Raw genomic sequence first — 117,345 nt, 5'->3', positions numbered from 1 at the left:
ATTATTTCATTCCACTCTACAGGGGCGCAGATAGGAATTTTTAACAATGGGGGACCAAGCTGTCAGCAAACGATTTAAACTCAATTTGTTATTTGGCGTAATTTGGGCTTTAACTAGTGCTCAAGTAGTTACTTTGCGTAATTTGGGCTAATGATTTGCACTTAAAAGCCATTGGGGGATTCTTATTTGAAATCATGGATAAACAACAATGAACAAAGGTAAACAAAGGCCTACCTGATCACCACTAGCAATGCATGATCAGACTGTTATTTGACTAGTATGCCAATCACCCACCAACTTACATTGCATTCAAGGTACACATTTTACATTTTGTCAGGGACGGATTGGTAATCTGTGCGTTCTGGAAAAGTCCAGAACGGCCGTCCAACTGAGGGCCGTCGCCCGGCCGTCGGCAAAAAAACAAAACAAAAAAGTCTATGGCTAGCAGAAAACATAAGGAGAAAAGTGGATGGGAAAAAGTTTCCAAGTCTCTCGAGACTACTGGCTTTTTGGTTGCAGTGCAGTGTGAGCTTCCACAGCCTGGTCATGATGAGGAGGGACAGACAGAGTTAACTTCACACCAGCAAGAGGTCCTGGTAAGTGCCAGTAGTAGCAGGACACATTATAATAGGCTGCCTTATCCCTATCTTAGTGAATTGCATAGTCAGCTAGCTAAATTAATGTGTGTGTGTGTGTGTGTGTGTGTGTGTGTGTGTGTGTGTGTGTGTGTGTGTGTGTGTGTGTGTGTGTGTGTGTGTGTGTGTGTGTGTGTGTGTGTGTGTGTGTGTGTGTGTGTGTGTGTGTGTGTGTGTGTGTGTGTGTGTGTGTGTGTGTGTGTGTGTGTGTGTGTGTGTGTGTGTGTGTGTGTGTGTGTGTGTGTGTGTGTGTGTGTGTGATAAAACATAAAAACAATACATACTCCGTCATTTTGTTCATACAGGACATCATTCAAACTGCAAAGTGTTTGCTTATATTTGTGTACACTCACAATAAAACAAAACATTGTGCTTTTGTCAAAATGAACTCTTGTCAAACTGTAACCTACTGTCATCTAACCAAAATCTCTCACTCACTCACCTAAGGTATTGAATTAAACGGGAAATCATCAGGCATGCATTGCTACCACTCTAAACGTGCTAACATACAAGGAAGGGGGATATATAATTGACTAAATTTTTGTTTAACCAAAAAATCCTAGCTTGCACTTTCTGTCTGTCTTCCATCAGAGTGCAGTTTTTCCTTGTCTTTGGAATTGGCACAATGTGGTGGTTGTTTGTGAAAGCTTCACAGACAAAATTAATAGGGCCTAGCCATTTTCATCATTTCACAGCCTTAATATAAATCAAAGTTTATTATCATCATTGGTTTTAAGATGTTACTTGTTGTGAATACCTTGTCTGATAGTCTGACAGTATTGTGGCATAGTACATCCTGGCTAGTGTCTGTTGCGCACGGCTAAGGGCGAATGGCCGGATGATGGGCCTATTTGGGAGAAAGTCCAGGGCTGTTTTTTAGCCCCAGTCCGCCCCTGTCATCAGTTCATCAATACCCCAATGCTTGCACAGTCCTGTACCTCATACTGGGTCTGCATTTCATTCAGTAACATTAGGCAGTTTTGATTTATATGTCATTTTATGCTGATGGTCACATTATTTTACATATGTATCTGCTTACATTAGAGATTGCTTGTTTCTGTATCTTCTTTGCATGTCTTTAGATTAGGAGGTGCATTCAGTACTCTTTCAGAAGATGTGTCATAGCGCCCCCTAGCATATCAAAGTGAAAACCTGTCAAATTTATAACCAAGGGAACAAATTAGTAAATCCTACTATTTTTTCGGGGCTCCGTAGCTTTCTCACAAATAACAGAAAATTCCATGTTAATTAATTTATGGGGAATTTTGAAGGAATCACTTATTTTACGGCCGCACAAAGGAGTCGTCCAGCGTTCATCCTAACAGGCTATAACTATCAAACTGAGTCACTAGAAGGTCTGGTGTCAATTGGCTCCAAAGACGGCAAGGGGGCGGGGTCATGATGCGAGCTCCACCACTCCTCTGCCTCCAACGCCGCTAAGGACATGCTGTCGTCCTGCGGCTCGTCATCAGATCTTCTGAACGAGACCAAGTCACTCGCGGCCATAGAGGGACGTTGGTCTGGATGGGAGAAATGGACGGGGGGAACCTCTTCCTGTGGGGAGAGTGAGTCACGCGGTACTCGGAGGGTGCAAGGGGCGGGTCGCGTTCTGAGAAGAGTCGCCCAGACATTGCATGCACTCACTGTGCCCATCATCAACGCTCTGAAAAATGCATAAATGAAAAAAAAAAAATGCATAAATGCTCTGAAAGGATACACCGAAGTGCACTCGCACGGCTGCAAGCGGCTAATCAGAGTTCCAACAAAGAGATGTTTTCTGCATCGCTGAAGGATAATTAATTTGCGATGGTGAAACAGCCGCTTATATAGCCCGAGGCCCCACCCCTTTCGGCGGCTCGCTCACCATTGCCTCGTGCGTACCACGCAGTCATTGGTTCGTTTTTTTCAACTTTACGAACCAATCAACGTGCAGTTTCACTGCATGATTTTATAAATTCTTGAGAATTGGAGAAAAAGTTTTCCCCATAGCGTCTTGTCTTATTTTTCTTAATAAGACGAACGACGCAGTACTTGTGTAGTATCGCAAGGGAACTCCTATGTTTATTTTTGTTTTTGTTAATAATTTAATAATTTGTTACATTTATATAGCGCTTTTCTAGGCACTCAAAGCACTTTACATATAGAAGGGGGAATCTCCTCAACCACCACCAATGTGCAGCATCCACCTGGATGATGCGACGGCAGCCATATTGCGCCAGAACGCCCACCACACACCAGCTGATTGGTGGAGAGGAGACAGAGTGATGAAGCCAATCTGTATATGGGGATGATTAGGAGGCCATGATGGAGAGGGGCCAATGGGCAAATTTGGCCAGGATGCCGGGGTTACACCCCTACTCTTTATCGAAGAACATCCTGGGATTTTTTTTAATGACCACAGAGAGTCAGGACCTCGGTTTAACGTCTCATCCGAAGGACGGTGCTTGTTACAGTATAGTGTCCCAATCACTATACTGGGGTGTTAGGACCCACACAGACCACAGGGTGAGCACCCCCTGCTGGCCTCACTAACACCTCTACCAGCAGCTACCTGGTTTTCCCAGTTGGTCTCCCATCCAGGTACTAACCAGGCTCAGCCCTGCTTAGCTTCAGTGGGAAACCAGTCTTGGGCTGCAGGGTGATATGGCTACTGGTTAAAGCCACACTATGAAACTTTGTTCAAAAGATTGAAATTTAACTGAGTCATCATGAATCCATCTTGCGTAAGGATGAGGGATTTAATAAGGATTACCCACTGGCCCATTTAACAGATCAGTTTCCTTTAGGTCAAGGCTGCACTGCAACTGAACCTGAACTGTTCACTGAACTAAACTGAATTTCATATTCTTTTATACACCAATCTGTGCAAACTTTATTGTTTGGTTTTCTTTGAAGTGTTTTAATCTGTTGTTGAAATTTCTGTATATCAATTTTCAATATCATGTGAATCTAGCTGGATAACACAAACAAGAAAACAGCCGTTTTTTCTCTAATCGATTCCTATCACCTGTATAGCAAGCATAATTAATAACTGGCAAGATGAATAATTGGTAACACTTTACAACTGTACGCAATGAAGCATTAGTTAAGCATTAGTAAATAGTTACTTCATCATTTATAAAGCATTAATAGACATTAATAAGCAGTTTATAAATACAGCTAAATTGCTTTTTTCTTATTTATAAGCATATCTATAAAGTGTTTAATAATTATATTTTCATATTTTATTAATGGTAAATTTATCATTTCTAAATTATGTATTACATTATTTACAAACAAGTTAATTAGAAGTTGTCAGTTTATGAATGATGAATTAACATTTTACTAATGCTTAACTAATACTTCATAGCATGCAGTTATTATAAAGTGTTACCATATAAGGGTTCTTGTGTTATACGAATTGAATGTGTTAAACTGCTGATCTGTTACCTTGCTATTAAATAGTGTTTTCACTATTGTTTGGATATAAATATCCGCTGCAGAGTTGATAGTTATTGCCCGTACACTCAAGGACAGTCAAATGAACGCTGGACGAGTCATTTGCTCGGCCGTAAACTAAGTGACTCTTTTGAAATTCCCTATAAATTAATAAGTCCCTTTGAGCTAAATAGACCTGTTTCCCTTATACACATCTTACAACAATAAACGGTCCCAGCTATGTTTGTCACTTGTTCATCACATATCCGTTGTGGTCTGTGCTATTTGCAGCGCGTTTCTGTATTTGGTTGCGTTGTGAGTATTTGCACATTTCAGCGTGTTGTCAAACTGATTATGTTTTTGAAGAAATTAAGATGTTTGGCCTCGAAGAAATATAGAGCTGAGTATAGCTTTGCTACACTTTTTGCTTCAATCTGAATTAATTGTTTCTGATTGATGAATCCGAGTGTTTCCCGAGGGAGGCTGGAGATATTGAGTCCGAGTGGACCATGTTCTCCACCTCCATTGTCAAAGCGGCCGCTCGGAGCTGTGGCCGTAAGGTCTCCGGTGCATGTCGAACCCGGTGGTGGACACCAGAAGTAAGGGATGCCGTCAAGCTGAAGAAGGAGTCCTATCGGGCCTGGTTGGCTTGTGGGACTCCTGAGGCAGCTGACACGTACCGGCAGGCTAAGCAGACTGCAGCCCGGGTGGTTGTGGAGGCAAAAACTCGGGCCTGGGAGGAGTTCGGTGAGGCCATGGAAAAGGGCTGGCCTTGAAGAGATTCTGGCAAACCGTCCGGCGCCTCAGGAGGGGGAAGCAGTGCCCTACCAATGCTGTTTACAGTGGCGATGGGCGACTGTTGACCTCAACTGGGGATGTCGTCGGACGGTGGAAGGAATACTTCGAGGATCTCCTCAATCCCGCCATCACGTCTTCCATTGAGGAAGCAGAGGCTGGGGGCTCAGAGGAGGACTCGTCCATCACCCAAGCTGAAGTCACCGAGGTGGTCAAGAAACTACTCGGTGGCAAGGCACCGGGGGTGGATGAGATCCGCCCTGAGTACCTCAAGTCTCTGGATGTTGTGGGGCTGTCTTAGCTGACACACCTCTACAGCATCGCGTGGCGGTCGGGGACAGTGCCTCTGGGATGGCAGACTGGGGTGGTGGTCCCTCTTTTTAAGAAGGGGGACCAGAGGGTGTGTTCCAACTACAGGGGGATCACACTTCTCAGCCTCCCCGGGAAAGTCTATGCCAGAGTACTGGAGAGGAGAATGCGGCCGATAGTAGAACCTCGGATTCAGGAGGAACAGTCTGGTTTTCGTCCGGGCTGTGGTACACTGGTCCAGCTCTATACCCTCTACAGGGTGCTGGAGGGTTCATGGGAGTTTGCCCAACCAGTCCACATGTGTTTTGTGGATTTGGAGAAGGCATTCGACTGTGTCCCTCGCGGCATCCTGTGGAGGTTGCTCGGGGAGTAAGGGGTCCGGGGTCCTTTGCTAAGGGCTGTCCGGTCCCTGTATGACCGAAGCAGGAGTTTGGTCCGCATTGCCGACAGTAAGTCAGACTTGTTCCCGGTGCATGTTGGACTCCGGCAGGGCTGCCCTTTGTCGCCGGTTCTGTTCATAATTTTTATGGACAGAATTTCTAGGCGCAGCCAGGGGCCGGAGGGTGTCAGGTTTGGGGACCACGCGGTTTCGTCTCTGCTCTTTGCGGATGACGTTGTCGTGTTGGCCCCTTCTAACCAGGACCTTCAGCATGCACTGGGACGGTTTGCAGCCGAGTGTGAAGCGGATGGGATGAGGATCAGCACCTCCAAATCCGAGGCCATGGTCCTCAGTCGGAAAAGGGTGGTTTGCCCACTGTGTCGCAAAATTTTTGGCAACCATTATCTTAGAAGCAAAAATTAATTAATGGATTAATGGATAGATGAATGAATTAAATTAAATTAAATATGTACCATTGCATACTCCTAGTAAGTCAAACCAATAAAGATAACATTTTGTATTTTGAATGTGGACATTTTTCCTGTTTGTGAATAAATAAAACTCATGAATAAAGAAGTAGACTAAATAAATGCAGGTGCATGCACACAAAGAAACACACACACACACACACACACACACACACACACACACACACACACACACACACACACACACACACACACACACACACACACACACATATATATAAATATATATATATATATATATAATATATATATATATATATATATATATATATATACGTATATAATATATATATATATATATATATATGTATATATATATATATATATATATATATATATATATAGAGAGAGAGAGAGAGAGAGAGAGAGAGAGAGAGAGATTAAATAAGTTCACATAATTGCCAATAACAACAATATTTTTTAACCACTTAATTTTTCCAATACTTGGAAAATGAACAAAGTTGAGAAAAAAAAGTAGCCTGGCTTTTACCAAAATATATGGGTTGCAGAACAAAAGCCAAATATATTATCAATCTTATTGGACGAACTCGAATGAAAGTGTCTCCACATTTCAGTACCATGACAAAGTCCATCCATCCATCCATCCATCCATCATCTTCTGCTTATCCGGGCCGGGTCGCGGGGGCAACAGTCTAAGCAGAGACGCCCAGACTTCCCTCTCCCTAGCCACTTACTCCAGCTCTTCCAGGGGAACCCCGACGCGTTCCCAGACCAGCCGGGAGACATAGTCCCTCCAGCGTGTCCTAGGTTTTCCCCGGGCCTCCTCCCAGTGGGACGTGCCTGGAACACCTCCCTGGGAAGGCGTCCAGGAGGCATCCGAAATAGATGCCCGAGCCACCTCAGCTGGTTCCTCTCAATGTGGAGGAGCAACGGCTCTACTCTGAGCTCCTCCCTAGTGACTGAGCTTCTCACCCTATCTCTAAGGGAGCGCCCAGCCACCCTGGAGAAAGCTCATTTCGGCCGCCTGTATCCGGGATCTTGTCCTTTCGGTCATGACCCACAGCTCATGACCATAGGTGAGAGTAGGAACGTAGATTGACCGGTAAATCGAGAGCTTTGCCTTACAGCTCAGCTCCTTCTTTACCATGACAGACCGGTACATCGACTGCATTACTGCAGAAGCTGCACCGATCTGTCTGTCAATCTCCCGTTCCATCCTTCCCTCACTTGTGAACAAGACGCCAAGATACCTGAACTCCTCCACTTGAGGCAGGAACTCTCCACCAACCTGAAGTGGGCAATCCACCCTTTTCCGACTGAGAACCATGGCCTTGGACTTGGAGGTGCTGATTCTCATCCCAGACGCTTCACACTCGGCTGCAAACCGTCCCAGTGCAAGCTGAAGGTCCTGGTCTGAGGAGGCCAACATGACAACATCATCCGCAAAAAGCAGCGACGAAATCGTATGGTCCCCAAACCAGACACTTGGCTGCGCCTAGAAATTCTGTCCATAAAAATTATGAATAGAACCGGTGACAAAGGGCAGCCCTGCCGGAGTCCAACATGTACCGGGAAAAGGTCTGACTTACTGCCGGCAATGCGAACCAAGCTCCTGCTCCGGTCGTACAGGGACTGAACAGCCCTAAGCAGGGGGCCGCCGACCCCATACTCCCAGAGCACCCTCCACAGGATGCCACGAGGAACACAGTCGAATGCCTTCTCCAAATCCACAAAACACATGTAGACTGGTTGGGCAAACTCCCATGAACCCCCCAGCACCCTGGAAAGGGTATAGAGCTGGTCCAGTGTTCCACGACCGGGACGAAAACCACACTGTTCCTCCTGAATCCGAGGTTCCACTATCGGCCGAATTCTCCTCTCCAGTACCCTGGCATAGACTTTCCCGGGGAGGCTGAGAAGTGTGATCCCCCTATAGTTGGAACACACTCTCCGGTCCCCCTTCTTGAAAAGAGGGACCACCACCCCGGTCTGCCAGTCCAGAGGTACTGTCCCCAACCACCAAGCAATGTTGCAGAGGCGTGTCAGCCAAGACAGCCCCACAACATCCAGAGACTTGAGGTACTCAGGGCGGATCTCATCCACCCCCCGTGCCTTGCCACCGAGGAGCTTTTTAACTAACTCGATGGCTTCAGCCCGGGTGATGGACGAGTCCCCCTCCGAGTCCCCAGCCACTGCTTCCTCAACGGAAGACATGTCGGTGGGATTGAGGAGATCCTCGAAGTATTCCTTCCACCGCCCGACGATATCCCCAGTTGAGGTCAACAGGGGCCCATCTCCACTGTAAACAGTGTTGGTAGGGCACTGCTTCCCCCTCCTGAGGCGTTGAACAGTTTGCCAGAATCTCTTCGAGGCCAACCGATAGTCTTTCTCCATGGCCTCACCGAACTCCTCCCAGGCCCAATTTTTTGCCTCCACGACTACCCGGGCTGCAGTCCGCTTGGCCTGCCGTTACCTGTCAGCACCTGTCAGCTGCCTCCGGAGTCCCACAAGCCAGCCAGGCCCAATAGGACTCCTTCTTCAACTTGACTGCATCCCTTACTTCCGGTGTCCACCACCGGGTTCGGGGATTGCCTCCTCGACAGGCACCAGAGACCTTACGGCCACAGCTCTGAGCGGCCGCAGCGACTATGGAGGTGGAGAACATGGTCCACTCGGACTCAATATCTCCAGGATCCCTCTGGATCCGGTCGAAGCTCTGCCGGAGGTGGGAGTTGAAGATCTCTATGACAGGGGGCTCAGCCAAACGTTCCCAACAGACCCTCACAGTACGTTTGGGTCTGCCGAGTCTGTCCAGCTTCCTCCCCCGCCATCGGATCCAACTCACCATCAGGTGGTGATCAGTTGACAGCTCCGCCCCTCTCTTCACCCGAGTGTCCAAGACATATGGCCGAAGGTCTGATGACACGACCACAAAGTCGATCATCGACCTCCGGCCTAGGGTGTCCTGGTGCCACGTGCACTGATGGACACCCTTATGCTTGAACATGGTGTTCGTTATGGACAAACCGTGGCTTGCACAGAAATCCAATAACAGAACACCGCTCGGTTTCAGATCAGGGGGGCCGTTCCTCCCAATCATGCCCCTCCAGGTGTCACTGTCGCTGCCCACGTGGGCGTTGAAGTCCCCCAGTAGAACGACGGAGTCTCCAGTCGGAGTACTTTCCAGCACCCCTCCCAGAGACTCCAAGAGGGCCGGGTACTCAGCACTGCCGTTCGGGCCGTAGGCACAAACAACACTGTGAGAGACCTATCACCGATTCTCAGGGGGAAGGCAAGCGACCATTTTGTTCACCGGGGTGAATTCCAACACATGGCGGCTGAGCTGGGGGGCTATAAGCAAACCCACTCCAGCCCTCCGCCTCTCACCATGGGCAACTCCAGAGTGGTAGAGAGTCCAGCCTCCCTCAAGAAGTGTGGTTCCAGAGCCCAAACTGTGCGTGGAGGTGAGCCCGACTATCTCTAGTCGGTACCTCTCGACCTCCCGCACAAGCTCAGGCTCCTTCCCCACCAACGAGGTGACATTCCACGTCCCTAGCTTCGGACGTCATTGGTCACGTGATTTTGATAGAACGAATCAAGCATCGATACAAAGCTTCACTGAAAATCGTTTCATTTTTTTGACACACGCTTCGGAGCTTTGGTGTCACTGTTAACATCACTAACAGACAGGCACCTGGGGTAGGCGGGCACCGGTACCATGGCGGCGCTGATGGTGAGAGGATCCATGAGGATGAACAATGTTGAGGGGAGGAACCGGCAGAACCGAACGGCCGACAGACCAGGACGACATCGCAGGCCTAGAAGCCTGGTGCTGAGCTGCTGGCTCACGGGACTGAGGTGGCGACGGAGACTCAGATGACCAGAACGACGATGTGGCGAGCGAGACCGACGGGGAGGCTGGGGGAAGGGAGGAGCACACTGACGCCGTAGAGGTGCAGGGTGAGGGCACAGCCCGAATCCTGGAAGTGCGTCAACCACTGGAGGCTGACCTGGAGTGACAAGGGAGCCCAGCAGACGGGCTGCGGAAGTGATGAAGGAGCGGTGAGCCGAGGCGATGGTGACGGGCTGACAGGCCGAGGTGGAGATATGGGCTTGGAGTGCCGAGGTGGAGATATGGGCCTGGAGGCCCAAGGTGTAGCCGGAGCTGGTGGAAAGGAAGCCCGAGGCACGGATGATAAGCGCCGGGGGTAGAGCCGAGGAGCTGGACAACACCAGTGGTGCCGACAGATCCAGGGGACTGGCCGTGACCAGTGATGGAGACGGGATCAGGAGAGGCAGGGATACGGGCAGAACATTTCCGGACGGGACCGGCGAAGAAGATGATGATGAGAGGGTGGGGACTTGGGTGGAAAAGGATCCACGGACCACATATCGATCAGGTCACAGTCCGCTCCTGGCTCTAAGATGGACTGACCTGCATGCGTCAACCCGGGGCCTCTGCGTCCTCCAGCTCTCGAATAACCTCGGTGGGCGCCTCAGGCTTGCTGGCTGTAGGCAAGAGGCCGCCGTTCCGGATCATCCAGGCCAGGTATCCCAGATACGGCCGGCTCTCTGGACGGAGAAGGAGTTGCAGCGTGGGTGAGTCCATCTTCTTTCATCCTCTCTTTGAGTGGTCGGTTATTCTGTCACAATTGAGGGTGGCTTAGCAAGCACACAACGAAGGAGATGGTGATAACAAACAGTCTTTAATCCAAAAGCAAGCACAGACGAGTAAGCCACTGTTAATACAAACAATAACCGACCAAGAACTGAACAGAACAGGGAGTATAAATACACATGGTTAAATGAGGGAACCAAACAGGCACAGGTGGAGAAAGATTAACTAATCAGCGATTAACAAGACAAGACAAGACAAAACGTAATTGTGACACACGTTTAGCCTATGTCACAAGCTTCTGATCGGATTTAATATTTTAACATTCGCACTGCATGGATATACAGTTTTCCGCTGTTGTTGCATAGCCTACTAACCATTGTCCTTTTCTTTGTTTTAAAAAGCAGACTTAATATTTTTTTATCTCAGGTCCTAATTAGGAGACGACCAGCACATGAACGAGTTATGCCATGCTGCTTATTTATCAAGCAGTAAAAACTCCCATTCCCATGCCCAAAACTGCAACGTCTGAGGATAGGAGTCCGAAACAAGGACTGGTGGGATGTTGTCCTAGCCTGACGTTGTCATCCTCAGTTCTAGTCAGAATATGAATCTGTGGGCTGCGATTATGGGGCGTGTCTCACCCGAAATGCCTCTGCACTCAATTGACCTATCGTAAGCCCCTCCCCTATTTTGATGGGAATTATAGTCTACGGGTAGTGAAAGGTAGAGCTCGCACTCGTAGTTTATCGGAGTTGTTTTGCAGATACAAAGTTTACCAGTTATTAACTGCACCCCCGAAAAGTCATATACAAGTATATATGTTTGTTTACTGTTAGTTGTATGAGTGTTTTTGTGTAATTTGCTGTGTATGTTAATGGTAATGCGCACCTCTTATGCTTTGTTTGTTCAGCTCTTATGATGATTTTTTTGGAGTGAAAAAGGACATAATAAACTTGATAAACCAACAGTAAAGTTTGGCCATCATTCGGAAGGGGTATACGCTACATTCTGTGTCCAAAAACATCTTGAGATAAGGTTTTCACACTGACAGCTGTCATTGTAAGATATAGCATCTCCGTTTGTTTGAGTTAGCAACAATAACTAAGGGGGGCGGAGCTTACCGATAGGTCAATTGGATAGACCTACAACCAATCAGAGCAACGGAGTAAGTGATGCATGTTGAGCGACGCATAGTAGTAGTGGGAAGTTGGGATCATTTTACGGACTCGGATCTTTGAAACTCGTTCAGCAAAATGACTAAATCTTTTTTCAAGTCATTTCGTTCATTTCAGCAGAATAAAATTAAAATGCCACATGTTAAATTCCACAACACATCTAGTATTTATGCAAATATTGATCACATTTGAATAAATAATAAATTATAAGCTAATGCAGCCAAGGCCAGACTTTAAGAAAGAAATGATTCATTAATTGCTTAGCTGGGTATTCAGGCTATGTCTGTTAGTTCACCTCAGCTCCGAGGCCGAGTCATTCTTTCTTTTTATCACTTCACATTTAATCACGTCTGTTCCCTGAAAATATTCGTTCGTTAGTATCTTCAGGTTCGAGTCATTCATTCACCAACTCACAGCCCCATAGGCTGAATGCATAAGATCCTGAACAGAACCGATGGCATGTAGTGTATGCACGGTCAACACAAAATACTAATAATAAACTAGTACGCCAAATGTGACTCACTTTGTTCAACAGTCATAGTTTTTACAGAATTCTTGTGCAATCTGTACAATCTCAAACATTTTTTTGAAATAAACTTTTGAGGAAATTTACAGTATATTACATATATATACAATAAAACAGTGGTTTCAGAATAAATACAGCAGCACATTAATATTCAGGGAGTCCATAGAGACATCATGTCTAAAGTGAGGTAGACATTTGTTTTAAATACATAGTGAAATGAAATAAAATAATTAAAATTAAGCTTACAGAATACTGTAAGACTAATATACCAATGTGCAAACAAGATAATCTTGGATACTTGCTGTGCAAACATAATTATAATGAATTCTGTCAAAAACTAGTTCATAAATAGACCATATAAGAGCCATATACATAAGAATAAATAGGTGTTGATATGTTATGGAAGGAAATATAAGTTAGCGTATGTGCCGAGTGAAGGCTTCAGTTCGTGAGCTCCTGATGACACTGGGAATCAGCCGATAAATCATCAGTGCCTGGGATTTTCTTTCCGCTCCAGGACGACACACACCAACAGCGTGGAGGTTGGCCGACAAGAGAGGTTTCACACTGATAGAAAGAGAGAGAAAACATGAGAATTTTAGGGCTAGTGAGCCTCTTTAGGGTCAGATTTAATTGGCCAGGATAGAGAGAATAAGCCACCTGTTTGGCCTTGTAGAATCCGTGCTTGTCACAGTTGGGGAGGTAAAAGCTTGTGAACTTCTCGCCTAACGTCTGCTGTGATTGTGCGATGACATCCAGAGAGGCGTGAAGCTCAGTGTGACATGGACCCTAGACCAGCAAAAGAAGCATCACAGAGACATTCAAGAGTAAACGCGATGGTTCTTTCAAAAACACAAGCTTGGGAACAACAATACAAAATTAGACCTAAATGTAAGATTTATGGATTTGAATTGTATATGACATTTCGGTAAAACTGTAGTTTAGGGTCCAATTCTCAATATTAACTAGTTGCTGATTAGCATGCATATTACTAGGACATTGGCTGTTTATTAGTACTTATAAAGCACATATTAATGCCTTATTCTGCATGACCTTATTCTAAATCCCATAATCCTACCCAATACCTAAACTTAGCAAATACCTTACTAACTATTAATAAACAGTAATTAGGAGTGTATTGAGGTAAAAGTCATAGTTAATGGTTTGTGAATTGTGAGAATTGGACCCTAATCTAAAGTGTGACAGAAATTTCCTTTGTGATGCATATTTGTCAGTCATTAATGAAACCAGTCAGATTTCTGTAATAGCACTCATAAACTATATTTGTAACCAGGTTTATATATTTATCATCAATGAAACAATTTATTTCAATCTAATTTATTTTAAATAACTGACTATGGATTGTTCCACTGCTAGCCATGTTTTAACCATGTTCTTACACTTTAACTGAATAAATTAGTTTTCAACGAACATAATTATTTGATTCTAAGCCATTTGAATAAATGCATTTTGAAAATATGATTATTTAAGTAAGATCAAAATCTTACCCATTTCATTTTTGCATGACTGACAGATATATGCATCCCATTTTATTAGTTGGTTTATGTTAAAAAGGTGTAATCCAAACGGGTGGAATTTTTATATGCAATTCAAATACATAAATCTTAATGATGATGGGTCGTTGTTTTGTAAATGTAAGGGGTCGTCGCCAGTACCTGTTGGACGAGTTTCTTCCGAATGGCGTTGAGTTTGGCCTTGATGCTCTCCTGCGCTTCGGCCGCGTCCTGTGGGTCGAGCGGCCTGTTGAGTCCCAGCAGGTAATGCAGCGAGCCCTGATCAGACGTGATAACTGGGTCCTCTAGAAAGCAATTCAGACACAAACATGAGTCGTTTCTCTCCTGTGACAAACGGCCTGGCCTCTGGAAAGCATGCGTTCACTGATCAACTGTACAGAAACGTACCTTCCGTCTGGTCATACTCGGAGCAGACGGCTTGACCGCGGGTCAGCGCATGGAGCGGCCGCGGGTCCCCAGGCCTCGGGACGCAGCGCAGGCCGGTGCCGCAGTGAGCTGTGTAGACGCCACAGGAGTCTCCTTTCTTCAGCGCACAGGTCGAGCAGCATCCGCAGCCCGGCTCTCGCAGGACCTCAGGACAGTCCGAGGACACAGCGGGACAGGTGGCGAGCTGCTCCTGTGAGCACGGAGCACAGCGGATGGGTTCAGGCCCGAGCACAGGGGAAAGATCCGCCAGACGGACGAGGACGCTCACCAACATCACAAACACACACGGCGCTCTCATAGTAGAACAACAAGCTGCTGAAACCAATATCTTCTGATGCTGTGTGTCAGATCTGGCTCTCTGTGGATGTGCGCCGTGTTTTTATGCTGTGACATGTTGACCTCAGTGTAGTTAATCATTGACACACTCGTCATCTGTATTAATTATGCTGTTTTTTTCAGCGCATAGGTTTACTCCGATCGCATAGATGTCAATATTTACTCAAGAACGAACTGTGCTAAACCGATTCCTACGCAGTATGGATTGACATACAATTTGTGCCCTGCTCCACCAATAACAGGTTCATTATGCTGCTGTTTATTCTACAGTATTTATATAACAGATTAAACCCGGTACTTTGCCCGTCACACAACACTTATGTGAGCACATCTTAAAGATGTGTTTTTGGCCACACTTAGGTCACAAAGACCATTTTAGGTCACAAAAACAAGGTCATGTGGCCATTGCATAACAGGACGGGTTACTGTGAGGTCTTCAGCAATCATAACATGTTTGTCATGAGATGCCGCACAGTAATTAACAGATCCTGGTGTAGTATTGTTCCAACTTTGGACACATCATGCGATCTGTTGCATGAGGTCAACCAATAGGTCAAACCAGTTTGAAGACAACAGACACTACAGGTTTAAAAAATTGCTTAATCATTTTAGTTTATTCCAGTTTATTCTAGTTTGCTTTAATGATGAGCACATGAGTTAAAGTGTTGTTTGTCAGGCTGATGTTCTTCAGGATCGCTGTAGGCTCATCGGTGCCTATGCGCGCACACACACACCATGAGCAAATCATTTACATCCCACCCACACACACGTTTCACCCATAGATTGTGCAAGAAAAAACTAAAACAGTGGACCGGAGAAGGAAAATAAAAAATAAATACCCAAAGAATGACAAATACAAATGACGACCTCCAATTCTCCATTGTAAAGCACGCGGCCTCTTTATTCGACAGTGAGCTCGTGTGTCGTGGCCTCCTCGATGTCACGCATCAAATTCACCAGCCACTGTGGCAGTTTCACCTGCAGAAACACACTTCCTTTTGAACACATCGGTGTCATCTGGAAACGATGTACTTGATTCTTCATGCTCAACAGAATCTGCAATATTCCCTCAATAGAATTTATGCTTTCACTTATTAATTGGCCGAATTCAGATATCTTGGATTACTGATATCTTATTAGGTCTCTCTGATGCTTTATTGTGATTGCACAATCACATAGCAAATCACAACAATTTTACGTTGTGCCTAAATTAGGGCTGATGGTGCATGTCCAGCACATCCATACCAACACACCTTTCCTCAAGATTTTGAAGCAAATTTTTATCCTAAAAATACCCTGTAAAACGCAGTGCAGCTGCACAGGAAGCAGCTGTGTGGTGATTGGCTGTGCCGCTGCAACTGCAGAAACCTATGGCAAGCCCGCTGGGCGGGAAGGACAAATCAGGTCCCTCTAATATTCCCGCCACAAGGGGCAGCAGAATTTGCATAGCCGAGGGTATAAAAGACCCTCTCTCGCCAGGTTTGTCAGATTATTTCTTCTTCAGCGACTCACCTTGCTGAGCTCTGGATCGAAGCCTGCCGTCGACACGCACCCAGCGGAACACTGCAGCCTGAGGACGTCGGACTCTCCGCCTTCATATTCTTTTATTCAATACCACTCTGTGTGTTTGCTACACACTCAAAAAGAGCGAAGACGTTGTTTCAAATGTCTCGTTCCTGCGCCTCGTGTAGAGGTTTTCTCTCGGACGAGGATCGGCACATCATCTGCATTTCATGTCTCGGACAAGACTCGCGCAGGCCGCACTCAACCAGGGCGGCTGGCCGGAGTGCGACGAGCTGGCGCTGCCGACCCGTCGGGCTCGGCTCGCCAGTTTCGACCCGAATCCCGTCCCTTGTTCTAAGCCTCTCGAGCCGCGTAAGAAGAAACGCCGCGACCAGAGGCCCCCGGAGCGCTCTGACGAGCATTTTCCAGCGTGCCTCGCCATCGCCTGTCATGTTCGCCGAGGATCAGCACAGCACCCCTCGTCTGGCGGCTGCTACTGTTTCCTTCGGCGGACCGGAAGAAGAGGATGATAGCCTTTCGCTTGCTGCATCTGAAAGCGGGTGGTCGGACACCGTCTCGGAGCACGCCACTTCGATGCGGACTGCCAGCGGCAGCAAAACCTCAGTGGACGCTGAGCTTATGCGCCTGCTCACTAAGGCCGTGGACGACCTCTGCATTTTCTGGTCTCAACCCCAGGAGCCCACGAGAAGCAGACTGGACGAGTGGTTTTTCGAGAACCGCCACCACCCGACCACTCAAAAGCCCGCTCCCATCTTCCCAGAAGTCCACAAGGCCATTTTCATCATGCGACAAATCCTCTTTTTCTCCCGCGCTCAGGAAAAAGGGATATCACGCTCTTCCTCCCCTCGAGGAAGCCGTCGCTGCACACCTTTGCCCGCCCTCCGCCAGAGGATGGCAGTCAAAGGCTGTGCACCCATCCAAGGCCTGCCGCACTACTTCCAGCCTCGCCGGTCGATCATACGCCTCCGCCGGCCAGGCGGCCTCAGCGCTACACTCTATGGCGGTGCTTCAGGTCTTCCAGGCCAAACTCCTCCGTTCCCTGGATGAGTCTGTCCCTGATTCCAAGGCTCTGAAGGACCTGCGCGGCGCCACTGACTTGGCCCTGCACGCGACCAAGGCCAACGCTCTGGCGATCGGCAGATGCATGGCCAACTTGACGATGTTGGAGCGCCATTTTTGGCTCAATCTAACCGAAATGAAGGACTCGGACAAGACCGCTTTCCTGGACGCGCCCATGTCGCCTTCAGGACTATTCGGTTCCTCTGTGGTTGTGTTCACTGAACGCTTCACGAGGCAAAAACGAGGCTACCGAGTCCCTGTTACTCAGCGACAAATTAATTTAGCCCCTGGCTTCGAAGGCCGAGGCCTGGCAGGCCATTCCCGGCATTTCAAAATGGGTGTTGAACATAATAGAACAAGGTTACTCGCTACAGTTTGCTCGCAGACCACCGCGCTTTCGCGCCGTGGAAGAGACAACGGTGAGAAGCGACACAAGTCATGTGCTTCGAACCAAAATATTAAAACTGTTAATGAAAGGGGCGGTGGAAGCCATACACGCCTCACAGAGCAAGTAAGGCTTTTACAGTCGTTACTTCCTTGTACCAAAAAAGGACGGTGGTCTCAGGCCCATTCTAGATCTCAGACATCTGAACAAAGCCCTTATGTAGCGCCCGTTCAGAATGTTGAAAATGAAACAAATCCTCACGCACATTCGCCCGGGAGATTGGTTTTTCACTGTGGATCTAGAGGATGCCTATTTCCACATACAAATAGCCCCTCATCACAGGCCATTCTTGAGATTCGCCTCGAGGGGAAAGTATACCAATACAAGGTGCTACCCTTTGGTCTATCTCTGGAAAAGAGCCTTCACATAAACTGTCTAGAGATGATAGGCGGCTCTATTCAGGCAAATGGTCAGTCTTTTCGGACTGGTGTAAAGCACGAAGTCTGATCCCACATAATTGTGAAGTGTCAGAAGTGCTCAATTTTTTACAAGAGCTAATGGACGCGGGTCGTTCCCCCTCCACGCTCAAAGTTTATGTGGCTGCTATAGCAGCGTATCACATTCAAGTGAGTGGACTGTCACTGGGGAAGAACGATCTCATCGTGCGCTTCCTTAAAGGGGCTAGAAGGCTTCACCCACCTTGCCCCCCTTCAGTCCCTATATGGGACCTGTCCACGGTACTGGATGCTATGAAGGGCTCAACATTTGAGCCTCTGCATTCGGTGAGCTTAAAGCTCCTATCACTCAAGACCGCTTTTCTGCTAGCGATTGCATCAGTTAAGCGAGTGGGTGACCTGCACGTGCTCTTAGTGAGCGCCTCTTGTCTGGAATTTGGGCCAAACGACTCTAAAGTCGTCCTCAAGCCAAGACATGGATATGTACCTAAAGTGCTTTCAACTCCGTTCAGAGCACAGGTCATTTCACTTTCAGCACTCTCATCATCTTTAGATGAGGAAGATGTTAATTTGCTCTGTCCTGTCAGAGCGCTGAGAATATACATAGAGCGTTCCGCTGCTTACAGACAAACTGAACAGCTCTTTGTGTGCTTTGGCGGCTGCACCCGCGGGTGCGCGGTTACAAAGCAGACCTTGTCACGATGGATAATGGATGCTATCTCGCTGGCTTATGAGTCTAAAGATCTCAGCTGCCCTATAGTCGTCAAAGCTCATTCTACTAGAGGCATGGCCTCATCATGGGCTTGGTCTACTGGCATTTCTCTGAATTATATCTGTGCGGCGGCAGGCTGGGCCTCCCTGTCCACTTTTATCAGGTTCTATAATTTGGATGTCCCTGCCTTACAGGCTGGGCTTCTCGCTGTGTAATACATATTAACCCCTTAAGGCTCGACAGTTTGGTCTGGGTTAAGTGTTTGTATAAGTCATAAGCACATTCCTTATACGACTCGAATGTTCTGGTCATTCAATATTTTTGGCCCGACTATGTCTGGTCTATACATATACATATATATATAACACGTATCTTGCGTGTTATTCTCATTAAATGGCCCGACTCAGGTCTGGTTCATATTGGGACTTTTATAATATCATAGTTACCCATAGTGGGCCCTTAGGTCGGCCTGGGTATGGTGTCTTCAGGCTTTCAGAGCCGTTAAGTGAGCACGGCGTTTTGCATTGGGTCCCCTAGCGTTTAGCTAAACGCAATACGAGAGTACTCTCGAAAGGGAACACTTCGGTTACTAACGTAACCTCGGTTCCCTGAGAAGAGGGAACGAGTATTGTGTTTGCTTGCCGTGCTTCGCTTGCTCAGGGAGTTGCTTCAGTCGATTAACCTGACGAACCTGGCGAGAGAGGGTCTTTTATACCCTTGGCTATGCAAATTCTGCTGCCCCTTGTGGCGGGAATATTAGAGGGACCTGATTGGTCCTTCCCGCCCAGCGGGCTCGCCATAGGTTCCGGCAGTTGCAGCGGCACAGCCAATCAGCACGCAGCTTCTTCCTGCTGAGAGCTGTGCAGCTGCACTGCGTTTTACATGGTATTTTTAGGATAAAAATTTGCTTCAAAATCTCGAGGAAAGGAAATTCCCCTAGCGTTTAGCTAAACGCAATACTCGTTCCCTCTTCTCAGGGAACCGAGGTTACGTTAGTAACCGAAGCGTTTCCATGAGCCTTTTAGCCTAGAAACCTCAGTGTTGTGTTACTGTAGTTAATGTGTTGCTATATGAAACTCACCTTAGATGTGTGCAGGACTGGTTGTTCTGCTGGGTCAGGCGGTGACATGCCCGTTGGGTCTTGAGCAGTAGGTCCTGTCGTCTGTCTTTTCTGCACTTTTTTGAGCGTTAAACTGGCCTGATATTTGTGTTGAACTCCAGAGACGAGCTCCAGAGACTCGTCCGGCTCCTCATGCTCTGAGATGGTGTGCAGGGAACACATGAACTCCAGCAAAAAGCGACTGTCCTGAGATCATAATGAAGAAAGGTAAAAACGAAATTCCTGAGAAGAATGCCATGAGTAGTTTCCCAGCTAACAGGAAATGTTCTCAGAACTTTGGCTAACATTGTGGCAAGGTTCTCTCAAAGTTATGAATAAATGTTATTCCAGTAACAGAGTAATCTTAATAACGTTCTCAAAATGCTATAGCATAAAAACATTTTTATACATTGTTCATGGAACGTTCTTTCCTTCTGAAACATTTAAGTTTGTCTAACTTTTTTTTTTAAATAGTTTTTTCAGAGAACATTCAAAAGTAACGTTCTTTAATGTTTGCAAAATGATGAAATTAAATGTCCCCTAAATGTTTGAACAACTAAGAAAAAAACGTTTTAAAACATTAAAAAGCTGGATTTGTTGAATGTTCAGAAAACATTCAGAAATAAATTATCCTTAACTTAAAAGCGATGTTAGCAAAACACACTTGGAACATATTTTTGTAGGATGACATAATCTTTCATTATTTTTTAGAAAACAATAATAACAAAACTTCTTATACATTTTTTTTTTTAAATGTCTGCAGAATAGAGAGGGTTGTGTGAGTCTCGGATCATTTGACCTTTCATAGGTAAAGTTAGTTCGGTTCAGATAATAAATCAAAACATTTCTTGAAAATGGTTTAAAAATATTTCAAAAACACATGAAACTATCATGAATACAAACAATGCTATATCATTTTAGTCACTGACCCATTTGCTCTTAGTTGACCCAAATAGTTCTGTCTATATACAGAGAGACTTTTCTTTCCAACAGCAACAGTGATTTAGCCTAACCAGTTATACCATGGTAAAGCAGCATAAGCTTAAGTATTTTGATATTTGTGAAAGCGATTAACCCGGACACACACTACTTAGAACAACACACACAATCATTCTTACTTTAACTCAGTGTCTGATCCTCTGTAACTCCACACAGATCCTCAGTGTCCCGTTTCATACGTCCTGTCGGTTAGCCAAACACACAGATCCTCCTGAGGTTAGCTGATGATTGAGCTCACCTGTGCAGGTTAACAAGCCATTCTCCAATGACAGAAGAAATGGCATAGTATTAGACATATTTTTTAAGAATGATAAAGGATAGATTCACAAACAGCCTTTTCCTGATTATTTAGAATCTAATAATGCATCTAGAATCGAATTAAATATCTGCAACTTCACAGCAAATGAATTTACTGTGATTATGTTCTCGTTATGAATGTGGACGGATGGGTCACCATGACTGGAGTCAGAAGAAGAGCCCATTATGAAACACTGCATCATTTAAAACAATGCAAATAAAGGCCAGGTAAATATAAGGCATGTGCAACAGTGAGTATGAATTAATATGACAGCTGGAGTGTGTAAAAGAGCTCAGAGAGGATACAAATGCAGATATATATTTTAATAATAATGAGCAAAAGATAGATAACATGTGATCAAGGAGACATGGAAAACAGAACTAAACAAACCACCACAGAAGGACAAACACACAGGAAACACTAGAGCTTATATACACACATGGGTAATAAGACTGACAAGACACACCTGGAAACAAGCGAGGGGAAACAGGAAACAAGAGCAAAGCAAAACTACAAACTAAAAGCACAAGGAACACAAACAGGAGATACGTAGCAGATCAAACAGGAAAACAAAGTCGTTGTACTTCAATACTCTCTTTATTACAAAATCTTATATTGCTGAGGTTTACACTGTACAAAGGACAGTATTTCATACATCGCTGTATTTACAAAATACACTTCTGTATATCAAAGAGCTAAAAGGCAAATGACTTCAACCACCGCAAGCGTCAAATAAGGCAAGAATACTGTATCGACAGTACAGAGATGCATTTGAAAGAGCGATTCATACCCTGAAGAAAAGCGTCATGACTCAAAAACATCAGCATGAAAATAGACATTTGCCATAGAAATATTGACAGAATAATCGTTTCTCATTCAGTGACTCACAAACAGTCTCATAAATGTACAGAATCTGAGAATGGATCTTGTGCTTGTAAACACGCACCAGTCGACAGGGATCTATACAGTGTGTGTGTGTGTGTGTGTGTGTGTGTGTGTGTGTGTGTGTGTGTGTGTGGTTACACAGCGCTCGTCACGGACAGGTTGTTGACCTCCATGTCAACAGATGTTCACCGTCCCCGTAGACCTCTCTATCTGACCTCATTACCATCAAAGCATCTGCCGCGCTCAGGTAAACACCACAGTAACAATCTGAATACTGTAGAGAACATAGTGTCTAATAACTTCAGTCTTTTAACAGAGCTGTCAAATGTACACATCATGTTGACGTTATTAAAGTGAATGCTGATGACAGAATCGTGTCCAATCAATACACTTCAGATTAGGATTTCATAAAATTGGCACATATTCAGCATGTTGAGGTTTGTCCCTGCTAATCGCACACTATATGACTATTTATATACAGTGGGTCCAACGGTCTGACAGAATGAAAATACAATTTAAACCTGGAGAGGAAAGGAACGTTTTAAGTTGTGACATTAAATGGAAGTATTTCAGATTGTGCTCTATTTCAATGTGATGAACTGAGTCAGATGCTCAGTGAGAGACTGACACATTCATCTTCATTTATACGTTGATAATAGAATATGTAATGAAAACTCAATTTAAAAAAGCCTTTTCAATGTAGCATCAGACGTTTTGGACCCAACTGTATGAATATAAATGTCAGATTGTAGTTTATAAAGTCAGAACAGTCTGTCAGTGTGACTGCAGCCGATGATGATGATGAAGCTTTCTTTAGGCTGCTATTAAACTCCCTGATTTCTCTTGTTTTATATACACACACTGCTTTGAAACAATGTGTACTTTACATATAAACACTCTGTATCCTGATGTAAGGCTTTGGAAGCATCAGATAATTTTTTTATTGTATTATTATTAAATCAGTGCAGCTATTAAGATTGTAGAGCTCTGATTCTTATTCCCCCAGTGTTTTCAGCAGTATCAACCTTTAGAAACTTGTGTCATCTGATGAAGATGAATTAAAAAATATCCAGTGCACTGTTCGTTTGGATGCAGAGCGTGTGCTTGTTCTATTGCCGTCTGTCTGTTATAAATGGGTCTCATGCACACATTATCACATTCATTCCAATGCACTGGAGAGTTTCATACAAAATAATGCACAAACTCAAATTAGTATGTACAGTTGTTGTTGGCTAAGGATGCATTAAAAAATGACGCCTTGCAAAAAAGATCACTTGAGGCTTTGAGCGTTTCCGCAGCGCCACAGAATCCTTCAAGTTTCAAAGACCATTCACGTCTCTGTGAATATGTGGACATTCACAGCCCATCTACTTTAATGACTTGAATGGGAAAGAAACGCAGGGCGGCAGCTGAAGTTATCCAGGGGGAACTTATTGTGATGGTGAAATGTCTTTAAAAGAGCGTGAAGTGACGGATTGTTCGCAGCGAGAGCAGGAACGCGTTATGAAAAGATAAATGAGTTTGTCGGATGGGAATCTTTAATGCTTACTCAGCAAACAGGGAACGTTCTCTCAAAGTTATGGTTTTAGTTGGACATTCGTCTAATGGTTTTACTACTTGTTTCAGAACGTTCAGAGAACGTTCAAAAGTAACGTTCCCATAATGTTTGAAGAATGATAAAACGGAATGTTCCCTTAACATTAGCATAACCAAGAAAAAAAATGTTTTTAAAACATTTAAAAAACTGGACGTTTTGGACTATAAGGGAACATTCAAAAATAACTTCATGTAAACGTTTGCAAAACGTTCTTAGAATGTATTATTGATAGCTGGGTACAAAGGGAAGACGCAGTTGATTCTGTCCACCTGCAGACGTGATTCCTACACCTCCTCGTCTTTGGTCTCCTCCTCTTCTCCGACTGAAGGCACATTGGAGCTGTGACCGTGCGTCCCTTGAGTGCTGCTCATACCGACCCTGGCAGCGAATCCCGAGGCCACGGATGAGTTGCTGCTGCCCTTGGCCTGCGTGCTGCTGGCGCGGCCGATGGCGTGAACCCTGCGCTCCAGGCCGCCAGTGTGATGTGGCGCTCGGATACCGGCGTCCTGCGCTTTGCCCTCCAGGAAGTACGTGAGCATCTGACCTTTACCTTTCACGCTGACATTGCCACGACACACCAGGTCATAGTCCATCTGAAGCTGACGGTAGACGTCCTCTGTCACCTGGAAGAGCATTTATGTTCAAATCAATATATGTACAAGCATATTTATTTGTGTGTGCATGTGTTAATATGTACAGTAAGTACATATGAAGTCAATTCAGAACCTTAAAGATGTTTGCAGTGACATTATTTATTATCATGACACAGTAAGCAGCACTAATTCTCACTACTGTAATGTGTGTTTGTTTCACTTATGCTTGTTTGTAATTCCTATTGTTCTCAATGGCTATTTTATGTCTAAACCCTCAGAGATGAAAGGAATCTGAATGCCACATGATGTTTGTCACATCCGCAAGCTGGAGTGCCCATGATCTACACCAGAGGGAACTCCACCCGTCTCCTTTGCTATCTGATCATGAACTTAATTTCCTATAACACATTGCCTGATTTATTATGCTTGATTACTTCCAGCTGCATGTCATTATCCTGTCTATATAAGCCCTGTGTTTTCACTCACTTACCCTAGTCTCTGAGCAATGTTAAAGGAACACCCCGACTTTTTGGGACTTTAGCTTATTCACCGTATCCCCCAGAGTTAGATAAATCCATACATACCATTCTCATCTCCGTGCGTGCCATAATTCACAGCTAGCCTAGCTAAGCACAAAGACTGGAGGTAAATGGCTCCAGCTAGCCTACTGCTCAATACGTGACACAATAACGCCAACATTTCCCTATTTATATGTTGTGATGTGTATAGTTACATTGTGTACTAAGGCTGACGGAAAATTAAAAATTGTGATTTTCTAGACCAATATGGCTAGGAACTATTCTCTCATTCCTGAGTAGGGTGGCCATACATCCGGATTTTGGCCGGACAGTCCGGATTTAAGCCCCCTGTCCGGCGCAGCCTCAAGCCGGACACTCATTGAATTGGCCTATAAAAACCCGCTCTAGAATCTTTATTGGGACGCAACAGCATAGCGTATAATGCCGTAAGATCTCTGGTCAAACAAATGATTGGCTGAAAGCGTGTGTCAAATAAATATCTGATATATCATTGGTTAAAACTGTAAACAAGCCTCCACGTCCATGTGCTGGCTACGTCACATCATAACGTTAACATGTTGAAGCGTCCAACCTCATTAATCCGGCATGGACAAAAGAGCACAAATGCTTTTCATGGATTTTGCACACTGTGTCGCTGTAAAATGTTATGTTTTCTGGCACTGTGCCAGATTATTTGTTTATTTATGTATTTCTTTTATTTTCAGAAGTCCAGAAATGTTATGTTTTCAGGCAATGCGCACTTTGCAAGACAGGTTCCTCTCAGTGGTCAGTTTTTGAAACAGACATCACAATATTTTGAATAAATACAAATACTGTGAACAAACACTTTTTTGCCTCTTCTGTTACACATAGCTCTACATCAAGAAGATATATTGTATCAAATTGTCTGGCAATGAATAGAGTAGGCTCTTTCAGAATCACTGTATCATGATACTATCGATATGATGGACAAAATTGTATTGTAGTTGTGAGTACACCAGAGTCCTATGCAATTATTCTTGCCTCACTAAATGCTGCAATGTGTCCTCCTTTTTGGTGTTAAGGAAATGGCCACCCTATTCCTGAGTAATAATCAAGGAACTTTGCTGCTGTACCATGGGTGCAGTAGCGCAATGATATTACGCAGCGCCTGAAAATAGGCTAACTTCCGTCAACATAACAAACTTCACAAAATGCTTGCATAGTGAGTGTGCTGGGGAATATTTTCAGGCGCTATGTAATATCATTGCACCTGCTGCACCCATGGTTCCTTGATCGTGACTTTTAATTTTTCGTCGGTCATTGTACACGATGTAACTATACACATCACAACATGTAAATAGGAAAATGTTGCCGTTATTTTGTGACTTATTGAGCAGTAGGCTATCTGGAGCCGTTTACCTCCAATCTTTGTGCTAAGCTAGGCTAGCTGTGAGTTATAATAGGATACGGTGAATAAGCTAAAGTCCCAAAAAGTTGGCGTGTTCCTATAACATTAAAAATAAAGTATAAAAAATATAATTTATTTGCATTACACTAATACTTTATTACAATGAAAATAACATCACAATTGAACTGTATCTGCAGGTTTTTTTATAAGATCAAATCAAATTAATACCATACGGCTGGGTAGAGCAATATCTATGGTAACATCCAAACCATAAAGTGACTGTAAAAATTATGATTTAAACAACTTTACAGGTCAAATAGCCTAAAAGAGGTTTTGATGAAAAAAATATATATATGTTTCATTTCAGCCTTTTAACATTTTTCAAAAGAAAAGGGGTGCCAAAATTATAAATGGTTACATTTATATTATTTAAAAGGATTTTTTTATTTCATGTATAAAATGCTAATGATCCTAAAAAAGGCTTTACTTTCTCTATGCAAAATTTATTTTTTCCCTTTTATTTGTGTGACAGGGACATGGTTTTTGTGAAATTCACTCAAAGACATATATCACATATCACAGTGTCTGATATATATGAGTACCTGGATCTTCCCCGGGACCCCAGTGCTGTCCATTCGGCTAGCTACGTTCACCGTGTTCCCCCAGATGTCATACTGTGGCCGTCGAGCCCCGATCACCCCCGCTACTACTGGACCCACATTAATACCTGCACATTCAGAGATAAAACATCTGAAAACATTCTCAACAGTGTATACATTTTATTCAGAATGGGGACATACACTTATAAATTTGAATTTTTGATTGATAAATTGTGAAATAATGTCACAAAACATGATTCCAGAAATTAGGTTTTGATTTTGGTCGTTGCTGTGTCTTTAATAATATTGTAGAAGAAGTATAATAAAACTTGTAAGAAGAAATATCTAAAGAGTTTGTCACACCTTCCAATGATAGCCACCAGAGGGAACACCTTACGTCTTTGTTACCTCACCATAAACGTAGGGTGCTTCTCACTTCTTATTTGTGCATCCTCGTTTCCTTTCCTAGCTTCCTTTCCTCGTGTCTTATCTCCACCCCATCAGGATGCGAGGGAAGGATGCAAGGAAAAGACGTAAGGACGGAATTTCAAGTGAAATGATATATCCTTGCTCCCTTTAGCGTCACTTCAAAGCGTCGTCAAATAATGATGACTCTACACCGCTGGATTTAGTTTGCACATCGGGATTCTAGAGCATTAGAGATAACTATTTATATTGTAATAGTTTCAACCCCTACAAAATACCACATTTGTCCATATTTTATTTAATATAACCAGTTATTAATGACAACTAATTATTCCCAGTTATTAACTGCTTTTTATTTGTTGTATAGTATTACAGTTTGTTTCTTTAAATTTCTTGTGCTTTGATATAATTTTGCAACTGTCAGTTGTTGCTATTTGACACACTTTTGTGTCTTGTACATGTAAACATAATAATAATAATTAAAAACTGTGGCAAGATGTGAAGGGGGAGGAGAATTTATATGTGCGTCAAGCTTAGTTGATAAAACACTTCCGCAAAAGGATACACCCGTGTATCCTCGCTCATGACTCCTCAGGAAGCCTCCTCACTCCTCGATCCTCGCCTCCTCACGATGCAATTAGAGAATTGAGATGTCCTACAAGATGGCTGAGCTCGGTCAGTTTCTGGGTCATAGGATGGAGGACGGAGGAGCGAGGAAACGAGTAGGGATATTGAGAAGCACCCATAATTTCCCATAACCCATTGTCCAGACTCATTATGCCTGATTACTTTCAGCTGTTTCTCATTACCCTTGTTAACTCTGCCTATATCAGCCCTGTGTTTTCACACATTCAATTGTGAAGTCTTGTAAGTGTTACATTGCGTTTCTGAGTGTTCACCCTCTGGTTACCCTTTTTTTTTTTAACTTTCTGCCTGGTTTCCTGGATTCCCTGTTTGCCTGTGTTTTTCTGCCCTGTAGTCTTTTTGGATTATCTGCCCTGTGTTTTGACCTATTGCCTGTTTTATGGATTATGATTGCCCTAGTAAAGCTGCATTTGGATCCTTACCCTGCATGTCAGAGCAGTACGTTAAAGAGTTAGTTCACCCACAAATTAACACTCTGTCATTACTTTCTCATTTATGCATTCACCGGATGCTTTTATCCAAAGTAACTTCTATTGTATTGAAGTTATACTGTACATTTTATCAGTTCATGGTAGCAATATCATTCCAATATCATACCTGGTGTATGAAAGTCAGACTCAGTGGTGTCCAGAAAAGAGACATCAAATTAAATGAACGGAATAAATGAGAAGTCATTTTTTTTCCTCTCAAATATATATATATTTTTAAATGTTCTAAAAATGTCATTCTTGCTTATCTTTAAAAAGTGCAGATTTGGTGGAGGGACTAAGGCAAACACATCAGTATACATTTATCAAAACGTACCCACTCTCAAGACAAAATCATTATATGACTGATAGTTGATTTCATCAAGAACGTCAAACATTTCAATGGCATAGTCTGCGATGGTGCTCAAGTGGGCAGCCGGGGATTTCTTTGCCTAGGAAGGAGAAAATAAATCATGTTCACAAATGCTCTGTAGGTATTTTTGCATTTTTATATATGAAGCGTTAATTTGCAAAAAACAATAAACACCACGTTTAAAAAAATGAACTCACTGTCAGCGTTATTCTCCACATATAGCATATTCTGAACCCTAAACACGTTTTGTCACAAAAGTCGGTATTGTCCACTGTCAAGGAATCGCGAGTTCACGTTTTACAGCAAAAACCGACAAGCACCCTCGTTGTTTGTAAACACAACCCGATAAGTCCATTCATCGCGCAGTATTCAGGTCAAATGACAAGGCTGCTAGTCACTTCGAAAGGTTGCGCTACCTGAGAGGAGTTTCATCTAAATGAGTTTCGTCAAAGCTGACTAAATGTGATAGAGGATGGATAATTTCTTACTTGATGAGCCTATGAGCCTATGGAACATAAAAACATTTTTCACAGAACCTTGCTAAAGCAGCACGTTACAATGGTGAGTGAAAAGCTCCCTGTATTGCGTGTAATCACAAGTGTTTTAAGTTAAAGAATTTTAAATATTGCACTTAAATGCAATTACAAAGCAATTACTTGGTTTTGTTGAACTCTGAAACACGAAATGTGGAGTTATCTGCTTTTGCTAAATAAGAAAACTATTAATATATATATAAAAAACATACTTTAAATGACCTTTAATTTTATAAGTTAACTGTATTTTTTGAGTTACTATTACTTAATCAAAACAACCCAACAGCAGTTTGATTTATATTACTTGGAATAAAAAACATGATTTATGAAAGTTAATAAAAACGGAGTTATCTGCTTTTGCAAATGAACTCTTCATATGTATTGTAGCTGATTTAGTGACCTTGGTCCCAATGGTGGGCACCAGCCCCACCGCTGCCATATATGTGCTGCCGATGGTCTTGATCTTCTCAATGTCCTTGTAGCACTCTTTGTCCATGAGCTGCAAAACAGGTGAAACTGGAATTTAAATGGATGAGCATGATCACATGGGATGTTTCACAATGTCCTTTAAAAGTAGGAAAATTACCTCGTCGAAGTCAGCAATGATCTCGTTGAGCAGCCGCAAACACTCGACACCCATGTTATTTCCATCCAGCTCAATGTAGAAGTCATTAAAGTTGGGAATGGATGCAAACAGCACCCCCACCTGAGCATAGGACTGGTAATAAAGATCCTGCCACACGAGAACCAGAGAATGAGCTCAACCATTCGTTTAGATGTATGTGCTCATGACATTGTTTTGAAATACTCTCACCATGTTTCTGGGGTTGGACAATAGGAAGTGCTGTGCCACGTGAGCAGGTAGAAGGTTGAAGAGAATCCTCTTGTTGTCCAGTTTGACTTTCTCCATGCCATCTCTCTCCTCCTCGGCCTGAACACACACACAGACCAAGAGAAAGACACATCATGACGTCATGATGTCACAGTTCAGCGGGACAAACTCAGCTGACAGGGAATGTTCTGTCAAGGTTCTCTCAAAGTTATGAACAAAGTTCTTCCAGTAACGTTAATAGAACGTTCATTCAAAGTTATCTGGATGTTCTCAAAACATTAGCGCAAAAACATTATTTATTCTTATACTACAGGGCTGTTGAATGCTTGAACGCGCTTATCGCCAGCGTTTTTCGTGACGTTTTTCGGCGCGTCTTGAGTGTTCACTTGAGTGTTTTACGTGTCGGTGTGCACACTCACATTGGCGCCCATTGTTTAGTCACGAGGCGTTAAACGTCGGCGATAAACGCACGCGAAAATCATCCCGGTGTGAACAGGCCTTTAATCTGATTGGTTGGCGTTGAACGTTCTAAGGTGTGCAATTATTTTCAGGGAAATTACGGCTAAAGTAGTTTGAGGCAGGTCTTGACCGCATTACACTTCCATATCACTACACCATATGCGTAAGAAATTAGTCCTGCACACAAGGACAAAACCTGACAAATGTCTTGAAATAAATCGTCTGAACAATGTTTTGAGGTGTGGTAACCATAGTATAAGCAGAATAATTGACTCCAGGCCGTTTAATTATTGAAAAATAAAGCACACCACGTCGTGGCAGAATTACCATCTCAGTACTGCATTATTTTTCTAATAATTCAACAGCCCGTCTTCAAATATACCTTACATCATTCATGGAGCATTTTCATTTATTTTATCTATTTACCTTCTATTACGACAGGCCTTTTTACACAAACTAAACAATTTTTAAACAACTAGCTCATAGCAAAAACAAGGTCGGAAATCTAAATGATGGACATTCACAAAATATATTTACTAAAACTAAATCAAGTCTTAAGCATACTTCATTTCTAGTGTGTTTTATTTGTTACACATTGGGCTATTTAAAGAAACGTAGGTTTTGTCCTATTGTACAGTCATGCTTTTATATTACGGCACTTTGTTCATGTCTGACAGATGCGGATAAGTTCATTGAGAACTGCTGTCACTGAATTGTTAATTCAGTTCAGTGTGATATGAGTCAAGATCTGATGTGATCTGTAGTCATGTGGTAATCTCTGCCTAGTTTTTGGTTTTCATTTAGTAATAATGACCTGCTGAATTTACACTATTCCTCACTTGTTTAAAGGCAAAAGTCATGCATTACACTGTGCTTAAGAAAACAAAGACGTTTGAATGAAAAATCTTAATGTATAGAGTAGCTCCTAGAGACAAAATTCTAAGAAAATTTTTAGAAAGGCATTTCCTCTTAAAAAACATCCTAGTAAAGAAAAAAGTAATTCAGAAAGCATCTTACCCTTTAAAGAAGTCTTAAGGTCCAAAAGTGTTAGGAGTATGGACTTAAAGGGATAATTCACCCAAAAATGAAAATTAGCCCATGATTTACTCACCCTCAAGTCATCCTAGGTGTATATGACATTCTTCTTTCAGACGAATAAAATCAGAGTTATATTACAAAAGTCCTGGCTAATCAAAAAGTGTTGAAAGTGCCTCTGCCGTTCAAAATACTTCTGTTACCAGGTATGCTCGTCAGACGTCGCATGCTCTTGAATTGCGAGAAGGCACTTTCAACACTTTTCCACGGAAGACGATCGGCTGGAACTTTACTTTATAAAGTTTAAAATATGGATCATTTTCTTACACAAACGCATCGATTCGCTTCAGAAGGCTTTTATTAACCCCCCAGAGCATTGTGTAAAAACGCAAAGAGGGTTTGAGAAATGTGAGTTAATAAGACATCACACATTAGATCAGGGATCATGTTTGTGACTGATCTTATTAGAGACACGCTAACATATCAGACACAGCGCAGAAATGCCATAGCACAATAAATGGAAGTAATCACTACATTAACATATTAGGCAACTGGAAAAATGCAACTATGCAGCAGTGATGATTTGGGTCTGTCACAACCTCCTATAAGCAATGTGACCACACAATTACAGCAATTTCAGAATTTCAGAGTCGCTGTTCATTTACTATCAAATACATTAAGTACAACATTAACAGCATGGTAAATAAAAAATAAAGAATATATATACACACATACACACATATTATTATGTGTGTGAGAGAGAGAGAGAGAGAGAGAGAGAGAGAGAGAGAGAGAGAGAGAGAGAGAGAGAGAGAGAGAGAGAGAGAGAGAGAGTACAGTAAAACAGGAAAAATGATGCCTGTCATTTCAAAGTGACGGTTTATATAGACTCTATACTTAAAAGTGCTCTTTTTTCTTCTTCTTGGACAACCAACCAATGTCATACGTAGCAACGGGGTCAGCCCCGCCTCCTCACTAAGATAAAAGTTTTTGTATTTTCCTCGCTCAGAGTTGCTCTCAGATCGGTCCTGAATCACTCTTACGACTCCTACGTAGAAGTTTTTAAGGTAAATTAGGAGCTTTCTGAGACGATTCTTAGAAGCTGTAAGAATACGCGCCAGAATGTCAGAATTACTCCATCAAAGTATCAATATGACATGATGATGTTGTTATGATGCTTTAATGTGCTTGAAAATCACAGTCCTCTCATCTCTACAGAGCCTCTGAAGGGATTGGTGATGATTAAAAAAAATGGTGATGATTATATTTACATGATACGGGTTGAACTTTTGCGTTCATGAGAAACTGAAGTGACATTTGTGATGTAAACGTCTTGGTTACGTATGTAACTCTTGATCTCTCGTTCCCAACTAATTGGAATTGGGATCACTTCTGAAAGCCTTATCATCTTTGAGTGTATACAAAACGAGCCAATGCATATTGGCGTCTGGGATTTGCATGTCACTCCCCACCCCGCAGTGCGAGTATAAATGCGGAAGTAGATGCAGTGCACATTTGTTTTCCACTGAGGAGCCGAGCTAGTGACTCGGCCGTACTTCGGTGGCACAGCATTTGTGTCAATGGGATGCAAGTCTCCGTCCCCTCCTTCCTTCAGGGACCGACGGTTACATACGTAACCTAGATGTTCCCCTTCAGTTGGTCACATTCGACATGTGTTGGATGTCACAGACGAATTGGGATCCCTATGGAAAACACCACAGTTGCTGCCACTTACAGTGCCCTGCACAAGATATCTCAGGCCCCCATATTAGGGCAGAAGACTTACGCAGAGAGATGTCCTTGAGGTGGCTCCGGCCAATCCAGGGGGGGGAGGCAACACCTGGCAGGGATGGCAGAGCGGACTCTGCCAAGGGAAAGAGACAGGCTCGCCGTAGGAAGCTGTATCATGGAAGAATACACATATGGGACTGCCGTAGGAGTCACAACATATGGAACCCAGCCTAGCACAGGTTCCACCAATGCATATGAGTGTTAGCCCTGGCGTCAGACGTTCCGCCACGTCTGACTGCCGTGGGTTGTGGAGGAGCTCAACAGGGTTTGGCAATCTGGGGAACTGGAGAATATAAGCGCACATATGCGGTCCCTGAGGAGGGGAATGGCGCACTAAGCCGACACTTAGAGCAGGTATTTCAGTGTTACTGGCTGGTTGAAGGGAGCACATGGGAAGAAACCGCCTATACATGGAGGCTATAGAATCTAGCGAACGTGTTCAGTGTTGCCCAACCCACAGCTCTACATATACAGTATCTGCCAGCAAGGCGCCATGCGCCAGCGCCCAGGAAGAGGCAACACTCCTAGGGGAGTGGGCTCTCAACCCGAGCGGGCAAGGCATGCCTTGGGTTTGGTACGCCAAGGCGATGGCATCCACAATCCAGTGGGCCATCATCTGCTTGGAGACAGCCTTTCCCTTCTGCTGGCCTCTGTAACAGATGAAGAGCTGTTCTGAGGTCCTGAAGCTTTGCGTTCTGTCCACGTACAACTGCAGAGCGTGGATGGGACAGAGAAAAGCCAGGGCTGGGTCTGCCTCCTCCGAGGGCAGCACTTGCAGGTTCACCACCTGGTTCCTGAAGGGAGTGGTGGGAACCTTGGGGCACATATCCGTAATCAAATTCTAGGCACGATTTGTTGACCGAAAATGCTTGCAGGTCCCCTACCCTCTTGATAGAGGCCAATGCAATCAGGAGTACTGTTTTCCATGACAGAATTTTTAACTCTGCTGATTGAAAGGCTCAAATAGTGCTCTTTGCAGTTCTGTAAGCACCAGAGATAAATCCCACGAGGGTACAGAGTGAGAGCGAGTCAGATTTAGTCTTCTCGCTCCGCTCATGAACTTGACGATCAGATCGTGCTTCCCCAGGGATTTACCATCAACTGCATCGTGATGTGCGAAGATAGCGGCAACATACAATTTGAGGGTGGAGGGAGACAGTCTTTGCTCCAACCCATCCTGCAGGAAGGAGAGCACTGAACTGATCGAACATCTTCGGGAAGAACACCACTCAATGGACAGGTTCCACTTGACGTGTAGCGGCGCCTCATACTAGATTGGGGTATGGGAAAGGGGACTCCACCATCTCGGAGGTATGTAAGTCTCGATCTTAACACCGCGATATAGTCATGTTCACGCAGTGGGAACAAGAACTATCCACAAAAGCTGCCTTAGCGTGCTGAATTCCTAAACACGTGAGACAGAGATTGTGACCATCATCTGGTGACAGGGAACGGCCGCATCCAGAAACACACGTATGGAAATACAACTTGAAAAAGACATTTCACACCCGTGCCACTCTTTTAGGGAAATAGCTCTCTTATTTACTTTTATTTCTGAAGCACCCAGGGCTGGCCGTGGTGCACAGAAGGAATAGTGCAGCCTGCTGGTACACTCAGTGGAGCGCCCTCACTCAGCAACTCTTTGAAGACACTCCCTTGTTTGTAACACAGTGCTGTGACAACAGCAGTTGATGGCATAAACGGCGCATTTATACCCGCGCTGCGGGGCGGGGAGCGAGATGCAAATCCCGCACGCCAATGTGCACTAGCTCATTTTGTATACACTCGAAGATGATAGGGCTCTCAGAAGTGAACCCAATTCCAATTCGTCGGTGACGTCCCACATACGTTGAATGTGACTGAAGGGGAACTATATTTCAGGGGGAACACAATATGGTTACGCTTTATTCGACTGTCCACTTTAGACATTCTACTAACAAGAAGTGTGATGTGGAGGCTTGACAGTTAGGATCCATGTGCAGTTTATAGGTTGCAGATATCAAAATGACCAACATGCCACAAAATAGGACACAAAATAACACACACTGCAGAGAGGGGAAATCCAGGCACCAGACATCAGTCCATGTGAATCTGTCAGAGCAAACGTGAAAACAGGCAAGGGTCGAAACTACAGGAGGGGTGTAACAATATATCGTGTCACAATATATTGCTATAAAGTTTTAGTGTCAGTACTACATTAAACTACTATATATATAGGTGAATATAATGTGTAATCATGCAATGGGGGGATATTTGTGGGTCCTGATAAAGCTAAAAGTCTTATGTTACCAGTAAAAAGTGGCCTACATTATTTTGCATATATAGTCAGTGACCGAGTGCAAGCATATTCATCTAAAATAATTCAGTATTTATTTACAGCTTCAGAATCATTCATATTTTTATTCTGGTGTGTCCATTGCACCAAGTTCAATCCTATTTATTTCCACCCCAAATGTAATCCCAAATTTAGCATTTTAATCAACAGTACATTTTTTGTTAACCCTTTACCATGTGTCTTGGACTATCGCAATAATATTGTATTGTGAGTTCAGTATCGTATTAGTGGAAGAGGCAAAAATCCAGTCCAAAAAGTAAGGTCAAGCACAGGTAAATCCAGTCCAAAGAATAATCATAGAAATGTTTGCAGGGCAAAACCAAACTTTGCACTGAGTCAAGTGAGCTCAGCACTCAAATAGGTCACCGGTAATTATCCTGATGCAATACAGTTGAAATAATGTCAAAACTCAGGGGATAGAGACCTCTGCTGGCGAAGCAATCTGTTCAAAGGCTGTTATAGTAAGTAACTTTGCAACTACATGTTCACTAACTCTCATTAGAGTATTATTACACTGTTAGGTTAGAATTAGGAGTTAGGTTTAGTAGAAGAAGTTGAAATGTAGTCATCAAAATAACGTGTTACCCACAATACTTTTGTGATAGAACTTATATATATAATTTTTAAAATATATTTTTTCCTCCCATCTAATTTTTTTTTCCATCACCATGTCCCTTCAGGGGCTCCGTACACCTCCTGATAAAACTGCTCTCTCTTTATGGTTTTCATTGGTTTTTGTTTTCCAAAAAACAAAAACTGACAATCTGTTAATGTTTATGTTTTTCACAGCAGTTCCCTTTCAGTCGGTCACGTTCGACGTACGTCGGAACTGACCGACGAATTGGGATCTGTTTCCAGAGACCGACCTACTTCGAGTGATTAAAACGAGCCAATGGACATTGGCATGCGGTTCACACATTCCACGCACCGCCCCGCAGCGCGGGTATAAATACGGAAGTGGAATACCGCATCATTGCTTTTTAACTTCGGAGCCGAACGGTTTGCTGTATCAAGCTGTTTCTACGAAGAGTGTTTAGACGAGTCTCGAGGAGGATCACTCTCTTACCTGGGTGCTGGTGTGACGGCGTGAGTCAGCGAGTGGCCGCTGCAACATACACTTGTTCCTGTGTTGGTTGGCTGGGCGTTTCCGTTCTTTGAGTGCTCACACGCAGGCTTGCAATCAGACTGCTGTGAGCCGCGGCCATCTCCCTGAGTGCTTCAGCACTTCTAAAAGAGCATTTCCTTCTAAAAGAGCAACACGGTTTGACCTGCGTCTTTTTCAAGATGTCACTCACACCGTGTGTTTCTGGATGCAGTTGTTTCCTGTCCTCATTTGACGGCCACGATCTCTCGCATATAAACATGTGAGATTGCTTTCGTGGGTGATCCATGCTCTCTCAGGAGAGCATGGTCACGTCGGCGCGTTGTTCGTCTCACCTTTCTCGTAAGGGCTGAGCGTTCAGCGCGCCGTGTGCCGTCTCGCGCCGGCTGATAGCGGGGGTTGTCACGGCAACCCAGCGCGAGACTATGAAACCTCAAACGGGGTTGAGTCCCTTCACTTATTCCCCGATCTAGTTTCTTTTCTGGGGCTCCAGAAAAGGATTACTTTGGCTAATAAGCGCTGGTGACCTGAGGATTACAGTGGGGCTTCCCCGCCGAGTACATCTCTTCGGGCCCCCACTCCTCTATCGCATCACGAGCGTGCTGAGACTTTGTTTGTGGGTGGTTCATGTTCTCTCACGAGAACATGACCACGTCGGCGCGTTGTTCACCTTGCTCTTTCATAGGGGCTGGATTGTTCAGCGCGCCGTGTGCCGTCAAGTCTGACGGCCACGCTCATTGTCTCACATGCCTGCTGGTAGCTTACAGATGGGATTGCTGGTCCTTTAAAAAAAAAAAAAAAAAAGGGATCTAGCGTTTCATTTGGCGCTCTGGCGGAGGACAGATGTCAATTGCTGCATCGGAGAGAGGGCTGTTATGCGCTGGAAATGATAATGCTGAGTTTCCCACTATAATGGTGTGTGCTCATGCTGAATCAGATTCAGAGTTGACAGCAATGCTTTCCGGGGTGGCTGCCCGGATGTGCATTGGAAAAATTTAACAGCATGGAACTATTTGGTGTCAAAATATGGAACACCAAAAAGGCCATAACCTGTATACGTTTTTCCCTCTCTCACTGCCCTCTGTCCTGCATGCATGAGGGTAGTCCCGACCCAGGGGTTATGCAGGAACTGCGTGCGGTGATGGACCTCGCTCTCCGGAGTGACGAAAGTCACTGCACGCTCCCTGGGTCAGGCGATGTCCACACCAGTGGTCCAGGAAGCTGGGGCTAAACCTGGCAGATATGCGTGAGCCCGACGAAGTTCGGTTCCTCATCGCCCCTGTCTGTCAGGCTGGCCTCTTCGGCGACGCCAACGAGAACTTCGCCAAGCAGTTCTTGGTGGCCCAGAAGCAGACGGAGGTGGCTAAAAAAAAAAAAAAAAAAAAAAAACCTGCCCCGACGACCAGCTGCTGCCTACACCCAGTCGTCGGCCGCAGCACCTCCATCTGCTTGTCGCCGAGGGCGCCACCCTGCGTCCGCCTCCACCCAGGCAGCAGGTGGCCGGGCGCAAGGGAGGTGCCCAACCCGTCCAGGGTCCCGCGAGCCTGCTAGCAAGCACAAGGGCAAGCGACCCTGAAACGGGCAGCCCAGCGAGAGAGGAATTGCTCGGGGAGACGGTGTCCGCACCCCTCCCTCCCCCGGAGGAGGACCGGGGGGAGAATATATATATTTTTTGGTTTCGGTCCTGCCGCTGGCTCCCCGGAGTCCAGCGGTACCCACATTCTCAGAGCAGTTCTTCCCTCCCTGAGCCCAGAGAGGGACAGGTTGGCAGTGTGCGACGCCAGCAGCAGATTGGGCATTCAGATTCAGGCAACACTCCGGGCCGCCCTAAGTCGGGTCTGAATACTCCACCTCGCTGCCTCACCCCGGGTACGTCTGTGGTGCCGTTGATCCCGCTAGTTCGGTCTCTGGGGGCCTGGCTAGGTCTCCCCAGGCCGTCTCGCTGGCTCATCCGTACCATCAGACTCGGCTATGCGATTCAATTCGCACGCCGGCCTCCCAAGTACAGGGGCATCCTCTTCACCTCCGTGCGGAGCAGCGAGGCCCATGTCTTGCGGTCCGAGATTGATGTCCTGCTGGCGAAGGGCGCGGTCGAGCCGGTTCCTCCTGCCGATATGAGGTCGGGGTTCTACAGCCCCTACTTCATTGTACCCAAGAAAGGGGGTGGGTTAAGGCCAATCTTGGACCTGCGCATTCTGAATCGGGCCCTGCACAAGCTTCCGTTCAAAATGTTAACGCAGAAACGCATTTTCCAATGCATCCGTCCCCAAGATTGGTTCGCAGCGATCGACCTGAAGGACGCGTACTTTCATGTGTCTATCCTTCCTCGACACAGACCGTTCCTAATCTTTGCGTTCGAGGGGAGGGCATATCAGTACAAAGTCTTGCCCTTCGGGCTGTCCCTGTCGCCTCGCGTCTTTACGAAGGTCGTCGAGGCAGCCATTGTTCCGCTCAGAGAACGCGGCGTTCGCTTACTCAACTATCTCGACGACTGGCTCATACTCGCCCAGTCTCGGGAGCAGTTGTGCGAACACAGGGACATGGTGCTCAGTCACCTCAGCCTGTTGGGACCTCGGGTCAACCGGGAGAAGAGCAAACTCTGCCCCGCGCAGAGGATCTCTTATCTCGGTATGGAGCTGGATTCGGTCAGCCGGACAGCGTGCCTCACTCCAGAGCACGTCCGGTCAGTGTTGAACTGCTTGAATACGTTCAAAGGCAGGACAGCGGTCCCACTGAAATTATTTCAGAGGCTCCTGGGGCATATGGCATCTGCAGCTGCGGTAACGCCGCTCGGATTGCTTCATATGACACCGCTTCAACGCTGGTTGCACGACCGAGTCCCGAGATGGGCGTGGCAGAACGGTCAGTACCGGGTCCTAGTTACTCCTTACTGTCGCCAAACCTTCAGTCCGTGGTCAGACCCCTCGTTTCTCCGGGCCGGAGTGTCCCTAGAACAGGTGTCGAGGCATGCTGTGGTCTTCACGGATGCCTCATCCACGGGCTGGGGGGCCACGTACAACGGGCACGCAGCTTCGGGTCTGTGGACGGGGCCCCAACTGCGTTGGCATATCAATTGCCTAGAGTTACTGGCGGTACGTCTTGCCCTGGCCCGGTTCAAGAAACCGCTTCGGGGCAAGCACGTACTGGTCCGTTCGGACAGCACTGCGGCCGTTGCGTACATCAACCGTCAGGGTGGTCTACGCTCCCGTTGCATGCTCCGGCTCGCCCGCCATCTCCTCCTGTGGAGTCAGAAGTTTGTGAGGTCACTTCGTGCCATTCACATCCCAGGTGCGCTGAACCAGACAGCCGATGAGCTCTCTCGCCAGTCGACACCTCCGGGCGAATGGCGACTCCATCCCCGGAGCGTCCAGCTGATATGGGACCACTTTGTTGCACAGGTAGACCTGTTCGCTTCTCCGGACTCGACCCATTGCCAGTGGTACTACTCCCTGACCGGAGGTACCTTAGGCATAGGTGCACTGGCGCACAGCTGGCCCCCGGGACCTACGCAAGTATGCGTTCCCCCCAGTGAGCCTTCTCGCACAGACACTGTGCAAGGTCAGGGAGGACGAGGAGCAGGTCTTGTTAGTTGCGCCCTACTGGCCCAACCGGACCTAGTTCCCAGAACTCACACTCCTCGCGACAGCCCCTCCCTGGCCGATCCCCCTGAGGAAGGACCTGCTTTCTCAGGGGCGGGGCACTCTATGGCTCCCGCGTCCAGACCTCTGGAATCTCCATGTCTGGTCCCTGGACAGGACGCGGAGGTTCTAGGTGGCCTACCACAAGCAGTGGTAGACACCATCGCTTCAGCTAGAGCCCCCTCTACGAGGCGCCTCTACTCTCTGAAATGGAACCTGTTCGTCGAGTGGTGCTCTTCCCGCCGGGAAGACCCCCGAAAGTGTTCGATTAACGTTGTGCTTTCCTTCCTGCAGGATGGGTTGGATCGAAGGCTGTCTCCCTCCACCCTCAAAGTGTACGTCGCAGCAATAGCGGCGTATCACGATGCAGTAGACGGTAAATCCTTAGGTAAGCACGACTTAATCGTCAGGTTCCTCAGAGGTGCGAGGAGACTAAATCCTCCTCGTTCTACCTCGTTACCCTCTTGGGACTTAGCCCTGGTGCTCAGAGCACTTCAGGGTCCTCCATTTGAACCTTTGCAGTCTGTTGAGCTAAAAATCCTGTCCATGAAGACAGTTCTCTTGATTGCATTGGCTTCAATCAAGAGGGTAGGGGACCTGCATACACTCTCGGTCGACGAATCGTGCCTAGAATTCGGGCCGGCCAACTCTCACGTTGTCCTGAGACCCCGGCCTGGATACGTGCCCAAGGTTCCTACCACTCCCTTTCGGGACCAGGTGGTGAACCTGCAAGCGCTGCCTTCGGAGGAGGCAGACCCAGCCCTAGCTTTGTTATGTCCCGTCCGCGCTCTTCGCGCTTACGTTGACCGGACTCAGAGCTTCAGATCCTCACAGCAGCTCTTCATCTGTTACGGAGGCCAGCAGAAGGGAAAGGCTGTCTCCAAGCAGAGGTTGGCCCACTGGATAGTGGATGCCATTGTCTTGGCTTACCGGTCCCAAGACGCACCTTGCCCATTCGGGTTGCGAGCACACTCAACAAGGAGTGTTGCTTCTTCCTGGGCGTTGGCTCAAGGCGCCTCGCTGACAGATGTAGAGCTGCGGGCTGGGCGACACCTAACACGTTCGCTAGATTTTATAGCCTCCGTGTAGAGCCGGTATCTTCCCGCATTCTCGCCCCCAGTGGCCAGCAGCGCTAAGTACCCGTTCTAAGTGTCGGCTTGCATACGCCACTCCCGCCCTCTGGGCCGGATACGTGCGTCTATTTGCTCCAGTCGTGTTCCCCGAAAATCGGCTAACCCTGTGAGTTCCTCCGTCACCCCTCCGGTGTCAGACGTGGCGGCCGTCTGATGCCAGGCCTGCACCCGTATGCTTGTGGAACGTGTGTGTAGGCTGGGTTCCATATGTTGCGGTCCCCTCTAGGCTATCCCATATGTGTATTTTCCACGGTACCAGCTACCCTACTCGGCTAGCCCCGTGTCTTTCCCTCGACAGAGCTTCCTTTGTCGTCTCTGGCTGTGTTCTTCCCCCCCTGGAACCAGGTTGGGTCCACCCCAGAGACTGCCATTTGTTGCACTACCCTGTTAGGTTAGTCCTTATGTGTATTCCACCTCTCCTTCCATTGAAGGATGTGTTCCGCAGCGTACCATCTCCCGAGACGGGCACGCTTTCCCAGCGTTATCCAATAGTCACGCTGAGTGGGTCTTGCAGGAACAGCAGTGACTGTCCTTCCCTGCCCGGAGCCCTGACTCCCACTCTAACATAGGAGTGGTCCAGCGAGCTCAGGCAGGACGCTGGAAGGGCGTGGAATGTGTGGAATGTGTGAACCGCATGCCAATGTCCATTGGCTCGTTTTAATCACTCGAAGTAGGTCGGTCTCTGGAAACAGATCCCAATTCGTCGGTCAGTTCCGACGTACGTCTCCGTTCCCTCCTTCAGGGAACGAGGGTTACATACGTAACCGAGACGTTCATATATATATATATATATATATATATATATATATATTTGGGGCTACTAAACTAACATGACTTCACTGCTATTATTATGACTACTTTATGTTAAAATGATGCTGTTGTTCTGCTAAATTAATACATTTAAATAATGTAAATAATATGTATTCAAAAATATTTATCTTTGATCAACATCGGCTCAAACATCCCTGCAATCCTATAGAGAAATTTGAAAAAAATGGGAAAACACTGACGGATCGTCAGATTATGTTGGTGTTATTGGGAGTGTTTCTTGTTCTTCTGACTGTCTGTGATGTTCTCCACGTACCTGAGTGGCCCAGAGGAAGTCGAGCCGTAGTTTGAGGTCCATCTGTCTGGAGTGAAGGGCCAGAGCGGTGGAGAAGAGCAGCAGAGAGATGATGGGCTCCAGACCATGAAAACTCAGCAAGCCCCAACTGCACTCCAAAACACACAATCAGCAGAGAGTCAACAGACACATTCAGCAGCTTTCATGATACTTTCTGTCATATGGGCAATACCCAGCTAACAAAATATATTATAAAATAACATTTTCATGACGTTCCCATTAAATTCTGAAAACAGTATCTCGGAATGTTTGCTGAACATTCAAAACATCCAATTTTCTTGGTTTTACAGTCATTAAGAAAATGGTATAATTTTCAAACACTATGGAAACTTTACTTTTGTTCTCTGAAAGTTCTGAAACAAGAAGTAACATTTAAAAAACGTTAGACAAATGTCCAACTAAAACATCAGAAAAAAAAACTTCATAAATGATGTATAAATAATGTTTTTATGCTAATATTTTGAGAATATTATTAAACCTGTTCACATGAATCCGCGAAAACGGTTCAGTTTTTAGTTGAAAACAGTGTTGCGTGTCACACATTCTACAGTCTTGTTCTTGAGCTCACTTTAGTTTAGTTTAGTTTAACATTATTATCCATTCTGTTTGTCGCAGAGCATGACACTAGTATCATGTGTATATCCGAAAATACATCCACATGAATGCTTACACTAACACTGACACAAACAAAGAATTAAACAAATTTCTAAGCATCCCACACAATAATATTAAAAAAGGTTCATCAGAAAAATCTATTAAAATAGTGCCATAATGCCAAGCATTCTCTTGGATTCATAAAAAACAATACTACCATTGGAACAAATGTTTATATATATTTGATGAGACAACTAAATATTCTAAGGCGCTCACGTGGTTAAGCGTAAAAAATATTTAATAAATAGGGCTTAATCATTAAAGTCCTCCTGTAGTCAATATTTTTATCCCTTAAAACTCATCTTTGATCATCAAAATTACCTATTTACATATTTTTTTCCTGTGATAAAAATGTCTTCATACCTTAAAATAGCTTTAATGTAACGTTACACCCTTATTTCATTTAGTATACGCGACACCATGAATATGCAAATGAGCCCCATCTCCACTCACACCAGCTCAGAGACAACGTCGGACACATAACGGTAATTAATATGATCAGCCTTTTGCTTGACTACGTTATCAAACTGCTAATACTTGTTTCTAATGTTAAAATATACCAGGATAACCTGGCTTGTCTTGAGACTCCCCTGCTTCAGAGTATAGTTAAACCTGTTAACTGTCACTGGCCCACCGGTGGGCCCATTTGTCACTGCATGTTAAAACAATTATATCCTATATTTATCCTGAGCTAATGTTGACAAACTATATATCATTCGAAAGCTTACGAACTCAAGATTCATCCTGTGAAAAAAGTTTTGAAATCGGATTTTGCGTTACCATGGAAACAGTACTCTAAATTCTTCTAGCGGCTCCTCCCCTAGTGGGCGTCGTCATGTTTCATATTACAACAATTATTTTAAAAACTTTAAAATAAAAACCTTTTCTAATCTTGACAAAACACATATTGTCGGAAAGGTCTGAGTCTCACGGTTCTATATCTGCCCACTGTTTTGTGATATTTGGACAAAATATATACATTTGTTACAGGAGATTGTGTAAAAAAAATCTATGGAATTTCAATGACACCCGGTGGCTATTTGTGGTACAGCGCCTAAACAAAATCTCATGGGAACTTCAATTTTTGTGATATCAACTTCAAATTTGGAACACAAATTGGTTAGACATTTGGCTTTTATGTGATAGTAATTTTAGAGTACAAATAATTTTGTAACATATATATTTTACATAAAATATAAAATATTTAGTACAGTACATTTGCTTTACAGTATATTTAAACTTTCATAACTTTTTCATACTTTAATTTTTGAAGTGTTTTCACTTGAGCCATAATCTGCTCACTGTCTTCTTTAAAATGAGACCAACCTTATGTCTATAGTCCAAAGCATTCTGGAATTGCAACCATTTAAGTTTGGATAGTGCATTTTCATGTATTTTTCAAAAAGGGGGGTGACAGTTAACAGGTTAATGATATGCTAAAGCCCACCCCCCTCATGATGTGATTGGTTACAAGGTAGTTTGTGATGTTAGAAGAAAAACCAGCGATTTCAAACCGCGTCTTTGGTTCATTGGAGAAAATACTCAGCAATTATGCTGACTTATGAATTTGTACATGGTTTGTCTGAAAGCATATTGAAACACCACATAGACATATAAACAACATTAAAAACTTGATTGTCACCACAGGGGCACTTTAAACACTGTTGGGGAGGCTGTGTCAAGCTGAAATTTTTATAATTTAGCCCAAGTTATTAAATATATTTATGCTTAAGCACACAAGTGTCTTGGAATAGTTTGTTTCTTCATTGATATATTCACCTCTCATATATCCAATGAGAACCATTGACTACACATATGCTTACACTTCACACCCAGATGTCTTGTTTTGGAAGATCATATATATATATATATTTCTTCTAGCCATAGGAATTTTGAGTCAGTGCCCAGATAGAGGGTGAAGGGTGAAGGGGATGAGTATGATCTTTAAATATCACAATTGCCTCTTTTTTAAAAGACAATAAAGATTTTTATTTAGATCTTTCTTGTCTTCACCATGCACTGCAACCATCACACCACGTGACACAGGGTTCTATATAAAACCCTGCTGAACCTTTGTTTGAGAGTGCAGTGCCCTGCATCGGCCGTCTCTCACCCTGAAGTGTGTCTAAGTCCACTGAGCTCCAGAATGGTGATGTACAGCACCACCAGCAGCAGTAACAGGATCATTTTGGGCAGCCAGGACACTCGCAGGAAGAGCGCCATGGTCAGCGTCCCCACTATGCAGGACAGGAAGGCGTAATGGGCGCCTTCACATGGGAGTTCGGTCATGGTGCGGTTCAGCCCTCCGGCCGCATCAATGATCATGATGGAGTGTGTGGAGTTGGGCCAAAGCCACGGCATACAACCCACCTGACAGAAAGAGAGATAGATAGAGAGAGAGAGAGAGAGAGAGAGAGAGAGAGAGAGAGAGAGAGAGAGAGAGAGAGAGAGATCGATGATGGCTTCTTTACAGTATTGAAATAGTGAAACCAATAGTGGGATGCTCCAGTCAGTGATGACTGTAAGAATGATCTTACCACACAGGCCTGAGCCACAGCGTATATTAAGAGCACTATGAACACACACAGAACGGTCCGGATCTGTATGGTGAGGCACCCTGGAAAACACTGAGACAGACAGACAGAGATTAGAGAAGACTAGCATGCTTTACAGAATATAAACAAGTAATCCAGTTAATTCTACAGTCAAATATTATCTTCATCTGTGTTCTGAAGATGAACAAAAATTCTTATGGGTTTGGAACAAAATGAGGGTGACTAATTAATGACAGAATTTAGATTTTTTGGGGGGGTAAACTAACTCTTTAATGCAATCTGTATAGCAACATTTAAAAACTTTTACTGTGATGCATGCTAAGAAAATCTTAATGTTTAAATATTTGAAAGCTAATGACGGTCCTGCACCTGAACATGAAACTAGCATGATACAGCTGGACTGGGTGAGTGAGTTTTTTTTACCTGAACTCTAGTGATGTGCAGGTACATGATACACACGACTAGAAAACAGATGCAGAAGACCAGCAACACCAGCACAACAGTCCCCCTGAGAGTCACAGACACAACAAGACATGAAAAATAATAACACAAGTCAATGCACAGAAGAACTGACACTAATATTTGTATACAATTCAGCACAGATACTTGACACCAACCTCAGTTTACAATCATTAGTTGAGTATTGTGAAACAGAGAAAAATGGTATCATGATATTCCAACGCCTGTTTCGTGATTTAAAGGTGAGCGTGCAAGCCACTGCAATAATGCAATAGTCTGATCACCTAATTTTATCACAAAGAATACAATAAAAACAACATACCACATTAACCCTTTAAGCCCTAAAGTAATTTTTAGAGCTGTGACATACACAAAAGTAAAGACTCATAACTCCAAAACTATAGCAAGGAGAGAGTCAAAACTTTTAATTTATTTAGAAAATATAAATTACATTACATTTGGACATTATCATGAGAAGCTGCTGAAAAAAGACAAAATATATAATTTTTTTTATTATTTATTATATATTTTTTCAGATCTTTCTTATTTGACATGCAATACTGCCTTGATCAACACAAAATAGGTGTCATTTGAAAGCTTAGTGAAGCTTAGGAAAACTCCAGGAAGGAAATAAGGTAGGAGAACAATTCTTTTTTGGATGCAGTGTAAAGTTAGTCTGAACTTTACAATACATCCAAAAAAAAATTATATATATAAATGTATGTACACAATGAGTGCATTGTATCAAATGATTAAAACATTTTTATTTATACAACGCATTTATTTTTGTAGAAATGTATTACAATTCACTGTTGCTTGTTCATTTTTACACAACATTTATTACCACCACCACACATTCTTATGGCTCTTCCATGACAAGCAGCTATGAATTTTCAGTTTACATGTAACACATTTCTACAAAAATAAACTGTTGTTGCTGTTTAGGGTTGTGACATTCCTACATGTTCAAAAATGCAAGTGATTGTGCTGGGCAAAGTCTATACTGTATATAGCCTACTGTCCGCTTTCAAACTTGATTGGTTGACTGGTATGATTGTGATTCCTATTTCATTACAACGGCAGGCCATTTACCAGTTTAGAAGGGATTGCAAACATTACAGGTCAGATATTTATGCACGTTTGACCAATTTTGCTCACTGAATGGATAATTTTGCATGTGATGGCTCACAATGGATGGCTTGTGACGGCTTACTGGAATAACCAACCCTGTCAGCCTGAAGGAGGCGTCCTGACACTACTGACCATGTAGAGTGTTTCTCTGTCACATTAACTCATGTGTCTGAGTGGATCCTGCTGTACGTACTGTGGTATGATGAGAAGGTAGAGGATGCCGAACAGAGCAGTGAGGACGAGAGACAGAACGACAGCGCCGGTGAAGTACTCGTCATTCAGCTGATGATACTAAAGACACACATCACACCGTCACTGCCATATTCACAGAGCGTTCGCTTAAACATGGTCAAAAACAGAAGAGAAATGCTGAGCAGTTACAGCAGCTCAAATTCACGTGATTCAACCGAAATCCACATGTTCATGACTGACTTTACACCATGTCCGAACCAGACACGACACTGCAATGTGATAAAACTAAAAGGCATCTTTTTTGACAAAGGCACATTTTTGTCTTGATATGTAGCAATTTTATTATTAAGTTTCTCTTTCTGCGACATCACGGCTGGTAAAACAACACACAAAGTTTGACAAAGATAATCTCAGGTACTGATTATATGCTTTATTTAATGCTAATTTTAGTTTGAATATAATTTATAGTCTTAATGATAGCGACAATGGATAATTCACCTCAGATATTGAGAATAATGTAAAGGAAACAAGAACATTCAAACTGTGTCTATTCAATTGTACTCTATGACAAAGATAGTTATCGGTCACTTAGTATCTATTTTTAATCATGTTAAAATGCTGTAATATTTATGAATTTGATTTCATGTCTATCCATTTGGTTGCGGGTGCAGTGCGGTTGCAGAGAGACTCCGCCCACACGCTCTTCTGATTGGCTGTGATTTAGTTGTGATTGCAGTACGCATGCAAAGACTCAGCCCACAGGCTTTTCTGATTGGCTGTGATTTGTGATTGATTTTGTCACGTCTGGTGTGGACAGACAAACTGCTTGTTGCTGGAATCGTATCGCTTTGCATCTGGTTTGGACACGGTGATGCGGTCACATTAGTGAAATTTCAGCAAAATTTCACTGACAATTAAGGTCCATTATCTATTGACAATAGTGTCACACGGTAAAGTCACTTTGAAACCAAGAAGCTTTCTGTTGGTCAGTGCTATGAATCCTTGAAAACTTCAATCAGTTGTGAAACCTGCTTTGGGGAATCTTTCATCCTCACACAAAATTCCAGATTGCATGGATTTCAATTTAAATTACTTGATTTCGCCAGTGAAAATGTGCAAAACAACAATAAATGTGACCGCATCCAACCATGTGTCTGCAGCAGACTTATTTCAGTCTACTAGAACACATGTTGATGGAGTGTTCATGGTTCTCACCCGGTGCTCTCGCTCTGAGTCTTTGTACATGAGCGTGAGGTAGTTCAGGTCAGCCGTGTCGGACTCCGTCTGCTTGGCCTCGATCAGACGGCTGATGTAGCGGTTGACGCGTGTCCCCGGGCTGCTCTGAGCGGCGTTGGCCGCTGTCGATGTGCGGTTCCTTAGCTTCTCCGGTGCGGAGCGGAGAACCCTCCTCTGCCAACGGACGATCACATGATGAAGCTGTGATGCCTTTATCAGACTGTCAGTCCAAATCTGATTTTTGTGCATATCCGATTGGAATATATGTGGCAAAAAAATCACATTTTGGGCCAGATTAACTAAACAGGGCAAATAAGTGTAATGATGGGATGGGAGAGGAAACTTCTACGCGTAAATCTACTGACAAGGCGCAAATTAAAGAACACAGACGCAGCAGCTCATTTCCATAATGACCAATGCAATCTAGAGCAACTAGTGATCTACTAACAACACAGTCACAGCAAAATACAAACTAGTGTGGCTTGGCAAATGATTGGATAGAACCTTCCTCTGTAATTCCAAATAAATGAACACGAGTGGAGAAGATTCTCTTTCTTCTCTCACACATTCTCTGTTCCCTGTGGTTCCTCCTCCTACAGCAACTATCACAGCATGTCAAGCACTAAATGGGTTAAGATGTGCTTTTTCTGGGCGTTTTCTAGCGCAAACCTTTGTAAATCATGTTTCATGATTCATACTCTCCTCCCATAAATTTTGCTTCTGAAAGTGAATCTCCTACAAATGCACATGAAATAAGGTCAGCCGCAAAAATAACCGTGTCCATGAAAGACGTTGCAGAATGTCTCAGATTACGAATGTAACCCTGGTTCCCTAAGAAGGGGAAAGAGACGTGGCGTCTGGATTTGACGCTACCGGGAATGCCTTCAGCGTGACTGGTGTTTGAACATGAGTACCAAGCACAGTCTATGACATCATGAGCGGAGTGCCCGCAAGTATAAGAGGGCACCTGCAAAATACGCCATCAACTCTTTTGTCTGAAGGAGAAGTGCAGGCAACCTGATGCATAGCAACAAGACGCCACGCCTAATTTCCTTTCTTGGGGAAAACTAGGGTTACAGACGTAACCTGAGACGTTCCCCTTTCACAGTGGAACTTTGATGCAGTGTCTGAAGTTATGGGGTACATATACACACTCCACCTTGCTTTGGAGGTGCCTGCCTCACTAGGCTGAGTATGTAAACCATAGTGGGAATAAAATAACCTGACTCTATAGGTCAATCAGATAGAGTCAAGGCCCGTCAATCCCCAGGTGCAAAATTGCGAGCCATAGACTGCTTAGTGGAGCCACTCCCTAAGCTTTGATTTCTCTAAAAGCAAGAGAAATTTCAGCTTCAATGCTCTATTGTAAGGTAAGTCCCGCCCTTAATACCTTCCTCCCTCCCTCGCATGGCAGGTAAAAACCTACATGACCAAAGAGCCCAAAGGGAGTAGCTTGTCCAAAAGGAGTACTCAATAACAACCTTTGATTCACCACTACTTCTCAGGGGGAGAAACAGCTCTCACTTCATCAAAAAAGGCAGATGAAAAAACATAAGGCGCATAGCAGAAGGGCTCTTACTACTTCAACTTAAATCCTAAAGAAACTCTACTTATCTACCCTAAAGGAAAACACTTCCCAAGTCGTCTCTGGGACCTGCTCAGAGACCTACAAGTGCTAATTGAGCTAGTGCTGTTATAACATGCCGGGAGGCCATAGTCTGACCGCAAAAACTTGCCAGGGGACCAAGCATAGATCGACCAGAGTTGTGAGCGATACCTGCCATAGGGGAGCATAAAGTCCTATTTTAGGGCTCAACCATCGTTGGGGAGGAACAGATGGATTTAAAATAATTACAACTACCCTGCTCTACCCTAAATTATATTGTCAGAGCAGCACAATGACAGGGAGCATGCCTTTAAGATGCTAGTAATAGTTTTAACTCTTAAAATTCCGCTCAGCCAAGGGGGAACCAATCACTACTTCAACTTAGGAAAGGTGGAACATGAGAGCAATGCATAGCATTGCTTACTAATTATTCCCACTACCCGGGCTCTAAACTCCAGGGAGACCGCAGGGGAGCCATGCCCTACTTAAAGACCCCAGATAACTGGGGAAGAGCAGCTCATGCCCTACCTAAGGCATAAAAACATATGCCTACAACTCAATCACCCAGACTCAAAAAAACTGAGGGAACCACAGGGGAGCTTACATTCTACTTTAAGAATAGTTCAACCCTTACTTCAATAAAAATAACCTTTTCAGGTCCAATACCAGTAGTGATCTATTAACAGGGAGGGACCAGGACGAGTATCCTCCCAAAGAGGAGTAATAAACCTACTTTAAACTCCAAAATCAATTTGATAGGGAAAACCAAAGGAATCATATGAGCTCATATGGTTCCGTTCATCCTGTTCCTTTTTAAGGTGTGTTTCAGGAGCAGACTAGGAAGGGAGCCTACAAGGAGCCAAAGCCTTACCAATTAGCCACCAAGCTACAGCCTCCCTATTGATGTCCATACAAGGGGAAACCTATTCCTTACTCACCCCCTGAGGAAGGAGATTGAATAAGCGCAGGGCATCAAGCCATGTGTCCACTAGACTTATTACTTCGGCTAACCACCAAGAAGAAAATGAAAGCCTACATTTCCATTTAATTTCCATACGTCTGCAATCAGACCAGAAGACTTATAGGAGGTAGAGGGTCTGGACTCATCTAAATGGGGGATAAATCAAGGCAGCAGACCTCGTCCTCACCGCCTTGAAACACTTGACACCATCACAACGGAGCTGCCAAAGAGACCTGAAGGTGAGATTGGGGCATCTAGGAAAAAAGATTTATCTTTCTCCTTAATCGCAGACAGGTTTAACCACAGGTTCCTCTCTGTAACCACCAAGTCTGCCACAGAACGGCCATGGCAGTCTGTTTGGTGGCTTGGAGAGCCAGTTCCATGGTCCGGTGCAGTTCTGCCACCACCTCAGGAGACAACCTTTGTCCCTAATTCAAGTCTGTGAGCAGGTCAGCCTAGTATAGCTTCAACCACCAGGGTGTGCAGAGCACCCCCGACCTGGCCCGCTGCCAAATTCACCTTCCACACAAGCTGCCAGATGGCTTTGATGACACAGCTTTGAAGGCAAGGCCACAGCCTTAAGTGAAGACACCTCACCCTGTGAGAGAGAAACCACTAGTTCCTCTACAGGGGGGCATCTTCACATACTATGCTCACCCAGTCCCTCCACATTCGAATAGCTCAAATGCTGGAAATGAAAGACGAGCTGAGTATGGTGGTGCGGACCGTTATATCCACTAGTTCCCCGTATGCAAGGCTGGTGGGAGAACAAGACTAAGTTGAAACATCATCCATCATCTGGATGTGTTTGTAGAACATCATTGTTCTCCAAACACATCCAGTTCACTGTCTGCATGATCAGAAGAATCCACTGACCACGCTTCTAAATCAAGCAGATATCTTAAACTTGCCTCAGGAGATCGGGAAAAATATTTGCTACTTCCCAGAATTCCTCAGCCAGCTCAACTTGCAACTCCCACAAGTGTAGCCGCCACGCTGCAGGGCCAGACCCACGAGGCACAGGTGATTGTCCCTCCCCCCTCGAAAAGAGAGATGAACCCCTCCCTCGCATGGGAACTTGTGGGTCACAGTGGGCACATTCAGCTCCCTCAAGAGCTGCACATGTATGCTCTGGCCTGAGACAGATAACACAGAGCTCATGTGAGTCCTCTAGTAAAAGGAAGCACCTACACGGAGGAACACACTGTCGAAAACTCTTAGATCCACTCATGACGTCATAGCGTCTGCCAATATATTGACATGTTTGGTATATGTGTTCAGACACTGTTGACGCTGAGAGCGTTTCCAATAACGTCAACTCCAGATGCTGTGTCGACGTTCAACTTCAAAAGGGAAACAAGGTTTGGGTCCCACTTTATATTATGTGTCTTTAACTACTATAAATTGTACATGTACTTATTTTGTTGATTTTGCATTGCAAACATTTGTGCTGCTATTGAGGTGGGATACCAGTAAGGTTAGGACGGGTTTGGTGGTATGTGTTGGTTTAAGGGTTTTAGGGATTAAGAGGTCAACAGTGTAATTATAGATCAAATTAAATAAATAAGTTACAGCTGTAATTACATGCAAGTATTTTTAAATATTAGTACAATGTAAAGCATGCATGTGTAAAGCATATTGATAAAGAAATGATTCATTTAAATGTTTGTATATAGTAGTAAAAGGGATAGTTCAACTATAAAATGAAATAATCTGTCATCATTTACTCACCCTCAATTTGTTCCAAACCTTTATGATTTTCTTCCTGCTGCTGAACACAAAAGAAGATATTTTGAAGAATGTCAATAAACAAATGACTTTCCTAGTCTTTTTTTTCTTCTTCTCCATACTATGAAAGCCCTGGGCCCCATTGGTTACCCACATTCTTCAAAATATCCTCTTTTGTGTTCAGCAGAATAAAGAAATTCATTCAGGTTTGGAAGAACTTGAGGGTGAGTAAATGATGACAGAATTTTCATTTTTGGGTGAACTATCCCTTTAAAGACTTCACACTGTATAAAAGTGTTGTGTTGTTACCAAGTGGCAACCTCCCGCAGTTTCTCTTGAAGCCAATACGGAAGTGACATATACTGCAATTCATTGACTGGCCACTAGGGCTCCACACAGGCTCCAGAAGGGAGCAGAATCTCATTGAGCCCCATGTTAAAATGGCCAACTTTACAACAGAAAAAACACATGTTTACAGCCTGGTACAAATTGTGGTTTTGGTCAATACGGCTAATCTTGCCCTTCATGAAAACTGAGGGGGGTGAATTTTTTTATAACTCATTCGTTTACATTATATAAAGCTTTAAAGTCCTGCATAATTAAGGGCGTGGCCACTTTGAGTGACAGGCCGATAGCCATTTATCTGCTGTCTGTTAGTCATCGCGTCACCTCAGCTCCACCCACGTCCCGCCTCTTTGCCCATTTTCTATTATCCGGGAGTGACGCACGATGACGCGCTGACAAGATGGCAACGGCCAGCTCGACCCTACTTTACGCTTCAAAACGACTCTTCAGAATCCTATGGGTGACGTCACGGACACTACGTATTTTTTTACGGTCTATGGTTGTTACGAAGTGCAGGTCGAGTGAAACATTACAATATACTGCTTATCAGCCTGGTCTGCACATCCTGTTGTTGTTTTTTGGTTTCGGCATACCTACGCAATGCCTTTATCATAAAAACCAATGAAGATATACCGAAAAACGAAAGAGTGCCACAGGGCACACAAATCAGATCAGAACAGTCGCGATGCATAGTGTGGACAGTCAATAATTTAGATAATATTCCAAATGTATGAACAAATAACGGGATTTGGACTGAAAGTGTGAACGCTATGGAGAGTGACAGCAGCTGGAATGATCTGAACATCAGCGTGACGTTCAGATCAACACACACCAGCTGCTTTACATCATTTCCATCAGACACAGTTTGTCTTAGGGAAAAAATACATTCATTTTACATTCATCATACACAAACAGCAAGAGTGTGTCCTTATTTAAACATTTTAGGCATACCTTGTCCCCATCCTCACAGTTCATGACGTTGGAGAAGGGAATCTCAGCCTTGAACATCTTGCGGCAGTGCATGAGCTGCACCAGTAAGTAACACACGGTCTTGAACTTCATCTTTTTGGCAGGTTTAATGTCTGAAAGGATCAGGCCAGGAAAAATCTGGAAAAACACACACAAATAGTAGTGAGCACGTCCCATCCCATATTCAGTCAATTGTGACTGAATATGAAAATCATGAGAAATGAAAATCAACAGTTATAGGCATTGTCCATATGAAACGCAAGCAAAAAAATTTTCAAACAAAAATTATTTCAAACAAATTTTTTTTATTTTTGTAGAGTTCCAAATTTGAAGTTAAAATCACAAAAATTGAGGTTACTGTGAGATATTGTTTAGGAGCTGTGCCAAAAATAAAAAAAGCCAATGGGTGACATCCACTCATTGATTTTTTTAATACATTTTCCAGTCATAAATACACATTTCACACATAATGTCAATTTCACTTCTATCACAAAACAGTCCAAATATGGAACCTTGAGTCTCAGACCTTGCCAACAATATGTTTTGTACAAAATTAGAAAATTTGAATTTTGATTATCTATTTTTTTTTTGTAAAATGTTTAACATGATTCTGCCAACTGGGGAGAATTTAAATTGCAAAAGAATTTAAAGTATCGTTCCAATGACAACACAATGTCCAATTTCAAAATGGTTTTTACAGGATGAATTTTGAGTGTTTCAGCTTTCGAATAATACCTAATTTATGATGATTACTAAAATATGTGATAGGAAAAAATGCAATAGAAAAGCAGGACTTTGATTGTTGTTGTCATGTTTTTAGTTTGTTAAGGATTGTGGTCATATTCTTTGGTATGAATGAGCGCACACACCTTCCTGCGGTGAGATGGCACTATGAAGAAGGTCTCGATGTCGTGTTTGAGCAGGAACGCGTGTCTCTCTCGGCCGTTTCCCGGCTCCACCTCATAATCTCCATTCAGACACTCCAGTGTAGCGCGTGTGATGTGAACCTTCCTGCAAACCAACCACATGAGAGGACAACAGTCTTAAAACTATCCAAAACAACACATTAGGCCTGATTCTGGGAGACCAGAACTAGTATTGGTTGAGATGCTCACCCAGGCAGTCCACCAGCCTCCATCATGTTGGCCAGCGTCACGTCATTGGACCACACATCATACTGCCACTTCCTGAGGCCCAATACGCCACAGAGCACGCGTCCCGTGTGCAGACCCACACGCATGTTCAGATCCACCTCTGTGGCTTCAGCCACCGATCTGACGGCACAATGACACTCTTAATGAATGTAGTTTTTACTGTAGCTGTCGTCTATAATCACTAAAAAATCACAACTACAATCAGCAAACGATGATTCAAGTGAAACTATTTATCCTACCGGTCAGAAGTCTGGAAAAATTAAGACTGGATTTGTTTTTTGAAAGTAGTCTCTTATTCTCACCAAGGCTGAGTTTATTTGATCAAATATACAGTGAAAACAGTAATATTGTGAAATATTTGTAAAATTACTGTTTTCTATGAAAAAATATATTGTAGAGATCCCCTATTATGCTTTTCAGATATTATTATCACAGTAGGCTGATGTAGATATGAGATAAAGCAGGATCTATTCACAGCAGTTATGATTTAAACTTAACATGGGACCAGGGACCACTGATGCAAATTAGCTATTTAGCTAACTCTGGCACATAATTTGTGTTGTGTATGGTCCCTGTTAAATAAACTAAAAATTAACTAAAACATAAAACAAAGGTTCTCAGGACACTTAAAAAAAAAAGCTTTAAAAAAAAAAAGAACAGATCAACCACCTAAAATGCAACAAAGACGGGACAAAGACTGACAGAAAAGAAGCTCAATACAAAACCATTCAAAAAAATCAGCCAGTGTTCAACTTAATCAATGAACAGCCATCTAATAACCTGATTTGCTTCTCAAAAAACATTTCTGATTAATGTTGAAAACAGCTGCGATACTTCATAAACTGTGGTAATAAGCATCAAATCCTCATATTAGAATGATTTCAAAAGGATCGTGTGACACTGAAGTCTGGAGTAATGATGCTGAAAATTCAGCTTTGATCACAGGAATAAATTACACTTTACTATACACTCACATAGAAAATGTGAATTTTTACAATATCACTACTTTTAATTGTATTTTTGATCAAATAAATACAGCTTGGTGAGCAGAAGAGACTTATTTTTTAAAAGACATTTAAAAAAATGTAATTATTCCAAACTTTTGGCCAGTAATGTAATGCATGCATGTCTAACTGTTGACCAGCAGGTGGTGCTGTCATCAAACTGATATGGTGAGACGCTTACAGTAGCAAAGAGGCTTGTGTGAAGTTGCAGAGATTTTGATAATTTTTGACACTTTGATCAAATCATTTGTGGGTTAAATGAGAACAGTTCAGCATATCAAAACATGCAACGTGTAAAACTGGAGGATAAAGTTACACCTACTTTGGGCAAGAGATGTTTAATTTACAACCCCAAATCAGAAAAGGTTGGGACAGTATGGAAAACGCAAAAAAAAAAAAAAAAAGAAGTGATTTCTAAATTTACTTTGACTTGTATTTCATTGCAGACAATATGAACACAAAATATTTCATGTTTTGTCCGGTCAACTTCATGTCATTTGTAAATATGCATCCTTTCCTTTCATTCAGACCTGCAACACATTTAAAAAAAAGTTGGAACAGTAAAGCATTTACCACTTTGTAATGTTGCCATTCCTTTTCACAACACTTAAAAGACGTATAGGGACTGAAGACACCAAGTGATGAAGTGTTTCAGGTGTAATTGTGTCCCATTCTTCCTGCAAACAAGTCTTAAGGTGGGCAACAGTACAGGGTCTTCGTTGTCGCATTTTGCGCTTCAAATGCGCCACACATTTTCTTTTGGAGACAGGTCGGGACTGCAGGCAGGCCAGTCAAGTACCCGTACCCTCTTCCTCCGCAGCCAGGACTTTGTAATGTGTGCAGAATGTGGTTTTGCATTGTCTTGTTGAAATATGCATGGACGTCCCTGGAAAAGATGTCTTCTTGAAGGCAGCATATTATGCTCCAAAATCTCTATGTACTTTTCAGCATTAATGGTGCCTTAACAGAAGTGCAAGTTACCTTTGCCAAGGGCACTGACACAACCCCATACCATGACAGACCCTGGCTTTTGGACTTGTTGCTGATAACAGTCTGGATGATCCTTTTCTTCTTTGGTCCGGAGCACACGGCGTCCATTCCTCCCAAAAAATACCTGAAATACTGATTCATCTGACCACAGTACACGTTTCCACTGTGTGATGGTCCATCCCAGATGCCTCCGAGCCCAGAGAAGTCGACGGCGCTTCTGGACACTGTTAACATAGGGCTTCCTTTTGGCACAGTACAGTTTTAACTGGCATTTGTGGATGTAACTACGTATTGTGGTACTTGACAAAGGTTTGCCAAAGTAGTCCTGAGCCCATGTGGTGATATCGCTTATAGATGAATGACGATTCTTGATGCAGTGCCGCCTGAGGGATCGGAGATCACGGTTGTTCAGCTTAGGCTTGCGCCCTTGTCCTTTACACACTGAAATTCCTCCAGATTCCTTGAATCTTTTAATTATGTTATGCACTGTTGAATGTGAAATATCCAAATCTCTTCCTATCTTTCTTTGAGGAACATTGTTTTTAAACATTTCAATAATTTTCTCACGTATTTGTTGGCAAACTGGCGATCCTCTGCCCATCTTTGCTCCTAAAGGATTAGACCTTTCTTGGATGCTGCTTTTGTACCAAATCATAATTACAATCACCTGTTGACGTCACCTGTTTCAAATCACATCATTATTTAACCATTTTACCTCATTACTAGCCCTAAATTGCTCCTGTCCCAACTTTTTTTTAAATGTGTTGCAGGTCTGAATGACAGGAAAGGATGCATATTTACAAATGACATGAAGTTGACCAGACAAAAAATGAAATATTTTGTGTTCATATTGTTTGCAATGAAATACAAGTCAAAGTAAATTTAGAATTCACTTCTTTTTTTATTTATTTGTGTTTTCCATACTGTCCCAACTTTTTCTGATTTGGGGTTGTAGTTCACCCAAAAAATAAAATTCTGTCATTAATTCCTCACCCTCATGACGTTCCAAACGTTCAACTTCGGAACACAAATTACGATATTTTTGATGAAATCCGAGAGCTCTCAGGCCCCTCTATAGACAGCTATTTCAAGGTAGTAAACACTTTCAAGGTAGTAAAAACATTGTTAAAAGGGTCCATGTGACTCCAGCGGTTCAACTTTAATTTAATGAAGTGACGAGAACAAACAAAAATAAAGACCTGGCCTCTCCTACGCCGTTTACATTTCCGCTCCCTCGCATGCGTCACGGTGCTCACATTAACATCTTCGGCTGCCGTATATCTTGAAAGTGCTGCACTATTTACAACGGAAACTGCGTAGAAGACACAGGCTAGACCGAAATTCTTGAATAAAGTAATTATTTATGTTTGTGGTAATGCTTTAGATTACAACCCAGAAAGTACTGCGTAAGTAAGACAATTTACAGCGTAACTTTCAGCAATCAAAAGCCCTATTCGCACGGGATTAGTATTATCTGGGGACCTCTGGTGATTTGTAATAATTGCAGAGAATGTCTTTGATCTTAAAGGGTTAGTTCACCCAAAAATGTGAGTCATTATTGGAAGAAATTTCCAATACTAACCCTTTAATCCCGTCCAAATCGGCCATGTCTGTAATATGTAAAGTAAAAATTCCCCCACAAATTACCTACCATATTTCGCCGAACACCGAGGTCCTGTGGTAATATTAGTCCCGTGCGAATCGGCATCTCTGTGATTTGGCCAGGATTAGGCGGAGCGTATATAATTTTTGCAAGGTTTTTGTTTCCTGTGCGCATTTCTATCTTTATCTTTCACGAAGAATGGTTCTAGGCTGCATATAATGCGCACCGTTATGAATTCCATGCAGCCACGCGGATTATACTTTCACTTTAGAATGAGCACCAATTTGGGAGTAAATTGCTGAATGGTGTGTTTAATATTATTCTTGATAAAAAACACAAAAGCAGAACATATGACAAACTCGCTTAAATGGGCGCTTTTACATTTAGGTTTGAAACTGAATCTTCCGCCATATATTGTTATTATTGCTCAGTTCAGTTTTTAATTGTAGCGTCTGTTCTCTAACTGAACTAAATTATTTTTATTACTATAAAACAATCAAAATGATATTGATACGACTGTTTATAATTTCATACAGCTATATCTATAACGAAAAAACATTTACAAGTCTTGACATCATATCCGGGAGATAAGTCAGTAAATTCGAGTAAAATCACAGGCTTGCTTATCCCGTGCGAATGCGCCACGCAAAATTCAGATGTGGGGGATTTAGTCATTTCTAAATCACAGGAGGTCCCCAGATAATACTAATCCCGTGCGAATAGGGCTATAGTGTAACTATAAAGTAAGTAGCCTACGTGTAGGTATAAGGGAACAATATGTAATATTTGGCGAATAAAGGGGTAACTATCAGGAAAATGAAAAGATAATTTATACTATAAATATTTTTTAATTAAGGGGTAATTATCCATGTAGTTACAGGGTAAGTGTGAATCTGCGGGCTGTAAATTAAAGTGGTGTTTGTTCCCCTCTTGTTTCATGTAGTTACAGGGTAAGTGTGAATCTGCGGGCTGTAAATTAAAGTGGTGTTTGTTCCCCTCTTGTTTCATGTAGTTACAGGGTAAGTGTGAATCTGCGGGCGGTAAATTAAAGTGGTGTTTGTTCCCCTCTTGTTTCATGTAGTTACAGGGTAAGTATGAATCTACGGGCTGTAAATTAAGTGTTGAAGCTTTTACAAAGGAGATTTAAAGGCTCAGTTCTCTTCTACACTGCCGTTCACTGATGTTTTACACACAGAGAAATAGGGTGTCAAAATTGTACCTTTAGGGGTACAACAGCTTGTCGCCCGGGCAGTACCCTTAAAAGGACACATTTGTACCTTTTTTACCACAAAAAGGTTCATATTAGGACCTTAAGGTGCGTATTTGTACTCTAAGGTACTAATATGCACCTTTTAGGAGTAAAACAGGTACAAATATGTCCTTTTAAGGGTACTGCCCCAGCGACAAGTTGTAGTACCCCTAAAGGTACAATTTTGACACCCTATTTCTCTGTGTGTAAAGTTAGTACTGTTTTGACACTGCTAAATATTTTATTGTATTATTATTGTTTTATCAAAATGTTATTTGTTGTATTTTGGCACTCCTGTAATCCAGTGTGATCCACTGGTACATTTTTATTCAGAAATGTTTACACTTTACATACATTTATTTTTTTATCAGATTGCAGAGGCTTAGTTTCATTTGACTGCAGTTATGATTTCTGGCGGTCTACAGGAATATTATTTTCTATGACATTGAAGAGGTTTAATTTTAATTTTATATTAAATTACTAGTTGTACAGTCCCCATTTTTGCATTTTGAAATAAACATTTATATGTGCTATATTCCTCTGTGTTGCGTTTGTTTCCTTTTTATGTTCAAAAGAGAACTGAGCCTTTAAATCTCCTTTGTAAAAGCTTTATGAGGCATAAATAGTCCTCACTTTAGATGAGCTCACAAAAATAGTTAACTGACAACTACTAAATGTTTTATAACTTCCTGAATTAATCATGAATAACAGTGGAAATACATGTTAATAAAGCATTTATTAACACACTGAGAAACTATTACTATATGTCTAAATAATAAGATGTGTACATGTATATTTAAATAGTTTATTAATCCTTTACTTACACTTTCTAAATGATCTTATGAACCATTGACAACTCCTAAATAACTGGTTTGTAAATAATGTAATACTTAATTTAGAAATGATAAATTGATCATTTATAAAGTATGAAAATAAAATTATTAAAAACATTATAGATATGTTTAATCAAGAATAAAGCATGTATAGCTGTATTTATAAACTGCCTATTAATGTATATTAATGCTTTATAAATAATTAATTAACTATTTACTAATGCTTAACTAATGCTTAATTGCGTGTAGTTATTATAAAGTGTTTCCCAAACACTCAGAAGACATTGATTCATCCATTGGGGTCATATCTCAAATGGTTTACACTAGTTATTGCTGTATGTGCTGTTTGATGCTTCAACTTTTAGGAACCCAAATAAGTTTTCAATAGCAGAGATTATTTATTTTTCTGTGTTCATCTGAAGAAAGAAAGTCGTATACATATCGGATGCATGAGGGTAAAAGACGAGTATGGTGGGGACATTTCTGGGTGTAGCCTACTGTATTTTCTTTTAATAGATAATACAGAATCTACATAGGATTCCTTCTTAATATTCATCTGTGGCAAGAACGAAAAAGAAGAGGAACAAGAGGAGGATCTCTTGCCAAGCAAGAGAAATGAATAAGAAGTTTTGTAAATCTGTTTTGAAAGTTGTTTTTCAACTAAAGGTTTCCGAGTGATATGAGATTGTGTAGGTGTTTTTATTGTAGGCCACTTACCCTGTAACTACAAGAAACAAGAGGGGAACAAACACCACTTTAATTTACAGTCAGCAGATTCATACTTACCCTGTAACTACACGGATAATTACCCCTTAATTAAAAAATACTTACAGTATAAATTATTTTTACATTTTCCTGATAGTTACCACTTTATTCCTCAAATAGTACATATTGTTCCCTTATACCTACACGTACGTACTTTTAGTTACACTATAATTACCGAAAGTTACGCAGTGAATTCGCTTTACTTACGCAGTACTTTCCGGGCTGTAATTTAAAGCATTACCTTGTTTGTTTTTGCGAACAAAAAGTATCCTTGTCTCTTCAGAAAATTAAGGTTGAACCACTGGAGTCACATGGACTATTTTAACAATGTTTTTAATACCTTTCTGGAACTTGAAAGTGTTGATTAAATAGCTGTCTATGGAGGGGCCTGAGAGCTCTTGGATTTCATAAAAAACATCTTCATTTGTGTTCCAAAGATGAACAAAGGTCTTACGGGTTTGGAATGACATGAGGGTGAGTAATAAATAATATTCAGATTCTTCAGATAAGCTTTTTTCCCCCCGTGTTAAGAGAAATATACAGGTTTAAATATTACATGGGTGAGTTTCTAGCTAAAAATGTAATCTAAGAACGTTTCACTATAATGTTCATATTAAGTTATGAAAACATTATTTCTGAAAGACATTATTTACGTCCAGGGCCCGTATTCATAAAGATTCTAAGAGTCCTCTCTGAAAACTCTTAAAAACTTTTACGTAGGAGTCTTAGCTTAAGAGCTATTCGGGACCGATCTGAGAGCAACTCTGAGCAAGGAAAATGCAAAAACTTTTATCTTAGTGAAGAGGCGGGGCTGACCCCGTTGCTACGTATGACAGTCTTTTGAAGACTGTGATTAGTTGGTTGTCCAAAAAGGGGAAAAAAGGAGCGCTTTTAAGTATAGGGTCTATTCTAAGCCTTCACTTTGAAATTACAAGCGCAAATTGTCCTATTTTACCGTTCTCTCTCACTCACACACACATTATATATATATATGTATATGAATCCTTTTATTATTTAACATGCTGTTAATTTCCTATAAGGTATTTGATTGGCTTAGAATTATAAACATTGTTCCACTCTTTCCAATTACACTGATTGCTGGCATGTCTATTTAATTGGTGGTTTGAAAGTTGGGTTTAATGCAACAAACATGAGCCCTGCATGATCTAATCTATAGCGTCTTATTAAGTCACTGTCATCCATTGTCTGCAACACATTTCTTCTCCCTCTTCGTCTTTCTGCCATTTTCTCCGCTGCTAAAGAAACTCTTAAAGGTCCTGTTCTTCGTGATCCCACTTTTCAAACTTTAGTTAGTGTGTAATGTTGCTCTTAGAGCATATATAATACCTGTAAAATTATAAAGCTCAAAGTTCAATGCCAAGCGAGATATTTTATTTAACAGAAGTTCCCTTTCAAAGCCTACAGCGAACGGCCGGTTTGGACTACATCCCTGTACTTCCTGCTTTAATGACGTCATTAGAACAGTTTGTTGACTAACCTCCGCCCACAAGAATACACAAAAAAGGGGGCGTGGTCTAGTTGCTCTCCCACCTGGAGAAGAGGAAGTGTTGCGTTCGGTTGCGTTTGTAGTGTGTTTGTCGCCATGTCGTCGAGACGCTGTTATTTTCATCCCGGAGTCAAATCACCTTTGTTTGGCCAGGGACGCGGTACTTTGAGCACATGCATCTCCCCGTTATGATAAGAGGCGTGACCTTTCCGGGCAACGTGCGCTAAGCTGCTGTCGAATCACAACACGGGAACCGTGGGCACAATCAGAACTCATTACGTATTTCTGAAGAAGGGACTTCATAGAATAAGGAATTCATCAAGGACAGTGATGGACGTTTTTAGGACAGTGAAAACAGCGGTATACAGATAAGTAAATTGTGTGAAAAATACTGTGTTTTTTTACACGCGAAACATGAACACATGTTATATTGCACACTGTAAACACAATCAAAGCTTAAAAAAACTGGAAAAATGGGACCTTTAAGCCTCTTAAAAGTCCTCGTCCGTGCTCCTAACAAATTTGATCTTAAGACCTCTTTTAAGGGTTAAGATGCTTTCTGAATTACTTTTTTCTTTATTAGGATTTTTAAATTAATTTTAAGAGTAAACGGCCACATTTCTAAAAAAATTCTTAGAATTTTGTCACTAGGAGCTACTCTTTGCTTTAAGATTCTTTATGAATACGGGCCCAGTTTTTTAATGTTTAAAAAAAAAAAAATCTTGGTTATGTGAATGTTAAGGGAACATTCCATTGTATCATTCATCAAACATTATGGGAATGTTACTTTTAGATGTTCTCTGAACGTTCTGAAAAAAAGAAGCAACATTTAAAAACTAAACATTTCAGATAATTCCATGAATGATGTATACATGTTTTTGTGCTAACATTTAGAGAGCATAAAAGGCCTGGGGCCGTTTTCACAAAACATTGTATCTTAGCACTAAGAGTTCTCCTAAATAGCAGTAAAAGTTCTTAGTTAAGAGTTTTCTCTTAAAACCTATTCACAAAGCTGCTGAGGCCAAATTTTACAAATACTTTTACTAACTGAATCCGGGGATTAAGGCGAGTAGGCTACTCTGAGTTTGGGCTAAATTCCCTGCTCGGAGCTCTCGATCCTCTCGGACAACACGGCAAATACGCTTATTTTACTCTATCTGATGATTTCTAAGTGTGAACTTGTGAAACATCTGCCACAGGTAATCAGACATTATTTTATGTTTTATTTATTAAATAAATAATATGTATTATTTTTGCCCTTTTTGTTAGGACAGTGAGTAGACAAGAAGTGAATTGGAAGAGAGAAAGGGGAGAAAGGTCTGCAACAGCCATTAGAATTGTTTGTGATTTGGTCTTAGTGACTTGGAAGTCCTCTTGACTACTCCTAAAATTTCACAGATTTAGGAGCTAGTTTTAGTACTAAAATGCTTTGTGAAATACTCTTAGAGCAAAAACCCTAAAGTTAGGACTGAGACGCCCATTAATTTTAAGAGTTTCTCCTAAATCGGCAAGTTAGGAGCTACTTTTAGCCTTAAAATGTTTTGTGAATACAGCCCCAGATCACTTTGAACAAACATTCTATTAATGTTACAAGAAAAAAGTTTGTTCATAATTTTGAGAGTACGTTCCCTGTTAGCTGGGCAAAAAACTCAAATCCAAGCAGGTGTCAGTGTTACCATGATCATGTCATGTTAATTTCAAAAGCTCAGTGGGTTTCAAAGATCATCCTCACGTCACATCTGATGTGCTCGTCAAAATACACAGTTTGGTATAAGGACAGTTTGATATATCAAAAGGTCTTTGTGCACACTGATCTGATTATGATAATATGAGCCAATTTTGGTGAAAACTCAATCATCACTATGTTGCAGAAAATTCATAATCATAATTTAAATGTATGAGGCTGTAACTGTAACTGTCAATCAAAACAATCCTCTAGAGATTCAGTGTATCAACAAACACTGGAACAATCTGGAACTATCACAATCCTCACAGGAACACAGTCTGTTGTTAGCGCAGGGCATTTGATGGAACAGTAGATTTATGGTGGAAGATCATCGCTCGGCTGCCCTTGAGCACAGAGCAGGATGCACACACTCACGTGATGGTGTCGATCATGTCCAGGCCCATCTCCACACAGCAGTGAGCATGGTCTGTTTTGGGCTGCGTCAGGCCAGACACACAGTAGTAGCAGTCGCCCAGAATCTTGATTCGCCTGCAGTGATTCTCCTACAGATCAACAAGTAAAACCTTCACAACTAGAACTCAACATCAACCGGTTTCAGAGCACGCGCCTCAGAAAAAATAACACGTAATTTCTGACTTTTTAAGTAATTTCCACTTTAAACAGTGGCTTCTGACCCTACCACTGGTTTTAGTATAAATGTATATCCACTCAAACAGAGAACGTTCTCAGAATGTTCTGGCAAGGTTCTGTGAAAGTTATGAACAAACTTTCTTCCAGTAATGTTAATAGAACGTTAATTCAAAGTTATCTGGCTATCTTTAATAATGTTCTCAAAATATATAGATTGTTCATGGAATGTTTTTTTTTTTTTTTTTTTTCAGAAGTCTAATTTAAATGGATAGTTCAGCCAAAAATAAAATTTACCCCATGATTTACTCACCCTCAAGCCATCCTAGGTGTATATGACTTTCTTCTTTCAGGCAAACACAATCGGGGTTATATTACAAAATATCCTGGATAATCCAAGCTTTATAATGGGAGTGATATAGTAACTGAGATTTTGAATCCCAAAAGTGCATCCATCCATCATAAAAGTAATCCACAAAGCTTCAGGGGGTTAATAAAGGCCTTCTGAAGCAAATCAATGGGTTTATATAAGAAAAACATTCAAATTTTAAACTTTATAAACTAAAATAACTAGCATCCGGGTTCCGGCAGATGACCATACGCAAGTCAATTTATGGCAAAAGAGTGACTCTTACCTGACTCATGGCGCATTGACGAAAGGGGAAGCGCAGAAGATAGAGCAAAACAAAAAATTGCTCATGAATTAGAAATCTAAAACAAGAAGTTTTAAAGAGAAATGTGGGAGGATTTCGATAGAAGAGGAGCTTGAGTTTGTTTGAACCGCGAGAGGCGTCAAAGATTGCGCTACTCCTACGTCAAACATCGTGTCAGAAGTTACGCTTCCACCGTAAGTCGACTTGTGTAGACCATCTTTTGGAAGCAAGTTACGTACACATGGAGACACGTTTAGCTGTATACAGAACATTTTTTTATTGTATCAGCATTTCGTCCAGACGGATGCAGTGTTTTGGGAGCCTGAAACTGCTATTTTTTGGCCATATCCACATGAAGCCAGAGCTTTCCCTATCCAATCTTTTTTTTTTCTCTCTGAGCATGCATATGCGGTGTCTTACGTATACAGCTAAACGCGCCTCCGTGTGTGCGGAAAAATATAGATTTTTTACACAAACACATTGATTTGCTCCAGAAGGCCTTTATTAACACCCTGGAGCCGTATGGATTACGTTTATGATGGATGGATGCACTTTTTCAAGTTCACAATCCAACGCCCCGCATTCACTGCCATTATAAAGCTTGGAAGGGCCAGGATATTTTTTAATATAACTCAGATTGTATTCGTCTGAAAGAAGAATGTCATATACACCTAGGATGGCTTGAGTAAATCATGGGCTAATTTTCATTTTTGGGTGAACTAACCCTTTAAATGTTTGTCTAATGCTTTTTAAATGTTGCTACTTGTTTCAGAACATTCCGAGAACATTTTAAAGTAACGTTCCCATAATTTGAAGAATGATGAAAGCAACATTCCCTTCACGTTCGCAGACTGAGTTGAGTTGGCATCTGCACACTATTGCAACTGCTGCCAATCCAGTCTTGAGTTTCTTGTCCAGGGTTCATATAAATGTACAGAACGCTCAATTGCGTCTAAATCAGTGAAGCTGTTTCTCTCATTCACTCTGTGTCTGGGGCTTGTTGATTGTAACGGAAGAGTTCTAGTTCTGTGTTTATTAGGTGTTACACCGTGAACATTAAAATCCAGTCCAAAATTAGTGTTTTTAACATTGATTCTACATTGACTTCTTTATATTAGGTTTATATTAGGCGTCTTTATAGTTACATCCAAAAAAAATTGTTGATGTTGTACTTGTGCTGCTATTGAGGTGGTTACGGGTTTAGGACAGGTTGGTATGGATAAGGGGTTTAGGGATTAAGAAGACAACCATGTAATTATAGATGTAATTACAGAAATTAATCACTGCTGTAATTACATACAATTGCTGCGTCCCAATTCACATACGATCTGCCCTAAATAGTATTTGAAATTAGAATTAGTGTGTCCCAAATCGTAGTATGTTTAAATGAGTATTCTAAAGATACCCGGATGGTCTACTTTTTCCTGTTAGAATCCGAAGTGCAGATTGGACGAGAATTTGATTAGAACTACAAACGCGGATAAAAAGTGTTAAAAAACTACAAACATAACAGGTGTGCGAGTCCGACGGTTAAGTAGAGAGGTTTAGATAGAGGGTTTTGGGTAAAATATTTATTCAATGTTATCCACATAATTTTTAATCAGCAACAGCATTGTGAGCTTTTGCAATGATATGTTTGGTAATTAAATGCATCATTATGCAAATTGCAAACACATGAGGAGAGTCTCCGCATGACAGACTCACGACTGGCAGATCAATGTGCTGCTACATTTCTCTCTGAAACGGTAGGAAATTAAATAAAATTGAATGTGGAGGATTTTATCTGTGACAGAATGATTGACAGGGCAGTTTAATCGGTGACAGGATGTGTGTAACTGAGCGACAGAGCGTCCGTTAAAACGTGGCTATTACGAAGTACTAGCTTGTCCAAGAGATGTATACTTTTCTGCTACACACTCAAAAGTGTGTACTTTTACTTCACAAAAAAATTATATACTTTTTAGGGCATAGTATAAGTAGGCAAACTGGGACACAGCAAATGTAAAAACAAGGATGCGTACTGGCCCACAAATATTTTATCGGTACTAATTTAAACAATCACATCCCTCTAAAATATAAATCAAATGCACATGAAGCCATTTATACACGTGTGATCACTGATTGTAGTTTTACTTCATCTACTGATACGTACAGAAGATCAGATCATGTGTGTTGTTCAGGAGAGTCAGCTGCTGCTTTACTACGTGATCAGATATGCAACATTTTCACCTGAAAACAGCTGGAAAACCCCACCGACGCACAGAAGGAACATGAGATCAGAATCAGCAGTGACTCTTTACATACCAGACAGGAGGAAAACACTTTAACACTATACAGAACCATGATTCAAACCACGCAGAACACCTAAGCAACCCCATATTTATCCTATTTATCCATCTCTGACTGACACACGTCTCTGAGGACATAGAAACCTAGTACAGACACACACACGATGATCAGTAACACACAACGTGGCTTGTGTGATGTATGTATAGTGACTAGGACTCTGCCCAGCAGGAAGTGGATACCTAGTTTTCATGGATCAACATGTTTTATTGCTCCAGGAAAGAGCACAGCCTCCACACAGTGGGAAAAAATATCAAATCTTTATTAGCTTTCAGAGCATGAACCTGAAGGTCACTTGCATGGATGAATGAACTGAGTGAGTGTGCAAAAAGGTTTCAAATATAAATGTTATGCTATAAAAAACAAGAAGAATCACTTTTCCATAGTTTTAAAGCAGTTACACAGCAAAAAAATGCTTTTCATTTTTATCTTGTTTCCAGTTCAAATATCTAAAAATTATTAAACAATATAAGTAAAATGACATAAGATGTTCTGAATGTTCTGCAGGGAATTATTACTGTCATTTCACAGTGTATAAACATGAAAGACTTCTTATAACCTATTTAAAGCTACACTGTGTGATATTTTCCCCCATCTAGTGGTGAAAAGGTATATGACCATCCAGTGAATTTTAGTTTCTGTTCCTCTCAATTCCGATTTCGTTTCAACTCCTACGGTGGCCGATTTAGTCCAAGATTAACATGGCTTCCAGTTCGACCTCGTCCACATTCGACACGGTGCCTGTGGGATATTCTGTGCGCAGTGGGATGGTTGGAACTCAACTGGCCTAATTATTCGGCTAGAAAGAACTGCAGCTAATCCAGAGTGAACTTTGATGATAGTAATGTTTATTCAGTCATCCAATTGCAAGGCATAAACAGGTTTGCGTGGATATGTACATAAATGTGGTTTCTGTGAGAGAACAAATAAGAATGGTAAATATACATACACAGTTAAGAACTGTATTACTATACTTATAAGTTACATTTGTATAATGTAACCGTAAACCAGAGCTTATTGTACCATATATAGGCGCTAAATGCAGCTGCATTAAAAGGAGCGGAGCGGAGCTGCCGCTGCTGCTGCTAACAAGCGGTGTCCGGTTACAAAAGTGTGTGCGGCGCTTTAACGTTAGCACTGCAGTGCGCTCTGTATAACAATTGTTAAAATGCCTAAAATACATATTTCCATCAACATACATTACAAGCAAATATTTTCTATAAACGAATAAACATTGTTGATAACAAAATAACTGAATGATTATTCAAATAGGTGAGCATTACGCTATTGTATGTTGACACAAAAATACTTCTGAGGTGACATCAACTGAATTACGCGATGACACACTCTGAAACACATCTACAATGACAATAACTATTTTTTAACTACTTTTGAGGAATAAACAAGCCAGGAAAACTCTGTATAACTGTTACTGGACGCTGCTGAGATGAAAACTCTCTGCACATGCACCAGACAAGTCTGAACAAGTTGACGCGCACATGCGCGAGGCAGAGAATTTTGTACAGTGCCATCGAGTATTAAAACCGGTTAAAACGCGAAAAGCGAAGCTTGAATTTACGGGTATGTCCCTCTTTGGCTAATGTACTTTCAAGATGGAGGGGCAACATGGCGACCACCGTTAGATCCCATTACCTTATGTATTTTCAATGGCATATTATAAACTTACGAGAATACTTTATTACTTAAAAGAAGTAAATATACATTAATGAGCACATATATTTTTGAAAGAACTAAGTGTTTTTAGCTAAGAATAGACTAAAAAAGTTACACAGTGTAGCTTTAATGAAATGAAGGGTTTCATTGAGGTATATGGATATTAACATAGATGGGTGCGAAACACATAAGGCAGCCGGTCAGGACTGGATGAGATTCTTAATTGAAGAGATACACTCAGCAGAAGGTAGATGAGTTCTTATTTACTGAAGAAACTTGGGCATACATGTGTGGTTCTGTAAGATATTGAACAGGAAAAATCTATTTATTATATATATATATATATATAGCTTACATCCAATAATAACGTTGTGTACAACATATGCACAAGCATATCTCATCAACATACACATAAACACACTAGTATACATGAAATCAAGCAGGTAATACAAGATGTACGTGTTAATTGGCTACTTCCAGAATCAGAAGAATAAACCAGTCGATATCTCACCAATAAGCAGGAAATACAGACAATAATCACTTACTTTCTTTGCACACGCACAGTAACCCAACATTAACTCGTACTCTGTGCTGATAAAGCGCCGATGTTGAATGAGAAGGCAGTTGACGAACTTTTTACACTCTTGCATGTACTGCACCTACTTGCTATCTGCAGACCAGTTCCGCTTCACCGCTCTAGAGTGCTCTGATTGGTCTGTATCATCCGGCGTCTATAGACAACCTGGCCTTTTGCACAGCCGCCCCCGAATTAAGGAATTACGTTTTTTTTTTTTTTTACCCTGCCTACTGGTCAGAGGGCACAAGGAAGTTGGGGGTCGAAGATCATAACCACATCCCCGATCTCTAGTGACTTCTTCTAGGTTTTCCACGTATGGCGGGCTTGGAGAGTAGGTAAGTAGTACTTTAGGAAATGTCTCCAAAAGTGGACAGCTTCACGTCCCCTCAGTATCCTGTACGTCCTTCTGATTTCGGCAAACAATCATTCTGCACCGGGATGGTGTAGCCTCTCATGATGATTAGCTCTGTGGTCAAATGTCGAGGGTCAAGGACAACTGGATGTACAGCATCCGCTTCTAGTACCTCACAGTGGCGTAGGCATCCACCTACTCGAATGAGTCAGGTAGCAGCGTCAAGCTCAGGGGAGAGTGAAAAGCAAGTCTGCTTGTAGGTGAGTAATCACTGATGGACAATTGCTGGCCCATTGTCGAAGCTCAAAGCCTCTGGAGGCTAGGAGTGAACAGAGTTGATCAACCAGGTCTTGTGCGTCTTGGGGGGAGTGAAGACTATGCAGACAATTATCAACATTAAAATGATCTTTCAATGACCTCTCTGACTGGGTCTCCAGACTGGTTGTGATCTATGACGTGCCTCTGCAGGGTGTGTGGCACAGTAGGGACTGCACATGGTACCAAAGGAGAGCACCTGTCACTGGTACACATCGGGGTGTCGCTCAGGTGATGGGCCTAACGTGGGTCCAGGTAGGAGGAACTCGTTAAGTCTGTGGCTTTCATATTAAAAGGAACAGTTATAAACGACCCGATTCTTCTGGTTATGCTGGGGAATGTACCATGATGTGTAGCTCTCGAGCTTTCTTGGTTCTAGCTTGGTGACATAACCTGCTTCCTTTAGTATGGTGATCTTGGCCTGGTAGGCGGAAGCCTGATCAAGGTTCTTAAGTAGTCTCCTCTCGACACTCCTAAGCTGAGGGAGAACGGCTTCTTTGGGCATAGTCAGCTGTAGCATGCTCTGTATCCGAAGGAGCGATGTAGTATACCTCATCGTCCCTTCTACCTCCACTCGTTCAGTCTTCTCCTGCAGGAGCCTGAGGGCTTCTTGGTCTAGCCTCGATCTCGTCACTACATTGTCGCTGCGGTAGGAAATGACTGGCATTGTCGCAATAAGGGCAGTAGGTGTGCGACTTCTCTCTGTACCTGGTAAAACTGGGCCTGGACTCTGGAGCAGATACTCTCTGTTCGATATCTGCAGAAGGCTTCTCTGCACCTAGCAGGATGCTCGTCGATCTCCCTGTTGGCTTGGGGTCGTAACGACCTTCTCTCTTCTTTGTAGGTATGCCTTGCCTTGGAGTCTGGACACATGTGAACCGCATTCTAATTCAACTGCTCCCTCCGACCCCAACTGCTATCAACTATCTACACAAAAGGAATATTTAGTCATAGTGTTTCCTTCGAGGAGGCAAGGGAGGCAGTGCCCCCTCAAAAATGTGACATCAACAAGTGTACAAATACCTCATTTTTCTAAATTAACACTGTCCAACAGCGACACCCGCAGGTGAAGTTACAGCAGGAGGTAGAGGTCTGCATTCCTGCGGCCCTCCCGTAGGACCCGATCAGTTTTCTTGCGGCACGGGAGTAAATTTCCAAATCAAAGATGGTAGCGGTCGGAGGCATAAAAGGACGAGCAACACCAGTGAAGGACGAGAGAGGATCAGGCCTGGAGTTTACGTTGTGTTTTATTTATGTTTTGTTATGTGTGTGCATGGCAGTCGTCTGTGAGGGGCTAGTAAGCCCACAGTTTTCATTTATTTGTATTTTTGAGTGACAGATGTCGTATTTGATTTAGCCCCTTTTTTTCTCTGTGACATTTATTACGGTGTTGACAGTATTATGATAAGACAAAAATTACAAATAAAGTTATTGTATAGCCAACATTTTATATTTGTTATCCCAGTCACTCTCTTTCTTTAGGGGCTGGGATAACAGGGTAAGCGCGTGGAATTTTAAGTGGGAGTGGATGAGTGCGGAATAGATCCTAGCGGGAGCGGGACAAAAAAAACGCCATCTCAATGGGGACAGGTCCCCCGTGCAGACCTCAAGCGGGATATGCGCCTCTGTCCCCATTGAGTTTTAATAGACGCCCCAAAGCATGCGGTGAGTTTAGTGGCGAGTAATGAAAATGAATCGGGAAAAGTCACGTGACAGGAGGAGCCAATGGCTCCATCACGCTATGATTGGATATGATGGGTTATAATTGGATATGATTGGTTTGTATGATAAATCCTGCCTCTTGTTTTTGTGCACGTTCCGTCGCAAATCAGTCTGAATAAAAAAAATGATGGCGTTTATTGGGAAGACTAATTAAAAAGTAAGTAAACAACTCAGCCATTTAGATATTATTATGTCATGTCAAAATCAAACTTGAAATGAGCTGAAAACATGATGACTGTTGAGATTTTTTTAGCGAGCAGTCAGTTTGGTGAAATTAAAGGTACATCTTTGTCTCTGATCCGTGTTTGTTTATGCCGAGCTTGATAACTGATGAAAATAAGTTGACTATTAAAGAAAATAATATATTGTTTCAATTGTTGAATTTTTAGTTATTATTTTGGAATAAATGTAAAAACTTGATCAGATTTATACTATGTGAAATATGAATAGAACATTAATTACATAGTTAATGTAAAAATACAAAATAGAACTGTTTTTGGTTTCTCTGTTTCATGTTTATTTAACCAGGAAGATGTGACAACATTAGATATAAATGGGACGTGAATTTAAATGTTATATGTAAAACTTGACAACATTTACAGATAAGGATATAATCGTAAAATGCTCACTTGCAAGATTGTCTAAACAACACACATCTGTCACAGCACCTGACAGGACGAGCAATGTTAAACTTTTATGCATTTGAAAGTGTCTGTGACTGTGTAAAGAGCATGAAAGGTAATGAGGCGAGCGCTGGTGAGTTTATGATGGGTTGTTACATCCAAACATTGTGCCTCTTCTGAAGCAGCGTTTCATAAATCAGGGTTAAAGCAGGGTTTAGAAAGACAATAACCCACAGTGGGAAAATCCCTCTGATGGCAGGATTCAGGTTTCGAACAACACAAGTAAATTACACAATTTTCCTCTTTCACATAACTACCTCTTTAATGACTATTTAAAAATATATATTTTCTGGAGAAACAGCACATTCCAAAGAGTTTGTCCTTTTCAAACGGATAGCTTTCAAACTCCTGGTTATGTTTACAACATACTATCCTGCCCTGGGTTTCAAAAAGAACAAATGTATTGGTAAAATTATAAATAAGATGATGAATCAAAACAGGTAATGTGCTTTTGAATAGCGATAAGTGAATAAAGATAATGAAATATAATAAGAATGCAAATGTGTTGTTCTTTTCACTGTTGATTCTTTGGTAAAACTGTTGCGATTTGCCACAGACTTAGCAAACAGACTTTTACGGAAAAACCAGTGTTCATTCTAATGAACAGTGATTGTTTGATATGCAAGAAATAGAGTAGCAGTAGTGAGATAATTATATTTGCTCTAGCTGCAATTGAAAGAAATTAGCCAATCACAGCAGAGGGCTTTTACATTGAAGTCTTAAAGGAGACACGCCCCTTTAAATCATAGGGCAAATATTAGGGCAGAATAGTCATTTATGTGTAAACTATGAGTATGTTAATGTAAAAATTAAAGGGGTCATAGAATGCCATTTTTGTACAAGTTAATATGATTCTTTAGTGTCTAAATGAAAAGTTTGTAATATACTTTAATTAAAAATTCTCATTAGTATTGTAAGAAAACACTCATTTTACCTGGTCAAAGCCAGCTCTGTTTTCAGCAAGTAATTTCAGTGTATGTGACTTTAAATGATAATGAGCTTTGCTCACCCCGCCCCTCTGCTCTGTGGTGCGTTCGGTTCAACAACACCACAACACACGTGGAGTGTTGCCTTGACAACAGTTGAGGGTATATTTTCGAGAAATAATGGCAACGGGAGTCTCTGAGGACACATCTGAGCAACCTTATCATTTTGAACCGGAGTCGGACCAGGAACAGATGACGAACCCAACGAAGTTCGAACAGGACGTTTCTGAATGGTTGGTTAACGTCATGTCACTTTGATCTATCTTTGTCCTGGCAGAGTAGCATAGTTGCTATGTGTTTACTGATGTATATGTCAGTTCATTGACAGATTGATTTTTTTTTTACATTACTTCTTAATCAGTAACAGACACCGTTATAAACCATGTACAAAAGTAAGCTTAGTGTAGTGTTACCACGTTAACTTTATCACCCGCGTACACAGTTTGTAATAACAACCAAAACGCGTTGTTCATTATAAACGTGGGATTATGAATTATATTGAGAACGTCATACACAGAAAGCATGCCGTAATGTAACTTACCCTGTAAACTTTAGCCTCATTCATCGTGAAGCGTGCAAGCGATTTGCAAAGATTAATATAAAGGTTAATAAAACGTTACACTCACTTCTTCCTGAGGTGCAGCAGGAACACGATCCTTTTTTCAAGAGCAGCTTATTAGCAAAACCTGCTTTATACTGACCCTTGTTTATAAAGCAGCCTGCTGAGAAATGATTCGCGCAAACATTGACGTTGATCGGGGGGAATATTCCCTTCTAAAACAAAACTTAGCAGCCACTGGGTCTTCAGCGGTTCGGATTTAGGAACATCAAAATGACTGCTGTGTTCGTTATTACACCCAACAACACAACACCACAATCGCTTAGACGCCATTCTGCTTCAGAGTATCAACAATGGTGGACTGATGACAGCTCGCTCAGGGCGGGTCTGTGTTGAAATGCTGCTGTCAATCAACAATCATAGGAGGGGCGTACACCATGTAACGTCACACGGTCAGACGGCACGATTTGAGACAGGGGAAAACATATAAGGAGATTAAAAAAAAACACTGGATGTATTTTTATCATTATAGGATGGTTGTGTACAGGCACTGCCAACACACATTTCCGTATAATCAACTTGTAAAAGTGCATGTACCATTATATGACCCCTTTAACATTATAAGTGCACCCCAGGAAACATCAAGAATGCAAAGAACGGACTTGCATTCTCATGGAGACCGGTCTTGCCAGGCAACCTTGAAAGAACGAACTCATCAGAACGCGAGGACACATCTTTGTGATAATTGAGATGAGCTGCGGTGTTGTTGCTCAACTTACCGTCCCAGCATAACGATATAACAATAAATACACCATAATATCACAAACAAATGTCATAACCGATTGAAACAGTTACTTCATATTATTATAGAAATTATTTTCTATATTATCTTTTTTTTTTTTAATGAGTAGCTTATTATGTTATCTATGCTTTGTCAATGTTAAGATTCTTTTTATTATGCCAATTAAAATACTGAAGGCTTTCTTCAGGGTATCACTTTAAGGCAAGATAACCCAGGTGAATAGAGTAAAACAAATAACTAATAGATGTCACCATACTTCCCCAGTTGATTGATAACAATAAGAATTCCAAACAATTTTTGTATTACAAGTTTTCTGAAATGTTTAAATATGCACTGATTTTTCATGTACTTTTCTAGAGCAAAAATCTGAACATTGAATGAAGTCCGGTAAAAAAAAAAAAAAAAAAAAATATATATATATATATATATATATATATATATATATATATATATATATATATATATATATATATATATATATATATATATATATATATATATATATATATATATATATATATATATATATATATATATATATATATATATTAGTCAAGAGTCAAGGGTTTTTACAGAGGGGAGATTGGATTTCTCTTTTTACCACTCCAAAAATCTGAAAATACTGTCAACAGCCAGAAAAAAGTTAATTTTCACAATTTCTTTAGGAATAAAATGTATAAATCAGGCAAATTATAAATAAATGAACAAACCGCTCTGTAAAAACCTTCAGAATATAGATAGGAATACAACTGTAAAGTTTGGTGTATGTAATTGGTACTGAAGTTAGAGATTTCTGGCTCAGTGCAGGAAAAAAACTCATTTTGAGAAAACAGCCTTTAAAGATATTGTAATGGAAATCTACAGACACAAATAGATAAAGTACTATAAAAGATACACTTAAAAGTATAATTTTAGATGTTTCCTTTCCACTAATCTGAATTTTTAATAATGAAAAGCCAAAAAGCCCAAAATTGACAGATGCATGGAAAAAAAACTGTATTTGCCTGTAGTGTCTCGCCTTAATAAAATTAAACAAAATGTCATGTATTTGCCAGCAGGAATCTCTTATGTGAGAACGAGAAGTTTAAAGTTTACAGGCTTCCGTACGTCGACTGCCTGCAGCATCTTCAGGGATTTCTAATGGTTTGATTATCTCAAGTCTGCATTCGATGCATCCTCGATATCAAGAACATATCCGGGTACTTTCTTGCGTCCTCTGTACTTGCGTTCTTGAGTATTGGAATTGAACGTCGACAGTTGATGATGACGTAGAGCGAGAACACAAGGACGCAAGATCGCTGAAGAACGCATATTGAGAAACAGCCATTATATTTACTGACACATTTCCTCCTGAGCACATGATTGAATGACACTCTCTGAACCCAGAGGAATTCATGATCCAGCACTTTGTCACAAGCTCAATAGCAACATGTATTTCTCTCTCATCTAGTTAATCCTCCACTGAGGTGCATGACACACTGAACATCCCTGTGTCCCGATTGTACAGTAAGACAGCGGATAAACGCAAAGCCACGGATCAATATGTGTCAGGTATAATGGATGAGACCTGCTTACTAGATTGATTGATTTCTTGATTTCTCCAGACTCTATCCCAGCTAAAAGGGAACATTCTCAGAACTTTAGCTAACATTCTGGCAAGGTTCTCTCAAAGTTATGAACAACATAATTTTTTGTCTTTAATAATGTTCTCAAAATGTTAGTTCAGAAACGTTTTTTATAAATTATATACAGGGCTTGCCATTTGCGGGTGTATTTCAGCTGTGACAATCACTCCCACTAGACACTTCAATTTTATTGTAGTCTTCTCAAAAGGCATCTGTTATAATCGTGTTGCGCATTATAACCAATCACACGCGATTCTGTTGAGCTAATGAATGCAATGTCTAATAATCAGAGGTGTTCAGATTAGTCATCATTGAAACGCCAGAGTTTTGTTCAGCACGCTTTCATACACTGAAATCTGCACTCTCATCATAAACAACACAGCAAAGATGTACGTAAGATTCATTCCTCATACATCAATTGACTTTTGTGCTTTTTGTTTGATTTCAGCAGCGAAACTAGTTTGAAACAAAGATTACAGCAGAACCACAGCGCATCTGATGTGACCCTCTCTAAAGTTACATACAACCAGGGGCGGTTCTAGACCCTTTTTATGGGGGCTGAAGCCCCCCTTAACTTCTGCCCCAGCCCCCCTAAAATATGTGTGATTAAAAGCTTTAAAGCATATGAAACTGGCAGGAGGCTTCGGCTTCATCCCGTCTTTTAGTCTGCGTGTTCTTCAATCCGCAGCGTCGCCGGGCAGAGCGCACGTCAGAAGCAGAGGTGTGTGCGTTCATCTGAGCCTCATTGGTCTGTCATCGCTCGTCAATGTCAAAATATTCGAGAAACCCAATCAAGTCAGAGTAGATGGGCTTTATGTTCACACAGAATCTGCTGAGGCTAAACGCGAATTTTAGCAGCACGACTCGACATCAAGTGAGAGAAATGTAAACTAAGACTCTGCTTCTTTAAGTCAGAAATGTTAAACAAAGACAAAAACATTCAGGCAAATGAATAGCCAACACTTTTGTCTAATTTCGCCAATTTGAATTGAAAATAGGCCAATGTGATTCATAATGTAATTAACAAACAAGAAATATTAACAAAACCGTTTTCTTCAGATTAGGCATAAGATTAATAATGAATGTGTTCATATTGTAAATTAATATTATTCCATTTGTAGCCTTCAGTAAATAAATAAAAAAGGTCAGCTATTTCAGCCTGAATTGGGCATAAGATTAGTAATGAATGTGTTTATTTTGTGAATTAATGTAATAAAATTAAAACTTTAATAAACATTAAATTAACATGTCTAAGAAAAGTATTCATAAAACATACAAATATCAGTATGTTAATATGTAAACCATATTTACTTTCTTCTCTGACGAAAATGGAAAAACTATATCAGTTAAAGCTCAGCGTTAGGAGGGGAAGAGACTGGGCAAGATAAAAACAGAGAAAAAAGAGAGATGTGAAGATAAGAAAGACAAATAATCTACTGCCCAATGACATGATTTTCAAGCTACTGTTATCTTATTTTTTGGCCTTCAGAACATCTTAAAATGCACATATGTAGATCAGAAATCAGAAATAAACATTTTCTCGGGGGAGCTTTATAAGTGTTACTTTATAAGTATTACAAAAAAGCCATCCTATGGATATGCATGTTAGTAAGCTACTAGTTAATAGCACAATTTGGACCTTAAAATACCCTCACTGAAAATGAAAATCCTAGAACCGCCCCTGCATACAACATCGGTATACACATTTCTAACCTCAATAGCATTTGAAGAGAATGACTTACAGTCATAAAACCAACTGTAAAGTGTTCATCTAGGTGTCAGGTATGATGCACACCTTTTAGATATTTGATATTTAATACAATAAACTGTCAAATCACATGAAAATATGAATATACTGTATGGGCTCATACACAAAATATGCTAGATTTAAATATGTCATAGCTGATAGAAAACTGATGAGAATATTGCTTGAGAATAATTATATTTACACCAAAAAATCTTTCTTTCTTTTTTCAGACAAGCAACTGTTAGTGTTTCTCTGTCTAGATTAAGGAGCTTTACACACAACCTTATCAGAGCTAAATAGGCCTATTTGATGACCTGCCATGTTATACTTTTCATGTAGACTTTATTTGGGTGTGTACAGCGGTCATTTACATAAAGCCAACAACAAATTTCAGCCAGTGCTAAGTGGCTAGTAACTTTGAAAAACCACTAGCCACAGTGGCTTCTGAGCAAAAAAGTTAATGCCAAGCCCAGATTATATACATTATTCAATGAGCATTTTTTACGAAATGTTTAGTTGGATGTTCATCTAATGCTTTTTTTTTTTTTTTATGTTACTTGTTTCAGAACATTAAAAGAACATTCAAAAGTATCATTTCCATCATGTTTGAAGAATGATAATGGAATTTTCCCTTAAAGGGGGGGGTGAAATGCTGTTTCATGCACACTGAGCTTTTTACACTTTTAAAGACTTGGATTCCCATCCTAAACATGGACAAAGTTTTAGGGAAACCGGCTGCGCTGCAGTCACAGGACTTCACAATATCAACAATGTCACCAAAGAAGTGTGTTTTTGGTTGTTATGGCAAGACAATCATGTTTTCCCGGAGCAGCAACGGAGTTGTGCTAGTGTTTGTTTGTTCCCTGAATTTCGGCGACGATGGTTTATAAACAAGGTACAGTTCAACTCCGGATTTGTAGCTCGCTTAATGCTGAAAGATGGAGCAATCCCAGCGATTAAGGTTCACGGTCGTGTGTTGGTAGCAGGCGGTGAGTAAAAATGCTTCAAATGTCTTTGTGTTTTTAGCTATCGATTCCATTGTTTTTTTATGTAAACATGCATAGCTCAACGCAATAGCTGCGCGCGCTCGTCATTCTTTAGCTCCGCCCGAATGATACGCCCCCAGCCGCTCAGCTTTTTTCGGAAAGACTCGGTGCAGCGTATCTTTCTTTAAAAATATAATAAAACTAAAGACTTTTCGGAGATATGAAAGATACAATACTACTCTAGGTACTCAAGATTGACATGAGATTGACTGAAAATTAGTGTTTCACCCCCCCTTTAACATTCACATAACCAAAAAAAACAGAAATAATGTTTTCATAACGTAATGGGAGCGTTAGCTGGGATAAGACTTGAGCAGAGTATTCCTGACCTACATGACTCTGTACAATGGCCTGATCATGTAATCATGTCTTCAAAAATGAGAATTTCATTCATTCATTTAGACCAATAAAGTCTGATTGTCTAATCTGGCTGCATGAGCCAAAGAAAACAAATCTGAAGTGTCGCTTTTTCACAGTTAGGGTTCATTTATCTCAGACATGTCTCAAAGGGAAAGTGGAGCGAGTCAAACATTGAAGCAACAGCAGGCCGAGTGTTTAAGGTGAAACACAAGCGTGAGATTGTGTGCATCTGCCATGGAAACAGGGGAGCATAAAAAGCACAGTAAGCTTAAAGTGTGTCACCATCATCACAGACACTGCATACATTTGCATCATTCAAACAAGAGCCCTTCAGGAGCCAAAGCTCTTCAACTGAGCGTCTGTTCTTTAGCCTTTTTAGATCACACATGGACAAATCTGTGTCAATTTAGCCTCTTAATTTAAATCCAAATGAGGAGAAATGAGAGCGAAAACCAGTATGCCATCTGAGGCTGTGAATAGAGCTGCTCAGATTACACTGAATATACAGCAATGCCCTATAGGTGTTGACACTGAGACTGGTTTATTATTTTATGAGTAAAATAAGCTCTTGATTTAACATACCTTTCACGTTTTGTCTCTGGTGTTTTCACTACGCAATGATTTTCCAGCTTGGCAGCTGCTGTTTTTAGAAACATGACATGACTGCAAAATGCAACAACTGATTTGACTGCAGCAGCAATATGACAAAAGACACCAATGTTACTGAACTGGAACTGAAATGTATTAAAGAGGACATATTATGCCCTTTTTCACAGTCTTGATTTGGTTTTTGGGCTGTACTAGGGTTTCATTTCCCCATATCAGACATTATTGCAGCTCCTCTCCCAGTTAACAAATTTAGGTTATATAAACGTTGTGTTACCTGACCATTTCTTAAAACGTTCAACTAACTGTACATTTGAACATTTATTTGAAATATTCTAAGAATGTTAAAACGTTTTCTTGGTTATGCAAAAATCCTCCAAACATTCCCCTGGGAACATTGCTTCTTCCACCATTCTCCACACCACTTATCCTCTCTAGGATTGGACTGTTTCTGGAGCCTATCCCACCATCTCTGGCCACAGGTGAGGGAAACACCCTGGATGAATGGCAAATCCATCACAGGACGAAACTGTACTGGAGCGGCAGTGGAAACCCTGCGTATACGTGCGTGAAATGAGCCAGGTTTTCATGTAAACGTCTGGCCGGAGAGCTCGCATTTACAGTTGATGAGACACAAATTTAGCGAAAACAGTGACATAATCTCCAACACATGGATGCAATGGATCCACAAATGCACAGGGGATCCAGAAATACATGCAACAGATCCATCCATTCACACCTCAGTCACACAAATCCACATGCCGGAAAAATGCACAAATACAGTTTCTTTGCTTTCAATCCATAAGTGCACAAAAGTATTTGTAATTGAATGCACATATAAATACTGCGCCGTTTGTGTTGGTCTTCTTCCTTCAAGATGTCTGTCTGAAGTCCTAAGAAAACATAATTTATAGGTGTCCAGAAAAATGGTGAATGGGATATTACGAAGACGATGTGAATGAAAATAATTGCCATTTTATGTTGTCATTACTAAAAGATTATAAAAATATATTATCTGGAATATACTGTATCAATACTAATTAAAAATAATTATTAATAATTAAAATAATTTGTATAGCACCCTTCATAATGAATATTTAGTTTTTTATTTACCTGAAATTTTCTGTGGACCTCCTAGTACTCCCTTGTGAAACCTTCAGAACTGTCAATTTGAGTGTATTGTCCTTATATATAATAGAGGCATTTATACCTCCACCAAAAAATAGGGCCTCCCCGTGAATCTCTGCCATTTCTACCACTGAATGTGCTGATATTTGCTCTTGGTCTGTGCCTTATGGACTCTCCCCACAATCTACTGCTGCTCTTATATAAATATCATCATCATTCTCATCATTTTCAAGCACCTTCACTCCTGCACTGAACTGTATTACAGAGTGGAACAACCTCAGCGGGATGAAGTATAAGCCTTCACAGGTGATTGAGTCTTCTCTATGGGTCATACAAGAGTTGTAAAAGCCTGCATGACTAAACTACAATACAGTATTGTAAACCCATGTGGACTCCAGTTGCTGGCATAACAAGAGTGGTCAGCAAAACATTTACATCTTTATAAATAGTCCACTCACAGGCCTTGTGCATGCTTACTAAACCGGTCTAATGAAACTTATCCTCACTATAATCCCAAACCATCATAATCATTTAACCATAACTGATCCCGGGTCAGCTACAATCACAACTACTTTCCTACAATGCCAAGCCAGTGAGCCTGCACGTCACACCATGTAAACACTTAATTGGATCAAACTGAACCTCCTGAAGTGGTTTTGCTGAATGAAAAGCGTTCCACTCCACAATCCTCTTACATCTCTTGTTATTACTGGCATCTTTTCCATCACTTCATTATGGACTCAGTTAACCCAACAGCTTAAAAAAAACAGTACTTAACCCTATAGTAATAGATTCCTAAAGTACTGTCAAAATTGTGTTCAATCAGCTCTCTCTCTCTTTTCTTTCACAGAACATCCAGCTTCAAAAGTGGGCATTCAGGAGATCTGTCTATAACTGAAACTCAAGATGTGTCCACTACTTTTGACAGAGGGAGTCATCAGATCCTGCTGCCTGTCACATGAACTGCACTTCACTGTCACAAGGGTTTCCCGAGGAGGAGGGTAAAGACTGGGGTGCCTCATGGTTCGGTGCTTGGTCCGCTGCTATTGTCCATATAAACAACTCCTGGTTCATGTAAATACATTGTGGTTCTTTTAACTGTCTTGACACCTTATTACAATTAAATAGCTTCTGCTTTTCATAATTTGTAAGTGTGTTTTTTTCTCCTCACTTTGGATAAAAGCTTCTGTTTAAGATACATTTTTCAAGATACATTCATTTCCTTTTTCTTCATTAAAAAAGTCTTCACTTTTACACTGTAGACAAATATGAAGTATATATGAAGACAGTTTACATATAATAAGGCTTGACATTTTTTGCTCACCAGCCACTGTGGCTAGTGGTTTTCCAATTTTGTTGTTAGGAAATTTGCTGTTGGCTATATGTAAATTACCTCTGTAGACATCCAAATCAAGTCTACATGAAATTTATAACATGACAGGTCATCAACAGCTGTTTTTCTGAGAAAAAAAAAAAAGATTTTTATTTTTTATCAGCTATGACATATTTACATCTAGCATATTTTGTGTATGAGCCCATACAGTAGCCTAGTGAAATAAATATCCATATTTTCATGTGATTTGACACTTTATTTTATTAAATATAAAAATATAAAAGGTGTGCATCATACCTGACACCTAGATGAACACTTTACAGTTGGTTTTATGACTGTAAGCCATTCTCTTCAAATGCTATTGAAGTTAGAAACATATATACCAATGTATGTAACTTTAGAGACAGCCCTTAAATTCACGAATATCGAAAACATCCATCGTCAAACAAGCTTTATGCCAGTCACATCAGTTAATAAATATGTATTTATTGCACTTGATGGAAGACAATGATAGCACAGTGTTTTAATTGCAAGGGGAAAGATGTTCAATATCTTGTACATGCCTCGCAATATTATTCATAATTATTACCCTTTCACATATTCAGAACTGTGGTGAGAAGTGAGTAGGTGATGAAGGAAGGGGGATTTCATGACATATCAAACTACACTATATTGCCAAAAGTTTTGGGACAACTGCCTTTACATGCAAAACTTTAATGAAATCCCATTCTTAATCTGTATGGTTTAATATGGAGTTAGCCCACCCTTTTTGCAGCTAGAACAGCTTCAACTCTTCTGGGAAGGCTTTCCACAATCTTTATGGCATGAAATCGTTCTCACGGACCTTTTCCTGGACCGTTCCCACCTGGTGGAATGACCTGCCTATCTCAATTCGTGCGGCCGAGTCTGTAGCCATTTTCAAAAAACACCTAAAGACACATCTCTTCCAGCAGCACCTGACCAATCAAGAATAGCACTTATCATTATATTCATTTTCTGTCTGTCTAATTTATTTATTAAAAAAAAAAAAAAAAAAAAAAATTCTGTCCTGTGTGTTCTGTGCTAGATTAACTGAGACTTGTTACAGCACTTGCATATTGTTGCCCTTGACTGTTCTAGTTGCTTCTTTTGCTCTCATTTGTAAGTCGCTTTGGATAAAAGCGTCTGCTAAATGACTAAATGTAATGTAAATGTAAATGTTTAGGAGTGTGTTTATGGTAATTTTTGACCATTCTTCTAGAAGCGCATTTGTGAGGTCAGGCACTGATGTTGGAAGAGAAGGCCTGGCTCGCAGTCGCCATTCTAATTCATCCCAAAGGTGTTCTATCGGGTTGAGGTCAGGACTCTGTGCAGGCCAGTAAGGTTCCTCCACACCAAACTCGCTCATCCATGTCTTTATGGACCTTGCTTTGTGCACTGGTGCACAGTCATGTTGGAACAGGAAGGGTCCATCCCCTAACTGTTTCCACAAAGTTAGGAGCATGGAATTGTCCAAAATGTCTTGGTATGCTGAAACATTAAGAGTTCCTTTCACTGGAACTAAGGAGCCAAGCCCAACCCCTGAAAAACAATCCACACCTTAATCCCTCCACCACCAAACTTTACACTTGGCACAATGCAGTCAGGCAAGTACTGTTCTCCTGGCAACTGCAAAACCCAGACTCATCCATCGGATTGCAAGACAGATGGTTATTGGTCACTCCAGAGAACATGTCACCACTGCATCCCACGCTTTGCATTGCACTAAGGCTTGGATGCAGCTGCTTGGCCACACGAAGTTTGGAGGTCTGTAGCTATTGACTCTGCAGAAGGTTGCCGACTTCTGCGGACTGTGCACCTCAGCATGCGCTGACCCCGCTCTGTGATTTTACGTGGGCTACCACTTCAAGGCTGAGTTGCTGTTGTTTGTGCCTGACGAAGACCTGTTGGTCGAAACGTTGCAATAAATTGAAGCAGTTATATCAGTGTGCGGACATCACATTTGTTTTTTGCTGTTGTTCCCAATTGCTTCCAATTTGTTATAATACCACCAACAGTTGACCGTGGACTATTTAGTAGTGAAGAAATTTCACGAATGGACTTATTGCACAGGTGGCAACCTATCACGGTACCACACTTGAATTCACTGAGCTCCTGAGAGCGACCCATTCTTTCACAAATGTTTGTAGAAGCCGTCTGCATGCCTAGGTGCTCGATTTTATACACCTGTGGCCATGGAAGTGATTGGAACACCTGAGTTCAATTATTTGGAGGGGTGTCCCAATACTTTTGGCAATATAGTGTATATTTAACACACTTTACGCAACATAAACAAAACAAGCAAACCAAACAATATGATCACAAACACAATCACATTGTACAAACACAGCATAAAAGTCTAGAGCGAAGGTGTGGACCAGCATGTGTATGATCCAACAGACAGTCCAACAGAAGGAGCATGAGTGGATCAAATGAAACGTGCAAACAAACTGACCATGTAACGGAAAAATTCACACCACAGAACGAGTATCAGGCTGCAACATCGAGCACAGACGTGCTGAAAGATTTTTTAAGCCAGACAAAAAACATGTTGGTGTAATCCTTGGATTAAAGGATTTCACAGGCACATGTGAATGTAAGTAATTGTGCCTAGATTACAGTGAGATACATCTACATGTTTATTTGTACAGAGACACACGGCCTTAACATTAAAGCACCTTTACCTTCACAAACCCTAACGTAAACAGACAGGGAGAGATTTAACCAGTGGGTGTGTGTGCAGGAGACTCAAAACAACTTTGCTTTAACCTTTCCACACAGTGATTCACCGGCTGATGTGTCAAATATTCACCTAAAGCGTCACTAAATAGCAATAAAAACATTGAGTTAGAAAATATCTGACATTCCAATATTCCTTGCTATATTTTAATAAATAATCACACTATTCAATGTGCTGTCTTGTCTCTGTGTGCTTGGATCATTGCTTCCCTCTACTCCACACCTGATAGGGTCAAAAAACAATATAAATATAAATGGTTATGGTAACCCTAACCCTAACCATTACACATTATCATACCCCGTTTCTTTTATTAGTGTCCTGTGACATTTAACCAGTATGAACAGCAATGAAGTGCATAGGCTATATCTAACAGAAAACGTCTAGGGTTACGTATGTAACCTCTGTTCCCTGAGAACAGGGAACGAGCGCTGCGTCTAGCTGACGCTATGGGGAACGCCCTCGGCGTGACTGGTGTCTGAAGCTACTATCGAATCACGGCAAAGTCTTTGACCGACGTCAGCCCATGACGTCATCATCGTGCGACCCGGAAGTATAAAAGGGCGCCGTGCCAACACATGTACATCTTCTCGTCTGAAGGGACTGTATGGCAGATAGGCCCTGAAGCATGGCAACGCGACGCAGCGCTCGTTCCCTGTTCTCAGGGAACAGAGGTTACATACGTAACCCTAGACGTTCCCTTTCGAAAGGGAACTCTCGCTGCGTCTAGCTGACGCTATGGGGAACGATATACCAACGCCGCCATGCTGAGGGGAGTGTCTGCCCATTGGCAGTGACAACTGTCAACACAAGTAATTCATAGAAAAACCTGAGCGTTTCCCCCTCAGGTCCCTGGGTTGACAGTGACAGCACTCCCTACGGTCATAGCCCAAGCTATACAACTAAACGGAACCCTAACGCACTGCGTGGGGTTCCATCCAGACAGCTCGAAGGCCCGGGACCACTACTTCCACCGAAGGGGTCCCTTTAAGGGAATGTGGCTAGGGGACCCGAAGGAACCCCAGCCAGTCACTACTCGGGAAAAAAGTTCTCCCGAGTGCCACCAGGGAGGCCTGACCTGGTGCCCTAAGTGTTATGGACACTTCGGTTTAGCCAACCCTGTCTGTTCAAAACAGAGCCTCTGGATGGTGCCCAAGGGGCATCCAAGCTAAGGGACTGAAACACTGGCAGTCCTACTTAGCCCAGAACTCAGAGACGGGTTATCCAAGAGAGCAATACTCAGCGTAGTGCTTTTAAACCCTTGCTATCGAGGGGAGTCTGCCTGCTCAAATCAAGGATCTACCAGGTGCTTGTGTTTCAAAGCAGTAGGGAGGCCGAAAGGGCCTAATGACTGATCTAACAGGGAGGCCTCATGAGAGGCCTACGACCGTCTGACCAGGCTCAGGCGGCTGAGCACTCATAGACGACCCTCATTGAGGGGAGCAGCTGAGCCTGCCTGGCGAGTAACCTCCAGCTGTAGGCCCAACTACCACAAGTTCTCACAGAGAACTGGTAATCAAAGTGCCTAGCTCAGGAACTTCACCTTCAAGGAGGCCCTGTGGGCCTACTACTTGATAGCGGGTATTCCAGGGAGGCCTATAGAGGCCTACTACCTAACCGCAAGCCATGCTGGAAACCCAAGCATCCTGGCTCGGGACTTCGTCCTCAGGGAGGCCTAGTGAGGCCTACTACCTGACAGCAATACCGCCAATTTTCAGAGCGTTCAAGCTCACTTCCAGGGAGGCCTAGGGAGGCCTACCACCTGCCAGCGAAGCATGGTCCTGCTGAGGTTACCCTTGTTTTCTCAAGGAGGCCTAATGGAGGCCTACTACTTGACAGTCAAGCTACGCAGGCTAGTCGGGCATCCTGTTTAAGGAACCCGTCCTCAAGGGAGGCCTATTAAGGCCTACTACCTGATAACCAGCCTTTAGGGAGGCCTGGAGAGGCCTACTACCTGTTTGCAATACGTGCTAACTGTTTCAAATGACTGGGTCCCAGGAACACCTTAGGGACGCCTGATGGGGCCTACTACCTCGTTCGAGTGACCACAATCTGGGAGCTCACCCTCCGGGAGGTCTATTAAGGCCTACTACTCGACAGTCAAGCTACACAGGCTTTTCGAGCATCCTGATTAAGGAACTCGCCCTCAAGGGAGGCCTATTAAGGCCTACTACCTGATAACCAGCCTTTAGGGAGGCCTGGAGAGGCCTACTACCTGTTTGCAATGCGTGCTAACTGTTTCAGATGACTGGATCCCAGGAACACCTTAGGGAGGCCTGATGGGCCTACTACCTTGTTCGAGTCAGGGAGGCCTATTAAGGCCTAGAATTAACAGCAGGCTTTCAGGGAGGCCTGATGAGGCCTACAACCTGCCTCTGAGAGTGACCACAATCTGGGAACTCACCCTCAGGAAAGCCTAGTAAGGTCTTAGAGTTAACAGCAGGCCTTCAGGGAGGCCTGATGAGGCCTACAACCTGCCTCTGGTAGTGATCACAACCTGAGAGCTCACCCTCAGGGAGGCCTAGTAAGGCCTTACAACTACCAGCGGGCCTTCGGGGAGGCCTGATGAGGCCTACAACCTGATAGCCTCCAGGCTAGCTGTCCTGATGCGCACATCGGTACATACCTCCAGTGAGGCCTGGTTGAGGCCTTCCAACTGATAGTGCGCCTTGTTCAAGAGGCCTACTGAGGCCTACAATTGACAGCCGACCTTCAGGAGAGCGTATTTACCCCTTTTTAACCTGATAGCCAGCTAGGCTAGTAGTACCTTGATGCTTAGCATTGTCACCTGCCTTACCTGCCGTAAGAGTTTTGCAAAAACGAGAAATAACTGCCAGACAAACAAACTGACTGCTATTTAAACCAACGACTCTCAATGAGAGGAGGCCTCCGATCTAAGTGGTGTACAACAAAAGTTGACGGTGCCTCAGCAACGCGCCTCCTTCATCCACATACCAACTGACGCCGTAGCGCTCAGTCGTAAGATTCAAGATCAAGATTCAAGAGTTTTATTTGTCACATACACAGTTATATACACAATATACAACTGGCAGTGAAATGTAAACAGGTCCGCTCCATGGACAGTGCAAATAACAGTTACAAGAAATTAAAATAGAAATAGAATAAAATTAGAATAAAAAGTATTAACATAAGTAGAATTATAAATAAATCAAGTAAAAGATAAAAATAGGAAATAAGATAAATAAAAATATAAAAAATATGTGGATATGATAAGTGAGATAAACTGTAGACTTAAAAATAAGTGGTTAACATAAAATATATATATATGTATATATAAAGAAGTATAATGTGCAAGGTTTATTACAGGTTGTTACGCAGTAACAATAGGAAAGTAAAGTGCAGTGCAATTGCAGTATGTGGATGTTAATGTTAAAAAAACCGTATGTTTATGCGTGTGCGGGGGTGAAGTGAAGTCACGTGACTGAGTTCAGGAGTCTGATGGCCTGGGGGAAGAAACTCCTCCTGAGTCTTTCAGTTTTTGCCATCAGGCTACGGAAGCGCTTACCAGATGGCAGCAGGGTGAAGTGAGAGTTTGCAGGGTGATTAATGTCTCTGATGATTTTGGTAGCTCTACCTCTGCAGCGTTTGGTATAGATGTCCTGCAGAGACGGGAGAGCTGAGCCTGAGATGCGCTCGGATAAGCGCACCACTCTTTGCAGGGCTTTGCCATTATGACTGGTGCTGTTCCCGTACCACGCTGTGATGCACTGAGTCAGGACACTTTCTATCGCCCCTCGATAGAAAGTTTTCAGGATGGCTGGTGAAACCCTGAATTTCCTCAGCTGGCGCAGGTGGTACAGTCTTTGCCTGGCTTTTTTCACCTGTGTCTGGATGTGTGTAGTCCAGGTCAGATCCTCGGAGATGTTCACACCCAGGTATTTGAAGCTGCTCACTCTCTCTACCGGTGTCCCGCTGATCATGAGAGGGGAGTATGACCGATGCTGTCTCTTCCTGAAGTCCACAATCAGTTCTTTGGTCTTGTTAACATTCAGAGAGAGACAGTTGTCCTGGCACCATGATGTCAGTTGCTCCACTTCGTCCAAGTATGCCGTCTCATTGTTGTTGGAGATGAGACCCAGGACAACAGTATCATCAGCAAACTTGATGATAGAGGTGGAGCTGTGTGTGGACAAACAGTCATGGGTGTAGAGAGAGTAGAGCAGGGGACTCAGCACACAGCCCTGTGGAGCTCCAACACTCAGGGTGATGGAGGTGGAGGTGAACTGGCCTACTCTCACCGCCTGGGGTCTGCTAGTGAGGAAATCTTCAATCCAGAGGCAGAGAGAAGAATTCAGGCCTAGATCCAGGAGTTTGTGTGTTAGCTTAATGGGAACTATGGTGTTAAAGGCTGAGCTATAGTCAATAAATAGCAGCCTGACATAGTTCCCACTTTTGCTGTCGATGTGAGTGAGGCAGGAGTGAAGGACGTGAGAAATGGCATCTTCAGTCGATCTATTGGGACGATAGGCAAACTGAAGAGGGTCCAAAGTGTCAGGAATGGAGGAGCAAATGTTGTTTTTAATGAGTCTCTCAAAGACCTTCATGACTAAAGATGTGAGAGCCACTGGACGATAGTCATTTAGGCAAGAGGGTTTACTGATCTTAGGTACAGGGATGATGGAGGATCGTTTGAAGGAGGTGGGGACAACAGATGTAGCAAGGGACTCGTTGAATATGGATGTAAAGAGCCCTGCGAGCTGATCAGCACAGGACTGCAGAACACGACCTGAAATACCATCCGGCCCAGCAGCTTTCCTGACATCCACACGTTTGAGTGCCCTCCGAACCTCGTCCTCCGAGACAGAGATCACGTGACCGTTGCTGCTCTGAGGGACTCTCTCTGACGCGTCACTCGCCGGAGTCGCGCTGCCGCGATTACCATCAAAGCGAGCGTAGAAAGAGTTTAACTCGTTCACCAGTAACGGATCAGCTCTCACCTCTGCAGAGGATTTAGTTCCAAAAGCACAGATGGTTCTCAGTCCCTGCCACATCCGCCGGGAGTCGTTGAGTTGGAAATGAGATTCCACTCTGTCTTTATAGCGGAGTTTTGCGGCTTTAACGGCGCGCCGGAGGGCGTAACATGAAGCTTTGTACTCCCTCATATCCCCCGTTTGGAGACCGGCATTGTAAGCGGTGGTGCGCGAGTTTACTGCAGTGCGAATTGAACTGTCCACCCACGGTTTCTGATTAGGGAAGGACGTTATAGTTAATGTTTGTGTGGCTTGCTCTGTCAGTGTGTTAATAAAGCAGAGCGCCACTTCTGTGAACTCGCTGACGTCTTCAGAACTCGCGCGGAACATGTCCCAGTCGACGTCATCAAGAGCTGCCTGTAGCGTGATCTCTGAATGGGATGACCAGCGTTTGACTTCCCTCCTCACCGGGGGCTCTTGAACGAGCCTTTGTTTATATTCCGGTGTGAGGAAAATGGCGGCATGGTCCGATTTGCCAAAAGCTGGCTGTGAACGAGCTTTGTAGGCGTTCTTAAACGGAGAGTAGCAATGATCCAGTGTGTTTGCTCCTCGTGTGGGACAGGAGACATGCTGGTGAAAGTTTGGCAATACTTTCTTTAGGTTAGCTTTGTTAAAATCACCCGCGACGATGAAAGCAGCGTCGGGGTGTTTGTTTATGAGAACAAACAGAGTAACAGAGTAACAGAGACAAACTAATTTGTAACAGAGACAAACTAATCCAACCTGCAGTGGCTTAGGGAACCGAAGACAATAGTAACCCTAAGCGGTAGACAAACACTACATTCTATCAGAAAAGTGTGCTACCGCCTAGTAATCCGCAAACATTTCAAAGAAAAGAGCGGCGGCCTAAACACTACTCTCAAAATGAGAGGAGGCCCATCTTCTGATAACCATAAGCGGTGGCCTATCTGGCGCCATCTTGACCAACCAGGGAAAGCCAACACACGCTCACATACACAGCCCAGATAATGGTGCTGTGTTAAAGCCTAACTAAGCAGGGGACAGACAGTTCTCTCTGATGAATACCCAACTCTATACAGGAACCTGGGGTCTGTAAGAAATACATATTTTTAGTATAACACACAAAAATGACTACTCTCACCTGCGGCATGCTGAGCGAAGACTCATTGTGCAGTTCTCACCACCATGTTCTACCGCCCTTGAATGCCTGAAAGGGGCGTTCTCACTGAGCAAGTCCGGAGCATCAGAACATAGTACTACTCATCATAGGCCCGCCTCAGGCCTGATGTAAGAAGCGCCTGGGTAAAAGTCATAAAAAGACATTAAAAAGGAAAAAGGAGAGGGCTATGATGTACCTGCCCTCAAGGGAAGTGATCCATCACCAACGCCTTCGTTGAGAACGTTTGTCCTGAATCACCTCCCTTAGATCCTTTTTCCCGCGGGAATCCCGTCTCCTCTGTGCCCTGCTCCTCCAAGGAGGGGGGGCACGAGAGGAGATGCTAGCCCTCTGGTCCTGCCGACGGTCCTCAGACCGTGAAGGACCAGGTCCCGCCTGCCTGGGTGGGGGCGCGGATCTCAGCGGTATGCATGTCTTAAATGCCGCTGAGCGCGCCTTCGCCTCCCTGAACTTTCCAACCACCGCCTCCACGGAGGTGCCGAAAAGTTCAGTAGGCGAAACCGGCAAATCGAGGAGAAAACCCTTTTCTTTCTCCCCGATATCAGCCAGGTCCAACCACAGATGCCTCTCCGTAACCCCCATAGAGCGGCCGATAGCAGCAGCAGTCTGCTTGGTGGCCCGGAGAGACAGATCTGTGGTGCGGCGCAGCTCAGCAACCGCCTCAGGGGACAGCCCGGCCCCCTGGTCGAGATCCTCCAGCAGGTCCGCCTGGTACGCCTGCAACACCGCCATCGTGTGCAGGGTCGCACCAGCCTGACCTGCTGCCGTGTATGCCCCTGCCATTAAAGCACAACGTGATTTAGAGAGGCAGAGTTTGAGCTCTCAGTGTTGATGCCCACGAAATGCGAGAAAAGTTTGCAAACTTTCCTCGCCAGTCGGTAGCCTCAACACATATCCATATTCCCCTATCCCCCCGACATCATCGAAATTGAAACGCTGATGTTGATGAACATTGGGTCGAATATGGATTCTTCCATGCCCTCTCGATCTCTGTAAGAAGATCAAGAAGGAATGGAAGGCTCATCTGAGCTGATGGTTTATGGCCAAGGAGAAATCGATCGTGCAATCTACCACGAGCGATCTCTCCTCTAACGCGCCAACATGGCAGCCGCAGCCTGCCTGCAGTACGTTCCATAACATTCATCAGCTCAGCACACACGGTCAAGGTGGCTGAGAGGATTCATACCACTCTCACCAGCCATCCCTAAGAGCACTTGCTGTTTAGTCTCGTTAGCCGCCAGATCGTCGCGACGATCGGCGAGCTGCATCTGAGAACCCATGATGTATGCCAACGCTCAGCCTCAGCTTGAGCGGGACAGCATCATCCAGTCCCAGATGCCAAACTTTCTTCCCTCAGGAAAAAAGCCAGACTAGAGTGGAGCGATCTCAGATTGAAAACCACTCACACACAAACAACTTCAAATGAACTTGACTGTGCATGCTCTTGATCCCAGGCAGTAAATACACACTCGTGTGTATTTAATAATTGAATTTGTTTTACCTTAACTCGTATAGCAGTTCAAACAGACAGTCCCTGAAGACGAGAAAGATGTGTATGTGTTGGCACGGCGCCCTTTTATACTTCCGGGTCGCACGATGATGACGTCATGGGCTGACGTCGGTCAAAGACTTTGCCATGATTCGATAGTAGCTTCAGACACCAGTCACGCCGAGGGCGTTCCCCATAGTGTCAGCTAGACGCAGCAAGAGTTCCCTTTCGAAAGGGAACAGGCGGGAGCCCGTTTAACAAATTACTCACTCCCAACAGAGTTTTGCGCTGTATTTGGACTTTGGATTTTTCAGTTCAAAAACGTATGAGACAGAGTTTCCTAAGATGATACAGAATGATACAGAACATACAAGACTAGTGAAGCCGCTTTTTCATCGGGCCAAACTGTTCTCTTTGTTTATTAACCGTTCCATTCTGTGCTGATCCGAGCCGGCCTGAACGGATATGGTTTCGCTATCTACTGTGGTGTTGCGATAAAGTTCATATGTTATACGTCAAGTCAGGTGTTGCCTTGGTAACGCAAGAGTTTACAGACGATATGTGATGTAAATATCGACTGCGTTATGAAGGTTGACCAGATATATATTCGCATATCTTCGCATATGTTCGCATGAGGTGGTTTTTCAGGCAATTCGAAAAAAAAAAATATTCAAAACTGCAATGGAAACAGTTTTTCTGCATTTACAGGTCACCTGGCGTACGTAAAAGTCGATCAGTCTTTACAGATGACGGTATGTTTAGACAAAAGACGAGACAGAGTTCTTTATTAAACGTGGCAGCAACGTCTGTTTGTGTATTTATTTGTAGATTATATTGCAAACAAGTCATGATATTCAATTGTTATACTGTAATGGGAGATCCATGTTGAAAACAGTTGTGTAAATTTTCTCAGGATTCTTTGATGAATAGAAAGTAAAAAAACAGCATTAATCTGAAATAGAAAGCTTTTGTAAGCTTAAAATGTCACGTTTGCTGCATTGTTGCTGAACAAAACTATTACTTTCTTTTAAAATATTAATTATTCATAAAACTATTAATGTAAAACAAATTCTTACTGACCCCAAACTTTTGAACGGTAGTGTATAATGCTACAAAAAGATGGTTTGTGTGTAACAACTGACATTCATTTCTATGATGTTAAAATTATTTTTAGGATTAAATTGTGCATATAGGATGAGCAAATCAAATGTGTTTATATCTGAAAACCTTTTATACACACACTTAACTGCAAACACTGAAATAACATACACTTTGAGTGTCCCTTATTTTTGTCCCACCTTTTGTCCTTTGTGGTGTATGTTTGGATTATTTTGTGTTGTAAATAAATGCAAACAATTCAAAAAGCCATTCTTTTAATCTCTTCACATTCTTTGTTCTAGTTCCATCACAGTCATTCAGCTGATATAGGGCCATTGGGATTAGGGGAGGGGTCTTTGTCTCTCTCAGGTGTGAAAAACATCACCATTCATGATGATTCACGCCCTCCCCGCATAAACCTTCCTGACACAAAACATGTCTTACACATTTTAAACCAGTATATTGTTTTATGTGAATGGCCAGTGGCCAGTGGCCAGAGTGATTTTTACATCATCTTGAAGCAAAAATTCCAGCCTACGTGATCCAGTTATCAAAAGTCTTGTGAACAATATTCAGTATGGGTTTTATAGCCTTATAACAGCGACTTATTTTTCTTGTCTTTCCACAAACCAAGTATAAACGTAATTTTCTCAAAACTACAAACTTTTACACACATGCTGCTCACATATTATTGTAGCAGAGTTTGTGCTGAATACAGTGTAATCAGACTTTAGCCATGAAAATGTTACAAGTAACAGAAATAAGCTCAAATATCAGGGCATGTCAAAAAACTCCAAGGCCCAGAAAACAGCTCAGGGCTCGGAGGGTTAAACGTTATTACAGGAATACTGGATTCTAAACAACAAAGAAATGCTACAAATGATCAAGACTTTGAAGCAGATATGAGGGAGAAACACCCGCAAACACCTCATACGTGGCTGCTCCCAAAGGGGCTTTCCTTGCCATTTATGCTTGGATAACACGCCTACGTCTCCTTCCATTAATAATAACGGCCAGTGTGGTGGCTGGGATATACATAAACCCAACATATGTTGCATAATTTTTGGAATGACTTATCGCGAGAGGGAAAAAATAAGTTTTAGTCGCATGACATCGGTTAATGGAAACGCTGTCATTTCGCAATAGTTTTTTATCAACATTTTGCATTTTGCGCAAATCTGTAATGGAAACACGGCTACTGTCTTACTTGGATGTTCCTTCATTGACACGTTTTGTTGACACGTTAATATTTTTGGTAGCAAATGTGACCGTTTTAGTCGCAGTCTGAAGCCCTGATTCTTTTATCCTAGTATTACTGTGAATATTTCAATGTTTCTCACCTACAAATAAAGACACTGTGTGCTTTAAAAAAAGGATTTGTGAATCTTTCACACACACACACACACACACACACATACGTACATGACATCAGCTCTTGACTTTCAGATAACACAAGTTTGATCAAACTCCTCAGGGACCAGCCTGACAGGATCACATCGCTTCATCATCATGTCATTCGTATAACTCTTTGATTATGCAGTAACTCTGTTGCAGTTGCACGAAATCACCATAGAAACAGGAACAAGCCAATGAGAGGAGAGAGCGGGAGTGACTCACCGTGGCCAGTTCGTCAAACTTGCCGAAGAGCTCGTTGAGCAGTTTGACCAGCTCCTGCGCCGTGCACTGCGACGCCAGACTCGTGAAGCCCACGATGTCCGCAAACAGGATGCTGGAGGAACAGAGAGGAGGGAAAGTGTTGTAGACGCGTCTTTTGATATCTATTGCCACTTTACATCAAAAGAATCTCAAAAAGGAAGAGATCCTTTTGGGAAAATTTACATCTTCACCCTTTATCCAAATATTATTAAAATGTGTTAATAACTGATTATGTTGTAGGTATGCTTTTTCTGTCAGCTTTTGGTCTTTCTATGCATTTACCTTTAACCTATGCCTTAACCAAGTTTAGTGGTCAAATGTGTTAATTAATTTTCTCATATTTTGATGGATGAATTGGATTTGTAGAGTCATTAAAAACAAAACTTTTTCGGACACTACTGTACTGGAAAGGCTATATATGCAGTTTCATTTAAATTATTCAGTGTAAGTTGACAACTGTCAGAAAATGTCAGCTATGGTCTGTTTAAAGCTCTGGGCACAGAGGCGCTGGCCTGTATCTGTCTGTCCACCTTGATTGTAATAATGAATGGACAGAGACGAATCCGCTGGGGTTAATCTAACAAAGGCCGATCTGAAGCCCTGAACGTGCTTTGTGATGAGAATAAATCTGTTCGTGCACAAGTTCATTAAACACAAGTGGAAGCTTTCAGTTTTCTTTTACAGAGTTGCAACTTCTCTGTCGTCAGAGACAATGAGGTTTTATTATGCAAGCTTTAGGCTATTTCTAAATATATCAAAAAGACAAAATAAATGTATTTTTACACTTTTAGGGACAGATTTACTAATAGCCTGCTCCAGCGCAAACCCTCTTTTGGCTTTAAAAATGACTGTCAGGATTTACTACAGACATGTAGTAAAGAACTAGCACTGGAAAGGCATGGACAGGGTTATTTTTTTAAATGATCCAGCTGCGTCTGTGTTCTTTAATTTGTGCATCTTCGGTAGATCACACACAGAACTTTCCACTCATATCGGCACTTTTATGGGATTGCGCTCTCAAGTTAATGTGCCCTGTTTAGTAAATCTGGCCCCTAGCATTGGCATTGATTTCTTGTACAATGAGCAGGTGTAATTTCTGCTTTGATCCTCCACTGTGAGCATTTAAACAGGTTTGATATGTTCATAATGCGCCTGATGTTTGATCATATAAAGTGCTCAAGCGGTTTCAGTGTTGCGCTTATAATTGTTATTTGGCAGGCAGGGTTTTAATTTTTAATTTTTTTTTAAAGATGGATGGAATGAATCGTCTGTCACTGATGATTCAGAAACCCTCTGGTGAATCTGGGGGGAGCGCCAGATGACCTATAGATTACATATGGAGCACAACATCAAACCCTGTGAATGTGTGAACTAATGATTGTCACCTCCATATAAAGCAAATATTAAAGACTGGGACATCCCTATTGTCACTGCAACATGCTTTCATCATATGACCACCAAGCCTCGTCTTGGTGTTGTTTTTGGGCTCTACTAGAGCAGGTTTTCCTGCTTGAATGTTGATTATTTCCCCAATATACTCCATTGTTGTAGCTCCTCTCTTCCCAGTCTGTCAGTAATGCTCTGTTTAGTTCCTGTCTCTATGAAGCCCCTCCTTCTAAAAAGCTCAATGTGCTCTGATTGGTCATCTGGATTCGTGTCTTGTGATTGATCAAGTGCTTCTAGCGTGTTTGGGAAACGTCCTGCCCCTTACCATAACCGCCAGTTTCAACACACTACTATCTAACTAAACCAGGCCCGCCCCTTTATAGTTACTCTTTAAATACATCCATTTATTGATATTTCTTCAGTATTATTCTCAAATCTATCTAGCTATCACTCAAATAAAATGTCTCCAACTGACTGAATTGTTTCTGTTGTAATGATAAAACCGCCCCACGTGTTTCCTGTTTAAAAATTTTAGAAATATATCACAATACAGGAGCGAAGGTGATTGCAACCTCTGTTTCTACTTCTGTCTCCATATTTATTTTTCTTGTTTTATGTGTAAGCTCTGTAAACAAGACTTCTTATCTTATGTCTTTGTGCATATCAAGCAAATGTATCTTGATATTCAGATATTTTGATAAGAGATATATTTGGATTTAAGATGTTTAGGTACTATAAAACAAGTCAAAAATACATCTTTTCCAGGGTAGGAAACAGGACAGAAAATGGTTGATGAAATATGAGTCAGAGCTCAAGGACACACCACAGTAACTGAGATAAAGGCTTCAGTCTCTCTGGTTTTCATGAGTGTGTTAATAAACCAGGTCTGATGACGGTTTGGCCACCTGTCATTTGACTGCCTCCCGCTGTCATAGTGATATGATGAAGATGATTCTGACGATGATACGCACACACACACCTTGACGGTCCAGAAACACATGAACACTGACGTCCAGCTCCATCTGAGCTGTGAAGCGACACACATGAGAGCGAGGCGTTCAAGGCGTCCCGCGGCGTGTGTGCGGAGGCGCGCGGGAACATAGTGTCTGTGGAGCGAGCCGCTCAAATGCCGCTCTGTCAAATCACAGATGCCACCGTAAGACTGGTGCGATAAATTCAGTTTGCTGTGAGTATCTTAATGCGCGTCCATCTGTGACAGAGTTCATGCTGCTGATGAGCATTCAGATGAGCCTGAGTGACAGAACCTTTCAATCAGTGAAGATAATGAGTGACAGATCAGGACAGAGTTACACATCATTTGATCAGCCTTTATGAGTAATGACACATGATGAACTGAAGACTCCTGTTACTATGTGGTTGCTAGGGTGTTCTGAGTGATTGCTATGTGGTTGCTGCCATTATGGGCAGTAATTATTGGTGTGTTTTATCACTTGGTGTAAAATTTCACTTGTCTAAAAAGGAATGCGCTGAAAGCGGTCAACCAATCACAACAGACTGGGCCATCTGACCAATCAGAGCAGAGCAGACCAATCACAACAGACTAGGCCATCTGACCAATCAGAGCAGAGCAGACCAATCACAGCAGACTGGGTCATCTGACCAATCAGAACAGAGCAGACCAATCACAACAGATTGGGCCATCTGACCAAACAGAACAGAGTAGGCTCTCTGAAATGCAGGGTTTAGAGAGCCTGAATCCCCGAACCGTTTCAAACATTGTGAGAAAAGAACTGATGCTGCAATGGATATTATGAGAAAATGAAATTGTTTTTGACCTTGGATGCATGTAAACCTGTTGTAGGGGACTACAAAACAACATTAACAATCTTTACAGGGAGGTTTGGGAAGGTCTGACCCCCTTAAAGAAGGATCGGTCCCCCCGGAAGGACATTAAGATGTGTGGGGGGTCAAAAAAGAAAGTAGTCTACCCGTAATATGAAGCTTTACCTGTAAATATGAAGATACATTTCTAGCTCTGAATGATCGAAATGGGTCATAACATTAACATTACCTGAGCCTAGGACATGCTTTAATTGCATGGACGAAGAACAAAATGTGTTAAAATGCATACACAGTTCAGTTGAATGATAACATTTGCCCTCTTTAATGCTGTTAATCTGAATGTATGAAGCAAACTGTTTGCTGAAAAACATCCTTAACTTCACAACAACAATCTCCCCCAGCCCTGAAGGCCATCGTGTGATTCACATCCCGCTTTAAAGTGCTTGAATTCTATGAGTTTTGATCTGTAAAGTTCAAAGTCAAACTGCCTGTCTGTTGATGACTGTTTGGTCGAATGATGCTTCCTCTCACAGTGAAACATGAATCACTCTTTAAAGCAAATACATAAATATTAAATTAAAATGTATATCACTGTCAAAAATACTGACAAATATTTGGCTTTCATTTTTCAGTGATGTCAGTCAGATCCTTCAGAGTCAACAGGGCAGGTGGAACTCTTGAGCAGATCTCTTTCTGTGAGTGTGTGCGTCTTTAAGCAGTTCCAGCGTTACGCAACAGTCTTTAGTGTCCGTTGCAGTAAATCCCTGCAGAGATTTAATCTGCAGGCCAGTGAAGTGTCTCAGAAACACTGCAGGACACACGCAGCTGAAGGACCTTCACTGATCACATGATCCCATACTCCATCAGAACCAATACTTACAGTAATTCACGCCTATAATGAAGCTGACTGAAGATCAGGCCACAAAATCAATATGTCAACCTCTAGTCAGATTTGAATTCTTGTTGACTCAACGTCCATCAGTCAGTCAAAGGTGTTTAAAGGGAAACAAAGTCAAGTCAAAGCCACTCCAGCTGGTTGATGTCAGTTACCTGGTTTAGTTAATGTCTCATGTCAATATTCCTAGTATGAGTAAGTACATTCTTAAAGCTGCATAGATATGATATCCAATAACATGTAGATTAGCTCAGATCAAACTCAGCTTTGAGACTCAAGCACAGTGTCACCATTATGTTCTGTTAGTTTCATTATCATGGACTTTTAGTTTGTTTTCATCATGTGTTCCTTTGTTCAGTTGTCCCGCTCCTTGTTATTAGTTAATATGTGTCAGCTGTGTTCTATTCATCATCCTCATTTGTGTTTGCTATTGAAATACACTCATTCTCTGTCCGATCTCCGTTACGTTATGTTGTGCTGTGCATTTACCTGTCTGCCTGTTTGGAATTTCCTTGTATTAAACTACATTTTGGGGCTTGATTCATCTGTCTTCGTCTCTCTGTCTGCGAGCCAACCGTGACACACAGAGTGCAATATTGCAATCCAGAACAAGACCAGGCAAGATCATCCGAAGAACAGAGGACAATAAACTCACTGAGTGAACTAGAAGTCACAAAATACACGAGAAACAAGGACGAGAAGCACAAACACTCTGAGTGAACGAGACGAGAGACTGAGATCCTGCACTGAAAACCGCACTAACATTTGTTACAGCCAAATGGATTAGCTTTCTCAATAAAACATTTTAAAAGCTTTTTTACTCACAATTGTGAGTTTACATCTTGCAATTTCGACTTTATATCTAGCAATTGCATTTTATAAAGTCCGAATTGCGACTTTATATCAGGATTATTCTGTGGCGGAAACAAGCTTCCATAAAAGTGTTACTTAATGCAGTTTAATATAATCATTTTGGGGCTTTCACCATAAACAAAAGCTAAAGTTTGTTTAATAGTTTTACTTATTATAAATAAAAACAACTCTGAAAGACTAAAATGTTTATTGTGATGCCTTTTTAAAACATGCGTCTTATTTTCTTTTATCAACTAAAAAAAAACACCAGAAAAATGAATAAAACCCATAATAATTTCTGCTGTCATAAAACTAGTAAGTTCTGCACATCAAGACAAAATGCTATTTAAACGCAATAGTTTCTTTTAATATTATCTATGGGGAGTGTAAATTGCTTTTAGACAAATGGAACAAAACCGATATAAAAATGCACTTTTAAATTAATTCACTTATTTGAGTTTGAACTGATGAACAGCTTTAGTGTATTGTAAGTTAAGGATCTGTTTGGAGATACTATGAGTTTTATAGATTCAGTAATTGTGAAAAACACTAGCGATCATCCTTTATGCTCAAACACCCTGACCATTACTCTTTCCCAACAAATCACAGCGTTCTGTACAAACAATCACATCGGTGCGTGTTACCTGACATTGTCGTGTCGCTGGATGTAAATCTTGTGGAAGATCCTCTCGGGTGGTTTGAGGAAGTCTTCCTTCATCTCCATGGCCACGTTCCTGGGCAGCAGACTCATCAACAGACGCTCCTGCATGAGTGGACATTCACATGAGAACAAAACAGCACAAGCATCTCTGAAGAATGAAGGATTCAGATGAAGTCTGACCTGCTTTTCGTTCTCGTCCTCCATGCGCAGTCGCTCCTCGATGCAGTTTCGGGCCTGTAGAAAGGCTTTCCGCTGCGCTCGCTCCGTCAGGATGCGCACAAACAGACCGGACAGATTCACACTGGTGAAGAGCAACGTGTTCGCCACCAGCTGCCAACAGACAGACCAGATCAGTTATTACAACAGATGTTGACACGATACAAGCTTCAATATGATGGCTGTTGCTGTTAGAGCATGAAAAAGCTCTGCAAAGGCAGTTCTTCACTCTATCAGTGTCAGTGTTTCTGACCTCCCTGAAACGCCTCCATTGTAGTCTTGATTTTTCTTCCGGGAACAAACACTTCACAATATTCCTCATTTAAATAATTCATACATAGAATAAAGGGGCGGGGCCTGGTTGAGTTAGTCTACATTAATCCGGATAGATTTGCGAACTGAGTTTTCATTTCAAAACGCTCTCCATCCACACTAGTATTGGAAAACTCTAAATTCACCTTACTGCACATGTGTAAACCCTCATAAAAGCTCACTGAGATGATAGATAGAACAAGACATAATAAAGGATTGTGATATGTAGCAACTGTGTGACAGTGAATAGCAAATAACATGCACAATACCGGTATAAATATGAATATCTATCAGTACAATATGCGGCACATGACTAAATTTATGTCATTGTTTTCAAGTACCTCCGTTTTCACATTACAACGCGATAATGGCATTTTCAAATTTATCCACTTCGGAGAGCGTTTTCGTTAATAAAAACGCCATCTCAGTGGGGAAAAACAGAGAGAAAAAGATGCGTTTTTTTAAACGAAAATGTATTAGTGTGGACAAGGCCTTAGCTAGTAGTGTGTTGAAACTGACAGTTATGGTAAGGGGCGGGGCATTTCCCAAACATGCTCAAAGTGCTGGACGAATCACAACACACTGCTCCAGCCGACCAATCAGAGCACATTGTGCTTTTTAGAAGGAGGGGCTTCATAGAGACCGGAACTAAACAGAGCGTTACCAAAGACTATAGATATAGAAAGGCGGTTCCTATTACTTATGAACGGGCGAAACTGCAATGCGCAATATGACGGAATAGTCCCACCTTCTAAAGTAAAAGAGCCAATCGCTGATTGGCAAAGTCTTTGCGTCACTGCAGCTGCCATTACAAGCTCTGATTCCTATATAAACCTGAGACTCGCACTTAGGACTGCACATGCGCATTAGCCCGTCTAGCCTAAAAAATATGATTTTTTAACACTATTTGATCATAAGAAACAGCATTTATGGAACAGTTAATGTTACATTTTGTTTATTTTGTAAATATGTTATTTAATTGAGAGTTTGGAAAGCAGTTTTGAGATTCCATTATTCCCCCATTCAAATAGCTAGGACCTGGCCTTGTATGCCCGAAATAGCAGCACGAAGGCGTCGCAAATATGGCCACAGAGTGAACAGTGACTTTCCTTGAAAAGGCATTACTGACAGACTGGGAAGGGAGGAATTGCAACAAATGTCAAATATGGGAAAAAAATCACACATTCGGACGTGAAAACCTGTTCCAGTAGAGCCTAAAAACAACATCAAGATTTGTAAAAGTGCACTAATACAGTTTGTGTCAGTGGAGTGATCGACGTGAACGACACCAGTAGGTGTGGTGGTTGTGGTTGCGTTTGGACATGAGTTTGTCCATCAGTGCTGGTTTTGTGTTCGTCCTCAGATCGTAGAGTTCATGGACGTGAGTCTATCTGCTCTTTATTGGATTAGATTCGTCAGAGGACACACGCACAGCGCCTTTATTTAGCCTGCCTTACTCGGCACATGCACATGCTGAAAACCCAATGATTTACACACCAGCATGAGCGAAAGGTTCAGGGGTTCTATGTAAAACTCTAGGGTTCTTGACCCAATTTTAAAGAACCATTTTTGGCCAAAAAGGTTCTATACAAGTATAAATGTCTTAAATGATGTCTCATGAAGTATGTTTATGAGCTGTTTAACTCAAAACATTTAATTAAAAATGAAAACAAAATTAATTAATTAAAAATAATCTATGAATGATCCCCTGATTGAACCCCTAAAAGGTTCTATATTTGAAGTGTCTGACGGAACCCTTGAAGTTTCCATATAGAAGCTTTTCTTCAAAGAGTCTGCGACTCTTACAGTATAAAGTGCAGCATGTTTTTTAAGGCATCAGGATGAAGCCAGAAACATTCGTCACGCAAGTGCGCAAACGGAGACATGAAGACTTGACAACACACTGCAAATGCACAGTCCCACATACTGAACTAGTTATCTTCTGAAAATAAAAAGATTAAGAATGATTTTTGCAAAGCTCAAATGTCCAGGGGGTGATCAAGTCATTATACCAGATGTGTTATTGTTCATGTAAACATGTCAACTAGCTTTAACTAAGCTGCTCAGCATGACTCTCTTGACCATCATTATGTAGTTGTAGTTATGTATCTGAGAGAGGAAACTGACCATAGAAGGAGACAGTGTAAGTTCATGTCTGCCTCTCATTGAAGCACTGAGAATCTAAAAGTGCATAAATAACAATGCTAAATTATTTCTATATATCCTAATCATTTGTTAACAAACATGTATTCATTACTTCAATGAGCTCATTGTTTCTGCCTTAAATTAATACATTGTTAGCTAAGTTTGTGGTTTGTATTATGTACATTTCTGAAATGCATAACTTGGACACAGTCACCTCTGATAACAGATCACTCTAAATTGTAATGTAGACGTATGCATTTTCTATAAAACTGCTTTGAAAAGATATGTATTGTGAAAAGCGCTATACAAATAAATGCAAATTGAATTGAACTGCAATGTAAAATTTAGCAGGCAAAAAAGGTCAGCTTTATGTCACTCAGTGCAGTGAATTCCCATCTGCGTGTGGAAGTCTTTGGCCCTTTCACTCCTCAAATTCATGCCTTAGATTATGAACTGTGCACTGAAACTTTTCAGAAAGCAACTGCCTATTAAACGTGTGTTTCAGGCCTACAGGGAAATGAAACATTCATGTGAGTGACACTCTGTTCACGTGTGTTTTTCCCATTCCATTCCACTGCACTGCTTTCCCATTCTTTTTCTATGTAAACAAGCGCTAGACAGACGTGTTTGACTGTGGCTCTCACGTCTCACATCTTTTGCAGTGTCTCACACATGATACGGGCAACTTTAAGGGGGGGTGGGGGGGGGGGTACTAATGCCATTTCATGCATTCTGACTTATTTACACTATTGTAGAGTTGGATTATCATGCTAAACATGACCAAAATTTCAAAAAACGAGTTGGACGTATGACAGAGTATTTCTGTGCCAAATACACTCCTTTTCGGGAAAGTTTTTTTTTAGTATGGCCTTGTATGACGTCATAAAGGGCGGAATTCCTTGTATGGTTACTTCTCCCGGATGAGCACACATGCACAGACAGACACACACACATCAACCAGAGCGAGAGCGAGAGCAAGAGCGCGCCCATCAACAAGCTTTGTTCGGGTTACGGGAGCCATCGGCAGCGCTGGCATTTTGTTTTTAGACGACGATATCAAAATGTCACTAAAGTGTGTTTCTGGTTGTGAGGGAAAGATAACCTTGTTCAGCTTTCCAAATAACCCAGCGTTAAGGTTTTTTTTCCCGGGTTGTTTTTCTGGAGCAGCAACAGAGTTCTGCAAGACTGTTTGTTTGTTCCCGGTCATGAGTCGAAACCATAGGTGGTGAAACTGCATCAAATGTCTGTGTTTTGTTGGCAATCGGCGCGTAGGTGCATATAATGTGAACAACAACAACAACGTATAGTGAATCGAAAGTTATCCAGGGATAATGTCATGATGTATTTTGTGTGTGTGTGTGTGTGTGTGTGTGTGTGGGTGTGTGTGGGTGTGTGTATGTGTGTGTGTGTGTGTGTGTGTGTGTGTGCGTGTGTGTGTGTGTGTGTGTGTGTGTGTGTGTGTGTGTGTGTGTGTGTGTGTGTGTGTGTGTGTGTGTGTGTGTGTGTGTGTGTGTGTGTGTGTGTGTGTGTGTGTGTGCTTGTGACTCTTTAGCTCCGCCCACTGCACGCTTCCACGAGCTTGGCTGTTTTCAGAAAGAATCGGTACAGCATATCTGTCTCTTATAAATATGATAAAACTAAAGACTCTTTGAAGATATGAAGGATGCAATACTACTCTATAGGTACTCAAGATTAACATGAGACTGGCAGAAACTGTTGTGTGTTATGTACCCTATAAAAACGTGTCTCACATTTTTAACCACAGAAAAATACTTTCATTGTGTCTTGGAGGGGTGAGATATATACGTCGCAACATCTAGCTACTGGAGTGCCTCAGGGCTCGGTGCTGGGACTGCTTCTCTTCTCCATCTATATGTCATTTCTAGAATCTGTCATTCAGAAACATGGTTTCTCCTATCAGTGCTACGCTGACGACACACAACTCTACATCTCATTCCAGCCAGATGATGCGACGGTAGCTGCTCGCATCTCGGCCTATCTGACAGACATTTCTTGCTGGATTTAGGACTACCACTTTCAACTAAACCTTGCGAAGACAGAATTAACCCAACACTCCCTCAAAACCTCTCCATTCAGCCAGGTTCATCAACCCTAACTCCATCCAGGACAGCAGGAACCTTGGAGTTGTGATTGATGATCAGTTAAACTTCACAGATCACATTGCTAGAACGGCCCGGTCCTGCAGATTTGCCTTATACAACATTAGGAGAATCAGGCCCTTCCTATTGGAGCTACACAACTCCTTATCCAAGCTCTTGTTCTATCCAGACTGGACTATTGTAATGCTCTCTTGGCAGGCCTACCAGCATCACTGTCAAACCCCTGTCACTGATCCAGAATGCAGCAGCTAATGTAGTTCAACCATTCCTGGCATGATTTCCATGCATTATTTTTTAGTGCTATGGCTGTAACGCTTCAGTCAGTGTCCCACCGGAGACCAGTGCTGATCTCTAACGCTTCCTTCACAGTTACATCTATAGACGTCTGTGAATGGATCATCTGAAGCCTCATTGCCCATTTCTGTGCTAAAATAGCTTTCAGAAGTGTGTCTGGTCTCTGTTCAGAGCCGTCCTACTTAGAGCCTCTGGGTAAATCTGGACCCGACGCTCCCTCCGACTGTGTTAGAGGCGAGAGCCGCTGTTGAAGATGAATATCGCCCCTGACTAATGCATGACACATGAACCAGCAGCACACCCCGCTTACTTCTCACGGCTTTTGTCATCTGTGTGTCTTATTACCAAATAAACAGATTCACTGGCTGCATACTCATCGAGACTGTTCTCTCATAAACTGAATTTCAGCTGAATCAGCTCTATGGCTCAGCATTAAACACTGATGTTTGTCAAAACTGACCTTTCCACCCGGGTTACATTTGTGGAGGTCATCATTTGGTAAAATTCTATATTGGTGAAAGGAAACTGCAACAAATATCATTTCTGTTTTCCCATTTGCCCCAAAAGATAAAATATAGCGTTTCTGACTTTCCATTAGAGGACTGAAATATCAAGAGATTGATTACATAGATCAGAAGAGAGGATTAGAAACAGCAAGGCAGCAGCATTAACTAGTTTACTGTAATAATAATGCACAAAATATAGTGGTATAAATGTGCATACATTTTTAATGTAAATATAAAAAGCTTTTCTAGATTTATGTTGTAAATAATGTATCATCACAGTCTGCTCTTTCCCTCCATGTTCTTTCAGATATTACAGATATTATTAAACCACTCAGAAAAGTTAACGGTGCAGCATATTTTGTTTAAAATCAATCTGTCCAAATAGCAGCTAATTTGAGATGATCGGTTACAGTAAACTCAGAGATTAAGTTGGTAGAACTTCTGATTCAGATTTTCCCACTAAACATTATTTTGATGTTGTAAATATTGCAGTGAATTGAGAATAAAATACTATTTCACTGTTTCTCCTTTAAAATGTCACGTGTCATGCCATCTGTTACCTGCCGTTTCTTCGTAATTAGCCTATTTGTGAAATTTCTGAAAACATGCATGCACTTAAACTGAGGAAGAGAGTAAACTGTAAATCATTCAGCTTGATTGCATTGCAGGAGTGATTCGTCTCGTGTTTTAAACATCCGAACAAACAGATTGACGCAGAGCTTTTCAAACATAATCTTGATGATGCGTGATGATCAAACGGATGAGCTTTAGAAAAGAGAGCGCACTAAACACACGCTTTGAGTGATTTGGAAAGTAGATTTCCTGCAAGAATTAACATGCAATGCCCTAACGCCTGTTGATGAGTTAGCTTTGTTATGTAATTTATTCCCCAATAATTGCACTCGACACTGTCCGGTGTCGGTGTCGCATGTGAGCGCGCGCCGCTCGCTGTCCAGTGCTGAACTATACAGAGAAGCAGAGGCTCACCGCTCTCCACAGCCGCTGCGTCTTCGCCGTCACCGACGTGGCCGCGACGATCGTGTGCGACACGGACACCAGCAGCCCGAAAAACAGCGCCAGCAGAGTCCGCACCGGCAGCAGCGCGTACGCCACGAACGTCAGCAGCAGCAGCGGCCACACGCCCTGCTCCGGACCCGCGGCGCCCGACACGTGCGGGAACGGGCAGCACAGCACCGAGAAGGTGAAGCTGAAGAACAGGCTCAGGTGCGCGATCTGCTGCAGCTGGGTCACCTGCAGGTACTTGACGTTGCTGACGATGAAGAGTGCGATGAAGACGACGAAGTGCACAGGGTACGAGCCCTTGGCGATGGTGAGGCTGGTGCCGGACAGCAGCAGCTCCAGCAGGCTGAGGCCGGAGGACAGCAGGATGAGCACGGACAGCGCCTTCAGCGTGGACGTCTGCTCGAGCTTCAGGTTGTAGTTGTGGAAGAGCGACTCGAGCTCCTTGCAGTCGAACTCGTCCTCGCACGCGATGACCCCGGGCGGGCAGTGGCTCGTCCGGCGCCGGGTCTTGACTTTCTGGAACGGCAATTCGTCCATGGCGCGAGGGCCATTCACGCGCCGGAGAGACGCGCGATCCGCAAGTGGTGCAGAGGCATGTCTGGCGGGAGAGCTAGAGCTTGTTCGTTCGAACGGAACTGAGAGACCCAAACACACAGAGAGAGAGAGAGAGAGAGAGAGAGAGAGAGAGAGAGAGAGAGAGAGAGAGAGAGAGAGAGAGAGAGAGAGAGAGAGAGAGAGAGAGAGAGAGAGAGAGAGAGAGAGAGAGAGACTGGCATCGAGCTCGCGCGGCTCATACTGGATCACGCCTGCGCAACGCGAGCCTCGATAATTCTGCTGATTGACAAGAGCGCGGATCTCCGAGGAGCATCGCGAGGCAGACACGATTCTCACACCGTGCTCAATCCACAGGCTACACTTGTTGTTTTTACGGGGGGAAAAGCAGCTGTGGTTGTTGGAATAATTCTAGGGGGAAAAAAATACAGGAAAAATGTCAACAGCCAAAACGCTATTAAAATTTGTTTGGGATTTTTAACGTGTAGCCTATACTGCAAAATGCTTTTCTTATTTAGTATTTTTGTCTTTTCCATTTTCCAGTCTAAATATCTAAAAAATTCTCAAATCAAGATGCCTTTTCTAGATAAATAAATGGCATAAGAATTTTTTTTTCTTGTTTTCTGGAAAATAAAAACAAAATGAAGTGAGTTTTTGCTTAAAACAAGCAATATTATAATGGGGTAAAATAAATTATCTTATTTCTGTTTGGGAAGAAACAAGATTTCAAACAGAAACAAGATTATTTTTCTTACCCCATTGGCATATAATTTAGCTTGTTTTAAAGCAAAAACTCGCTTTATTTTGATTTGATATTACCGTTAACAGGAAAAAATATCCTAACGCATTTTGATTTAAGAATTTCTAGATGTTTGGACTGGAAAAAAAGTCAAAAATACTAAGTAAGAAAAGCATATTTTTTTTGCAGTGTATTGACATCCACCCTGTAAAATTCAACAGTGTGAATTAAAGGGTTAGTTCGCCCAAAAATGAAAATTCTGTCATTAATTACTTACCCTCATGTCATTCGACACCCGTAAGACCAATGTTCATCTTCGGGAACACAAATTAAGATATTTTTGTTGAAATCCGATGGCTCAGAAAGGCCTCCATTGGCTGCAACGAAATATACACTCACAAGACCCATAAAAGGTATTAAAGACGCCGTTACAAAGTCCATCTTACTACAGTGGTTCTACAATAATTTTATGAAGCGACAAGAATAGTTTTTGTGCGTAAAAAAAAAAATCAAATTAACGACTTTATTCAACAAGTTCTTGTCTTCCGCTTGGGCGTTGATGTGAACTCACGAAGCACCACAACATGTGCGCACAAAAACTATTCTCGTCGCTTCATAAAATTATTGTAGAACCACTAGTGAGATGGACTTTGTAATGACTTGTGTGTGCAAATTACATTCCTGCCAGTGGAGGCCTTTCTGAGCCATCGGATTTCAACAAAAATATCTGGTAACACTTTACAATAAGGTTGTATTAGTTAACATTAGTTAATGCATTAGTTAACATGAACTAACCATGAACGACACCACTGTTCAGCATTAGTTAATCTTTGTTAACGTTAGTTAATAAAAATACAGCTGTTCATGCTTTGTTCATGTTAGTTCACAGTGCATTTACTAATGTTAACAATATTTTAATAAAGTATTAGTAAATGTTGAAATTAACATTAACAAAGATAAATAAATGCTTTATAAGTGAAGTTCATTATTAGCTCATGTTAACTAATGTAGTTAACTAATTTTAACTAATGAACCTTATTGTAAAGTGTTACCAAATATCTTAAATTGTGTTCCGAAGATGAACAAAGGTCTTACAGGAGTCGAACGACATGAAGTTAAGTATGAAAGAATTTTCATTTTTGGGTGAACCCTTTAAGTAACACTTTTTCAGTGACCTTTCCTTAAGGTCTTAACTTACTTGTAAAAATCTAGTAATCTGTATACTATTCACATACTATGCCTTGTTTACTCAGAAAACCCAAGTTAAGATTAATTGCTACTGGTTTGAGTGCCATTTTGTCAAGTAAAAAAAAAAAAAGTTTGATGCGTGGCAATTCTTAATAGACTTTTCCCTCATTTCTTCCATTTCCTTATCTTTCTCTGTATGCATTCACTCATTTCCCAAAGTCACCTTGAATGTTGAATTGTCAATACAACGTACAAATTTGAGAGAACATCACATAATTGATGTTGATTTTCCAAAAATGTTTTTCTTTGAACTCGCCATTATTGTGATCAGTGTTCCCTTTGATTGGGCACTTATATTAATTCTCTTCCTATTGATGCAGCGATGCAACAAGAAATCACAGTTATTTGGTTTCAAAGGAAGAGAAGTAAAAAATGGATTGCCTTTACAAGGTGACCTAACGTCTGTTACCATTCTGTTTAGTTTTGTTCATGGACTTTCAGTAGTCTTCATATGTTACATGTTTCTTTGTTCAGTTTCCCGCCACTCGTCTGTCTCTCTGGTTACCGTCATTGAGTTCATTTAGTTTAACTGTGTCCAGTTAATTATCTAGTTTCTGTTTGCTATTTAGTTCTTCCCTTTTCACTCAGTCTTGAAGTTGTGTTGTGGTGTGACCTGTCTGCCTGCCTTGAGATTATTTGTAATGAAACTACGTTTTGAACTTGATTAATCTGTATTCGTCTTCACTGAAAAAAAGATATATTTTTACTGCTTGTTTAAATTTCTTCATTTAAATGAGTTCAAGCAACACAATTGCTATACATTTTGTCCTAAACTTAAATTGATTGTGTTCAATCCACTTAAATATAAGTCAAATTGAAGTTTACTTAATCCGTTTGTGTTGAGATTACATGAATGATTTGTGTTGCATTAACTGAAACTGGGCGGGGCTTGTTAGTTCCCAGCATGCTTTGCATATGGCTAAATCAAGTGAGAGTAAATGTTATTTTATATGTAAAAGTGTTATTTTATTGTATTCGTTTTTTTAAAACAGTCAGTGATGGTTTTTCATTTCAATAATGTTTCTGTTATCAGTTATGTACGGCTTATGTTCTACCTTATGTTGTAAAATTAGTGTTGTGTGTTAAAATAGTGTTCTATTAAATAGTGTTGTGTGTTATTATGATGGTGTTTTGTGTGTGTGTGACACTATGTGCATTTACCTCAGGTGCTTGTGATGAAATTTGATTAATTATGTCTTTCTCTTTATTAGTGTAAAATAAAGTGGGTTACAATGTACACTTTATTTTAAGGTGTCATTGTTACAGTGTAATTATATATTTAAGTACTGAGTAATAATAATGAACTACATGTAACTACTATAGGGTTACGGTAGGAATAGGATTTGGTTTAGGGTTAGTTGCATGCAATTATGCATAATTTACTGTTATTACAGTAACTACAGTGGCAAGAAAAAGTATGTGAACCACTTGCAGAATCTGTGAAAATGTGAATAATTTGAACTAAATAAAAGAGATCATACAAAATGCATGTTATTTTTTATTTAGTACTGTCCTGAATAAGATATTTTACATAAAAATGTTTACATATAGTCCACAAGACAAAAACATAGCTGAATTTATTAAAATGACCCCGTTCAAAAGTTTATGAACCATTCATTCTCAATACTGTGAGTCGTTCCCTGGATGATCCACGGCTGTTTTTTTTGTTTTGTGATGGTTGAAACAAGGCCCTTGTTTGTCTTGAGCAGTTAAACTGCCCAATGTTCTTCAGAAAAATCCCCCAGTTTTCCAGCATCTTTTGCAAATTTGAACCCTCTCCAGCAATGACTGTATGATTTTGAGATCCATCTTTTCACACTGAGGACAACTGAGGACTCAAACACAACCTATAAAAAAGGTTCAAACAGTCACTGATGCTCCGAAGGAAACACGATGCATTTAAAGCTGGGGGTGAAAACTTTTGAGCAGGATGAAAATGTCCAAATATTTCTTATTTTGTTTAAATATCTTTTATTTTTATTTATATTTAGTACTGCTCTTCAGAAGCAACAGAAGATTTGCATGTGTCCCAGAAGACAAATTCAGTACAATTTACCTCGATCTTCAAATTCAATACGTTTTCACCCCCCGGCTCTTAATGCATCATGTTTCCTTCTGGAGCATCAGTAAAAAAAAAAATAGGATATTTTAAGTGTTACCCAATTTTTTTTACAGTGTCTTTGTTACAGTTTAATTATATATTTAAGCACTGAGTAATATTAATTAACTATGTACTTACTATATGGTTATGGTAGTTTTTTTTATTTTATTTAACAGGGACAATGCAGTTATAATTTATAGTACTTCTAGTAACTCTTTTGCTGTTCTGTTTTGAATACATTTACTGAGAGGCCCAGGTGCTAAATTATAAATACATTTGAAAATTAATTTTAGAAAACATAAATCACTAAAGCTTTCAAAGTTTAGTAATTTGTATTTCTTGAGGATATGACAGTGATGATGGTGGATTGGCTTTTTGTCCATAATTTTTGTTGCTTGATAATAGAGTGAACCAATGTGTTTTGTTGCAGACGGAGCAGCTTGTGCCCAAACTGTCATTTAGTATGAAATATGTGAAAAAACCAGCATGCATGTACAGCAGGGCTGCCGGGTTTGGTATGTAGTTTCTGATTAGTTTAAAACAGTTAAGATTGCATTATATTATTTTAGAGATTTTCTTTATATGATTAGCAAATGTAAGTTGTTCTAAGACTGTTTGTTCTAAGTTCTAAGACTGTTTGATCAGGGTTGGAGCTAAACTCTGCAGGACAGTGGCCCTCCAGGACCGAATTTGAGGAAACCTGCAATAAAGTGTTAAATCCTTGTTTTATTTACAAATTTCTCTCTCTCTCTCTCTCTCTCTCTCTCTCTCTCTCTCTCTCTCTCTCTCTCTCTCTCTCTCTCTCTCTCTCTCTCTCTCTCTCTCTCTCTCTCTCTCTCTCGTGTATGCTGATATAGAGAGTTTTTGCAGATAATCATTGGTCAGTCATTTATCTGATCTGACCTGCCTGACACACACTTTCATGTTGATTTATCGTCGTCCTTCAAGTCCCGGATGGAAACGATGCAGATGAAACCATGTTCTTATCAGTCGTTCTCAAGAGTCCATGTGCAAACAGACTTGTAGTTCTTGTTAGTTTTTCAGGGTGACCAGCATTTACACTTGACTTACAGTATTTCACAATTGCTAAAACACTAAACCCCATTCTCTGAACCCAATGCTCAGTGGCATTGACCCATTTGTCAAATAAGTCACTTTGTAGGCAAAACATTAAACAAGTTCAGGTAGTTAAGACACTGTTTGCAAATCTCATCCACTCTTTTTGCAAAACTCTAAACACATTCTTACTCACTAAAACACATTTTGCACTGTGTTGCAAAATGGTACATACATGTGGCAAAAGTTAAACACAACTACAACACAGCTGTCATCATTTACACACAACAACTCAAAATTAGTTCACACTTGTTTCTATTGATGTGATCAAATCAGTTGTCTAGAATATAAGCCAGTTCAGAGTACACAGGTGGCCCAGGTACGTTGAGTGTTGATACCACAATGGATGGAAACAATATGAGAGGCAGAGGAGGAAGAGTTTGTGTAAGAGGTGGTGGACGAGGAGGAAGAATACAAGGACAACGAAGAGCAAGAATAGTATTCGGGCAACTGTGATAGACCATGTTCTTGTTCATGGAATGACAATGAGGGAAGCAGGACAAAGATTACAACCCAATTTGTCCAGATTCTCTGTGGCCACCATAATCAGGACATTCAGAGAAGAGAACAGGTAAATGTATTGTTTTTCTAATTTGTGCGACTGAAAGTTTACTGTATACATTTGATATAGTACATCAGTTTGTCAATAGAAAAGGGAGTGGGGGAAAAAAGAAAAAGATTTACAATACATTTTACATATGAATGTGATGTCCATTACTATTGTTTCTGTATGTATACATTTGTAAGAGCATTTTTCCCTTTTGTAGAATTGCAAGACTACCAAATGAGGGTGGAAGGACTCCTTTGTTCTCCCAACAGCAAGAGGCTCTCATTGACTTTGATTTTGCAATTGCACAATATTTTGTGTAATACACTTTTCATTTAGAGTTGTCTTTGTTCTTTGGCCTTACTTTATTTTTTATGATGAAAATACAGAAATGCAATACTGTATTACTTACAGTATGCAATATATTTGCTGTTCCGAGTTGTGAATTATTTACTTTTATTTATGGCAAAATTACTTTCTATATGCAATAAAAAAAAAATCTCTGTAACTACATGCCCTGAACGCTGTGTTCTCAATTTTTTGATGTAGTGTCTAATGAATGCTGATGAGTGTTTATATATTGACTGGCTGTGTTTATGTTTTGAAAGCATTGTTTGATTTTGAGCACCGATTAAATGGTTTTGAGGCAAGTGTTTGATTTTGCCAGAAGAGTCAGGGGTTTTGGGAATGTAGTTTAAAGACTGTGTTTTGTGTTTAAAGTTTTTAGAATATGGGTGAAGGTTTCAAGAAATGTGTTTTAGCAATTGAGAAATACTGTAATCAAAAAAATTATATACAAATGCTACAGTAAAACCTGTTCAGTAAGGTTAGGGTTATGGTGTAGAAACAATTTTCACTCATAACTTGCTAGTAAATTTCACAAAAATGATAAAGAATAAACAAGTAACAAAATGAATTAAACGTCAATTTTTGTGATAGAAAGACTGTAAACATTCTATTTTAGTGCTAGTAATTATGCATACTTTACTGTTATTACTATATGCAACATTTGTAACCTTAAAATAAAGTGTGATATCAGCATATTTCTAAGCATTTAACATTTAAATAACATTTGTGTTGTGTGGTGAATCAAGACAACTTCCCTATAAGATTCAACAAATGTATGAATGAACAAACAAACAACCATATCAATCAATGATTTTTCAGCCAAGAACTATTAAACTGCACCTGTCAAATTTTTCGGGGTTTCGGGGGAGGCTTGGCCATGGACCCCATGGACATCCCTGTGCCCCCCTCCAGACCAAGGGAGACTGACTTGATAATATTGTGTAATTTTATCACTCAGACAACTGCTGCCTGCTACTTCT

At 41.8% G+C, this 117,345-nt stretch overlaps 2 protein-coding genes across 3 annotated transcripts; both read right to left on the bottom strand.

Moving 5' to 3' along the window:
- Positions 1-10,672: 10,672 nt before the first annotated feature.
- igfbp1b (insulin-like growth factor binding protein 1b) lies at positions 10,673-14,675 on the bottom strand. Of its 2 annotated transcripts, XM_079819394.1 has the most exons (4): positions 14,226-14,675; positions 13,980-14,122; positions 12,964-13,092; positions 10,673-12,870 (listed from the first exon to the last, which is right to left on the bottom strand). In XM_079819394.1, exons 1-4 carry the CDS (start codon positions 14,560-14,562, stop codon positions 12,745-12,747), a joined length of 735 nt encoding a protein of 244 aa, XP_079675520.1. In that variant the 5' UTR covers positions 14,563-14,675; the 3' UTR covers positions 10,673-12,744. The 2 variants fall into 2 exon arrangements, with proteins under 2 accessions (XP_079675520.1, XP_079675519.1); XM_079819393.1 differs by having other exon boundaries at positions 10,673-13,092; positions 14,226-14,610.
- Positions 14,676-21,711: 7,036 nt separating this feature from the next.
- On the bottom strand, positions 21,712-110,350 carry adcy1b (adenylate cyclase 1b). The gene is made up of 20 exons (XM_079818666.1): positions 109,679-110,350; positions 103,279-103,428; positions 103,082-103,200; positions 97,463-97,574; positions 65,648-65,775; positions 55,557-55,715; positions 55,311-55,452; positions 54,424-54,579; positions 48,812-49,006; positions 47,598-47,695; positions 46,238-46,322; positions 45,797-45,886; positions 45,373-45,629; positions 42,567-42,693; positions 29,972-30,088; positions 29,744-29,890; positions 29,558-29,656; positions 28,589-28,703; positions 26,717-26,841; positions 21,712-24,236 (listed from the first exon to the last, which is right to left on the bottom strand). The coding sequence occupies exons 1-20, from the start codon at positions 110,249-110,251 to the stop codon at positions 23,898-23,900; spliced, it is 3,333 nt and encodes a 1,110-aa protein (XP_079674792.1). The 5' UTR covers positions 110,252-110,350; the 3' UTR covers positions 21,712-23,897.
- Positions 110,351-117,345: the final 6,995 nt, after the last annotated feature.

This window comes from Gobio gobio (genome assembly GCF_949357685.1).
Source record: "Gobio gobio genome assembly, chromosome: 6".
NCBI lineage: Eukaryota > Metazoa > Chordata > Actinopteri > Cypriniformes > Gobionidae > Gobio > Gobio gobio.
This window is presented reverse-complemented; position numbering and strand designations above follow the sequence as displayed.

Bases quoted from the DNA above. Each gene is read 5' to 3' on its own strand.
- igfbp1b (XM_079819393.1), bottom strand. From the start codon at position 14,562: ATGAGAGCGCCGTGTGTGTTTGTGATGTTGGTGAGCGTCCTCGTCCGT. The intron at 14,123-14,225 runs GTACGTTTCTGT...ATTGCTTTCTAG, and splicing joins CGAGTATGACCAGACGGAAG to AGGACCCAGTTATCACGTCT. The intron at 13,093-13,979 runs GTACTGGCGACG...TTGCTGGTCTAG, and splicing joins GGAAGAAACTCGTCCAACAG to GGTCCATGTCACACTGAGCT.
- adcy1b (XM_079818666.1), bottom strand. From the start codon at position 110,251: ATGGACGAATTGCCGTTCCAGAAAGTCAAGACCCGGCGCCGGACGAGC. The intron at 103,201-103,278 runs GTCAGACTTCAT...CCACTCATGCAG, and splicing joins AGGACGAGAACGAAAAGCAG to GAGCGTCTGTTGATGAGTCT. The intron at 55,716-65,647 runs GTGAGTGTGTGC...TTGTGCCGTCAG, and splicing joins GACATGATCGACACCATCAC to ATCGGTGGCTGAAGCCACAG.